Source organism: Haemaphysalis longicornis, unplaced genomic scaffold, assembly GCF_048455015.1.
Source record: "Haemaphysalis longicornis isolate Haplotype H1 unplaced genomic scaffold, Haemaphysalis longicornis Haplotype H1 scaffold_3, whole genome shotgun sequence".
In the NCBI taxonomy this organism is placed as follows: Eukaryota; Metazoa; Arthropoda; class Arachnida; order Ixodida; family Ixodidae; genus Haemaphysalis; species Haemaphysalis longicornis.
The window spans coordinates 5460500-5602689 of record NW_027526335.1 but is presented as its reverse complement, the minus strand read 5'-3'; the positions used below and the strand labels follow the sequence as shown (position 1 = coordinate 5602689).

The window sequence follows — 142190 nt, the reverse complement described above, 5'->3', positions numbered from 1 at the left end:
ACCACTCCCGGATAATTTCACCGAATTCCCTCTTTTGCTCAATTTAAGGACCGATAGGTGGTGTTTGTATGTTAAGAAGCCAGCACAGCGCGCCTGAAAAGCCCTTACAACTTTTGGGGGGCTCACTGCTGTGTGTTTGCAGGCTGGTTAAAAATGTACACTCAGAGCATAATCTCAATCAGCGCTTCCTGCAGCTGTTGTCAGCATGTAGTTTATCTAGGCTATCAGCGTTTATTGCTTACTCATCAAAGGGAACGAGAGGTCCGTTTTTCTTCTTCTTTTTGCTATCTTCACGGCTAATCGTACGCTCGTATCAGCGCAAGGCCGGAAGTGATAGCCATCTGGCAAGAAAAGGAAACATCCCGCGTGTCGATATTTTACAGGAGCCGAGACAGATGTAAGATGACAGGAAGGTCAGAATTAATAAGTAAAGAGAAAAAGCTCGCAGACGGCAACGACCCCCATTCCGTGTACAGGTCTGGCCAATTACTATGAAACAATCACTATATGAAAAAAGAAATTACTTCGCCTCACTAAAACGTCAATGAACATTGCAAACACCCATTTTAGGATCTCAAAAGTAAAGGGGATGTCGCACAAGTGGGGCTACGCGCGCAATTCCCGCGCAACTCTCCGCCGCGTCACTCGTGATCAACGAATAAACAAAACGAAGGAGTAAGGCGCCGCGTTAACCTGTACGTCTCGACAAGCGCGGCTGACAGTTACTTCAGCCGGTCGCGGCGGGCTCAACTGACTTTCCCCGGGGGGGCTGGCATCATCAGTCGAGCGGAGCCCAAGAGCAGCTGTCAGCGTGCAAAAACACGCTCCGCCAACCGCGGGAGGGGGTGCGGCCCTACTCACTCTTTGGCGTTCTTGCCGGGGTAGTCCCCCTCGAGGTAGGGCTCGCTGGCGCAGCCGGCGGACGAGTCGGACTCGAGCTGCTCCGAGGTGGCAGTGGACGCCGGGTCCACGGTTATCTCGGGCAGCGCAGGCCCCGAGTGCTGCGGTGGCCGCACGAGCTCGATAGCGGTGTTGTCCGTGAGGGGCTCCATCTCGATGTCGGAGTCGATGCCCCTGTCGAGGTCCATGTAGAATGAATCGCGCGAGTCGCTCGAGCCCCTCCGCAGCCGCAGGCTCAGGTTGATGCTGCTGCGGTCGTCGTCGGACGCGGCGGCCATCGCACGGACGCGAACATCCGCGCGCACAAAGGCGCCCGAACCCTCGCGCGGGCGGGCCACTCAAATCGGCCGCCGAGACGACGAGGCGGCTGCTTGGCGTCCTGTCCTCAGCACGCCGCTGCACCACGCGCGATCGCCGAGGGGCCGGCCATCGCCACCTCTTGGGACAAGGCGTTCGTACAGTGGCGCCATCTTTCATCGCCCTCCAGCACTTGGCACGCGGCCTGCTGTGAGAAGCGCCCGTTCGGGTGGCGGACCATCGTGGCCTCGAGCGCCTGCCTGCCTTTGACGACTTTGGTACAGCAAAATACCAAAGAATTCCCCAAGTTGACTGTCAGGCGCATATGCGATAGGTAAAAAATGAACGTATTTGGTTGGTTGTGATAACAAGTACCCGTGGACACTGGAAGTGCAGGGAGTGGGGGATCTGGAGATTGAGCCGCGCTGAAAAACATGACTGGCCAGGATTATATGTCCAAAAGCGTTCACTGATGACGCCATGAATGGCGCTTAACCGTCGTTGATGGGTTTGCAGCTCTGCATTTGAACTTAAATGGGCATACCTTATGCATGAATATTCACAACAATTTGAAGCATTTTGACGCACCCCCTTACCAAAATCACCACCCAAAATACACTTCCGAATTTCCTCGAAACACTTAAATTTACTTAGAGGAACTTTCAAGGCTGACACCATACAAATGCCTGTTCGACACCTCTACGTATCTAATGAACATCGAGGGATTTATGAAAATGCGCTTTACCCTCTTTTAACGTACTAGAGGTGTTAAGTCCGAAAAATCCCTTCATTGATCCTTTACTTATCAGAAGCGATGTACGTTCAAGCCAGTTAGAACTTCTCTAAATAATTTTTTTCATGCGAAGCATATTTCAAACGTTGCTTTGGCCTCGTAACATGAGGACCTAAACCCGCGCCGCGTGTACGCGGAGTGGCAGTACACACCTACTCACATATACGTTAGTCTCGTTACCCACAATACCACTTTACATTTATGTTAGTCTAATTACACACAATCAACTACGAAATCTTGTACATCAGCAGAGTGCATGAATAAAGCATTTACTCAAAAGTAATGCCGAAGTTGCGATTTTGAAGAATTAGCGCAGTTGCATTGACCCTTCACAACTACTGAAAGGAAGCGTCGAGAGAACGCATCGGTGAAATTTCTCAGTGTCGCAAAAATGTTGCGTCGTGAGTCACTTCCAAATGGGAAAAAAATTGGCTCCAATCCACGCTGTGAAGGCGGTTGGAAAGCAAAGCTTTAAACGACACCCCCAACAATTGCCCATGCGACGTCACTTGAATTCACACACGTGGCTCTACAAAGAGTGAAACCAGATATTCTGATGGAATTCGCAGGGGCGGCTTCGGCCGGCCACGGCCGAGCTACAGCGGCGGACGCTACCGCTGTAGCCCGGCCGTGCGTCGGCGGTAAGAAAACGGAGAGGAGCGTTTTTAGAAGGGTGAGACAGCGGAACCCAGCCGTCCTAATGTGCTAGCTCAGGGCTACACCACCGCGCTACACAAGCGCAGACAGCTAAACAATTCGGCATGTGAGCTTAGTGATTCCCATTTATGCCGATTAAAACTAGTTAGTTTAGTAAGTTTGAGAATTGCGAGAAAGCTGAGGGAACTTTTACAATCGCTATTTATCAGAATGAGTTGCTTCTTTCGCCTTTTTTAATACCTCTCAAAACACAACCGAATCAGTACTCACCGATTAAGAAAACGGAGTCCCATTCGTGGCAAGCAGTAGCAATTGGTAGCGTTTCTCTAGCTGCCCGATGTCTGTATGTGGTCTCTACATTTTGTTTTCCCGCCCTGCGAACCAATCCTTAAGCTCTGGACACATGTACGATTGGTATACGCGATTTGCATGCGACTGATCGTTACGACTGTCGCCACGACTAGTCGTATGAATTTGAAGCACATGACCCGATGCGCGCATGCGATGCGTCGTCGGCGTCGCTCCGCCCACTGTTTTTGCTCCATGGTCAACTACGACGATCGCTGAGCTGAATTTGTAGATTCCGCGCGTTTGTTCGCAAGAAATGGATAAAGCAGGCAATCGTGAAGCGTTTTCTGCCTTCGGAAACAGTCCGTGCACACGCCGGCCGCGCCTGCCAGCTCGGCACACTCAGCGGCTCGAACCGGCGCAGACCACGGTCGCAACCACTTGTCGCTGCTCTTCTGAATAAATCTGATCGCTAAAATCAAGTTCCACATGCGAGAAAGTAGGTGTTAGTGTGGTGAAAAATTGTGCTAGGGATTATTGTCAGGGCTTATTTTAAAAGTGGCGATGAGATATCTGCCGCGATGCAAGCCTACGCTGACCGGTCGCCGCAGTGCGCGTTGCGCAGAGCGGCCGAGAGATGGCGATACCTGCGCGGAAGCATCGAAACAGGCTACGCAGATGTCTTGGTCACCGATCGCTCCAACGGCAGTTATAGCTTAAATAAAGTTCCACATGCGAGAAAGGGGATGATAGTGTGGTGAAAAGTTGTGTTAGGGATTGTCATTCGCAGCTGCACAGATAGCGGCGATCAAATATCCGCCAGGATGCTAAGCCTAAAGTTCCCATCACCCGAGCAACGCAAGCCGGATGCGGGCTCAGCGGGCTCTCATTGGCTGTGGCCTCACGACGATCGCAACGATGGCACGACTGCATATGGCTTGCCAGTTGCACGTCGTGAGCCTCCTCCGACCAGCGAACGATGCCAAAACAGGTCCTAACGATCAATCGTAACGATCAGTCGCATGCGAATCGCGTGCACCAGTCGTACATGTTAACGTATCTTTGCCGTACGACCACTTAAAGGGGCCCTAAATAGGTTTTTGAAGGTCGTCATTTCAATCGCGCAATCGCTAGAGTACCCCTTCACGACAATGTATACCAAATATTACACCTCTGCGTAAAGCAGGGGCCGCACAAACACGCAACAAAGATGCTTTCTTTCTTCCTTGCTCACCTACCGCTTCCTTGCCGCCACACTTTCGCGCTGTGACGTGCGACAGAGCGGTTGTGACGCACCCGTGTGACGCACGAAGCTCTCAACAGTACGGCTGCGCTATTGGTGGGCCCCGTTAAGTGCTGTAGCCAGTCAGCGTTCCCGGCTCTGGGAGAAACGAGAAACGCGGTTGCGCGCAGCGCTCCTGTACCGGCGGCACGGCGTATTCGTCCTGCACGGGTGGCACGGATGAATGTTTATCGTCGCCATCCGTTATACGAGCGTAGCTGAGTTTGAAGTCGTTTACAAGGTATTAATAACGCTGAAAAACACGGAAAATCTCTGCGGGCACAAACGGCCGCTACACGCGCGACCGCAAGCATCTGCCTGCTCGGTCGGCAAGCAGCCCACTGTGCGGTGTACGCACGATAACGCATACACCGCAGCAGCTAAAACTTGTCACCGCCCGCCAGTGCGGGACTATTGCTGAAAATCAGTTTGCAAATACGCGAAAGGGAGTGATAGTGCAGTGAAAGATTGCGCGGGGGGTCGTCGTCGTCGCGGCCTCGCAAAGCATGCAGTGTCTGGATAACTGCGGCGATGCTAAGCCTTTTCACCGACCTCGGTGAGACGAGTTCACCGCGAAACGCTAACGCTAGCGAGCCGCTAGCGAGCCGCTATAGTTGTCGGTGGCAATCTTCAATTATTGCCGTTAGCGAGCATGTTAGGAAGCCCCCTATCTTGCCTTCAAACGCTCGTTTGCGCTCCTTTCCGCCGACGCGAGCACGGCCGGCGCGAGGAGCCGTTCGATGCGCTGAGCGGTAGTAGGGGGAGCTTGGCCGTCGTCTGCTACCAAGGAGGTTGTATAAAACTACAACCTCCTTGTCTGCTACAAGCGTGACGTACCGCCGAGCGGAGCCAATGGCTGCGCGCTTCTCGACGCAACCCTGTTTCTTTAGGTGTCACCGATCAGGTCTTGCGCCTGGTCGGTGGCGTCTCCGCTTCCACAGTGCTTTGGAGGAGCGGTTAAAGGAGCCATGAAGAGAAAATGCAAGTTGGTTTTATTCGAAAGATTTCGTGTTTTATAGTGCCCCCAGCGCTTGTCCAGATACAAACGATGCTTTATTCACTGAGAAATTAAACAATTTAGGTTAAAATTTTGATTTTCCCGCTCAATCGTGCGTTTTCGTGGTCCCAAGTGATATCACTGAAACCGACCGCTCTGAAGCCTAGAATACATTCATTCACGCATCCGCCGTACAGGGTAGAGACACGTATACGCTGGCGCCGCCATTTTCGGTTGCTCGCTCGCCGCCGAAGCAAGTCATTGTGTCAAAACCGCGCTAAAATTATCGCCGCAACGCGGTTTACTGAAGAAGTTTGAATCATATTGTCTGTTTCGCGTTGCTAGGTCTCGTGGGAAACGAAAAGAATAACGTGTTGAGCCCGTTGGCCCAATTGCGGCGGCACGGGACCGTTCAAAGGTTGTCTCCACCCTGTACAGCGGTGTTGGTTTGTTCCCGCGTTTCTTTACGTTCCGTAACCTAGATGGCGCCACCATACCGTGGCAAGCGTTTGGTTTGTTTTTGCCCGCATTTAAATCTGGCTTGTTTTTGTTCTGGGAGAAAATATTCGGTCCCTGAAACAGTGCTCGCTCGACAAATGGGGTCACGTAAGACACCGTTGCTTGCGTCAATCGGCCAGTGTCGTCTGAGACAACCCCAAGCCCCGTAGTGCTGTGCAGCGAAACCAAGCATGCTGTGCGCAGTACGAACAGCAGAACGCATCAGTACTTCTATGTTTACATGTGCTTTCGTAACTTCCACTGTTTGTCCCATCATTCTTATTGCTTTGTAAAGAATGTGCCCTAAATTTAAGCGCAAATCGCTCGTTCGTCTAGTTTGTAAGTTCTACCTAATTTGCGTCTGCTTCTGCCAGCCTCCGCCAATCGCAGAGCTTAGCTCATGTGACGACATAGGTTCTCTTGCGGGAAATGAGCTGGTGGGTCGCATGACCATTCCCGTTTTTCCTAATTATGTAGCTTATTTGAGCGAAGTTTACGTTAAAAGTGGTGTCAGTATGATTCTAACGAGACAATCTTTTGAATGAACCAAACTTGTGTTTTCTCTTCATGGCTCCTAATGCGCCAGGCCTTGTTGCGGGCCCTTTTTAATGAACGATAGCTCGGCTAATACTGGACGCTTTTAAATCATTTTTGCGACAGGATGTTCTTTGGATAGTACTCCAATGATTGCGCACGTAAAATCTGAACCTTTGGAACCCTGTTTAGGGCCCCTTTAATTCCATCGGGTCCGGGTTACCCAGGAGGTGCTGTCCAACAACTTAATCAAGCCCTGCAAAGGAAGCGCGCAACAGACGCGAATCTGCGCCCAAACAGGGCCATAACAACCGTCCCTAAAGCAGACGACAAAGCCATCCCGCCGGCGCGCCCGCCGTTGTGAGCAGCGCGCGGGGAACGCTGGGTAAACATTCGCCGCGCCATCTGCAATGTGCTCCGTGCGTGAAAACCACCCTTCCCTCCCCACCCGCGTTGGGAGGAGTTTCTTCTCCGGCACGCCACGAAGGAACCGTTGGCTGGTAAAGGTAGAAAGCTTTGCTTTAAAAGTATTTCCGGAAGTGCCACACCGGAAGTCTTCTTGGACAAACCATTCGGCGCCTTCATGTTTGTATACAAACAGCGAAACCGTCTATACCTCTACACCCCAACGGTTCCATCTCTGTTGGCAAAAACGCCAAGAACACACTTATGCACTGCATGCTTCACCCCTCCCCAGGTTCACGTTAAAGGAACACTGAAGTGATTTGTAAACATTGCGGGATTACTAGCGCAAATTGTAGTCCGGAGTACATAGGCCATGTTTCGGCAACTCTGAGTGCGTTTACGCGAATTTACTTCGTAGAAAAATCAATTCGAAAATGCTGTCTTCCTGACTGCATCCTCGCCCATTTTCTGTTGCGTTTTCGTGTGACGTCAGGAGGAGATGACTTGGCTTGACTGCGCTACTGCACGGCTCGCCGAACTTCCGGCAGAGTCTGTCGACCCAGCGTTTAGTCCGCCGGCCACCGACGAGTCGCCGCAATTCGTTCGCTCAATTGAAACTAAGCCACGACACGTTTGTGGACGAAAGAATATGCCTTTCTTTATTTTGTTAGTTTGTAGTCGCCCCACACAAGCGCTGCACAAGCGCACATGCGATGCTTAGCTGAATGGTACGCTAGTAGAAAATCTAAGGCCATTTGAAGGAAGGAGATGAGTCAGCGAAGTCAACATAGGTACTACGGAAATAAAATCAACTGAAACTTTTACAGTACAGCGTAAAACTAGGGAACAGGAAGCACTCCTTTGCGCTGGGTGAACAACCACAGCGACCAGCAGCACGACCACACATCTGCGAACGCTTTTCCGTCTAAGAAATGCAATTGCTAGACGTGAGATATTGTGGAAATTTTGGGGACGCTTGCTGCACGAGCACTATACAACAAATAGTCACCTAAGCTGCTTGAAATGCTAAAACTAAATAAAAGTGTAAACTGGTTATACATTATATACCTTATATTTCCACCCGTGCCGGTGTTCACCCGTGGCCGAGTACTCTGGAGCGCTACGCGTGTTATTTCGCAAGTCACAAGTTCGAATCCACGAGGGTACTTTTTTTTTTGTAAGTTGACTTTTTCGTTTTCGGCCGATGTTTTCTATACTGAGTTCACCATTTTTGGGTCGTAACGTTCACTGCTCCACGAACTAGTTCACAGAATGCGCGCAGGCTGACACTGACGCGCTAGCGAGTTCTCGTTGGCGTGCTGTTGCCATAAGCACCGACTGCTTGCGGGCAGTGGGCCCCGGCCAGAATCAACAGACCCTTGGCCTGGGGCGAACACGCTTTTTACGATACAGGTATGAGTGAGGCAAGCTCCAAATATGGGGGAAAAGCGCATGGCATTTGAGCGTCTCTGGTGTCGCGGAGGGCGTTCATCCACTGCGTAGGCCTCGGCTAGTGATTGCTGGGATTACAACCCGTCCTGGGAGGCTTATTTTAGGCATTTTACAGCCGACAACACGGCAGAAGCGCGGTACGACGATCACTGAGATATCGAGAATGCCCATTCAACGATGCCGTCGGATGTCAAGCATGTTGGTTTACAGAACCGAAACCTAAACTTGTTTGAATGATAACCTTGGACATCGTCCAATTACGGTGCATCTCCTCCCGTCGTCACAGCCTTTAGTTGGTGCGGCCGCCGCAGACCAAGCATGGTAGTTTTTCTTCTTTCGGGCTTTATAAAATATTTATCGACCTATCAACCGGATAAACGATTAAAAGTGTGTTATACCCCTGTCAAACGTGCCTATTTAAGTGCACTTCCGCCGAGTGCACTCGGGCTTCCCAAGTGACACTTAGGCTGCGCGCTGCTAAACGACGAAATAAAGTGCCCTTGGCCGTGATGTCAGTGACGATAGCCGGCGTAAATATTACGCAAAATTACTTGAAATCCCCCCTATTTATCACGTGAGGAATATTGTAAACAATTCCTTGGGTTTGAATTGTTTAAAATCGCAATCGGCGCATCGCACAAGACCACAAAAACAGAGTCGGGACGGCGACTGAACACCGGCGCTTTTATCTTCAGTGTTATTCACTGCGCAGTGAATGACAGCTGCATTATTGTTCGGGGGAAATTATCTGAAAGCGTTGAATACAACGGAAATAGGCTGAAACACGAACACAATCACAGGGCCACAAGAAACCACCTACGAGAACGCCGCAGAGAACGGCTGCCATGGAGCAAAACACCCACCAGGCGGCGCTGGCACGTTGTTGAGAGTAGAGTTCCTGTATATAGCTCCCAAAGGGAGCTAAGAGTTGCGCGACCGACCGCCATCTTTGTTATCCGGATTGGTGCGGGAAAGCCGCCCGTCGCGAGTGTAGGAGCCTCGCCGCCACGCTTCCGACGGCGGCCGACGCGTGGTGGGGGCGCTTCGGTCGGCGGCGCCTTACGGCGGCTACGCTGGATTCCTGACGCTTCTGCTATGGCTGTTCCTGGGCGGGGCGCGGTGCCGCCCGCGTCGGCGGCTGCGGCTCAGCCGTAGTGGGGGCTTCTCTGCGCGGCGTGGATAACCGGAGTGTCGCAATCACGGCGGCGCGTGGAAAAGGGTCGCGCAACTCTTAGCTCCCTGCGGGAGTTATATACAGGAACTCTAGTTGAGAGAGAGGTTATTTTCTTATTTTTCGTCGCTGCTTCAATTTTTGTAAAAGTAAATAAGCAATAAATCTATAATTAACTTTTAACGTTACTTATTATCATCTAAACGCTCGCGGTTTTACGTTAATTTTTCCGATTTTTGGACTTCTGTTCACGGGAGTACCCACTCGGCGAGCTGGCCCCGGTAAAGTGTGTTTGGGGACCACACTCAGCTTAAAGTGCGTTCCTTGTAAAGTGTCATTCGCGTTTGCCGTTTAGCTGCTCCCGAATGACATTTTATCCAAGTGCACTCCGTGTAAGTGCACTTAAATAGGCACGTTTGACAGGGGTATTAATTTGAGCCAGTCTACGCAGCGCAAGCAAAAACGGGAGCTTGACAAATTCACTTCAGTGTCCCTTTAATAGAGATGACCCTGGAATTTTTCCCTTCCTCTCTGCTGTGGGCAGGAACGCACAAATCCAAGAAACCTTGGCGCGGAGAGTAACGCCCCACGCACACACACACACCGAAAGACACGTTTCTCTCTTGCACAAGTGAGCTTTAGGTTTCCTCCGCTGATGCAATCCACCTCAGGTCGAAGCCCCCTTTGTCCTTTCTTCCCTATGTAATCCTCGGCGGGCGACTCGTTCAAGACGGAATCCACAGCGTCGTCAGACACGCCGCAAAGGGCATGACAATGATGCGATGCACGCCGCCGAAGATTGCCGTGCGAGACGCCAAGCGATTCTTCGGTTATAGTAGTCCGTCAGGCTCGCGATCGCCGACTCGCCGAGATTCTTCAGCACCTTGTTCGTCACTCGATGTGGGCCTGCCGCCGATCTGGTATTGACGTCGTGCAGGGCCGCTCGGACCTCCCATACCTCAATGCCTCTGTCGAGGCTCGAGTTGGCGGCACCCTGGTAGTGCGTGTGATGCACCACCGGGGTGGCCAGCAGGTACTTGGCGTCCAGGCGCCTTCTCACCTCGTCACCGCTGCGTGCATGATCCTGGTTAGCCGGTCTCGCTGGTGCGACTTGGTCTTGGTTTCGTCCAGGAGGTGCCGCAGCAGGGTCCACGTCCTGCCGCAGTGCATCTGCCCGTCCGCCGCGCTGCAGATCTCGTGCCATCGCTGGGAGCACAGTGTTCTGCAGTGGGCCTCGATCACTCGGTTTAGCTCCGCGATCTTCTTGCGGAGCTTCCTTTTGGTGCGTTGCGCTTTCCACCTCGCCAGGAGGGCTTTCTTGGCCTCAATGAGTTGGGCAAGTCGGTTGTCCACTCGCTCGATACTGGCATCCGTCTCAATCTCTCTGGTCGCTGCCGCGGCCCGCTCCATGAGCCCCGCCGTCCACATCCTCGATGTCCTCGATCACCACCTTCTCGCCCGGTAGGGACCCTCGTAAGGCGTCCCAGTCGGTGACTTTGTGCGTCCTGACGCAGTTGCTGGAGTTGGTGCCCGTGTCATCGCTGCTGAGCGGGACGGCGATCTCCACGATGTATTGGTCGCTGCCCAGCTCGTGCCCAGCTTCCGCCAGTCAAAGTCCCCCGTGTCCGCATTGTCGCTGCCGCCGCTCCGAACGAACGCGAGGTCCGGCGTCGTGTCTCGGGTGACCGAGTTGCCGATCTGCGTGAGGCCCGCCGGGTCGTTGATAAGGGTCAGCCCAAGGTCGGTCGCTTCCTGCAGGAGGTCCCGGCCCTTCACCAGTGTCCTGCCATAATCCCAGGCCTGGTTCGGCGCGTTAAAGTCTCCGCACAGGGCTAGTCTGTTGCTCGGGCCGGCCGGCGATGCGGTTAGCCTTGTGGAGCAGAGCCTTGAACTTCTGTTTCCTGTGTGCCGGGCTGCTATAGAAGTTTAGGATGAATGTGCTCTCCTTCCTACTCTTCTTCCCGGTTACCACCTCAATGAAAGAGTGCTCAGTCAGGCTGTTCACGCCGAGTACCTCGTGCTCTAGGAAAGTGATGCCCTTCCTCACCAGGGTGCAGGCCCCTCTACCGGTGCTGCCGGTCGTGTCCCGCAGGCTCGGCCAGCTGACGCTCGCCTTGTAGCCTGGGAGCTTGACCGCCTCGGTAAGCGTCTCCTGCAGTACGATGACGTCGGGCCTCACGGTTGTCTGTTCCAGGTGTTGCTGCAGGACTGCCTTCTTTCTGGCGAACCCGTTACAATTCCACTGCCAGACCAGGAGGCCTCGCGTGGTCCCTACTGCTGTAGCTGATGTTGTTGCTGCTCTATCCATGCTTGCGGTGGGTGGTGTTGCTGGCTTGGTACTTGTCCTCCTGACGCCTGCAGCACCGCCATGAGTTGTTGTAGAGCGGTGTCAATGTTCGCAAAGTGCTCGTTGAATGCACTGATTGTCGCATTGTGTTGCTCTTCCATTCTGTTGAGCCCCTCTCGTTAATTCTCCGCTCTTTGAGGCTTTCGGTGGCTCTCCTCTTGGGCACCGGTCCCGCTTCCACCGTCGTCGTCTCGTCTTCCACAGTCTCCTGCCGCAGCCTCTCAGGCTATGGAAGACCATAGCCTGAGGGGCTGTGGCGGCCGGGGTCTGCACCCACTCCGCCTGTCGGATGCGGCGGCTGCTATTGTCGCCGCTCGCATTGCCGCTCCTCCGCCAACTGTTGTGTCGGCGTGGGTCGTACCGGTAGACCCAGCTTGAGCGCCGTCACTTCCATGTTGGACTTGTCCACGCTGCCACGAGCTCCGCGACTTTTCTGTTGAGTAACTCGTTTGCTGTGGTAAGCATGACTACGTTCTTCTTGAGTAACTCCATCTCCTCGTCCCTCTTGTCGCCTTTCTTGTACCCGCTGTTACCTCCGCCGCTCGGCCCTGGGCTCTGCTACAGCGATGGCCCCCTCTTCCTAATTCCAACTTTGGTGGCATCCGCCCAGCTTACGCGCTCTCCTGACTTGGATCTGCCGCGCTGGCGACTCGCGCTTCGGCCCCTGCTGTTCTTCCTGGAACGTGACGTGCTCCGCTCGGTAGCAGCTGTTGTTGGTCTCTCCACTGACGTCCTCAGTTCCGGGAACTCGTCCGGGTTCGGCAGCTGCCGTTTGCACGCTGCTCCTCTATCTTCCTTTCCCACTGCCGCCGGGTCACCACGTAAGGTACCTTGTACCGATGCTTGCAGTCGCGATCGCCTGTTGGCTGTGGCCCCCCGCAGATCCTGCAGTTGACCTTACAGTCGTGCCCCTCGGTCGGGTTAACGCCGCAGTCGAAGCACACTTTAGCACTGAAATTGGGGCATACGTCCCTCCTGTGTCCGACCCTACCACACTGTCTGCACACGTCAATGTGCTTGCGGTACAGGCTGCACCGGAGGAGTACCGTTTCATAGCACACATAATTGGGCACCTTGTGGGAATCGCGGAGAACCACGGCCCGCGATCCCGAGCCGGCGCGCGCTTCGGTCCGGCGCTCCGCTGGTTCGTCGGCGCCCCCGAGAGATGGCACCACCGGTCCGTGCGGGATAGGCGCGCGGCGCGGGCGGCGCGAAGGTGTGCACGCGGGAGTCGGGAAAGTCTCGTCGGAGACCCAGTCGGGGCTGGTTCGGTGGAACATGGCGGCGGTGATGGATACATGTATCTCAGGTGGGAAGTTTGTTTGTCGCGCGCCGTGAGTGCCTGCCTCCCGTTCGCGATCACGACCCGGACGGCGTGATTCGTGAACGCCGTCGAGCCTTGTGCTCGCATGCTTTGGGATTCCCCAAATAAACGGCTGTGCTTACGCACTACTGTCTACTGTGTTCTCGTATCGGCGAACCTCGCTGGGCTGCCGTACGCATGGGAGCCCGCGTGGTTGACACGCCGGGAGCTAGCGTGGGGGCCTACCACAGATTGCTGGCAAGGTCCCCGAGGAACCCCTCACATCCCAAAACCTTCAGCCCCTCAAAGGCCACGATCACCGTTGTCGGATTGCCAATGCGTTGCGCTCCGCGCGCCAGCGGGTTGCGCGGGTGGACGATGTTCCGGTGGGTTTCTGCCGGCGTGTCCTCCACTGGAACTCCTCGTATTATTCCCTTCACCGTGCCGTCTGCATGGCGTAGTTTGGTATGCTCCTACCTCGTGCACTCGATCTCCAATGCGGATGGACTGAATTCTGGCGTAGGCCCGGGCTCGTCCCTCGTCCGGGGTGCTCACCACCACGATGTTCTGGTGTACATTCGGGAAGAACGTGTCTGCCGCGCCGTCTTCCCTTGATACCCCCGCTGCCGCGCGAATGGCCATCGCCACGGTCGCCTGCAGCTTGGCAATGTTTAGGCCTCCCCGAGGCCTGACGACGATGTTGATGTCTTCGCGTGGTAACACATTCGGCATTTTAGACGCCCTTGCCGCAGAGGCGATGACTCTCTTGGCGTACTGGTTCCTCTCTCGAGGCTGAGATTGCCGCTCTGGTGTCGCTGGCCGCGCAGCCTCCTAGCCTTGGGTCTTAGCTTTTCGGACCACGTGCGTCCAGCCGGAGCCCTCTTGAAAATCCTCGGTTGCAATTTCTTCTCCCTCCACTTCGACTTGCATCTGGCTAATGCCGGGGCCAGAAGTCGCAAAATCCTCCACCGGAGACGCCGTTTAGGGTTACCGTGGCGGCCGCCGCTTCGAAACTTCCCCGGCTCGTAAAATGAGAATTAATGGCTTGCCTGAGGAAAATCTGGTCTCCCGGTGATCGCGTGGAGAATCTCTGTCGGTTGGTACTAGTTTCGTGGCCTTGAATCCACTTGGCGCGTCAGAGGACCGGTATTTGCTGGAGCCGACGTGAAGCACGACTGACTGCAGTTTTGACGGCATGCACTGATTTGTAAACTCTTCTGGAGCTCAAAACTGGGCAGCACCAGCGATATTTGCAGCGTACTTACATAACGCGGGCGCAGTATTCGCCGCGAGACCGACATCTAGGTGGCGACACCGTCGCGCTGCTAGTATGGATACAGTGTACTAGAAGGGGCAGTGTAGCGGGCGGAGGCGGCGGCGCATACGTACGCCGGCACCGCTGGCCGCTGGTGGCGAACGTAGCGGCGGCGCTGCAGTCGCCCAATCTTCCGCGGAATACACGTCCATTGTGCTCGTGAAGTGGCGTTTCGCAGTCTTGCTTGCGAATGTTTGCGACTACAGCCTCCCTGTTCTGTGCTACAGCTCACAAATGGCGCCGAAGCAGCGCCTGAATCATTGCTTCGCACCTGGGTGCAACACAGGGTACGCCCGAGTCAAGAACGCGCAAAAACTGTCGTTGTTTAAAGCGCCCGCTGATCCGGAGAGAAGAAGCGTATGGGAACGCAACCTGCACAGGAGCGACAGGAGACTCACGCCGGACTGTGCTGTTTGTGAGTTACATTTTGAGAAACATTTCATTGTCAAGGACTATGTTCATAATATCAACGGCATGGAGGTGCGCATTGAGCGCGGGACCCCGACGCTCGCACCGGACGCCGTTCCAACCATTTTACCGAACGTTGCTCCATATTTGAGCAAGCGCCTGCCTCCTCAAAGAAATGAAAGAAAGAGAAAATCTGAAGAAGGCGTCCTGCCGAGAAAAAAGGCACGACTGGCTTCTGCAGACGAGCCTGATGACATGCACGAGCCTGACGTTGACGAGCCGGCGAGAAGCGACGGAGCCGCTGTGACAGGTGCGTCATTGAGAGGAGCGGCATTGCCGAACCAGTACTGGACATTTCATGAAATGCGGGATGCCCAGGGAGCGTGTTTTACGTCTTGCTCACTGGACGCCGGTACAGGGGATGTTACTGTAGAAAAGGCAGTATTTTTTACTGTAACCAGCGACAATGTTTCCCAGTCGAGAACGTTCGTACTAGGAAAACTTGCTGCAGAAGCGGCCGTGGTTACGATGGAGGATGCAGAAGCTGTATTGAAGCAAGCGGACGCACTGCAGTTGTGTACAGGTGCAGCTACTCAAGCTGACTCTTTGTTGAACAACCTTACGGGTAACTTGCAAGGACAAATTCAGTTCAAACGTGGTTCGGCTTTCAGCGTTAAGTGCCTGGGAAGCGCAAAGAAGGAAGGAACGGCTTGCATCAGCTGCAAGTATCTAAGAAAGGCCCTTGTCACCCGGAAGTCGCGGCTGAAGAGGCGTCAGGAAACGCCATCGAAAATATGTGGAAGTGCTGGGCGAAAACTGAAGGCATGCGCGCGCAGAAACAAGAGGCTCTTGTTGAGACTAGGAAGCCTTGAAAACGACATCCAAAGGCTGAGAAAGGAATCTGCTGCAACTAGTGAAGACGCATTAGCAGCAAAGATAAAGTCGCTGCCTCCAAAGCAGCAGCTTGCTGTTAGGCACTGTTTCCGAGCTGCAAAGAGAAAGAGTTTGTGTGGTATGCGGTATGACAATGAATGGATGCTAGAGTGCATTCTTCTTAAGATAAGAAGCCCAAAGTTGTACCAGTACATGAGGAAGCAAAATATCCTCGCTCTTCCAAGTGAAACTACAATACGAAAGTACACTGCTCGCTACAGAACAGGCTATGGCTTCAATGAAAAAATGTTGAGTGCATTGAAAACCAAAGCCTCTCAACTTGACAACATGCACCGGCATGGTGGTATCATCATTGACGAAATGAAGCTTTCCGAGCATTTGTCTGTAAGTACTGAAGGCAAGATTGATGGTTTTGTAGATTTGGGGAAGTACACGCCTAAAAACCAGGAATCACTTCCCTGCAATCACGGACTTGTCGTCTTGTTCGTTCCACTTGTGGGCAGCTGGACACAGGTCCTTGGAACATTCGGAAGCCATCAAAATGTCAAGGGCGACCTGTTAGCCAAAATAGTGCTGGAGGCAACAGTTTTGGCAGAGAAGGCTGGCTTGTTTGTGAACTATGTGACTTGTGATGCAGCCGGATGGAACCGAAAGATGTGGCGCAAATTCAACATACGTGCATCATTGAAGGAAGTCGTCTGCAAGACTGTGCACCCTGTTGACAGCAGCCGCTTTCTTCACTTTTTCTCCGACTTCCCTCACCTCGTGAAGAACGTCCGCAACCGACTTATGACGACGTTCTTCAGTACTCCTGAAGGACGAGTTTCATTGGACTTTGTGAAACGAGCCTTTGAAGATGATAGTGATTCAGTGACTTTGAAAGCAATGCCAGGCATTACCAGTGTTCATTTAAATCCCAACAATTTTGAGAAGATGCGAGCAAGTTATGCTTTTCAGCTGTTCGGGCATGCTCCACTGCAGGCATTTTTTTTGTACCGTACGAAGCTTGAGAAGAAGTGTGGCAACATTCGCGCGACAGAGAAATTTTTTACGCGGATGAAATCCCTGATAGCTGTTATGACTTCTAGATATGCCGCAGAAGCCCTACGGCCAGACTCTCGTCAAGTTGAGGTCATTAAGGAAATGCTTGATTTCCTCAAAAAATGGGAGAGCCATGCCCCCTCACGCGAATTCTTAAGTGAATCTACTGCAGAGGGGCTGAGGGTGACCCTCACTAGCACACTTGAGTTGCTAGACTACCTGACCAAAGTGGTGGGATTCAGCTATGTTATGACATCCCGTCTCAGCCAGGACAAACTTGAGAATTTTTTTGGCATTGTACGGATGTCATCGGGGTGCAATGCGCACCCAACACCGCAGCAATTCCTACTCACAGTTAACTGCCTATCATTTTACAATCTTGCCCGAAGTGTAACAGGCAGCAATGTCGAAGAAGATACGATCAGTTCTCTGCTCAGCATTGAAGACCGTGAAGAAAGCACAAAGCAGAAACTGATGGACTGCGTAAAGTCCTACGCTGACAGGCCTGCACCTCCCACTGAACCCGTTTCGGATGCTTTGGAACATCCGTATCATGTGAGGAGGAGTGACTCGAGGCTTATATGTCACATTGCTGGGTATGTAGCTAGAAAATGTGTGGTGCCAAGCAGTTGTCTTTCTTGCACCAGCCGTCTTTTGCTCCCAGCACAGGAAGGGCGCCACCTTGCTGCAGCAGGATATATAAATCACAATGACCGGGGTGGCCTGCTGTACCCATCACTAGAACTTTTCAGGTTCATTACACGTTTAGAAGACGGGTTTACGAACTGCTTTAGTGCACAGAAACTACACCGAGAGAGCATCATGGATGTTTTACAGCTGATATATAAAGGTGCTCCACTGCAGATTGGATGTACGGAACACGCCAAAAGCCTAACACCACGCATTGTTGGCTTTTACGTTGTCATGAGGTTGCATTTTTTTGTAAAAGGCCTAAACAAATCAAATCTGCTAAAGAAGCGTAACTCCACCAAGCACCTCAAGCTCAGCAGGTTGAACTAAGTGGGTGGTGACTTGGCATATCACGCCACAATTTGGTTGCAGTCCTTGTCTCGTTTTTTTATGTGCTTCGTGTTATGTGCGCACCATGCCTGTTAATTGTGCTGTCCCATCAATGCACAGAATACAGCTGCAATTATTTGTTTTAATTCCATTCCACAAGATGGAATTAATTCATTCCTTGTGCAATAGCAGTGAACTTGTTTCGTATCTTTTTTTCTGTGATATGTAATATGTTTGTGGACATTTTTTACTATGCAATGTTGGTAACACATCATTACTCTGCACAAACTGTTTTCGTGATTTTTTATGGTGTAATATTGCGAAAATCCTGTCTAAAACACGCTTTTTGTATGTAGTCACCTTGCCATTTCTTTAATTTTGCCTAGTGTACTTTCTGCTTCGGTGTTTGTGTTAGTTACTTTGTTCTGTCAATCTCCTAGAATAAAATGATTTTGTTGGTTCATGCAAAACTGACTTTCTTATTCCGTGAATAGATGCCCCACACCCTTGTGCGTAATTGACGACCTCCTACCACCTAAGTGAATTTATACTGCAGAGGGGCTAAGGGTGACCCTCACTAGCACACTTGAGCTGCTAGACTACCTGAACAAAGTGGTGGGATTCAGCTATGTAATGACATCCCGGCAGAGCCAGGACAAACTTGAGAATTTTTTTGGCATTGTACGGTTGCCTTACCACCAACTAACTCTTCTGTATTTTTATTTGCGCAATGTTTGGATTCCCCAGACTGGCCTTAAAAAGGTGCAACAAAGTCTGGTTAGCTTGCATTCTAAGTGTTGCATTTGATGAAAGAATTAGAATTGCAGAGCTATTATTTGCTGCCAATTTTAGTGCGTTCATTACGGCGGATGCAGTTTAGCGCGCTCGGCGCCGGAAAAACCTTTCGAGCTTCTATAGCGCCGTGCATGTTTCAGCGAGCGCTGTGGTTCTCCCGTAGGGTTACATTATTTTTTTGCTTGTTGTAACCAGAGTATTTAAATAAAACTGTTACAAACGGTAATTTGTAATTGCGCGACAGCATCGCACGGGCGCGCACCTCCGTAAAGCGCGTACGCTTCGCCCGCCCGCTGGGAAGATTGGTTGACCGCAGCGCCGCCGCTACTGGCGACGTTGCGGGAGCCACGCGGGGAGCGGCGGCCGCTGCACTGCCCTTCTAGTACACTGTAGTATGGATGCTCCGCTGGGCGGCCCGGGAGAATGCACACTGTGGGCGCGCTTCGTGCGTTTCTCGCGTCGTATTCCGACCAGTGCAGAAATATAAATGCAACCATTCTAACAGGTCTTTTGCGTGGAGCTTTAGTTAAATGAAATTTTAGCGACTCTGAAGGCAGGTTTGATGAATAACGGTGTCGGATCGCTTATTTAAGGCTTTCGTGGCGAGTGAACTTGCGAATTAAATTGCTAACACACGCAGTACAGTCAACATCTCATGAATTAGCTAGACTTGCTAAGTGACACGCAGGTTTACAGTGTGTACACCAAGCTTCTGGGATCTCACAGTGAGCACATATTTTCTGTTACGGGTGCACTGTTGACCATTTGCGTTCCTTTTAAAATCTAACAGGTGCCTAGAACAGCGAGATGTGTTTGCATTCTTGCGCAATGTCGCTTACGAACCAGAAAGATGGCAAATGAAGTTGCCCTGTTGCAGATGTAGTAAAACGTTCATTTTTATTTCTCGTTACGCAACGGGTTCCCGGTAACTACTTTGTGTTATAAACTGAACCTCGCTTTTGTCTTGGCGTTTAATTCTTGAGGATTGGATAAAAAAGGTAGTTTTCTGTAAAAGTTTTCTGTGCATTTCGTTTTCTTTTTTTTTTCGGGGAAGGGGGGGGGGAAGGTTCTGCCAACGTGCCAAGCGCAGCGAGAAGAGAAAGCATGGAACGCGAAAAGCCAAGCGTTGGTTATCAGTATTACTTAATTGCAATTGCAAGTACGCTCGGCGTCGTGTTCCGCAACGATGGAAAAGCAGTACTTCAGCGAGTAGACGCCGGTAAGTTTCAAACCTGATTAATCCCATTTTTGCCCGAGATTGCATGTCCAGGAATTGTGGCTCGCTTTTTTCAGAATTGTACTGAAAGCGAACATTGTGGTAAAAAAAATCCAGCGAGTCACGGCACACACCCTCCACACATGTGGGCAACAACGTGCAATATATTACGCTATTTTTCCTCCTTCTTTAAACTTAGGTCCACCTTACGAGGTTAAGACGTGACCATATTAGGCATTTGGTTATGCTAAGTGAAACAATTTCTGGACAAGCTGATACATGTCGGGATTTGAAAATGGGATATATGAAAATGACACACGAAATGCCACAGGACAGGCGCAAACTCACAACTGCTTAATTTTACCGAGAAATCCCTCCGAAATACTCTTACGCATCCACAGAAACGAGTTTTAAATAATACGTAAAATTAACAACACATTATAAGCAACGACTGTCCAAAAATTGTATTTATTTTCAAAAAGGTACGGGAAGAATTCGATCACACAGGCGCTTGCGGGTGTAAAATACGTCCCCGGTAATGTATTGGCGATATCACACGACTCGTGTGCAGTGTTTGTTTGTTTCTTCTTTCTATAAGGACACAGCGCAATTTTACAAGGGAGGAGGAGGATAAACTTTATTGACAGCATCGTAATGTGGCGTGGGGCCCTCAGCCCAGGACTCCATTGGAGACCCCTGCCGCCACGGCCCTTTCCACCAGCCTAAGCTGGGAATCGAGACCGGAGCTCCTTCTCCCACTGCTCACGGGAAGGGTGCACTACTTGAATTTTGGGGTTTGCGGAACACTCCCATACCATATGGTACAGGGTGCCCGGGGCAGCGCATAATTGGCACAGCGGGAAGTACTGCATGGGATGGAGCAAGTGAAGTTTTGACGGATGAGGAAACGTATTTGTTTGGAGGAGCTGGAGGCAGTGCTCCTGCCCTTTGGTTAGAGATTCATGACCGGGGGGATAGATCATTCTTTGGCACTTATAGTACCCCGTTATGTCTTGATATGTAACCAAAGGACACGCAGTCTCTAACCGACACCCTCGTGTCGCCTGGCGGGATAGATCTCGGGCGATGTCGTGGGCGGTCGTGTTGCCCTGGAGGGTTTAGTGGGCTGGCGTCCAAACAACCTTCACTTTTCTGATATCCAGAGCAGGATATCCAGAGCCGTTGTGGCAAATGCACGGGTATGCACAGGTCTTGTCGCTTCTTACCCGTTTCGTGTAATAAACTTTTATCCTTTAAAGGGGCCCTGAAAGGCGTTTTGAGCACACTAAATGAACTAGCGCAATCGTTAGATTGGGTCGTCAACGTCATCTGTGCCAAGTATTACTCTTTTACGCGCAGCGGAAAGCTCACACTTTTGTTGCAAAGTTTGTCGCTTTTTTCTCACCCTTTCCTTCGTGTTTTTGGACGCCGCCATCTTCACATGTCTACATCATCGATTCCCAGATGTTCGTCATGCGCTAGACATCCTGCTATTGGGCGGCTTTTTCACGCACTTCCGGCAAAGAGATGAGTCGTCTGCTCAGCGTCGGCTCGCCGGCTGATCTGCCGGCGGAGTGCCGGAGTGCTTGGACATTTTACGACAAACGAAACAAGTGTACACAAACGTTTAACCGTTTGTATTAAATGCAGCACGGCCATAACACGACATGGATATTCTCTTACCTGAGTACGTTCCATAAATAAAGCGTTGAAGCACCGTGGCACTTCTTTCGTGCAATCGCAGAGAACGCCCTGAGCCGAATGCCCGGGTTTGACGCATACATTTTATTCTACTTCAAAACAATCCAGAGATGGGTTTCGAACGAACACAACGTCACAACATGCGTTGCAAGTCTGAACCGCGATTGAAAGACGATGGGTTGCCTCCTCCTGCCCGTCGTGAATTCGGCACTCACCTCGCGCGCGGTTTGCGGGGACGAACAGCAAGTCACTTAACTCCGGCGCACAAGCCGAGATGGCTTTTAGCCACGCACACTGCACATACCCCATGCGAGGTTGAGTCGTACGTCGCTCGAGAAAGATAATCCAGACCATGGGAAGCACTATCCACCCGCCGAAGCACAACGTCGCATTTTATCGCGAAACAAAGGCGTCCACAACACACACACCATCGCCTCCTGTAATGTCAAACGCATCTCGCACTTCCCAATGGGAGTGGGTGGTACGCCTGCAGTGCCCACATGTCGCGAGGTGGGGCCCCGAGCTGAACCGGGAACACGCAACCGTAACTGAGTTCTACAGTGGTTTGTGCCTTGTTGCCAAGGCAACCGATGTTTGAGATTCTCAAAGAAGTGGCGCTCGCTCCAGCGCTAGAAAGCTCAGAGCCGCGGTGGAGCATGTTTTGCCAACGTTGCCTCTCTCCACCACGCGTCGCCCCAAGCTGAACTGGTCACATGATTGAAGAATTTTATGCACGGGTTCTGTATCGGTTTAAAATGTTTTTTTCTCATGCCGCCGGCAGGAATTACGACCGCCGCAAAATAAGACCCGGCACCAGCGGGGCCACATCTGATACGGCACTTTTTGGATAAACAGTGTCGGTGCATCAAAGGGAACGAGCGCACGATCTTCCCCGTGCGGCTGCGAGTTCGCCGCCGATAAAAAGTCACGTGCCGCCGATAGAAACTGCACCAACGGACACCGCGAAAGGGCAAGGCCAGGCCGCCGCACACATGCGGCCAGATTTTTCTTTCGCTTTTCCAGCCTTGAGCAGAGTGCGGGATTCATGGTGCCAACAAAGCTTGCTCGTAGCAGACGGCAGTCGGAGGAGCGTAATAGCGGAAGTACGTCACCGCTGAGGAGCGCAGCATCATGGGAGGGAGTGCTTGCGCGCCGTCAACAGCGAAGAATGAGTAGAAAGGAGGAGGAAACGCGGCGCGACGATAATGCGCGGTTTTTGATTTACGATTTCTCAGCTAATACTCATCCCTTTAACAAAATTCTTGCGGGAGGAGATTGCTAATACATTGCTTTATTTGGTTACATGTACATCCACGCATCGGCGGAAGGTATTTCAGGACCCCTTTAAATAACCACCACGCCCCCTTCAAAAAGAACCATTTGCCGTTTACGCAACGGCAGACGACTGCACACATCAATAACAAAAGTTCAATGTGTCGAAGCAATGTTTATAACACGCTTCACACGTGCTTCACCACGGCGAAGATATTTCGTGGAATTAAAGCAGCGATTAACCCGCAACGGCCGCTGATTATTGCGTCTCTAAAGGAAATGCGCAAGCAGAGGTAACTATGTATGTCATTGCTTACTTGGAGCACGAGTCTTGCGCTTCGCGCAACGTGAACGAGCAGACGACGCGACTCGCGAGAGCGCCATCCACACTAGGAGCGGTTCGTCCCGCCGCCGCCAGGGCCCGACTGTGTTCGATCTCGGGGCGAATACCGAAAGAGCAGCACGCACACGCGCTTACGCACCGATTCGCTCACGCCGGAAAACTGGCTAACCAAACGGATTGCGGAAACGACTGACAGTCCCGGTTGCGTCAGTTTTACTTGGGCGTGCACTTTACAATCCACTTGTTTCGTTTGTTTTGACAGCTTTTTCTTGTCAAGCTTCTTAAAAATCCCATGCGGAGAATGAAGTGGCGAGCTGCCGCGTGGTGCTTTAGTGTACTAAAACTTCTAGTACACTCTAGTGGTGCTGAGGCCATAGAGATAATATACTCTAGAGGGAAAGCGCGCCGCTGAGCCAATGCATTGGAACCGTACGACACACGGTGGCAGACATGATACAACGATTTGAAGGTTTCCAGCTGAGTTTTTGCTTACTAAAAACGGCGAAAGCGATGGGTTGTAATCTGGCAACGTGCTACTGTGGCATTTCCGCGTCCGGCTAGCAAAGCATGCCGGGATTAATTGTAACATGGCGGACCGCTGGCCAGGCGGAATTTGTGTAGGCGGCGTCGACAGCATCAACAGCATTGCGTAGTTTATCTCCTGTGGGTAGGTAACCGACGTGTTTTCGGTTTAGCGTACGTGTGACTCATATGTACTGATGCTATTTGAGCAAGATGTGGCAACGCTCAAACAACACTTGCGCGCAAGCTCGAATGCGACTGATCGCATGCGCGAGGACGCCAAGGAGTCTGCTGATCCGTACTGGGCGCACAGAAAAATGAATCTCCGTATGATCTCCGTGCATGTTTGCGCTGTGCCGCTTTTTTTGCCATTCTGTGACACTTTGCGAGTCGCTCAATGCTTTTCAAACAACGTGAAGTGAACTGTCGCTTTAGCTCAATGTAAAACCTTTATTTACACACACACACACAAAAAAAAAACATCGCATGGGCCAACGCTGGTATTGCCGGTGAGTCGCGGCGAAGCACAGGATCGAAAGAGCGCGGTCGATCGCAGGCCAACAGACTGGAAGAATGCATGCCAAGGGAGTATGCGGAATACAGTCCGCGGCGTGTCCCGTTTTCCTTTCTGTCTGTATTCGTCAAGTTCTAGCTGCTTTCCACCACTTCCAAGGGAAAGCTTGCGGGACTGAATGCGAGTATTGAATGGGCAGTAATTTACCGCACAGAGCGCGTGAGAAGACAACACTGACTTGTTGATTTATTGTGACTGATTAAAAAAGAAACCGCATTTTGTTACCTATTTTTTCGTTCTACCTTCACGAGCGATTGCGCGAAAGTTCGAAGCACGAAGGGCTGTAAGAAGTTCCATTAATAAAACAACTGGAACCGAGCGATTATAAAAGCTCTTTTTATTTCTCTTCGAACGGGAACCATCGCTGGCTGCCACTCCGTAGCCTGTAGTGAACTTGCGGTAGTCAAGGTCAAATCGGAATCGCTGTTCAGGCGTCAGTTCAGGGCCAATAGATAAGGTGCTTAACGTGAAGAAACGAATGACGGCTTCGCAAGCGCCCGGGGAGGCAGTTGCTCAGCGCGTGCATCCGAGTTGTATAACTTGTATACGTTTTGCACGCACGCAGATCTGAGCCGGAGACTGCACACACACACTGCGCAAGTCAGGCGCCAGGGCCTCGCCACCTCCTAGCACACTTAAAAAAATCGAAACCAAAACTGAAGTACGAACTTACTCTTTCTCCACTAATTAGAGCTTAATTACACTAAACAGTTTTTATGAAGCTAGTTTTAATTACTGAGGCAATTATTTGTAACTATTTTGCTTCAGTTCTTTGTTTTAGTTAAATAATTACGGCAGAAGTTTTCAGAAGGCTGAATACAATTGATCTGGCAACCATGAGAATTGTATCATGTCAGCGCCCATGGAGGAAAAAAAAGTTAGGAGACGGCATGACGTCACGCAGCTAGCCTTCGCAAGCCCAGGTCCGTTGAAGCCGCTCCCTCCGCCGTTTCCCTTTCTCAAGCCGCCGCAGTCGGCCCTCCAAGGTCGGGTGGGCCGGCGGCGGCGGCGGTCTCCGACTCCGGGGCATCTCTCGTGTTTCGTTGGCGGTAGCTGTTCCCCGTCCTTCCTGCATTTGTCTGCTCGGCGATCTCATGCCCGTGTGCGGGCAGGAGTGCCGCGTACGTGCGGAAGACAAAAGCCGTGGGAAAAAAAAAAACCAACATATAGCAGGCTTCGCGACAACGGGCCGCAGAGCAGTTTCGAGCAGACGAAATTGAAGAGCGCGGCGGCCCATACAGAGGCGGTGCGGTGGGGTCACGTGGTGCAGTGACGCCTGGGCCGACTTCGATTTTACTTTTTATGTATAGGCTTCACGTTTCTCCGGCGGCGCCGTCTCCTAACTTTTTCTTCCTCCATGTCAGCGCCCACGATTCGTACGAGCTTTTCTTTCCTCCATGATTCGTACGGTCTCGGAGCTCGCTTTACCCCCCTGGCTGAGGCCATCGAAGACGACGCCATGCTTTTTTTTTTTTCGGAAGAGAACCATTGCGACGCCAGTGGCGACAGTCGCAACCAAAAAAATAAAAACAATGCTCTGTTTATATCTTGTGGCTAGTAATTCAGTGGCCTTATTAATCCAAGGCTAAAATATAGTTTAATTGCTTAGGCTACAGCCAGGCAATTATTTTTATTGAACTACTTCCAGGTGCGCATGGTTCGGCTCTGTAACCCTGACTGCATTGCCACAGAAAGTTGCCCCCGAGTATAGTTTGCTTCTTTTAGAAATACATCACTTCTTTAATGAGATAAAAAATAATCAAGGAACACTGTTACACATTTTGTTTATCTAAATTACACTAGATGTGGCTAGCTGCCAAGCAAGCAAGTTTTTTTTTTTTTTCAGTACAGAAGCGACATTTCTCTAAAATAAGCAAACTATGCCGTTGTGAACATTTATAGTAAAGGTTTTCGTACTGCTGCACGATGGTTTTTTTAAGTTCGTGGGTAAGTCCCATAGTGATAAGTCGTAAAGTCACATAGGGACCGGGCGGCCGTTGTATGGCACCACCACCATAGCACAACCGTCGCTTCAGCGAACAGCGCCGCCCGTGGCGAACCGCTCGTCAGTGGAATGCCGGTGGCGGTCAGCGCAGCGTTATTATGCATGGCTTTCTGCTGTCGGTTATCTGCGGGGCAGCTTGCAAAGTTACATAACCACAAGGACTTTTTTCAGATCGGTAAATGTTGAGCGTGGACGTCACCTTTACGAGGTATGCCATGTGTGTGATTTACGCCCATACTCAGTATTTACAAATAGCAGACGACGCTCAATGCGCCAAGCTGCATGGAAGTCAAGCTGGAAGTGAAAGTCCGTTCCTTCATGCAATTTTTTCATGCCTGCATGCAGTTTAGCGTATCGAAGAGTACATTGCAGCTAAATGCTCCCAAAAAGCCGGTGTGTAACCGATCCAGGAATGCTGCGGCGCTGGCCTTTGGCAGTTGATGACGAAACGGCGTCGACGTCGTGCACAAGCGAAAGACAAAGTTGGGGGTGCCTTCTAAGATTTACCTCAAAACAGAAATTGTGACGGACGACGCTTCCGTAACTTCATTACATACGGCTGAAACGTGTTTAATTTCACAGAAATGCTCTTACTACAGTCATCGGGAATCGTTGGTAGAATAAATACCGCATGATAGTAGAACGTTATTGCTTGTCGTGGAGAAGCATTGCTTTACAAGAATTGCAATGGTTGCTGGCTAGTTGGTAAATGGTTTTTGAAAAAGCAATTCCTGCGTGGCTGAAGGACGCGGAACAGGAGGGTGCCCGAAACCCGTACTCAGCTTCACAACTGAATGCTGCGGTCGGTTTACAAGCTGCCGCTTATGCTTGAAAAATCATGAATACCTAAGCATTAAAAAACACCGGCTGACATTAATACTGCCACATTTTTTAACTATCGGTGCCAGCCTTTATTCCTCGTAGGTGGTAAAACGGGAAGCGGAGGAGGGATGGTTTGTGGCTAGGGCTGTTGGGTGGGTGAACAACTTTTGCTCTTGATAAAATGGCCACCACAAACATGGGAGTTCCGCTTCGGCTTTCAGGCTCCCATGCTGTCACAGTGTCGCTCACCAAAACCGAAGGCACAAAGCTCACGGTTACAGAAAGTGTAAAACTACCGCAACATTTCTACGGCTACAGGGTAATCCATCTCGTACGCAAGTGCCTTTCTCTTCAAAGCACACGTATCGAGGTATCCCAGCGCTAAGGCTGGCGTGGAAACCGTAGTCATTGAAACCAGTGAAGATAATTTAAAGTGGTAGAAATGAATACTAATATTCCTAATGGTTTTATTCCTGCTCAGATCGCGCGGAGCCAGGCGCAGAGCGCTGCAAGAAGCGCTCATGTCAATGTAGCCCATTCCCAACCTTAGAAGCATCCAATAAGTTTGCGTAGCCGTTAGTGCATTTAAGAAGAAATGAATACTAGTTGTTTTATTCGTACTCAGAACTGGTGGAGCCAAGCGCAGATCGCTGCAAAAAGCGCTCATGCCATTGCAGCCGATACGCAACTTTAGAAGCGTCCGACAAGTTTACGTAGTCGTTACTGCATCTAAGAACCCAACACATCTGTCTAGACTTCGTTTCACCTCACATGTCCGCTCACAACACCACCAAAACAATCAAAGCACCGAAGCAAATACGACAAAAACAACGGGAGGCTGTGTAGTCCAATGTACCGGCTCATTCCACTGACGAGGGGAGCGCTGTGCGGTGGCGCCACCCGTCCAGCTGCCCGGTCCCTATAGGAGTGCTTTTTCTCCTCCATGGTCCACCTTAATGAAGTCCTTTTCGAAGCGCCAGTCCGCCGCCGCGATCGCTGCTGCTCGCCCTCCACGGTGCTCCAGAGAGGCGTCCTCTTGTTGCCGAGTTTGGGCAAAACTCCCATAGAAACGTGTATGACATGTAGATCTCTGTGATTCGCTTCACCCACCCTTCAAAGTGCGATCCTCGGCGCCCTTGGCTGTTTAGCGAAAACTGTTAGGAACACCGTGAAATCGCTTTTAACTCGTAAAGTATGCTTGGAATTAAAATCAACTCTGTTGTTGCTTTTATAGTGTCTTACTTCGTCTGCTGTCTCAGTTTTGCCTGGTCAAGCGACGGCTCCCACGGTGATCGTCGCATACAATGCAACGCCGTCACGCTTTAATCCACGTCTGCGCGCTACCGTACTGTGTACGTGCGGTGGTAATCCAAGCCCTTGCCCGCAAGCGTATAATGAGCGGTTTAAAACCACCAGATATCTTTTTACGCTTTCACCTTCTGACTACACGCACGGCGAAAGCAAAATATGCCTTTAACGACAAGCACGCTAACGGCGCGAATAACAAGAAAACAAATGCGGCGGCCAAACAAAACCCCCTTCGAAGAATGACGAAAGCGCAGACTCGTTACGAGACTCAAACGCTTTATTTCAACACACGCTCACGCACAGGAGTGAAAAACTGCCAAAAACAAAAGCAAGACGAAGTAGCTCCCACTCTTGAGCAAGACGCCTACAAAGAAAAGTAGTTTGATGGCAGCGCAGAAGGAACGAAAACTATGGGGAGAGGGCGGGCCAGTGGAAGGCCTACATGGGCGGGGCCTGGCCTCCCCCCATCTTCATCGTGATCTTTGCCATGATGTTCTTGATCTTGGGGTTAGACTGGTACTTCCCAATGTTCGCTGGGTTTCGGCTGATGTCTTGAAAGGCAGCTGCCACTTCGGGATCCTGCACAGCGCGAGAGATTAGACAAGAACAAACGCCGCAAAATAGCACCTGCTTTCCTGGCAACCCTTTCGGGCGAAACCAACCGCTATCGACGCAGCAACGGGTTTTTGAAAGCGCAGTAAGAAGTAATACAATCTTCACTCAACTAGTGTGGATAACTAAATGGCGCCTAGAAGAAAAATATCCACCGAGCAAGCGCACCGCTCACCTGAAAGGCAGCCAAGATGTCCGGATCCTGCAGGCAGTCTCCGAGCCCACCGGGGAGGCCTCCAGGGAAGCCACCGGGCAAGTCACCCAGGTCGTCGTCGTCAGCCTGCGCACGTGCGGCGAGCCGTCACTCGCTCTGCGGAAGCCACCCCACAGTCGGACCACCCCGCAGCCCTTCCACAACCGTTCACCGTAACAAATGCGGTCGACGTCCCATTATTTCTGTAAGGTGGAACGGCAGAACCGGAGGCTCAGACCCTTACTTTCCCAACCGTTATCGGTGACCGGCAGAATATACGCGGCTATTCCCTCTTGAGCTGAACTGCGCGAGGGGTTGTCCCAATTCAGAACCATGCCACGGGCCACACAGTGAGGGCGCTCGTTCGCGAGGATCTTTTGGACTGCTGTCGCTTCGCGTAAGAACGGCTCTCAAAAGGTTAACGAAGCGAACAGCATTCCGGGATTTATGGTAATCCCGAAGGACTATGAGACAGTCCACATGAGCACGGCGGAGCGCCTGCCGATGTTCGTGAACAGCGTTTTAACGCCCCCTTTGACCAGCCCGGCAGTGACGGAAAACCGCCTCGGAAGGTGAGAGAGGGAAGGGTACCTGCTGCTGCTCCTGGTACCTGCGCTGCTGCTCCTCCCGGGCCTTGCGCACCCTCTCGGCGCGCTCTTTGAGCTCGCGCTCCTCGCGCTTGCGCTCCCACTTGCGCTTGTGCTCCGCAATCTTCTTGGCCTGCGAGGTGGGGGAGGTGACACAAGGCACAGGACGTTACGCACCTTCGTCGGAACCTGTACGAGCCCAGTACAGGATGCTCACACAATCCCCAAACGCACCCTAAAAGTTCACCCCCCCATGGGTCACGGGAGAAGTAAGATGGCCTTGAAGATAGGCATCTTGAAGTGCAGAGGTGCGCTGCCTGACACGAAAACGTCGAACAAGGGGAATTACGCAGAAACAGACGAGGTGAAGCGCGATCGAGCAGGAAATACAGCTCGATCGCGCCTCACCTCGCCTGTTTCTGCGTAATTCCCCTTGTTCGACGTTTTCGTGTCAGGCAGCGCACCTCTGCACTTCAAGATGTTAAAACACCAACTAGCCCACTCCCAAGCCTTGCTGAAGATAGGCAGCTGCAGTGCCGCCATGCATTACGTCAAAGGCTGCACTTCCGATGCCGAAATACAGCTCGATCTCTCCAGTGCGGCGGCCTTTAAATTCCAGGAGCAGACCGCAGGTTCAGCCAATAGAAGTTCCGCTGCCCTCCAACGCCCGAGGCTCGTATTTTCACAACGAAGCTGACTGCCTGTAGCCCCCCCTGCATGCATCCCCCGCACGCGTTACCACGAGGGTGGTAAGGACCTTAGTTTGTAGTACCCAGGTCGGGAAATGTCCGCGAACAGAATGCGTCCGTGTGCAGAAAACCAGGCAGAGAAGGAGGGAGCGGCGCGGCTGAGGGCGGACAGAGTGTGGAGTCGGCGCTCCATTTGAACGGCGGAGAGGGGGAGGCGCTAACGAAGCAGTGCAGGGAGATATGGGATGGGCGTAGTTTGGAGTTCGAGAAGCGCGGAGCAAAATATGTTTTGAGATGAGGTTGAGAGCAATGGATCTACGTAGGTGGGCAGCTAAGGTTTTTAGGTACTTGAAAAGCGTGTACACGCAGTGGTTAAAGGAGCCATGAAGAGAAAACACAAGTTTAATTCATTCAAAAGATTGCCTCGTTAGAATCATACTGACACCACTTTGAACGTAAACTTCGCTCAAATAAGCTACATAATTAGGAAAAAAGGAATGGCCATGCGACCCACTAGCTCTTTTCCCGCAACAGAACCTATGATGTCATACCAGACAGCTCTGCGATTGGCGGAGGGCGGCAAACGCAAATTAGGCAGAGCTTATAAGCTCGCCGAACGAGCTATTTGCGCTTAAATTTAGAGCACATTCTTTTTAAAACCCTAAGAATGGTGAGACAAACAGTGGAAGTTGCGAAAGCACACGTAAACACAGAAGTACCGATGCGTATACTGCTGTTGGTACTGCGCGCACTATGCTTGGTTTAGCTGCACAGGACTGCGGGGCTTTGGGGTTGTTTCAGACGACACTAGCCGATTGACGCAAGCGACGATGTCTTACGTGACCGTATTTGTCGAGCAAGCACCATGTTTCACGAAACGATTGTCTCCATGAACAAAACAAGCCAGGTACAAATACGTTCACAAACAAATCAAAGGCAGAGACCGGGTTGCCGCGGTGTGGTGGCGCCATCTAGGTGCTCTAACGGTGGACAAGGCCCTGTGATGTCATTGCAAACTACGAAAAAGCACAATTTAGCGGGAAAATCAAAATTTTAACTTTAATTAATTTCTCAGTGAATAAAGCATCGTTTGCATTGGGACAAGCGCTGGGGGGCGGGGCACTATAAAACACGATATCTTTCAAATAACACAAACTTCTGTTTTGCCTCATAGCTCCTTTAAGGAAGACTAGAAAACTAACGACGAAATAAGGAAAGAACGGTGGAGAATACAAAACAGCCAAGGTAACTAAAAAGAGGCAAGGCAGATAGAAACGAATAAATGGAGAAAAAAAAATGGAAGCTAAAACGTCGTCAGAGATGTACAGGGCTGAGAAATTGGACATTAGAAAGGAAAATGTATACAATCATTTTAAGGGCAGTGCTTTGCTTTTATTAGAGGCTAGAGCAGGTTGATTGCGAACTAAGAGCTCTGCGGGGAAGTATTCACAAAATGATGGGGTATGCGTGGTCTGCGGAAAAGGAACAGAAACTATGCGGCACATAGTGTTAGAATGTGAGGGTATCCACCCAAATTTACACGAGGGAAATGTCCGGTTTCCAGAAGCGCTAGGATTTAAGGGTAGCACAGAGGAAGCTAACTTCAAGGCTGTCGAGCGACGAAAATAAGATTAGAATGTTGGTGGACGAAAAGCAGACAAAGGAATATTGCCGAGGACAGTTACTACCTGTAACAGGAAAAAAAAGTACTTTGTGCCTAATAAGTTTCTTGTGCCTGCCCTAATCAGCGCTAGTATTGGACCAAGAGTGGAAAACTTAGGTATATTAGTCCTTTTTGGTAAGATGACACGTCATCATCCCGATACAAAAGGGAAACCAATAGCAATCATCATCAGCAGTAGCATAACCGCGGGGGAGGGAGGTGTGTGGAGCCGAGCGCGACACAGTCGCTCCCGCCGATAATCACGTGGACAACGCCGGCCGGCAAGACCCAGCAGCCTCGTGCTCTCGAACTGCGCCCCGGCCAATCCCGTTTTTACGCTAAAGCCTTACACGAGTCATTAGGCGCGAAAAGTGACCGCCATCGGCGGCGGCGTTAACACGAACGGTACCAGAAGCCACGCGACCTCAGTGGAAGAGTGGGCTCCAGCGCCGCCGCTCGGTTTTCGCATTCATACGCGTCCTGCCGAATCTAATGTCGTGAATGAATGAAGCCCAAACAGGTTGAACGGTTCCGCCCACTATGTTTGATGAGGTGAAATTGCTTTAAATGAAACGTAAAAGGAAAGGCTTAAAGATTTCGGCAGAACTTTTCAGATGCGTAGGGGAACGCAAACGACGTAGCCCTTATGGCCAGTTGACTGGTTCATCTGGAACATATTTTTTTATCCTCAGCGGATTTTATGTACCACCCGTCAAGAGCGATTAAATCGTTCAGCTTCGGAACACTGACCCTTGCTCTAGCATTATCCAGAAGCTATCTGAGAATTATCCAGAAGCTATCGTGTTTCGCTGGTGTCATAGGACTTGCTCGCTACACGCCAGACATTGAGGTTGCTACATGGATTCGGAGCGAGCCGCTTCAAATCGACCACCAATTCACCATTACAGCTCCGCCGCTGTCGTCGATATGCACACGCCTGGAAACACTGGAATAAAAAAAAAACGCACCATTCAATTCCCTCGGCGAAACAAAAACTCGCCTCAGCAATGCGCTAAACGAGCACATGAATGGTGCGTTCAGACAACGCGGCGGATTACGAAAATGAGCATTTAGTGTGTGATTTCCCACGGACTGGTGAATAAATATGGACACTTTTCCGTCGCCAAATATCTTTACTTTAGTTCTAGCGCGGTGGCACGAGATGTTCGCCACAAATGATACCTGGCAAAGTCAACGAGTCGGAACAGCCGACGGCGATCGCTGGCACTGTGCAGCGCTTGACAGGAGTGTACATAGCGTCTTCACGTGTCGGCCCCGGACAGTCTGCGGACTGTCCGGAGTTTCTCATAGGACCTTCGGTCCGAATGCACTCCTCCGACTGCCCGCGGCGCGTACTATCGATGGCTGGTAAATCGAGGATGGATGCACACCGTCCGTCGAAGAAGCTCGCGGCCCATGGCAGCCGTTTAAAGTGACACTGAAGTGATTTGTAAACAATGCGGGATTACGAGCGCAAACTGTAGTCCGGAGTCCCTGGGCCCTGTTTCGACCACTCTGTGCGTGTTTACGCGAATTTATTTAGTAGAAAAATCAATTTGAAAATGCTGTCCTCCTCTCTTTACGCTCGCCCATTTTCTGTGGCGTTTTTGTGTGACGTCAGCAGGAGAGGAGCTGACAATTGGCTGCGCTACTGCACGGCTCGCCGACCTTCCGCGACCGAGTCAGTCGGCCCACCGTTTAGTCCGCCGGCCGCCGACGGGTCGTCGCAATTCGCTCGATCAGTTAAAACTAAGCCACAACACGTTTGGGAATGGAAGAATGCGCCTTTCTTTACTTCGTTAGTTAGTACACTGTATCTAGCTCCAAGTCAAGGTCGCTTCACACAAGCGCTGCACAAGCGCACATGCGACGCTTCGCTGACTGCATGGTACGCCAGTAGGAAAATATAAGGCCTCTTCAAGGGGGAGAAGAGTGAGCGAATATAGGTACTAAGGAAATAAAATCAACTGATATTTTTACCGTACAGCGTAAAACTAGGGTGCGGGAAGCACTTTTTTGCGCTGGGCGAACAAGCAGAGCGGTCAGCAGCACGACTACGCATCTGCGAACGCTTTCCCGTCTACGAAATGCAATTGCTAGACGTGAGCCATTGTGGAAACTCGGGGGACGCTTACTGCACGAGCGCAATACAACAAATAGTCACCTAAGCTGCTTGAAATACTAAAACTAAATAAAAGTGTAAACTGGTTATACATTATATACCTTATCTTTTCCATCGCCGCCAGCGGCCGCCTGTGGCCTAGTCGTCTGGGGTGCTAGGTATGTCATCGCAAGTGTTTTGCCAGTCACAAGTTCGAATCGCCGCGGTTACATGCTTTTTTTTTATGAGTTAACTTTTTTGTTTTTCGCCGATGTTATCTATACTGAGTTCACCTTTTTTTGGGCCGCAACGTTCATTGCTCCACGAACTAGTCCACAGAACTCGCGCAGGCTGCCACTGCCGCGCTAGCGAGTTCTCGTTGGCGAGCTGTTGCCATAAGCACCGACTGCTAGCGGGCAGTGGGCGCAGGCCAGAATCAACAGACCCTTGGCCTGGTGCGAACACGCTTTTTACGATACAGGCATGAGCGAGGCAAGCTCCAAATATGGGGGATAAGCGCATGCATTTGAGCGTCTGCGGGGACGCGGAGGGCGTTCATGCACTGCGTAGGCCTCAGATAGTGAATGCTACGATTCCAAGCCGTCCTGGGAGGCTTATCTTATGCATTTTACAGCCGACAACATGGCAGAAGCGCGGTACTACGATAACTGGGATATTGAGAATGCCCATCCAACGACGCCATCGAATGTCAAACATGTTGTTTTAGAGACCGAAACCGAAACCGAAACTTGTTTGATTGCTAACCTTGGGCATCGTCCAATCACGGCGCCCCCTCCTCCCAACGTCACAGCTTAGTTTGTGCGGCCGCCGCAAACCTCGCATGGTAGTTTTTCTTCTTTCGCGCTTTGTAAAATAATTACCGATTTGTCTACCGGATAAACGATGAAAAGTGTGCTAATTTGAGCCAGTCTACCCAGTGCAAGCAAAAACGGGAGCTTGACAAATTCACTTCAGTGTCCCTTTAAAAGCCAGCGATGGACAGAATGCTCCAGGAGTCTTTTTTTTTTTTTTTTTTTTGCGGGAGTCGCGATACAAAACCCATACTGCAGTAACTCTGTTTCTGCCCGCTACACCTCCTTCCACCACAGAGGAGCACAGGGCAACTTCTCGGATCCGGAGAAGAACGAATCGTGGCCGAGCGGGCCAACGCACGAAGACCGGCGTTTGTTTTCCTTCCGCAAAGGCAATAAATCTCTCAACAGTTGCCCACTCGGGTTTGTTGCGCACTTCCGCGAGTACTCGGCAGGAGGAGGAGGCGAGAAAAGCAAACAGAAGCGATACAATTGGCACAACGGTGCGCACAACTCCACGCGAAAATCTTGTTGTACTCGAGACGAGGGTACGACGTCGCACCTCCCATTTCCAGCACATACTGAGCCTGCGAAGACATAAGCAGGACGTTTGTCCGCCAATTCAACGCAGCCGCGTTCGTAACCGCAACATCATGCGAAGCTGATCAGAAATACGCTTCAGGTGAACACGAAACGACGTCTGTGAACGTCACCTTTTTTTTATTCTTGTAATATCATTAAAAAAATAACTCCCGCGCTTGAAATTTTCTCGACCGGTGTCGGACGTTACGTATACAAGGAGCTTCTGCAGAAGAGTAACTTTGGGCAACAGCATAGGTGCAGTCCCGACTCGCCAGCAGTGCACTGTATACACGATGAGATTGGAAGCGCCCCTGTAAGAGTTGCAAGGCAATGCAACGGCGGCGGTGACTCATTCGCGCAAATCGTCGCCAGCCCGTGGTACTCTACGGGGCAGCAAGGAATCAAGGGGAAAGAGGGGGCCACTGTAGTGATAGGAAAGAGAGCCAAACGCATTCCATCGTCCCGAGTGGCGGCGACACACCTGAGAGAGACACGCTCGGAGGCTAAAAGAACCGCAGCAAAGCGGAGCCCGGGCCAGCGGAGGAGAGAGAGAGCGGGCTCGGCCGCCATGCGTGCAGGACTGGCAGGGGACCAAGGGTCGGGTCCCAAACTTAGGCTCCCCCCCTCCCTCCTGCCGTGCCCTCGCCTCATCTCGGGGGCGAGCGAGCGGCGGCCGCGGCGCTCGAATCTCGGCCACGATTGCTGCGGGCGACGTGGGAGAACCAGGGACGTGCAAGCGCGCTCCGGGGAAGACCGTATGGTCGCACGGGAGATCAGGGTCGGGTAGGGCGACCGCCTGCTGTCGACGAGATAGAAGCACTGCGACGACGAGACCGACGAGGGACGACCAAGGTTGGACAAACAGCAGGGAAGCGGCGGCGACAGGATGGCACCGTCGGCGGACGACCAGAAGGTCAGCTTGGACGCCCGGGGCGTGCTTATAATGGTGGTCGCCATCGGCGGAATCGTCGGACTCTGGGTGAACGGTAAGTGCGGCCCCTCGGTTTCCTTCTTTGCACGCGACGCTGGCGAGCGGGGCGGCCGCTCTGTTGACCTCCTCGGCACGGATGCAAGGTCGCAAGGGAGCCGTTCGTGTATATATAGCATGTGCCGCGAGGTACACAACAGTCCCGGGGAACATCGCTTTTTGGCGGGGATGAGTTAACCAGCGCTAGGCGATGCTTCTCCTGCGTGAGGATGAGCCCCCGGAACCTTACAACGTAGAGGAACCTTTGTAGCGATCTCCTTGCCACGACAGGCATACAAACATTTGCTGAGCGCGACCAGTACAGCCGTAAGCGGGAACTCTCTTGCTGGACGTCACGGTAGTTAAGTCGACGCAGTGGCGAACACCAACTGACTCGACGGACGTATGTCTGCTCCTTGATCACACAAAAAACTTTCCAGTGTGGTGAAGTGCAGCGGGTGCCAGTCCGTCTCGAAGATTCGGAGTGCTTGCCCGAGTTTCTTGGAATCAGAAGCTAGCCCCCTTGAAGTTTTAATGGAAAAGCATAGTGATAAAGAAATAGGGGGGCGTGGGGAGAAGGTTGATTACAGGCCCGAAAGTGTTTTGTAAGATATAGCACACGCCAGTACTGAGGGCTCAAACGTGCCAACGATAACCTCCACTTTTAAGCAATCTGTCCACGACGCCACCGAGCGGTCGAAACTACAAGTGAGCGGAAAGAAAACAGTGGAGCAATCATACGCCGACGTGATCCACAACTACTGTCCACGAGGAAGCGCCCAAGCGGTGATCATGCGTAACACTATCTTCCTGGCAAGGTGTCAAGGTCGGTCCGATTGAACCAGACTGGGGCGCTCGCAACCCAAGTTTTAAAAAGCCCGCCAGCAGGCGAAAGCCCCGTAGACGCACCAGCTGGCGCCCGTACGCACTGGCACCCTAGAGGGAATGAAGACGGCCCCCGCGGTCTGCTATGCAGAAACAATGCAGGGACCCTCAGTGGGTCAGGCCGCGGCAATTCTGCATGCAGCGCGGCCCGCTGTCGCCGGAGCGCGCGTCACAGGACGCGGCGGCAGAAGACGACACAGCGTCCCGCGCGCGGGGCTTAACGCTATAAATACGCCCGACGCCCAAAAATAAAGGCGGCCCGCCACTTGTTCGTGGTAAGCGACGGCGCTAAACGCCACGGCCGTACCCTGACCGGAAGTGGCGCCGACTAATCGAGGCGTGTACGACACGAATCGCACCACGGCAAGACGCGCGCGCCAACAGCGGGCCCCCGGCCATCCTTTGCCGAATAGGGGCAGGCGCCTAGAGATCGCGGAACAACCTGCTTCACCTTGGTGCAGTTCACTGCAACCTTGGAACTCAGCGTCTACGCGCTGCAGCTAGACACGATGAGCAGCGGAGAGTGAATGTGCTCATGGGAACTGGAAACACAACGTGCGCGCACTAGGCGTAAAATGATGAAGGACCAAACGCTTGCAAAGCACCCCTACAACAAATATTTCAACATTGCGCAATTCCACTGTCGCTTCACCATCATCACCAGCCATTTTTGTGTCCAACTGCAGGATGAAGGCCTGACCCACTGACTTGCAGCTGCTCCTATCTAGTGCTGTCCAAATCAATTACGCATTTGCCACCAAATTTCCGCATGTCATTCCCCCATTGAGTTACCGGTCCCATCTCTTTGGAGCCACTCCGTCACCCTGGTGGTCTGGCAGTGGTCAGCTGTCATTTCTAAATTTATTTGCAGTGCCAAACGCGGCTGTACAGCATGCAACTTTCTACAACCATCGGCCACGAGAGTTTTGAAGATTAAAGCCTGGTTAACCCCTTCAGAACAGGGAACAGCTTCCAGACACCATTGTGCATAGGCACTGACAGTTACCCTCCTGGGTGCTTGCCCTGGGGCAGTATTCTCGTAACTGTCCCTTTTGAAAACGTCCATTTTGCGTCCCTTTCATCGCGACGTACTTCCGGTTAAGCAGTGAGCGTTGGCAGTAGGTTTGCCGCGCTTGCGTTACGTCACTTCCAGTTGTTTGCTTTTAGCCAATCAGGGTTCGCCAAAAGGGACACTTTTGAAAGGGACGCAAAAGGGACAAAACTCCAGAATACCGCCCCAGGTCTGTTGGGCCAGTTTGTTCATAGCTTTTGAAGTCGCTGCACAAGGGAAGAAGACAGATGCGGACGGCTACGGAGCCAAAGAAGGGCATCGCATCACGGCAGGGCAAGGCGGCACAGCACCCTCACTGCTCTTTACTCTGCCCTCGTCACGCAGCGCGGCCTGCCTCGAGGTGCCTGCAATCTCTTCTGCCATGGCAGCTCATTCGCGATGCAAGTGGAAGATATGTACACAGCTACGCACCAAGAGTTCAATTTGTGCAATTTTGCAGCTCATTAAACTTTGGTGGCATTAGTGGCAAGGAACCATTTTGAGTGGCCATTTCAAACACCAAAGTTTAATGAGCTCTAAAATTAGCTCCAAGCAGTTCATAAAAAAAAGAACGATTCTCTTATTGCACTCACGTGGGTTCACAGTATTGTAAAATACAAAGATTACAGCCTTACGACTAACACTGTTTTATCTATTGTTCCTCCAAAAATGAAAAATTATCTCTAAATATCTTGGTAACTAATTGAACAAATGAAAAAATAGTGGCATATTTGAAATCAGTGGGGAAAAAGCAGCAAGACTGAGAAGTTTCATACAGTTTACTTAACAATTACAGGAAGCAGTTTCAAGTTTTAAAGGGACCCAGAAAAGCTTTGTGAAGGTGGCAATCAAATGCATTCAGGTGGTAGAACACACAACCGGGGATTTTTGAGCCAAGTGTGAGCCCCATACGTTGTACGGATAATTTGTAAACGAATATTTGAAGATCGCCTTTCTCAGCCGATGAGCGCGACGCCGCAGCGAGCCAACCGCGGCTGACGTAACGCCGGTCGCGGTTGACGCAACGGCGATCGCAGCTGACGCAACGGCGAGGCGCCCCCCTGATTCGGCCGATCGTCAGCCGCCGGCAACGTCACTGCCATCGGCTTCCAGCTGCTCTTCCTCCTTCCTGCGCGATCCCGAGGCAAAGGCGGGTCCGCAGCGATTGACGCGTGCCTAGGCGCAGGAATGTAGCTAGCAAAGAACGGAAGTCGAGCGTCGCGATGTCACATGGCTATTCCCAGTGTTTCCAGCTGCTTTGACAGAAGCAGAGAGGGAGGAGGAATCGATCGGCAAGGGGGGAGAGGTGCACTTAATTGCTTCTCGCGCAGCTAATACTGAATGTAGATCAATAATTGCAACGGAATTGCATCGCTATATTGGTACTACGAGACAATACAGGCCTTTTGTAACTTTTACAAAAGGCTTTTCTGGGTCCCTTTAAGTGTCCCCCCTTAACAGGAAACAGGATCTGAAGCCAATACCAGTTTATGCTTTGCTGAGGCTGTTTCAGCCACAACCACTGTTGCTTTGGCCATATTTTCATGATCTGCTTTAACAAATTTTTCAGGGTGCACAAACTTTACAACTGCTAATTTCCGAGGTTTCTGGCCCATTATGATAAACATAACCCACCACATTCACAGATATTACAAGCCTGAAAATATAAAAAATTAGTTGGCAACCAAAGTGAAAGGAGGATTTACCAGGATTCTACCACCAACAACATGGTGCATCAGTGATATTGGTTTCAGGAGCACCATAAAGGCTGCCAGCATGTACGAATGAGTGCGTTTTGTTTTATTATTTGGTATAATAAGGTTTCCTTGCCTGCTTAAAATAAACTGTGGAAAAAAAATTGAATTTTACATCAGCACTGGAGCCACCCTTAACATGCCTGTCATATGCAGAACTTCCCTATTCCCAAGAGTGCTTCCCTGCTTGCAAGTGGGCTACATAACTCTGCCACAAAGGCAGCCTGTTTTGTTCGTAATACGTAAAACTTCTGCGTTCCCCACAAGAAATACAAGTGATAGCCATTCTGCATGCCCAAAATGGCACTAAAAGAACAATGAATTCATTTTCCGTGCCGTTTACTCCGTACTCCGTAGCGTGGTTCGTGAGGTTCTCAGCAGTAACTAAACACAAGTTGGAAAAGGCATCAAGGGAATGAAGAGAAGGAAAAGTGCAGGAGAAGACGTAACTACTACAGGACAGCAGTGATGATACACTTGAAAGCTAGCAAACTTACTCGCAGAATGCCACAGGACATTAAAGCTACCACTAGCCTGGAAGAATGCCAACCTAATTCGAATTCACAAGAAGGGTGAAGTCAAAGAACTTACAAAACTACAGACACACCAGCCTAGCCTCTGCTGAGTGCAGGTTGTTCACCACGTTTATAGTTCACTGCGTCTGTGACACCCTAGACTTCAAACACCAAGGCAAAAGGCTAGATTTAGGAAAGGCTGCTCAACAATGTATCACATTCCTGTTACCAACCCGGTGTTGGGCAGTAACAAATTACTAGTAACACATTACCAGTAACTAATTTTTTTCAGTAACTTGTAACTGTAACTAATTACTTTTAAGTTAGAGGACTTGTAACTGTAATACTGTTACTTTCTTACAGAGTAACTGCAACAGGAAATACAGTTGCAGTTACTAAAAATTGGTTAAAACGCAAACCTTTCCCCCATGCAACCTGAGTCGAAGTCCAAAATCCAAACTGCTTCGACAGTGTCGGAATGGCGCAATCGGATAGACGCCGGCTTCATAACACGAGGGACCCAGGTTTGATTCTAACCACGGGAAGCATTTTTTTTTTCTTGTGTGTTTTATGTGCCTATGTGGAAGCCCATTGTGTAAAGTTGGCTTTCCTGCAGTGCATTTTTGCATGCTGTTGCCATCAAAGAGGCAAAGAAAGGTTCGCTTTAAAAACGAGTGTTTGAATAGCACCTGCAATGGTGAGCCATAACAAGCGTAGCTGTCTACCACTGAACAACTCAGAAATCTGATGCCCGTTATCTTCTCTTCTCGTTTGCAGAGTTCATGCCATCGGAGTCCAACTATCCTGGTAAGACTTTCCTTTTCCCAATAAAAGTGACCGGACACCAAGGTCCACAGGAATAGATGGTTCCCTTGATGTTAGAAGGACAAAAAGGTCATTCAACAGCAAACAGTTGCATTAACAACAGCACATGCTTTACCCAGTGTGTAGCAGTTACAGGTCGTTTACTTATGCAAAGGTGTTCCAGCACTAAATAGCAGAATGGTGCCTGGTTTAGACACCCCACTTCTTTCAACTGCTCCTTGCCTGTCCTTAGTGTGGAATGAGCAGCAACGGAGAAAGCAAAAATACACATTTCGAGAGCTATGAATCAAGCTGCACAATTTTCATCGCTATAGTTAGAGAATCAGCATGTCTTAGACTGGGTACCAGAGCATTGATGATCATACTGCATGTTCCCAACACATATCAATCAAAATTTTGGCTACTGAAATGGGAGATAAACAATCGGTGCGCAAGGAGGAAAAAGATGAAGCTATCATTAGTGTTTCAGAGGTGGCGGCCCCTGTGCTATAGTAGGCCACCGCCTGAAACTATGCATGGCTGCCCCCCTCAACAAGAATAAATAAAGCACATGTCAGGCTACCGGACAGGTGTGATAACAAGGAGACCGGGAAGGTAAAGGTATTGCTCCTAGCCTCTCAAGACGTTATCCCGTTGGAGGCATTCATTGTGCTGAGCGAGTGAGACGCGCTTTCCCCTTGCTGCCCCAGAGGGCTTTGTGTACCAAGCACCGAAGCGGGGCGGCGGAGGTGGCAAGGCAGCAGCACCCCACGAGCCACCGAAGCCGGTCCTGCTGACCGTAGAGGACTGTGGCAAGCTGGCACTACAGGCCGTCCGCGAGTACGTCGAACGACACCCCATCGACCGAGGGGACGAATCGGCCGAGGACCTCCCGGCCCCGACACGCGACGACACTGAGCCCACCAGGCAAGTGCCCAGGAGGAGCCTTTCGCTTTTCCCTCTCATCGCAGACGACGACATGAGCTAAAATAAAGAGGTTTGTTGGAACACATGTCACGACACACCATTATGGTCACCGTAACAGTGACGACAAGCGGGATTGTGACGTCGTTCCTCAAAACAGACAGTGCGTGCTCATCCCACTTCTGATGTTTATTAGGAGCTGGATGACAAACCCCCCCACCTAGCTAAAGAATGGGACAGGGAGCGGAATAAAGAGATGGATGAGTGAACAGTCGAGAGGAAATGAAACTCTACAGCACTTCTCGGGGAGTGCGGGGCATCTTTGCCATTCCCATAGTGGGCAGCAGGCAAAGGAGGGCAAGAGTTGGTGATGCCTGCACTCCGCTGGGGGCAAGGAAGATACTTGCAAGGCATGTTGAATTAGGTGGAATATTTTGACAATGACCTAATTAGGAATGGCCACCGAGGGAAGGGGTTAGAAGTATCCAAGAACGAAAGACTTGGTGGAGGACAAGATAAGAAAATTCAGCAGCAAAGAACAGAACGAGATCATGTACTATAAAGACAAAAGTGGTGGAAAGTCTGAGAGGCCTGCATCCTGCAGCGCACATTGATCAGCAAGTCAATAATGATGATGATTCCTCAAATATTTTGCAAGCTGTCGCACTCCAAAGTGCCGTAAATGACTACTTTTGTTAGGGAAGGAAGAGAAAATGTGCTCGAATAAAACACTCCTATGCTAGAAATGGCCCGACACTTTTGTGAGAAACAGCTTCTGGCCATATAAAAAAACAACAGTTCATTGTGAATGATGATATGGGTCTAGTTTCCAATCAACAATACCAAATTCTCGATGTACCAATGTAACAGCGTTCGAACACTGTGATGCAAAGGACAATCCAATTCGTAGTATGAAATTCAAGCAGAAATTCAAGCTTCTTAGACAATCTACATAAGTTATTGGATGACCAAATTACACCACTGTTATGATAAAAAAAAAAAGCCAGTCCAAGTGGTAAAAAGCTAACCGTAAACAAGGTAGTTGCGCAATTATTTTATTCCATGAAATCTTTGCATAGTGGAGACCACAGGAAGTCGTTACACCTAAATAAAGTGGAATTTTACCATGCTTCAACGATAGATTTCAAGTTGAGAAACATATATTTAAAGAAGGCTTCATTTGCACCCCTCTTTCGAGTTCATTGCCTGGGTTAATTCGTTCCCATCCCAGTAGCACCCAGGGCTATGAGGAGCACCACACTTGGGGGCTACAAATAATTTTGCAAGGCCACTTGGCAATCTCTGAATGCATCATAATCTCAAAAAAAAAAAATGCCCACCGCAGCCAGAAAACGAGCTCAGAACCTCAGGCACTGTAGCGCGATGCCTCAGCCACACAGTTGCCGTGGTTAGTCACCTTTTCCATAAGCAATGGCGCCTGTATGACATTGCTGGCCGCATCAGACGATACTGGCGAAGCAGTGGCTTTCCTGCTGCTCTATCCTGCCCTGCCCCGCTCGCTAGCCCTTCCGTGTGCACAAGGCCTGGACAGTGTCCACAGCACGGTGGCGCTTCATGGAAACTATTTGAAATGATTTACAGCGTTTTTGCAGCCTTTGCTAGGCCCTGTGCCCCCAAGACACCTAGTGTGGCCTCTCATCCGTTGTGTGGCGCGCGCTAGCAAACACGCCTCAGGCATCCCCATTGCTCCCACCGGAAAGCGAGTGACCTGATAAGCAATGCTGTACAGGCAGCATGGCCATAACATGCCACACAGCCCTGTTTTGCCCACAAAAAATGCAGACATGGGGCTACTACTGACGATCCTGACAAGTCTGCGGTCACTTTCAGGGCGCTAGTGTGCCCACCAGTGCGAGTCCCGTCCCAGGTGCAAAAAAATAACAAGAAAAATAGGCACGAAAGGATTGTCTTGCCAAACAAACGCCACCTCCTGTGAGACTTTTACGTGTGGCTGATGGAACAAACGAACTCTGCCACGCAGTGGTGGCTGGACATAATAAAGCCCGCGCTCTCATTTCCCCTTGCAGTGAGGAGGAGCCAGCTGTGTTAGAAGAGTTCCGGCAGCGCGCCAAGGCCCCAGCTGCTTCCGAGGAAGAACACGACGAGGAGCCACCCAAGAGAGACATTGCCGGCGAAAGCGAAGAGGTAAAGCCGAAGCCGAAAAAGACCAAGACCACAAAGAAGGCCGCCAAGAAGGCCAAGAAGACCACCGCCTAGGTCGCAGGGCATCCCCTTGCTCCCCCCCCCCCCCCTCCAACTTCCCCCCCTTCCTGATTGACATCAGTTCTCAATGCCAATGATCAATCCCCAAAAGTCTTTCAGATAAAGCGGCAAATCGTAGATAATGCCGTGTGCTCTTTAGCGTTCAAAGATTAACCCATAAAGTGCGTAACAAGTGTAGGTGCGCACATCCGTGTGAGAGAGTCACTGCCGGTTGTGAAGACACTGCATTGTCACCACCTGTGGAGATGTATCCTACCAGTGGTGGTAACGCTAAATAAAAGTCAAGAAAAACGAATAGCAGGGCGTACGTTCACTGTGGGTACATCCCTACTGGCATAGAGATAATTGGCAAATGTTTGCTTTCTTTCTGTTCAATCATGTGTTTACAAAAGACTATGTTACGCAACTTGTTACAAAAGTGCGAAGCCTTCAAAAGAATGATAACTGGGATTTATTAGGGTTCCATCGAAAGCAAAGCTGTCAACAAGCTGTGTTGCGAAAATTTCTGCCCACAAAATGACAAGAATTATAATCCATACAGCACAGCGGTATCAAAAGGCACTTAGAAGTGGCTTGCTGCTTTTCCCTGTGGAAATACTGTAGTAGAGGTGGTTAAAATGTCAGTTACTGGTCACCTTAACATGGAAACTACGTAGAATGTCAATGTTAAGCCTTACTGTAATGCTCCACACGTAGTCAATTCTGTCAAATGGGCAATAACCGCGGTTTGTAGTACATTATTAAAATGGGCGTCTTTGCAACCATCTTTTATTTTTTTTCATGGTCTTAATGCAGCAAGCTATCTCGATAAAAGCGAAATTTTCTAGATATTAAGTCACCAGATCGCAAGCACACTTGTCTGGCTGCAGTTAGCTTGCTAATGCTCCAAATCGGCCGCAGGAGGCCGACGAGGAGGAAGGCGGATCAGCCGGAATGGAAACGGAAGAGGAAGAGAGCGGCGAGGGGGAGGCCGACGTGCACGGAGAGGAGGATGAAGAGGAAGGTGAGGAGAGTGGAGAGGAGGAAGAGCAGGAGGAGGAAGGAGCATCAGAGGCAGAGGAGGAGGAGGAGGAAGCAGGCAGCGAGGAGGTGGATGAAGCAGGATCAGCGGAAGAGGAGGAGGAGGAGGAGGGAGAGCCCGAGCAGGAAGAGTCCCACGAGCAGGCAGAAAAGAGCAGAGCGGGGCCGCGGTCTCGCAAGCACATCGCCGATGTGCTCGGCTTTGCAGAGATCGGCACAGAGGAAGACAAGGAGGAGGAGGCCCTCATCGAGACCATCCTGAAGGAAATTAAAAAGCTCTCCGTCACCGCAATTGAGCCCATGGAAAAGCTCTACAAGTTCAAGGACATCAGCAGCAGACTGCTCGGAGGTACTTTTCTCTCGCTCACTGGGTTGACTACGTCACTCATGCACTCTGCACAGTTGGCTTAGGCTTAGGCCAGTCTAGAGCCTCTTGGCATGCCCTTCATGGTTGGCACATTCCTGTCAAAGTAATGTAAAGAATGAGCTAAGAGGTGACATGTCTACAATAGGGGTCAGATAAGAACCACACATACTGTGAGGTGACCCCACAACATGGCTCCAGATTCGTTCGCCTGGCTTCATCCGATTCCACATCAACGCGCACTTTCCATTCAACAACTGTAACTTGCTCGCATAGAAGCAGCACATTTAGTACACGAAGGCAGTTACACAAGGCCAGTTGTGAGCTCGGTCTTTGATTTTTTTCCATGATGGCGAAGTAATCAGGACTGCACAGGACTCTTACACTCTGCTTCCTTTTCCTCGACTCAGATGCTGAAATTTTCAACAAGCCGATGGCGCTTTTCCTTGGACCATGGAGCGCAGGCAAGAGCAGCATCATAAACTACCTGCTGGGAACCGAGCATACCAAGGCAGGCCTCAAAACAGGTGCGCAGTAGTCCACTTATTGCTCGCTTCAGTCTTTAGATGAGAAACACGTCTGACGAAGCTCTGGCATCCATCTAATGCAGGTCCGCAACCGTCCGACATCGATTTCACCATCATTCATTACTCCGACAAGCTTCAAAAACTGAGTGGCACTGAAATGGCCGCTAATTGGGCATTCTCGAGTGTCCAGAAGTTTGGCCAGGGTTTCCTGGATCATTTCAAGGGCATCGGCCTGCCTCACCCACTGCTGCAAAAGGTATGCCCATGCTTCAACGCAGAAACGACATGCAGGCACAAGTTCGAAAGCTGTCCTCGGCCATTGGCTGCTCCATTCTCCGCAGTGCCCCTCACGCATGGGCTTTCCATTCCAGGTGACCTTTGTGGACACGCCCGGCATTCTGGACAAGCGCAAGATCGAGAACTACCCCTTCCACGACGCCTTCCAGTGGTTCATCGATCGCGCCGACGCCATCTACGTTGTGTTCGACCCGAGCAAGCTCGAGATCGGCGAGGAAATGGCGAAGCTTCTGGATCAGCTCAAGGGCCGCGAAGCCCAAACCCGCTTCATCCTGAACAAGGCCGACTTCATCCAGCCCCACGACATCATGCGCATCACGGGGCAGCTCCTGTGGAACACGTCCCCGCTCCTCGGCAGCAGCGACGCCCCGGTCATCCACGTCGTGTCCATGGCTTCGAGGCCCTTCCACGCCGGCACGCCCGCAGAGTTCTTCGAGGAGCAGGAGCTGGGCGTTCTGGAGCACTTGCGCGAGGTCATGGATGAGCGCGTCGAGAACACCATCGCCTTCGCGCGACGCCACGCCGTGCGCGTGCGCAACCACGCCAAGCTGGTCGACTGCTTCCTCAGCACCTTCTACAAGCAGAAGGGCATCTTCGGGAGCAAGAAGAAAGTGGCCGAGCAGATCGCCAAGGAGCCGCACAAGTACCACATCTTCGAGGGGCTCAGCCGGCTGAGCAACGTCAGCCGCTACGACCTGCCCGACCCGCAGCTGTACTACAAGTTCTTCAAGCTGAACCCCATGTACGACTTCAAGCCTCTCACTGCCACCTGCACGTACTTCAAGGGCTGCCCCCTCGACAAGCTGGACATCGCCATCGCCTACGACCTGCCGCAGCTGCTGGGCAAGTACAACGATGAGACAAAGGTGAAGAAGGACCACGACAAGTCGCCCACGGGACACGTGCCGGTGCCCCTGATGCCCACCGAGCGAAGAAGCTGAAACGCCACAAGTCTCGATCCTTGGATCTCCGACACCTACACCTCTGTGATGGTGTCACACTGAGCTGCACCCGTGTAGAAGGGCTGCTTCCAGCCAGAAAGGGCTTGTGCCTGCCATTTGCTCACAGCTGTGAGGGCATGTGTCGGTTGGTTGTGCCGTGCCATTTGTTCCGCGCCAGTGATGGCAGAAGCAGGTTACTACAGGTGGTCTCCGCAGCTCTGTAGGTTGTTACTCTAGTTGACGAGTAACGACTGGAAGCCTCGACACGTGTAACACATGTGAACTTATAATTTGGCCTCAACAATAAGCTTGCTAAGGGATGAACACGACAGTTCTTCAGGGCCAAACCAAAGTCTAAAAGAAGAAAATATACGATTACGTTTGGACTATAAAGTGATTTTTGCCTCAGTGGCAATGAAGGTCAGAAACCTGTGTACCAACGATAATTTTCAGCTAAATTAAACCAACACAATAGTACTCGTCACAATAACACTGCCCCTCTCAGCTTGCTATGAAAAAATGTCAACTAACTACTGGATCGTTTGGAGACGGAAGACAAGCCACTTTGAAGCTAATTACACCAATAAGGGCAATTTCAAAATCTCATGTTCTAGGCAGGAAAGTAGATCTAATAATCATGGCCAGTATCCAGCTGCACTACCCCCCAAGCCCCGTTTGTTTTGAAGGCACCTGTATGGTCAGCAACATTGGTGCGATCTTGGCCGTCATTCATAATTCTCGCAGGGTAGTTAACCTGTCCATCGACATCACTGGGTGTTCATTTTTGCTCCACTGCTTAAATGCGAGCGTGACAACATGGAACAATGCTCCTAGACTTTTACCCCTGTGGTAACGGCAGTAATCTGTCACCCACAAACCCTTCCAAATTTTAAAAAATTAAATGAGCACACGCCAACCAAATGGTTTATCAGCGTCTTATCACAGTGCGAAACGGCACGTTCACTGCAACCGTCACCTTGTGCCGTAAGCCCAATGCCACCTCTAGCACTGTAATGGACGTGGCAGTATTCCCTCGAACCCGTGACAAATAGAGTGTGCGTACAAGTATTTGTCGCACACACTTGCTTGCCACTGCTAGACGCAGGCACACAGCGTCGCGCTGATAACAATGGCAGACTGCTTCCCGTGTACATGACCACTTTTGCTGGTTTCGCCGTTTTGCACTGCCACAATACGCTGACACACCGGTTAGGCAATGTTCGTGCGGCCTTGAAAATACCCGTTATTGTAAGGACACATTCCCTACTGGCTGTCTTGTGCTCCTGGCGGCAAAAGCGTGACAAATCAAGCAGATGCCAGATGCTGCCGTGTGAATGGAACGATCCTGGTTGGCAAAGCAAGAAAGCCTGAACGCACACGCTTTTCATTGGAACGTCCCAAGCCTCGCTTCCTTCATAGCGTGCATTTACATCATACAGATAGCTCGCTTCGCTCATCCTTAGCTTAATATGACTATCCTAAAATCTCAGGGTTTTAGTTAGATCTGCTACAACAGCATCAGAAGTAAAAGATGCACTCCATGACCACAGACCAGTTTGCGTCAGTCTACTTCATACTAGTACTCCACATAACCTTCCATGCTTTATTAGAAAAAGCAATTCACAACTGGCACAATAAGCAGCACTGACAGCATCCACCGAGGTATTCCTGCCTTGCAGTTCCAACCCTTAAGTGCGGGTCTGTGATATGCTATGGCTAAGTGGTTTGGCATGCGTGCTACCTTACCTTCAAATGCAATAAATGTGACCTTTCTGAGTCTCCAATGCTGCCTTTGCCCTTTCCTGACACATGTAAATTTTGTAATTGAGCTTTTGGAGTGAGACTTATGTGCGTAAGACATTTCATGAGTTCTTCTGGCCTAGTTGTGAGCATTTTTTACAAGAAAAGTGAGTTAAAAAGTGCCATTTCCTTCACACCATCCTCCCCACCAATTTCCTAATGTCAGCTATGAGGGCATGCCGGCGAACCCGCAGGGCTGTACTGGGCAGATTTTTAACATGTTTTACTTACATGACCTTTCCATGAAAGAGCAAAAGGTTGACATTAACCATGATATGGTATAAAATCAAAACTCTTAAAGCTGAGATAGCATGAAAACCCTGCAAATCAGTGTGACCTCACAGGGGTACTCGCGCAGTGGCTGCGACCTACACATGATGTTTTCTATCCAACTGTCAATTGCAAATGAATGAAGGCTGTGCACTTTTGCTGAATAGCCAATAAATGTACTGCCATAGTTACCTACTCACGTTAGACAAGGTTTTTTTTTTTTTTTTTCAAAGTTTCTCTGACCCAAATGCACTATTTCCAGCCCAAAAACTGCTTCGTGCTATGCTTTTCAATCTACAGCCACTAGCAAGACCTTGCATTTTTAAATGAATGAACATACAGCAGTCCTTGGTGCACTGCATAAGATGGCATAAATGTATTGTGAATTAATTTAATGAACAAATGCACAATTTTTGGAGTGAAGTTGCCACGTCGACAACAGAGTGCGTTATTTGTGCACAAAACCCAGCTTACAGACATTAAGGTGCCCTATGAATTACGGCCATGACGAGATTAACACTAGCCTTCACCACACATGTTAAGCATTTCTACATATCAAGCATGTGCCAGATAACCGAACTTGGAGGGTGTGTCTGCCCATACCACCACATACTGCAGGAGAACCTTACCATCTCCAAAGGCCACGGCATAAAATACACTCAAATACTTGTTTTCAGCAACTGTTTTCTGAAGCAGGCCATGTATTAGTACCTCCTCTACTTAATTAATAATAACTATAAATACTAGTCGAAAATGGCAATTGGAAATGGGCAACAACACCACCCTTCATGTCAGAAAAAGGAGCATCACACAAACTTTTATTTCAGAAAAAAGAATTAGGACGGCTTAACGAAATTGCAGCATACAATTACAGCCATTAGCGAAAAACCCTGAAGTGAAAAATGTGGCGGCGGCCTGCATATGCAAGCAGCCAGTGCAAAGGCAGCACTGAAGGCCACCAAAGAGGGAATTAAAGTTGTACGTGCACCTGCATGTAGACAAAATAAAACAGGTCCCTGGGGTGCGACACATGGGAAGACCAAGGGAACGCAGCGTCTGTGCAAGCATTCAAAACACGGTTGCCTTCTTTTGCGTAGCTCTTTTTCTGTTGGAGCAATAGGCGCTGTAACACAGTCCTCACTTTCCACTTCCAATTACTTCACGGCTCTTTTGACGTCCATCACATGCCGGACAGCAGTACACTGTGCCACAACCGTCAAATCCCCACGGGCAATAATCTTTGCTCACAAACACATGCACTCTAGGCCTGCGGTTGCAAACCTGTAATATTTGCCCATTGCAGGGGTGGAACAGGGTCCATGGGTTTGGGAGCAGTCCTGGGAGCAGGCAAAAGTGCCTTTTGTAGCAGGCTTGGAGCAGCCAGAAAGGCATTTTTGGAGCAGGTTTGGAGCAGCCAGAATTGCCGTTTCACAGCATTAGGGTGCCTCCCTAATCTCTTTACAGGCCGCTGTGCAAGTCCCATGCCAAGTACCCAATCTCTCTACTATCCTCAGGCGTTCTACCATGCACTGGAACCTACTCTAAACCAGGAACGCAGTTCTTGTACTATATCTGGAGGTTCACAAAATGTGGAGTCTTCTACCTTCGGCCCCAGCGAGTGTGTTGCATTATTACTGTTCGAAGGCCAAACCTCACGCGGAGAGTCAAAAGGGATCAGATAACAGGCCTTGCTTTGTGTCTAGGAAACGGCAGTGTTTCTGTGACCCCATGGCAACATTCCGTAAAACAGTGTTTGCTTGCATTTTTTCTATCAAACAGCGGTTTCAGTGCGTGCAAAGCTGAACGTAGCTTTTTCTTCACCCGTCACAGGGATGCAAGAGTCTACGAACTTACACCACAGACAACGTACCCAACTAGAGCGTGTCAGAAGGCCCTATTAATATTAGACCATCCTCCACTAAGCAAAGCTAACCCCAAAGTTGAATTGAATTGAATTTAATTGAAGTTTATTTGTTTTTTTTTCTGAACACAGAAAAACGGGTGGTGGGGGAAGGCAAAAGGCAACCAGCATCCCTCCATTTAGCAGGGAGTTCATTTCAAGTTTCAAATTCATTTCCGTTTCAAGTTTACGGGCGAAAATGAGTAGATACCTCAAAGCAAAAGTGCACCGAATTAACAAGCGAGGGCAAAGCGTCCAAGACCCTGTTTGTTCAATACATGCAGCAACGCAAAGTTACAGGCAGCAAAGCTAGTATCGCCAAACAGGGGCGATAAATTGATGTTAATCTCCAATAAACTATAACCTTTCATGCGGATATTATTCTATTTGTGATGAGACACAAAAACATTTTACTTTTGGCCATTTTTCATTGATTGTGGCGCAGCAGCCGACACCGGCAAACGCAACCATGCAAGTGCAACACACAAAATTTCAAACAGATGGCGCGTAGTGCCTGCTGCATTATGGCTAAGCCAAAGCAAGGTTCAATAGCTGCTCATAGCCTTCATGAAACCGAAACCATTAACGCATTGATGAAACCGAAAACACGATGTTTCAGCCAAGTTTTCGGACGCTAGGCATCATGGCGGTCGCATCACGCAAAGGTGGGCCTCTAGACGTTTTCTCTTTAAATTTTTAGAGCCAGATGGATAAAAATTAGTAGCCTTGATGAGCTGCTACGCTGATTTCAAATATGTAATTTGTTTTAACATAGCTTTATTTGTTCATGAAATACGTTTTAAAATTTATTTATTATGGGGGTTTAGAGCAATTTCACTTGATCAAACTCAATAATGATTTGTATGAATATAATGACAAAGGTCTGCTCTGCCAGGTTATGCTGTGTTTGCCTTTTGAAGACTTTTGCAATGCATGAAGGAAGTGAACATTAAATATCAACAATTCGTATAAAATTGTCTAAACTCTACTCGTTTTTGCAAATAGGCGGGCATAGACCGAATAATAAAAATAGCATCACCTGCTAGATCAATTCAGTACGAATGCAATGGTACCAGTCTTGACATCTTAGCCCACGAGCAACATTACAAAACCCCACATAAGGCAGAACATGGTCTTGCAAAAAAAAAAACTGAGAAAAATGCATTTGAAGTTTCAGATCAGGGTAACTTTTGCTACGGCATAGCTCCAACAATATAATTAGCATCATTTTGAAGCTCTGTTCTTCACGAAAAAAAAAAGCAAATCAAGTATGTGACAAGGATAACTCTGGAAAGATTGACATAAATTTACAAGAAAACCGTACACATTTTGAAAGTAAATTAAATTTTCTACTGTTAAAACTTCAGAAACTGTATATCCTCTTTCACTTTTTTAGTGTTTTTTCAGTGTTGTTCAAACCACGTGTTGTTATTTTTGCGCAATCAATGAGACTAAAGCACAGCAGCCACCCAGAACTAGACATTGTCGTGCAATGCATCTCAAACCTACAGCAAGGCTGTAGGTGATATGCACTTTGGTGATCAACGCTTCAGTGATACAAATCGCATCACCTGCTAGATCAATTCAATACAAATGAAATTATACCAGTCTTGCTATCCTAGCTCAAGAGTAAGATAAGGAAACAGCCCGTAAGGAAGAGCGTGATCTCACAAAATAAGAAACTGCAGAGCTGCAGGTGGACTTTAATTTGGCGATCAGTGCCAGTGTGATACAAACAACCTCACCTGCTAGATCTATTTATTGCAAATGAAATGATACCAGTCTTATCATCCTATGCCAAAAGCCAGATAATGAAACACTCCGTAAGGCAGAGCATGATGTCACAAAATAAGATAGAGAAAAATACATCTCTGCTTTCTAACTCTTGCTACAGCATAGCCACAATATAAAAAGCACCGTGTCACTCTGTTCCTCAGGGGAAAAAAAAAACAACAAGAATGCGACCACACCACAAAAATAACTGGAAAAGCTCTATGCAAGCAATGAAAACCTTTGCGAACAGCGCTGGAAAACTACACTTTTTGCTGAACTTCACAAACGGCACTAGCTACTTTGCACTTTCTTCAATCTCTGCAAACTAAAGAAAAGCAGAAACATATTGTGCTGCCAACTTTTTTTTTTCAAATAAGACCAAAGCACAACAGCTAACTAAATCTGAACGTTTCCACGCAGCGCTTCTCGGACCAGATTCGTACGTAACAGGCGATTCCGGCACCGCCATTTACGGCGTGTTTCGCCATTTTTTCGTGCACTTGCAGCACGTAAATCGCTGAGTTAAAGGTCTCCAAACATTGCGGTACGAGACAAAAAGACGTTGTGACAGAATCGCAGTCACTAACGGCACAGAAAATGGACCCGAATTGAAAATACTACGGCAGCGGACGTGCGCCTGCAAAAAAAAAAACAATAAAAATGGCGGCTCAACTGCGCCGGCCAATCAGACGCGGAACGAGGGGCTTGCCTCGAGCGTGCGTGCTCCTGCCAATCAGTGGCTCGTAAACAATCTTCGCAAAATAGGATGGCCGCCGCCGGCAGTCTGCTTCGAGTGTGGCGAGCGCGCGCGAAGTTCAAGCGTTTTAGCCCGATTCTCGGCGTTTTGCGGCTCCCGCTGCATTTACAAAGTCGATTTTAAGATCTTTCTCGACCAAATTCAGCGGTGAAACTTTCAGAGTAGGTGCTTGAAGGTATCGAGACTTCAAAAATGTGTTTTTCCCAAAATGCGTTTTTTCGCGATTTTCGACCATTTTAAGACCCGCGTCCCCATTAATTCAGGCGGGTTTGGCGCAACAGGGGCGGTTCAACGCAGGATGGCGCAGCTACACACGTTTGGCGCTTAATGGCGCAAATGGCGCAGCTGTTCCACCCCTACCATTGTGTTCTACGTCTTAAACAAGAAACATGCCACTCAAGTTAAACAAGCACCGGAAAACTTTCTCTAATGTTGCAATGTGTCGTCAGCGAATGTTTCCACGATCACACCCATGACGTTATTTTGGGAGTGATGTCAACCGGCATCTGTCAACCTCTCTGGGCCACGCGACCCTTCCAGTTGACCACCATAGTGACGGCTGTACATGGCAAGCCTCAAGTAAACTCCACTGAGTACGACTAGAAAATGTACCACAGTTGAAATGCATCAAGCGGTGTGTCTATATTTACTACTGGATGGTCGCTACAATGTCAATTACAGGAAAATGGCATCCGGCTTTAAAGGCATCTTGAAACTGATAACGAATCACAGTACCTACGGTTCCCCATGTTTGTTAGCCATACACTGCATTTTACACCCCATTATTGAAAAGCTGTGCCCCAAAATTGATCAATTACACACATGCTCATGTTGAGAAGATTATCCCTAACGTCCGAAAAATTAATTTGAACCCTTTCAGCCCTGGTGTCCTCATAGAAAACATTACACACAATTCTCCCAGCACATCGAGCGGAAAACCAAACCAGCTCGTTTTCTAGGAAATCCTTCCTCTTGCGACACACACCACCATTCGGCTTTTCTTTTTTTTTCTTTGAGCTGAACGCAAAAAAAAAAGGAAGCGTTGCTGTGAAGACAAGATTATTGACGTCATGAGTAAAAAAAAAAAAAAACAAGGTCTTAGATTAATGCCACATCTGTAAATCTCTAAATATTTTTACTACCAGGTTTATTTTCTGTGTGAGAAAACCCACAGAAATGTTTTTTTTTTCACGAAATACAACTACTAATTGCCTCATGACTCAATAAGCACCATGTCTGTAAACTGATGAGTACTTGGACTACATGCTCAACTTTTCATTTCTAAGCTCATGGGGTCTTAATGTTTAGAAAAACACGCAAAAGAAAGTTTGTTGCTTGGAATAAAAAATTTGCAACTGAAAGTGTGAAAAAGGCACCACATTAAACAGTACACAGCCCACAAAAAAAATATTTCTTTTTTTTAAATGTGTAGCCATCTTCACCACAGATCACAAAAATAAAGTTCACCTGTCCCACAATTTTTTGCAAAAATCCTGGTAACACGATCTCATGCACTTCAGGAAGTAGGGGCATGCAAGTTTAGGTGCTGAAAAACCAAGAAATGCCTCTTGCAGACATTCTACGAGACCAAAACGGACGATCGAGTGACCTGGTACATATTCATAATAAAAGTGCAAACAACACAAGATGAAAAGAAGTGGGCTGTGTTTGTGCCCTCTTCTTTTCGTCTCGTGCTGTTCGCGCTGTTACTACGAATCCTATGAGAGCTAGATTCAAGTGTTTGTCGCATAATTAGTAGCTTTCCGTAGAATGGTGAGCTGGGTGAGAGCCATCATGCTTTCTATTACCCTGGCAGCTGTAAAGCATGAACCAAAAAGAGGCCAGAGAGACTCACATTAGGCGTCACCTCCTTCAGCCACTCATTGGCCTCATCAGTGTAGTCCAGCTTGCACGCCATGCCCAGGTCCTTCGCTGCCTCTTCCCAGTGACCAAGCAGCCTGAGTCAAAAAGGAAAAGTAAGGCTTTCGCACTAGTCTCAACTACCAGCTAGAGACTGCGAGGGTTGACGCTTGGGCAAGCTGGTTCGTAACGCAAAGGCGGGGCACAGCGCAAGACAAGAAACGAAGATGACTAACTAGACCAAGATGATCGTGCCTCTGGTCAAAAGCTATCATCACTCGCAACCGCCGCTTTGCACTGAAAGAAGTTAAGACATTTCTTTTTGGGAGAGGGTCAGAGAGGGCGTGCTTAACAGTTTTCCTGTAGGCATCAAATTTCTGCTGCTTCAATTATTTCTCTGGTTCTTTTTTCTTTGTTTTTCACTTAGCAATAGTTTCTGAAAAAATTACCTTGCCTCATCAAATTCTGCGCTGTCCCTTTCCCAGGTAAAGCCCCCACACCTATTATTTTTTAAGGCTGGAACGAGCGGAAACACTAACACCCTTTGTGACCCCTATTATGACGACAAAAGTGATTTTCGAACGGCGCCAGGAGCTGTCTTTATGTTCATAACCCTTTCCAAGCTAAATTTTCTCATAGAATGAATGGAATAAACCTGAACTTTACACGTAAAACGCTCCTATGCTACTTGTCCACTGCTTTTGCAATACATGTGCTACTGTGATTCGTCTGTGTTGCACACATATCAACGTATCTTACACACTTATCTAACAGTAATTAGCCCAAGTTTTTTTTTTTTTAATCATAAAGAATAATCTTCAGAATACGGGGGGTAACACAAAGTTGATATTTTAAAACCTCGAAACGTTTGTTCTTTAACACTGCAGGCTGTTCGCTTATGCCTCAGGACGAATCTAATCTGCACGAAAATGAAATACGAGACGAAAAACTAATCCTCGATTTACTCGGTGGAGCGTTGTTCTGCCTTCAAGACGTGAATGCAGAAGGGTGCCACAAAAGAGGAGAGCAGACGCGTCCTGAAACCCACCTGTGCGCCCGGCCCCGAATCTTGTAGGCCAACGCCTGATCAGGGTTCAGCTCCAAGGCCTTGTTCGCATCCCGCATGGCCGCATTTGGCTTCTCCAGCTTCAGGAGGACACTGAAGGGCGGGGAGATGCACGACTTCCCTTGATCCCACAAATATCGACAACGCCTCATCTTTCTTTCAATACAAAATAAGCACGCGACACTGCACATTCACGGCCCGCAAAAAAGCCACTCCAGTGCGAACATCCGAGAAAAAGCTTCAGTGCTAAACTTTCACTTCACAAGCACGAGAAAGGCAGTGTAAGCTTTCAAATCCCGCGAAAGTCGTTTCAAGTAAATACAGTACGCAATGGGCCTGCAGCCATTGCAATCACAAATTTGGGGAGAGAAGGAAATAAGCCCTTACTAAGCTCGCTTGGAGAATAGGACTGCGCTCGTTGGATTGAGTTCGATGGCTTCAGTCCAGAGCTTCAAGGCGTCGTCAAGCTTGCCTGCGAAGGACACCAAGTATCAGACTGAAATCACACCACTGCAAATGGTCACACAGCTATGTAGGGAAGCTTGACCCAAAGTGACGTAACAAGGACTCAACACCAAGCTCTGCTCCAACGACACAAGACCAGAGAACGAGTCCAGCCAATTTTACATGCGTGTGCCCAATAGCTCCTGTTACGATTCAGCGCGCCACTACACCGTACGTGCGTGCTGCAAGTTTTATGTAGTTTGGGGAAGCTTCGTGTGCTTTGTGGTAAAGCCACCCTCCTCAAACAGGCTACGACAAGCAGGAGCGTTTGTACCACATGGGCGCTTGCTACGGTGACTCACATCCGTGGCAGTTGCAAAATCCGGGACAAGCGGGGGCATGCAGAGACTTGAACCTGCGAGCAGACTCCATTCGCAGAGATCTCCTCTTCCCCCCTCTCAGACCTCAGACTCACGAACCCGAGAAAGGGCATAGTGTTCTTGTGCGTCTTTACTGTCGATTGTGTGCAAAATACTGAGGAAGCGGCAAAAACCATTGGCGCTTCTGTGTATAAATTCAGTGTTTTCAGTGGGCGATGCAAGACCGCTTCGGCCCTCGTTGAGAGTGCTGCTCTGTTCGGGTCATGCTGTAAGCTTGCCCGGAAGGGTGGTCTTCCTGTATCATCGCTTTTCATCTTTCGCCATGCAGTAAAACAGTCAAGTTTTGCCTTCAGCTCTTTGTCGTCTACACTAAGGTGCTCGCCGCATGTCCACCACGCTACCACTACATGACGCAGGCAATAAAACCCAATTTTGGGATGCCTTCGCCATTGTGACACTGCCCAAAAGCTGTTGCCAGCTGAATCGAAATGTATATTTTTAATTGGCCACAAGGTTTAAAGCCATGTCTGCTTCGACATTGTTTAATAATGCCCGCTGAATCGAAATTTTTTAATGTTTAATTTGCAGATCAAAACAAAGAGAGAGAAAAAAGAAAAAAAGTAGGTTGACAGGAGCCAAAAAACAATTTCACACCCTGCCTGCATGCATGCCTGCTCACAAAATTCAATCCCACCTTCACTTTGAGCTTCCATTGCTTGGCCCCTCTTTTCACTGCTCTTGTCCATATTTTCCTCAGAGACCTGAAACACAATATGGTGAGAACCGTTGGTAAGCACCACTTCTGAAGTGGACCTTATATTGAACTCATTCTTCACCAAAAAATATGGGGCTGAGGACGAACCCGGCTTAATGCTAACCAGAACCTTACACACCCGAGCAGTTTCGTTCTTCCGCATTCCGCCGTCACAAAAAACAGCCCCAGAATCAAATCCACAACACGATGCTCAGCAGCTAAAAGTAATGCCCACTTTGGTGGGCAATGCGCCCCATGCAGCTCTGCCCTTTACAAGCCTGATGTGCCTCGTCAAAGGGTTAGCAAGCAATTTTCGGTGTTGCCGTCTGCAATACGCAATACAGTCAATTATGCTATATATCAAACAAAAACAAATCAGTTACGAAAATACACGCGAAACGTATTCCTTACAACGAAGTTCACATCTGATATATCGAACTCGGCGTGCCTAGAATGGCCGCCAAAATGCATGGTTTCGGAGCGGCGACTGAGACACTGCGCCTCGTATGGAGCGGCATGACGCCCGACACTTTCCATAAATGTTTCCAACGCGCGGGACTCACGACGGAACCCGCCCAAGTCAGTGAGTCCGGACCAAGACAGCAGCATCGGTGAACTGTGGGAAGAGCTCGCCAACGTTCTCGACACTGTGCCGAAAGGAGTGTCCTTCTAAAATTTCCTGAGTGTCGACGACGACGTTGCCATCACTGTGAACCCCTCAGACACGGACACTGTTAGCAGCACCGTCGTAATGCTGCTGAAAAGCACCAAGGAGACAGAGGATGTCGCGAGTGAAAGCCGTCCGATGCTTAATGAAGTGCTTTCGGCAGTCGATGTCCTTCGCCAATATTTCTTTGATATTGAAGGTCACGGACTCGAACTGGTGCAAACCATGTTACGTGTAAAGAATGCTGTGCTATTTGACACTGCCAAAACGAAAAGGAAAACAAAAAACTTGCTTTTTTTTGGAAAGAGGCAGTTAAGGGGGCAGTTGGGTCTTTGGGGCCGAAAAACGGTCAAAAAAAGTGTTTTCTCAAAAATGGAATTTTTGGCCTCCACGGCCATTTTTCTAACAGTCTGTAAATTTCCTCATTAAAAGGCATCATATTTTGTTGTTGTTATATTATAATAGCATTTTAAAGTGCACTCTACAGCTCAGTTAGCGCAGAATTCGATGGTGAAACGGCGCTTTTCTTGCAATGCAAAGCTAGCATTTCATCCTCAGATATCTTGGCACCCAGAGCAGGTACAACTTTAATTCTTTTTGCTTCTGATACCAAAATGTGTGGAGAATACAATATAGGAAACAATTTTTTTAAATGGAGGCTTTGGAAAATTATTATTGTGTTCAATTGGCACCACCTGCGAGCCATTTCTGGCAGAGCGCGGGAGAAGCGAAGTTCCCTGTGTTGTAAAACGACCAAAAATAGCTAAATCAAAAAAGTTCTTCCTATGTTGTATTATTTAGTCATTTGTCTGCCTAGCCATGTGGTAATTGCCATTCTGCATGGAGTGGTTATTTTGTAACTGTGTCCCAAAATAATGGCAATTAATCATTAATTAACTCAAAATATAATCAGCTTACAAAAAATCTAATAGGAGATTTGAAATCAGCACAAAAAACTCTATAACGCAGGGCAGTTTCATTAAAATTGGTTGGTAAATAAAAAATATAGCTCTAAGACCAGTCTGCCCCCTTAAGGCGGGAAGTAGCTTTATTATTTGCAATAAATGGATTGTTTTGTGTATGGTAATGCCATACTTTATTTTGTTCGTTTCTGCATGCGGGGATGGCAGGGGGGAGGGGTTCTCGCGTATTGTGAACTCGTAACAATAAACTTGTTATAGGCGGGTTCGGCTACATCGAACTATTGGATCCATCGAACTAATCGTGGCGCATATTGCAGTTCGCTATAACCGGGTTTGACTGTAGCATACTTGCGGCTCGGCATCTCTCGGCGGTGAGCGATGTTTTGGGAACTTGCCTGCTCTAGCAACAACAGCTACCACTGTTCTGCTCCAGAAACAAAAGCCCTTTAACACTTTTCAGCTCACCAACTCTCACACTGCCCTTGCTCATCAGTCAATGAACTGCCTGCATTTGTGCCACGTATGAATTCGCACTGCACCAGTTCTTTGACCACAAGAAGGGGCAAGGGTGACACCCCAATGAGCCTCAAAAAACAGGTGAACTGTCACTGAAACCAGATTTTGGTATCAGGGCGTAAAAAGGAGCCTCTTCACGCGAGTGACATGCCAGCTGTGCTGCTGCATGAAAAAAACATTTCAGCATGTAAATGTCACATTTTAGGAACGTGGCAAGCTAACAACTGCAAAACAACAGGGACTCTTTTACAAAATCAAGGCCAAATAAGCACTTGTTTGGTCGCACAAAATGAGTGAAAAAAGATGAAGTTACTGTAGAGGGACCCTGCAGCACTCACCGTCGACCACTCACAATTTTTTGGGGGTCTATCGTCCCAGCAATCTCTCCCCGCAAGAATTATGGACATCCATTGTTCACTACCACTGAAACTAAGCGCCACGAGAAATTGCGCATAATTGTTCCGTCTCAACTCTACCGCAGACAACGCGACAAAAGCTGCGCGCTCTCTCCCAGAGAAAGGGGTGGCTTGCGGCGTTCTCTTCGGCGGCCTTCAATATATCACAGGGCGGGGAATTCTCTCCGCAACGTGAAGGGATCCATTTCCGGTATGGTGTCACAAAAAAGCAGGCATGGCTGCCTGTTCGCAAGTGCGTGCTCAGGCCGGTAGGGCATTTTGTTGTCGAGTGGTCTTGTTGAAAGGCCAGTGTTGAGTTTGTCACTCAAACCCTGCGCGCACTCAAAACACAAAAGAAACACCAAAACTGTGCGTAAAGGTTCAGGCATAGAAAAGATAGGTGCACAGCGCCGACGACGGTGGATCAACACAGGAAATGCGAGAAATGAGCCACAAAGTTGACCAGCGACAGCCACTCGGAAAGCCATGGCCGCAATGAAGTTGTTTAGGCCGTGCCAGGTGAGGAAAACTGAGGAGAGTGCTGTTGGTTTTTCCGCATCTTTCACAGCGATTTGCGCACTCACCGCTTTACGTGCACGCGTAATATTTGGCTCAGGTATTCCTGGCAGCGTAATCTAAATGTCAGGTAGATTTACTTGCGCTGCTCAAAGAGTGTTGCAGGGTCCCTTCAATGCAGGGTTAAAGCGCACACTCACCTCAACACTGGCATCCCCCTGCGGCAAAGGATCGTCATTGTCAGGCTCAACTACCCCAGAGTTGTCCAGTTCTGGAAGGAGGGTAGTACAGCCACAAATTGGCACCTATTTTTTTAAGCTGCTTCTTGTTCCAACACCAAAATGAAAATGAACATTCAAAACAGGCAGAGATGAAAAAAAAAGAATTCATTAAAGAAGCAAAAAATTTAGAGTCCTTCCACTACTGCGAATATGGCAAGGAATTGTACTGGTGGATAACTACACCAAGTTATCTACTGTTGTCTTAGCAGCTAATCCTCATGTAAAGTTTGGATAAAACAATTGCTAAAGCCATTTTCTGTACCCTTACTCCCTCCATAGACAGCCATGTACTGACAATGGACGGAGATTGTGCAGTGTTCACAACGTCACTATGAACTAATTATTACCAGTGAAACTGGGCATAACGATAGAGTTGTCTAGGCACAATTTCAGTACGATGCATTAGATGGAGAGCTACAGAGAAATTTACACTAGCTCTAGAGAGGAAAATTCTTATTCTACGTGGCTCTGCCAATGGATGCCAGTTTAGTTGGGACCTTAACCATATACCGCTTCAACATGAAAACAAAAGGAGGAGAGTTGGCACAAAAGCTGTCCCTCACCAACTTCACTCTCTTCACTTTCTGGTTCTGGTTCTTCAGACGACAACGGTTCCTCCATGGTCACTTCCTCCTGGAAACAGTGGTTTGTGTGCTCAAGATTACAAACCGCGCCAATTGCAGCATTAAAATGCAGAATTGAACGAGTGCATTGTAAACACATGAAAGGTTTCCAAGTTCATTTGCCTCTTCCCTTTTCCCGCAATGCTGGAATGCAATTGAAATAATAATGCTAGGCATATATACTTACGAGACAACCTCAAGAGTATAAACTATGAAATCGAATCATTGTCCCCTTTGCCCTCTTTTTTTCCCAAGCTACTCGACCAGCCATCATAATTATATCATCAAACGAAGCAACAAAGCAGCAACTTATTCCTGATCCACTCAACCTGGAGCAGTGATGTGTGTGGAGAGCCGGTTGACGACTTGGGGTTGTTCTGGATATTTAGCAAGATTAACAAGGGAGCTCTCTTGAGTAACTAACTCCTCACACGTTACTACCCACCCCACCCGCACTAGTAATCCACCCTTCTCTCCAGGTAGCACACAACAAATGGGCAATTTCTCAACTTGCAACTTGGCCAGGGCTGCCACTGCTTCCCGCGGCACCACAGTTTCTTTTAATCCCAGCTCGTCTTGACTGTTCACAGCATGTTTGTACGCACGTGCAAAAATCCAACTCGCAAATTAAAGACTGCGAACCCATGGCTTTGAGTTTGGGGAGAGAAAAAGAGAGAGGATGAAAGCTTCATGGAGCAAATAGTCTACAACGAAAAAAACCTGCAAAGTAACACAGAGATTAACTCTTTTGCGACTGCGCCCATTCAAAATTGTTCAATTTGAGCGATACTTTGGGAGCGCCTTTTCATAGCATTCCAGGCAGTGCTCGAACAAGTAAAGCTGTTTCAGAAAATGGCCTTTCAAAATCAGTTTTGTTTTCATTTTTGCAACAAAAACGTGATTTTTTAAAACATGTTTGAATCACCTGGGTGTGGAAAAGGGGTGTGGTCATCGCGCATCAGTGCTGCCAACGAAGCATACATGCCACTCATAATTACTCTGCATCAGAGTTTGTTTTTTGTTATCAGGGCATGAATGGTAAACCAGCAAACGATTTTCAATCGTCAGGTTTGCACTCTGACAGTAATAATCCCAGAAATCAGCTGAAAATGTCAAGCACTGCCTGTTTGCAAAGCTACTTTATGATTTTAGGCAATTTTATTGCCTTTGCGCACGTTGTTCTAAGTTGTGTGGTAGTTCTACTTACACCAGGACCATTCGCGAGCGAGCAGTTTACAACAGTTTCGGTTTTGCTTCTGCATCGAAAAATTCATATTTAGCACTACTACACTGGTACCAAACTTTAAGGCTACATGCCATGGCGCCTTGAGCATCCACGACTGATCCTTGAACAAAGCATGCGGCTCATGATTTCACCGAACCCTAACCAGATTTCTGTGATAAGAACTTCAGATGCAAGTCAAAATATCACACCCAGTCGCCAGATATCTGTTCCGACGAGGACAGCGCTTCAAACCGGCCTTACACACTGCCAGCTGTTCGCCTTCCAGTTTCGTTTCCAAACGAGGGTATCTCCGCGGGTCTAGTGTAGCTTCTTAGTTGAACTGCCTATTCGGACGGAGTCTCCGATAAGTTTTTGTACTATTTCATTTCAGAGGTGTTAGGTGGCGCTGCAATGGAGGAGGCTCGTTGTGCTGATCTTTTTTATCGCGCAACAGCTACTCGGCCAAAGTTTGCAGGGCACGACTCTAGCGCATCGCACCTCATTCCTGCAAGCAAGGCTACAATTGCGAGCCAGAAGATGATAATAAAGCTCAACTTCATGTTTTGAGAGATAACTGACCATGAACATCAAAAAGCATCAACCATGGAGTTCCGTTTTCTACTTCATGCATGTTTTTCCCCATCGCGTGCTTGTCCCAAATATTGTGCTGGCTGCAAATGCAAAGTCAGTCATTGACAAAATGTTTTTACATTAAGGGGGAGCAAATTGGTGCCTCTGATAATGTCAAACCGCCAGATTTCTTCCAGGGAACCACCCGAAATTGCACATTTTGAATTGGAGGTTGGGCTTCACCGCATGACCCGAGCACCGCGCATGCTAACATTTTTTTATATCTGACAAACTGTTCCGTGCAATTCGACATTTTTTCTAGGGCGAGTTTTTGAAATGTTTCCCTACAAAATGTACATTCTAATTTTTTTCTACTACCCGTGGTTTGTTATACACAACTCCTTTTTTATCATTTTTTTCGACAACTTGACGAAAATTTTGATTTTGATGTTTTTTCACAACTATGATATATAAAAACATCGAAAAAACTGGTGTTATCGGAAAGGCTGTTAAATAATCTGCATTTTGTGTTCCTGTAATTAGTGCCTAGCCAATTTTTTTTATCATAAAAAAAAATGTTTTTTTGGGCCCCTAAAAATTGGTCAATTTTCCCGCAGTCACGAAAGAGTTAAACGGTGGGACAGTATACAAGAACTGGCTTGATATATGGAAACGTTCAGGGAGTCTGTTCATACTGCGGCATGAACATTTTTATGTGCTTGAGAGTCTGCTGATGTAGTGTCGAATGCGCATCGGTAACGTGCTTATCAGACGAAGGCACCACCACCATACACGTGACTTAGTGAATAGGGGGACGGTTGTTGCTTGATCACCCGCACCTCACAGGTGAGAGCAATGCGTGGGTAGCCATGCACTGCTCCTTTGAATCGTCCCAGCTAGGTGTGGAGGAACAGTGCACAGCCTGTACTCACATCTTCCTTGTTGCCTTTCGGTGGCGGGCTCTTTGTAGTAGCGGCCGGTGGGATCTTAGCACCAAGGCTGCGTTCGCAACAAGACATACAGCGGGTTAGTAACGTAGCACGTGCATGTCGTTTCCAAGACACCTTTTGTTTGTGGCACATGTACAACGTATAACCCTAATTCCTTGATCACAGCTGACCCCAATTTACAGAAGTTCACCTGCTGCAGTCTGGGAAGCTGGTCCCGGCCAGAATGTCCCACAGAAATGAGAAAAAGCGTAATTTCTTACAAGCCTGCCCAAAGAACAAGAATAAAAAAACTGATCTGATCAAATCATCTCTACAGCAGTAACTCTTGCTTTCTGCTGACACTTTGCCAGGGATTTGACATAATCCTTCGTATAGGGGAACATGGTTCTCTGAAGCCACTAGGTCTTATCGATGTTTTATGATCGCTCTTTTCAGTGGTTATGTGCATCTGTGCATAGCAAATCTGTATGCAATGAGTTTTCAACTGTAACTGCACTAAAACAGTTCCTAATACTGTAAAGCAAGTATGCTAAATTTGAAAGCACAGTAAAACCTTGTTATAGCGAAGCAAGATATAACAAACTAATGGATATAACGAAGCAATCGTAATTTCCATTGAAATTACCACAGACGCCCATAGGAAGTCGTTTTAATGAAGTTAAAATTTCCTCGCAATGAGTATAACGAACCTTTTTCTTCCACAACTAGCATGTTGGGACCATTTTGGTACCCGTCAGGACAATTTCTTGTGGCGCACGACGGTTTACGTCGCATCACGAATGCGGTAATTCAAAACTGACGCTAACTAGGCACCGCCAACTGCACCTCACTAAAATGGCTCCCGGAGGGTGCCTGGATGTTCCTCCAGCCACTCTACCGCGATGCAGCAGATCTGCTGCACCGCTTCTTTGGCGCTCGTGGCGGCGAGGACGGACTCAAAATCGTGGCTGCAGCTGAAAAAGCCATCATTCGCCCGAGAAGACGCGGCAAAAATTTAGCAAAGATTTTCGCTTGTTTTAGCGGGCTGCTGTGAGTTGTGATGGCGAGTACATACTCCCCTGCATCTAAATTTTCGGTAGAAATGACCATTGGCTATAGTGAAGTAATCTTTGTAACAAAGTAATTACAACTCCCTCTTCAACTTCGTCATAATGGGGTTTTACTGTATTTCTTTGCTCATCGCAAGAAACAATGAATGCGTGTATCCAAGTGCAATGTTTTACCACTGCCCAAGTACAGGCCGTATGCACTGTCTGCAAGGGCACCATTGTAAGTCCTCTAGCAGTACATTGAAGGGGCCGTGCAGACGAAATACAAGTTTGTTTTATTCGAAAAATTTTGTGTTTTATAGTACCCCCAGTGCTTGTCCAGAAGCAAACAATGCCTCATTCACTGAGAAATTAATCAATTCAAGTCAAAATTTTGATTCTCCCGCCAAATCGTGTGTTTTCGCGAAGTCTGCAATGACATCACAGGGACTGCTCTGCAGCCGATTGCGGAGCCTTGTTTACCGTTAGTCAACCTAGATGGCACCACTAACCACGAAGAACTGTTTTCTGCCTTTTCTTTGTTTTTGACCATATTTGTACCTGGCTTGTTTCTGTTGAGGTAGAAAATAATCGTTTCGTGAAACAGTGTTTGCTCGACAAATATGGTCCCGTGAAACACCGTCTCTTACACCATTCGGCCAGTGTCATCCGAGACAACCCCAAAGCGCCCCAGTGCTGTGCAGCTAAAACAAGCATAGTACGCGCAGTACCAACAGCATTACGCATTGGTACTTCTATGTTTACATGTACTGTTGTAACTTACACTGTTTACTCAACCATTCTTACTGCCATAAAAAGAATGTGCCCTAAATTTAACCGCAAATAGCTCGTTCGGCAAGCTTATAAGCTCAGACTAATTTGCGCCTCCTTTTGCCAGCCTCAGCCAATCGCAGAGCTGCCACATATGATTTTGATTGATTGTAGGGGTTAACGCGCCGACGCAACGCAGGCGATGAGGCGCGCCGTAGTGGAGGGCTCCGGATTAATTTTGACCACCTGGGGATCTTTAACGTGCGCCGAAATCTCGTACACACGGGCGTTTTTGCTTTTCGCCTCCATCAGAAAAGCGGCCGCCGCGGCCGGGAACCGAACCCAGCTGCCACATATGACATCATAGGTTCTGTAAAGGGAAATGAGCTAGTGGGTCACATGGCCATTCCATTTTATCCTAATTATAGAGCGTACTTCAGCGAAGTGTGCGTTAAAGGTGGTGTCAGAACGATTCTAACGAGGCAATCTTTTGAATGAACCAAACGTGTTTTGCCTGCATGGCCCCTTTCTGTGGGTCATTACTCCAGCCACCATCCCACGGTCACCACCAGCAATCACGGCTACGATCCCCCGTTTGAACATGTCGGAAACCTAATACGAGCAGTGGCAGCACTCGCGAGGAACAGGCGACTTACGAAGGCAAGAACACTTCTGACAAGAGTGCAGTGTGGTGCAATTGGGCCAGATGTGTGTCACACACCAGCCTTGCGACGCCGGTGTGCCACTTGGAGCAGATTGCAATTCCTTTCTTGTCCCTGAAACCTTCTAACAATACCTGAGAAAGATGTTTATTCATATGGCCATGGCATGGCAATACAATGTGATGTGAATCAGTTTAATGCGCACACAAAAACCTAGCACAATACTCATACCCACTTGGAACTTGTCTGCGCACACCGCTACATAGTTCGACTAGGCCCGATGGGAGGCTAGGAGGAAGTGAGAGTTTGGATGTTGTTAAGTACCTTCAGTACAGGCTTGCGACTCGTTTGTGTTCCAATTTCATGTGCAGCTATAGCCAGGGCTGTGCTTATGCTACATAGAATCCTCCCACTCTAGTCTGCATAGAATGTTACAGCCTTCCGTGTCCTGGAAAGCTTAATGTGCAGATGCAAAGTTGGCCACCCATCTTTCCTGCCACGATGCTTCAATGTTAAAGCTTTGGGTATTGAACATATTAAGTAAATAAGCACCATTATGTAAATGAGTCTGAACACATTAGCAATGGTTTTTCTTGAGAAGTTCCCAGTGTCAGCAATTTGACTTACATATGGCTTGCAATGCATAAGCTTTGTTGACACCACACTCCTTGCAGAACACAATTTGTTAAAAAAAAAATACTTCAGCATCTGATATTTTCACGACTACATACTGAATGTTTTTACCACTGCATCTGCCTCCTTGAAATGCACCTTTATGTGCAGGAGAAATGTGTCTACCCTAGGATACTACTGCTAATTTTTCAAAATTCGTATTCTATAATATTTCTTCTTCATGGATACCTGAAAAGCCTGATAATGTGAAAGAGAAATGCATCTCAGAATGTGATCTTAGGCAATACTTGTTTCTTGGCATATTTCTTGGAGAATCCCAGCCCAGCTTTGTCAACCGGCTGTGATAGTAAAACAAATGACTATGGTATGCTTTCTGCTTCGCTATTTCCAAGGACATGCTACAGATGACGTACGCGTTGGGCTGGCGGGAAATTTAAAGGGGCACTGACACAAAATTTTGAAGGCGAGATAACTTCGGAGATAGATTGGTGGGAACACATATACATCATCTGCAAAATATCAGCGGCGAATACAGCCTAGAACATATTTAAAATCAATTTTAAAGTGTGCGAAACGCAACCGAGCAGCCAGCAGAGGACCACGCGCATTCGACATCCCGAGGATATCGTGTAAATAAACAACATCCAAACACGTCACGAGTTTGTGTTTGCCGCTTCCGCACTGCCGGCGTTTTTCGCCGGCTCGCCCGGCTCGCCGCTCCAATAGGAGGGCTGGAGGGCGGAGCTTCTGCTCTCGAGAACAAACGACCCGATCGTTGGCGGCGGAGGCACCGTGATTTCGTCAGCTCATGGGGCAGCTGGCCGCTACCAAAGTTCTACAGCGATTCCAGGCACTCTGTTTCTATTACTGTTTATTTCCATTGGATGCGAAAACGCACCTGAGGCACGAAAAGCCCACTGAGCTAACCGCACGGTCGCTGTGCAGGCGGCGGCCACGGCCGCGAAGTTGCCCAGGCCGGCGCAGGTAGCTCGAGTGATAGCTTGTTACCGCTGCACGAAATTGTCCCCAAGTCCCGACCATGGTGGCTTACATGAGAAAGGAGTTAATGATGCGATGGCGGGTTGCATTAAAAATTGTCATCTGCACCGCTTACGAGAGCGGCACTCGAATATCCGCCGCAGTGCTAAGCCGAACACATCTGTAGGCGGACCTGTAGGCAGACCGGCCGGCTGCTCCCAGCGCGCGTCTTGCCACCCACCGTCTCGAGCGTCGCGCGTCGTTCTTTAGCCACGGTAGCATTTGCACTCGCAGCGCCTGCGTCACATCCACGGTCGCTTTTTAATTAAGCGCCTCACGAGATCAGTACGTGGGGGCATTCGCAGAAACTGCTGTCTATGCGGATTCGGCAGTGCTACGGCGGCTCTGCTCTGTGATATCCCTTCGACGGTCACGTGGTCAGCTTTGTTGACACAAAATCCATAAAATCCATCGTTTCGCGGCACTCACTGAAACCGAAACTGCGACTGGCCGCATTTAAAATGCCTCTAATTAAACAACCGTTGCACGCTGAAGCAAATGAGGTTTCTACAGGTTATAAGGAGGTCACTAGCTACTTATCGCAACGAAAAAAACAAGATGCAAAATTTTTGTGTCAGTGCCCCTTTAAACGTGGAAGTCTCGCGGCTCAATGCAACCTTTCAGCTGTCCCCTATGGTCGAGCGGTTTGGGTTTAGGTTGGTGTGTTACACAGACAATGAGACACCCACGACAAGGGAGGGAAACGGAGAGCCACATGTTTGTCCACTAGAATATAGCTCGAGTCCTTCCATGTTTTAACTAACATGCAAAGTAGACTTCCACAACGGTAAACTTCGGAAAAAAAACACATTTACAATTAACAGAAACAAACACTTCTGCTTTCTGTAAAAAAAAACAATGCAAGAAGCACTCCCTTCTGATAAGACGTAGCGATCTATCCAACCCCTCGGAGCCTATCTCAACATGAACTTTCCAACTTTCACATTCACCGTAACTCATGATTGAAAGGCTCCCGAAGTACCTCCCAGTACACCTGACAGAAAAGTTGGAAACACTGTCGACTGTACCTTTCCAGGTACCTCTTGAAGAAGCTCAACTCTGGCTTGTGGAGGATGTCGGGCTTCACCTTGCAGAACTCAATAAAGGCTTCCAGCTGGCTGAGCTGATCTTTTCCAAGGGCTGCCATGTTCTCGCACGCCTATGACCAGCCTGCACTGAGAATCGGGTTGACCCGTCAAAAATCTGCGGAGATCGAAAACTACTCCAAGCATTGACATTGTAATTCAACTTTTTTTTTCCAGCCAAACCCACCACGTCATCAATGTAGTGGAAGCACTACAATGGTACCAGACCATTACTATTACGGCACGTATAAATATCGTTGCGCCGTTAATTGCAGTTTAGCCGAACGCGTACCCTGAAATATCTGCGCGCTGCTGTTTACGTATGCTTAGAATGTTTTTTCGAGCACTCAAGGATTCATACCTTGACGCACTTCCATGTACATTATCCCAATATTTAAAAAATACACACTTGGCACGCGCGGCCAACAGTCTTCGTTTTCGTGCTAAAACCTAGTATGCAAACAGACGTCGTTAAACATGATCGAAACAAGTCACAGTTATCTCCGCAAGTTCAAATAATCCTCAAATCAGATACCTCCGCCTTCTAGCGATTCTGAGGGCATTTTTGAGAATTTCGGAAAGAATCAGTAGTCGGATCACTGAACAAACCAATGGGTTTTCGAACGACGGTGGGTTCGAGGCCGGGCGCAAAACGTTCATTTCGAACGACGGTGGGTTCGGGGGCCGGGCGCAAAACGTGCACACAAGTTGATCTGTTCAAACAGTACAGCAACGAAGCACACCATTGATATCCAAGTAAAGCTCAAAAGAAAATCCGCGGCGTTCACCAGAAGGGTAAAACTGTTGGCGTTAGACAAAAACAAGACTTCGTAAACACAAGCGCTCGTTGACGCACGATCACACACGGCGCCTGTACCGCACTGCCCCAGAGGCGGGAAGAAATGCTGCGGAAGGCGGCAAAAACGGGTGAATCCTCAAATTTTGATATACCTGTTCCAGAGTGTTACAGGTACGTACCGCCTATTTAAAAATTCCCGTCAGAAAGAGAGCCAGAAAATCAAAACGTTGCGTACCTCACGTGCAGCGAAGAAATTTCGAGACGAGCGTCTGACGTGAACGCCCTCTCACGTCTTGAAGGCGTCGACAGCGTAATCATCAAAATAATAGCCGGGACTTATCCTTTTCAGAAAAACGCAAAGTATATGTGCTGGAACAACAATAGTACATGTATTTACCAAAATGTTTTATTGTTTGTTTCGGCAAATCTGACTTTTTTGTTCTTGTTATTTAAAGGCGCGAATTTCAAATCACGAGCTCGCTTCCTTCGTTCGGAAAATTTTCCTGGCTTCTCTGCTGTACGAACGCGTCGCCACCACTCATCTGTCATGAAAGTATGGAGATTACTCAAACAGGGCAGTAAAGTGCGAGCTCTGATTCATATTTCGCAGCCCCGCTCCCAAACGTACCTTTCCGCAACGTTACTAGATAGGTTCAGTTGTAAAACTCTCCCCCTGCGCCGTGCATCGCCGGCGTCTCCGTTTCTCGGCGTGCCGCGAGAGGGCGGGACCGCCGCATTTTGCTCTACCCGGCCGCTGCTCGTCGCGTGCAACGGCGCCCCTCCCAACGCCTCTTCGGCCTTCTCATGACGTTAGCGCGCGATAATATTAAAGACTACCAGCTACCCGCCAAGTTTTCCGCGTCCAGACTACATCTAGGCCAGAGTACTTTCCAGTAGCTGCTCAGGATCGCTAATGTGGGGCGTAAAACCCGTTCGTTACGGCTCATATTTTGCTTTCTTCAACAGGTCAGCCGAAGCGCATCGTAGCGCGCGCTTGCGTCGGCTGCTCGCTGGCAGTCAACCACGAGCGTGAACGGTCTGCAGCGAGCTGGTAGCATAGAATAAGCCTCCGTTAAAGCGTAGTTTGATTGACTCTTCCGAATTTTATAAAAAATCATGAAAGCGCTCATTTTGTTTCCAGCCAAAGAAGCAAGGTCAGCATTGGAGCTACGTCACTTAGTGGCTCTAGTAATTCAGGCCACTCGAAGGCGAAACTTCCTAATTTTCTCGACGTCCTTTTTAGAATAGTATCTTTTCCATGTTTTGCCCTGACAACAATTAGCTTTACCAAACGTCACTAAGAAGCGACATTTCTGCAAAAGGCGAAATATCTCTAACTGAAAGAATTATTCAGTTAATTAACTGGCGAAGTTAAACCAGCTTACATGTCAATAAGCATAAAGTTCTTTTCGGCAATTCATTGGTTTTCACAGTACACACTTTACGGCAGACACAAAGTAAAAAAATATATCCAAGGTTTTTTTTTTTTTTTTTACAATCAACTCCACATCTTTTTTGCTTAAGGTGAACATGGCTACAATACACCAAAGCACGTTAAGAGAAACAAAGTAAGTGATGAATAGAAACATGCAAGCATTTTTATTTAAAAATCAACTCCACATCTTTTTTGCTTACGATGAATATGGCTACAAAATACCAAAGCATGTTAACAGAAAAAAGTAATGAATAGATACATGTATGCAAGGTTTTTTTTTTTTTCATTTATAACAAAACTCCAAATTTGCCAGCGTGCTTACAGTAGCTTAGCGCGTTTGCGCGCCGACTTAACCTGCACATTCAAGGGACGTTCTCACTGAAGGAATCTGGAATAGAAATGCATGCGCGTCACCAAATACGATTTGATGACGCGCGCAGAGAATTCCTCAGAGTGAACGTCATTTTGTGTACGTACCATTTGGCGATGTCCTGTACGTGAAAATGGCAGTCGCACACTTTGGACTTTGTCGAAAGCTCTTTATCCGCACGCGGGATGGCCTTATGCCATAGCGAGCGCGCTTAAGCGTCGCATCTTTGGGAGCCGAGAAGAAGTGCCTGTCCGTGTTGCTCTTAATTGTTGCTGCTGGTACACCCGGGAACGAAGCAGGTCGGCATTGTCTGCCTCAGCCTCACATGCAGAGGCCCACATCAATATAATACAGTCGCTGGCAGATCACTAAACGCGCCACTCGAACGACATCGCGCATTCAACACTACGGAGAACGACCGCGATAACAAGAAACGCCGGAGACCGGGGCACTGAATGCGCCGGCTACTGCGAGTACTGCTCTTCAGCAAAAAAAGGACCCGGAAGAACCACACAAGGGGCGAAAAAAATGTCATTGTGTCTGCTGTTTATTGTAGCTATTTGCTTCCGAGAATGTAAATAATTACCAGATGTGTGCGCCCACCCACGCGCCCGCGCACGCACGAGAAAAGTATGCGCCGAGCGCTGAACTAGGAACGCGAAGGGAGAAGCATAAGCGAAACCGCCTGCGAGCGCCCCGTCTACCGAGCCGGTTGCGACTGCAGCGCCACAGAGAGAAGGATCGGTGGTGGTTCCGGGCAGCGCCGCCCAGTTTTACAACTGAAAATAATCTAGTAACGTTGCCTTTCCGGTCCTCGCCGTTTTTGTTTTTTTGTTTTAAGGCGAAAGCCAAGCGCGCATGTTGTGAGTTGCAGAAAATTGGTGGAACAGGAAAATTCGAAGTTATGGTATGAGCGAGCCCGAGCCAGAGATCGCGCGCCGCTGGGAAAGGGAAACAGCAGCATCCGGGTAGGCCGCCGCCTCGCGTGCAATACGAGCTGCCTTGAGAGGTGACGGCACCGACGGGGTCGAACAGTCGAGGCCTTATGCATCGGCGAGAGAGCGGAACGAGCTTTGGAGGGTGCTGTCCTGGGGTCTGGTCATCGTGTAACGGGCGCGGACGCAAACTTGTACGTAGTTCGACAGAAGGGTCGACTAGGCTTTCGCCTTAATTAATTCACATCCTTAGGAAGTTCCAAGCATCCCCATATATATATATATATATATATAAAGAATTCCTTCTCTGCTATATATATATATATATATCTTTTTTTTTTTTACCTGGTAGACTTGAGGTGAGGTTTTGGGTGGTTTTGTATTCCAGTATATAATAGTTATAGGACCTAACTGTTAAAAGTCCCAATAGGTGCAAAAAAAAAAAAAACTTCACCCTAACTTGCAGGTGTCGCTGCAACAGCAATTAAGGTCCCTAAAAATTAGAGTGAACTAAAGTGAACTAGCACTCTACTAAAAATGCCGCTTCTGCTCCAGACACATGCCCACGCACAGGTAGCACATGACACGTATGCCGGCGGGGGATTGACCGAGAATAGCAACGCTGCAGTCACCATCACCATTGGCCTGTTTGTGTCCACTGCAGGACGAAGGTAGGTCTCTTCCGTTCCTACCAGCACGCCAGTATATATCTTCTCCGAATAATTGCACAACAAATACAGGAATTTGTAGAATGAAAGTGTGCACTATGCAGGAATTTGCAAGAAAAGGCTATGCGGGATTTTGTAATAGGCTCTTATTTCGTCTGTGTACAAGAGCGGCTAACAGGGTAGGCGCCTAGTCTCTGAGACGTAGGTGTGGACGGCCGTAACCAAATTCCTGTGGGGAAACCCAAGCGAAATGGCACCGAACGAATTTTTTTTTCTCCAAAATTTAGTCTCCTAAATCGGGCACATTAGCCCCAATATATCTCCCGATCCTGGCCAATCCCCCAAGTGGGTATGCGCCACAAAAAAAAAAGGAACAGCAACAACAACAACAACAATCTTCTCCGACTGTCAGTCAGCCCTTCGTAATTTCGCTCACCATGAGACTCACCCACACACTACTGACTTCGTCACTCCAATACTTGCATCGAATCCTCGGCCACGTTTCACACTGGTTTGGGTTCCTGGCCACGCTGGCATGTGCGGAAACGTCTTAGTACCTTTCCCGGGTCCGGCCATGTCCTGGCCAACCTTGTACCACCCGCCGACGGTTCGTACTCAACACCGCGCTTCCCGCCGTTACCAATTACACGCCCAACGCCTATCACGTACCCTGTACCCCCCCTCCCCCCCCCCCCCCCCCCAGTTCCCGTCTAACTCGTGAGGCTGCGTGCCTCATTCGGCAGGCTCAAACCTCCTCACTCCCCTCCCATCACATTCTTCACCGCATCTATCGGCGCCCTGGCCATCCTTCCTGTCCCACCTGTTCTTCCTACCCATCCATTCCTCATTCTTATTGGGACTGCACCCCGCCATCTCTTGACCCATCCCTGGCCTCCATCACCTCCTGGTAGCTCTGGCTGTCTCCCCCGCCGACAGTAAACATCCAGGCTGCCCAGGAAGCTCTCTACAAACACGTGCACCGGATCGGACGGACATTCTGGAGTACTACGTGGATCCGGTGAATTGAACTTTCAAATTAGGACCTGGACTTAGGTCCTGCAAAAAATAAAGTTTGTTCTCTCTCTATCTATCTCTCTCTCCGTAACCACTGTCTCTTGATGCCTTTGGGGGTCTTTTTGTGTCAATAAAGTTTAGCAAGAACAACAACGATAGTTCATTATTTGTCTCAGATTTCTTTTTTAATCTTTTCACTATAGGGGTAAGCGTACCCCGTACCCTTTTTTTTCATCGTACCCTTCATTCTACAATTTCGATCTTTAGTGACTGCGGCGGAAATTCTCCACTTGCAAAGTACATCAGGTTTAGCTTGAAGACAATTTATTGCAGGTGCACAAGCATGGCGGCGGCAGCAACGTGGAATGCCTGGTGCCCCCCCTTTTTTTCTTTCTGATTTCAGCCTGTAGCGAGTCCGATCAACAGATGCGGGCAGTGAGTCCTGTAGTCTTGTGCGAGCGCAAACAATCACTGCCCGGAGTGCTCGCACCCTAACGCTTTGGCTTCGTGTCATCCATGTCAGACGGCGATGTCATCTGCGGCCGCGGTTCCGGAGTCCTGGGAGACGGCTCCATGTGCTCGGGCGACATCGTTGGCGTGGCCCTGGCGTCGTCCACGTCATCGAAGACGGCTGCGGCATCGTAGACGGAGGCTCGTGACAGGCTCTGGCCCGTGATCGTGATGCTGTTGCGAGAAGGAGCCGTCGGCACGGTGCCTCCCCTGGCGAAGATGGTGGGCGCGTACGTGTGCACTCGGCTGAGGCGAAGCTGCCGCAGCTCCCGCTGGGCACGGGAAACAACGAGGGAAGGTTGCGACAGGGTTGCACATGCGTCATCGTGAGCAATGTCATGCTGGTAACACCAGAAACGCGTAGGCGCTGTGCATGTAATCTATGTATGCAGCTGTCCGAGGAGATATATGAAAACGCATGCGCGAATCAGGAAATAGGTAGCATGTCAAAAATAGTTATCAACATCAAGTAATTTACCCGTATATATCGCTGACCTTAAATAAAAAGTAAAAATTATCTAGTCATTCTCTTCTGAGCAGTGGGAGTCTGCGCTGACCAGATCACGGCGCCAGATTGGCACCAGATCTCGAGCGTCAAAAAGAGCTCACTCCCGTCCTTTCGCTCAATAAGTGTTTACTCCTCCTTCTCCTCTCTATTTTCGATTATTAGTTCATTCAAAGAGACTGCTTTGCACCAAAAGCAATGGCACAAATTTTTCGCGCACTCTTTGAACAACTAAGCCGCACAACAGGGAAAACAGATGAAGTGGCGAGCGACACGCCAGCTCATTTCGCACCAAGCCTTATGAAGTCCGAGGAACGTTGTGGAGCGCGAAATTTGAAAGCATTTTAATATTTATTATTTTTTCTTTGGTTAAAACTTGTTTAGGGGCCAGCATAGAGTTAGAGTTAGCGTCACTGAATAAAAGGTTATGAATAAAAGCTTATGGAGTGGCTCTAGTACGAGTTAGATTATCTAGTGGCTCTCTAGTGCAGTTGACGCGCCCTCCTTTGCCAGCATGGGTAGAGTGGCAGGGGGATGCGAAAGGGGCACTTGCCCTCCCCAAGCCAACCCAGCCCAAGGGACCCGTCCCCTCACCCTCTCCCTCTTCACCCTCAATAGAACGGGTTTGCCCCCCCTCAAGACAAAATCCTGCCGACGGCCATGTTTGCCAGGCTGGCTTTGCATTGTTTCGCGCAGCCGGTGAGCCTCTTTTCGCTTGCCCAGGCGTTGCCCAGCAACGGTGACGCGCGTTTCTCTGCATTGCTGCCCAGGCATTCCTTCGCTAAGGTTGGTTTCGCATAAAGGAAAGGGTCAGCGAGCGCTCTCGCGATAAAAGTAAAGTTCCGCTTGTAGCAATCCCAAAGTACAACTACATATTATTGCGATAACATTCACCGCCATGGTGACGTGTCCACGTGTATTCTGCCGAAGTATAGCGAAAATTCTCCTTTTACATGATGAACAATCTCAAAGGGGAGTGCGTTTAGTGCGGGATGGGTTTTGACCCCGAAAAAATGGAAGAAAAAGGAGGAAAAATTTTCTTCCACCGTCCTTCACAATTCTATTTCGTTTGCGAATTGTCGAAAAGGGCCTGGGGGTACCGAAAAACTAGGTCACGTCGAGGAGCGTTGTGCTGTCTCCATTGTCCATTTCATATGGTTAAACCTGGATGTAACGAACCTATATGTTACGAATTCCTGAATTTATCGAAGTTTTTCAATTTCCCATTGCGGTGGCATTGGGTTGGCTTACAACTAATTTGGCGAATTTCTCCCGCAGCGCAATCTACTGCGCGTTTCCACGTGTCGGTTTGGTGCTAGGCTTAACTGTCTGCGTGTAGTTGCACGTCGCCGCTGCTACCCGTACTTTAGGTTCTGCTGCCAAAAAAACTATCGTTCTTAAAGTTCTGTTGCCAGAAAATGAGAAGTTAAATTTGTCTTGTCGCGACAAACTCGAAATTTTAAATGTCGACTCCGCCGGCGAGAAAGAACAACGTTGCCGCCCAAAGCATTGCAGCTAGCAACCTCTCAACAATTTTGAGTGAGGAAAAGAGCCTCAGGTTCGCAAAAGGACGTCCTTTCAGCCTACGTTTGGTCCTTGAAACGTGTCAACGCCCCGACAAGTGTCAAAAGGCAAGGATACTTGAGTTACGTTTGCGCATGCGCTGCAGTGACCTTGCTCCCTTGGAGTGCCGTGCACGGAAAGCAGCAGGAGCAAATCACGCAGTTTTTCTTTGTGAAATCAGTCCTTGAATGGTGAGTTCACCGTCACTGATAACTAGCAGTATGGTTTTCGTTTCTGCACGTAACGAAAATCTGCACATAACGAAAAATTGCGATTTTTTTTTCAACTTCTTTATATCCAGGTTTAACTGTATTGACTTCACCTGACGACGAAAGGCTGCTGGAAGAATTGTTATGGCAACTAATCCTAATAAAAAAATTAATTGAAAATATATTGCTACACGCGTGAGCATCTCGCCCCCTTCCTCGCAAAGTTTCTCACACGTCCCTCGCACATCGTGCCAACTATGCTCTAACCGTTACAATGACCGGTCACGTTGGCTCGCTTTAGCAGCGGCATTGGATGCCTGTCGCAACTCTTGTTGTCCGTCGCCGTCACTCCCGTACCTTCCATTTTTTTCTGCCCGTCAAGATGGCATGAGACCTGCGCGTCGAGAGCCGCGTTTCGACTTGACGGCGCTGTGGCAATGTCGGCAACGTTGCGAAGGCAGCTCTTTCCGCTCTCGAAAATAGCTCTCTGGTTTTCTGCCACTCGATCTGTCTTACTGACGCGAAAATTTCGCCGGCATTCACGCAATCATAATAATGACCATAGTAACCTTTCCTCCCGTCTCCCCGCGTTTCGCCCCCAACAGCTGATAAGGATGAGATAAAAGAATGCTGCAGATTCGCAACAGTACGCCATGTACGAGTAATTAGTCCTTCACGTGAAAATTATTTACTCACTTGGAATGCATCCTCGTTAAAATTTGATGCTGTTTGCGAAGCATGGAGGAGCGGTTCCTTTGAAGTACCGGATCCCGTCATGTTACGTTGATGACGAAAAGGGATGTAGGTCTATGATAATTGTAATTTCAGCGAAGGACCTTGCTGAGCTGAAATGCGCCAGTGCGCGAACGTGCCAGCCCGCGCTTCTTTTGATTTCGTTTTCTTTAACCCTCGTTACAACAAAAAAACCGTTGGGACAGTTGAGACCACAAATCTCACTTTCGCCGGTTCGCTCGTATTTTCACGCACGTAAATTTGTACCATGTTTTTCTGTCGCAGCATTCTAATATTATCGATATTATCGCGAATTCGTGTGGTGGTTGCATGAGTAGAGAGGCTTTTCGAGCTTTTCTTTCCTCCACGGCAAACAAAAATAATCAGGATGCTTTGTGGCGCCCCCTTTCATTACTACTCCTTCGATGGCGTCGACGACGTTACAACAATGAACCAATGTCGTAGCAAGGGAAGCACTTTGCGAAGTCCGGCAAGAGATGCCCGCAAATTGTTCGGCGTGTAAAAACAGATCGAATAATGGGAGCAGGACGACTTTCCACAAGTGAGCCTGTTTTCTCGTTATTTGTCTAGGAGCGTAGGTCGTGACCTCATATACTTCAGACCACTAGACGGCTAACCGGGCTAACCTTCTAGGTGAGATGGAGGCGGGAGTAGCTGTCTAGCTCCAAAGAGTCTATACACTGTGAAGTGCCACTCTCGCCTACTTATTTAATAGATGTTATTTCACGCTTAAAAGGGAAATTACTGTTCTTGTTACGTGTTCGAAACATCTGATGTTGTGAATTCGCATGCACAAATGTGGTGGCCCGATTGTTGGCGGCCGCAGCGGCCGTAGCGGCCGTTCTGATCGCTCTGAACACGGGTAATGACGCACGTGCGGTTTTCGTTTTTCCAAATTAAGGTTTCCTGTGAAGGACAAGGAGTGCCTGAAGAAATGGGTCTCTTTTGTATGTAAAGCAAGAGGCAAAGGCCTCTGGAAGCCCACCGTAAACAGCAAGCTGTGCTCGCTGCATTTCGAGCGGCACTGTTTTCGTTACTTCAACGGAAGAGTATACCTCAATTCGGGTGCCGCTCCCACTGTGTTTGACGTTCCTGGATACTTGCTGAAGGGCACGCGCAACGCCTTGCCGTCGGTCGTGGCCGAACCTTTGTCCGACGATGAAGAACAGGGCAGCGAGATAGTGGAAGAAAAAGCGTTCGATTACGAAGGCAACCCATTGAAGGCTGGGACTGTGAAGGTCGCAAAATTGGAGCTTTCCCGGCTTGACGAAGCACAACTACGCAGGTCACTGCTGCCCCCGACGAATAGCACGCCTGGCCAGCGGATGAGTGCCGAAAGCAAGGAATCCGACGGCAAGCGTCCAATCATCGTGCACGTCACATCGCTGACTAACAGCGAGCCTTCCACTCGGCCCACACGCCTGAAGAGGTTGCCCGAGAAGCTGCGCTCCGGGGATTATGACAGGGACGAGGAGCCTGCGAAGAAAGTGCCCCGAGTTTCGCCCAAGCTCGACGACTCCGAACCAAGGATCAGCGACGATGAGTATCATGGCAGTGAGTCTGAGGACTTGGACGTTCCAGAAGATTTGGATGAAGAGGATGAGTTCGAAGTGAGTGATGCAGAGTCACCCACCATGACTTCAAGCCCGGCTGCAGTGAGCCGTCCAACAACTTCCTTTACTGTAGTCCGCAGTGCGAAAGCCCTTCAGCAAGACGGCAAGGCAGACAGCCCAGCGGCTAGACCTGCAAGCATCACCACTGCTGGCACTGTTGTAGAGCTGTATACCAAGCTTTCCCAGCAATGTGCGAAAAACGAAGAGCTCACCAAACAGTTGGCGAAGGCCCATGAAGTCATTACCAAACAAAACCAGAATGTCGAAGCCCTGCAAGATGTGATTGACGGCCTTCGTCGCAGAGTTGTAGCCATGGCTGCAAAGTTAGGTTCAGACGAGGTGGCTACAGATGTGTCCGGGGACAGAAAAGGTTGACTCGGGCGTGGCGTGAAGGACCTTGGTTGTTATCTGCTGCGGCAGCGGTTTCTGTTGTGGGTACCTGAATGCGGGGCCATTTGTTTTGTGACACAAGGTGCCGCTGTGTGCAGTTGGACGTGTGCTGTTCCCAGCAAATTGAGTGCATACTGCTTTTGTCGCCCAGTTTTCATTTATTTACTGCCCACGTTCATTGCAATCCATCGCGCATGTTTTCATCTGCCTGTCAGGTGCAGGCTTAGTTCTTCAAACCTGTCGCCGCATGTACAATTGAACCTTCGTGGAGAATTGAGTTTGTGTGCAGCATTGTGTGAAATAAATGTCTTACTCCATAGTTCATACTACAAGCTGCATGCAGCACTGTGGAGGCTACATTGTCGTCAATAGAGCGCCCACTGAGGGCACTAACTCACCGTGAAGGAAAGCGAGAATAGGTGCCGGGGCCTTGCGGTTCTACCTGCCGAAAGGGGAGACTGAAAGATCTTTTCAAAACCCCCTTCACGGTGAGCTAGGCGCCCTGAGCTGGCGCTCTGTTGTCAACAATGTAGCCCCCGCAGTGCTGCATGCAGCTTGTGGTATGAACTAGAGTAATGGTGGCGTGAAAATTTTCCGATTATGATTTCTTGGAATCACAACTGTGGAGGAGGTTCAGCTGAGAATTGTTCAGTTATGTTTTACATAGTTGCAGGCTACAATTGAAGCTGAGTTTTAACTAAGTAAACAGCATGTTGCAACATAATTGCAGACACGTGAAAAAAATCTCATCTTTTCGTGCCATTCATTCATTAGTTTGCTCTCCAGTTTTGCATTCCAGTAGAAGAAAATTCAGGGTTGATTCCTTCCTTGAAGTACTAATCATAAGAACTTAGGGTATGAAGACCTTTGTTAGGTACTGATACATGTGCAAAGACACATGCAGTGCTCTGCATTCTGCTACTCTTTAGCATCACGAGTGAATGACGTGTCGCCGTTCGTTCAAAAGAGGGAGCATTGTTTCTCTTTTTCCAGACAGCATAGAACAAAATCTTCCTACATGAAAACGGAACGTAGATTAAACAGTGATAGCCTGCATTCTGCACCCAAAGCGACCAGCTAGATTGTATACCAAACCACCCTTTCTTGCGAAAAACAAATGACGTGAGATTGATTTATAGGATTGTTTTTTATGTAAAGAAATTCACAGGTTATCACTACACAAGGTAATACAACCAACAGTGACAGCTCTTGAGGTGCGGAAGTTGTCACTTTGAAATAAAAAACCTAACAGCAGCTGTTTGCACGCACTCGGAAGGGATTTGTTAAGGGATCCCCTGTGCAGAGGTTTTGTCCTAATGTTTGGAACTTCTGTGGGCAGCGATCACTCTTTGTCAACCAAGGTGGGCTTTTTCTTTTTGCATTCATTTTGCCGCAGGGCAAAAGAAGGTGGTGAGAAACAAAGTATTAAGGTGAACACACAAAGGTTGGCTTCTTCGATAAAGTCCAACAGTGAATGATGATGAGACTTTTGTAAGACTGTTTCAGCAATGGAGGAGGACATGTCATATCCTTGTGGATGCAAAGTTAAAAAGCTAAATGCAAAAAGGTAATGACGCCATTGCCGATGCCACTTTTGTCGAATCAAAGGGTCGGTCATTAAACGCAATGCAAACTATTCCGTTCAGAGATAGGTACAGGCCTGTGCGCACACCAAATTGCATGCACTAGTTTGCTTTGAACGCTCCTGCTATCCTCATGAGTAGTGTCACTAAACAGGTAGTCTTATTTAGTGACACTACTGTTGAGCAACTGCTAGAAACAGTCTTCTGTGCGACTTCTATAGCCTAAAGTTGCTGGTTCCGATGCTAATGGTCTGGACTTGACATCCAGTAATTCTGACGTTGCGATCTTCGGTGCGTCTCTTTATTGCAAAGATGTCCACCTACACAAATTTTTTGTGTTGTCGTAAATATGGGTTGCCAGGCATATCACATAACATTTTACATTGCATCGAGGCATATCACATTACATTTTACATTGCATCATATTTTTACATTTTAGCCCGGTTTAGGTGTAAGGCATTAATGTTCTATCTGCATTGTGCCAAGAGGGCCCGGCTTGTACCGATTGGGGAGCACAATGTTGACGCTGAAATTGGCCCAGCCTGACAGCACACAGCAGGTTATTTTACTACAGTTCAGTTCAGGATCACAAGTGGACCCACCACTAAATGCCGCTGTGAAGAACTGTTGCATGCATAACCTCACACTGCAATATAGTTATCTAGCAAGCAGCCCTGGTACTTCAACGTAAGATCCCAGAAAATTTTCGTCATTTGGGGTTCTTTCTCATTTTGAAAAATGCATTACAGTCAGCACTGATGAGTGCAATTGGAGATGGGCATGTTAAAACACCTCTTAAATTTTTTCAAGGCAAACACATTGATGCACTGCCATATATTTTATATCTTTTCCTTGAGGTGAGGGAGACAGGCACTTAAGAAGTCTAAAGATCAGCCCCAGATACGCTTTGAGGATGTCTGGATTGATGGTTGTTAAGCTTTCTGAGCGATGTTCGGCAAAGTGAGGGCACATCCATGCCACGTGGTGGTGGTCCGATTTGTCGTCAGTGTCTAAGCAGTAGGAGTAGGAGTGTGTGTTGGGCTATTTTGCCCATTCCTGGGTTTGAGTTACAAGCAGAGTGTAGGCTGAATTAGCGGATAATTCCTTGATGAAGGTTTCTTCTGAACTGGTGTGGGAAACAATGTTGGCAAGATACCCAGAAGTGTAACCTGTTGATAATTGATAATGCTGTTTTTTTTTTCTTCTTCTCCAGTGGTTTCTTGAGCTGGTCTCCTTGTGGCCTGTAATCCAGTTAATGCGGGTGTGCATGTCGTGGCTTCTGAGGAGCTCTTCGGGTAATAGTATGGAGTTCACAAGTGGGTTCAGTGAGAGTGCATTCCAAAGTTCTTGGGATGGTTTTGAACGAGTCTGTTATGAACTGAACGAATGCTCCTGTTGGCTGGTGTTGAGGTCATAGTGGATATGGTTAATGGTACTAGTTTTCGATGACATGGAGTTTGAACCAAGGGATAGGTTCTTGGGGCAGGCCCATGCTATACCAATACGAGAGTTTGCCACGCTGGCATCGGCATAAGACGTCAACCTCACAGGGAAGTTTGAATTTCCCCGTATGTGGATATGTTTAGGTCGTGTGGTCATTCTAGAGTGGGGCATCGGTTTAGTGAGATTCTAGAGGGCTGAAGGAATGAAAAGGTCGATGACCAAGATAGGCTTTTGCTCGTCTTATGCTGCGAGAAGGAGCCCTTGTCGGCTGAGCCCCCACTTGATGTCGGCCTGTTTTTGGTTTTGTTTATGTGTCTGTAAAAAGGAGTGTAACTGCTCATCCAAGAGCCATGTTTCGAGAGGCCCATGATGGTACGTAATCTGGCTTTGTGGAGCACCTGGAAATGGGTGAGTTTTATGAGGTTGTTATAAGAGCTGCATATGCGTGTGCCAATCGCAACCATGCAGACCATGCTGACACATGCATCTACATTTTTTGGGCGAGTCTCGTGATTACTTTAAGCATGGGTATCCGTTTCTGCTTAGTCGAGTTACCAATATTTTAGGACTAGTAAAACTGCTAAGTGGGAGACCAAGGAGGCATCCATGTCCACGTGTCGCTTGGTTGTGATATTCCGTTCCAAGATAGGTACAAACCCAGCACTTCCAGTGCGATGCGAAATGTTGTTGGTATGCCTACCCCACATCCAAACTGACCTAAATGGCATTCAGAAACCTACAATTCTACCCCTACGTTACCGAAGCAAAACAGTGGAGCTCTTTTAGGGCTTGCATAAAATTAGTATTCCAAGCACCTCCATCTCCACCACATATCTCCTACTAACTAGGTACCCACTTAACTGCCCCCAATGCGATGAGCCTAACACCACAGCTCATCTCGTCTGGACGTGCCCCACCAACCCTCCACCACCCAGATCCCCTACCCTTGAGCAGTGGGAGTGCGCGTTGCAGATCTGCCAGCTCGAAGATCAGGAAGTCCTGATCTCGGGCGAGGATGGCAGCCGTGGCATGCGGCCTACTGGAATAGGATGGCCGCCTACAGCTCCTAACTCTTTTTCTCCCGTACCCCGTCCCCATTGTTTCAATAAACGTTATCTCTCTCTCTCTCTCTCTCTCAAGTGAAGCAGTTGAGGAGGAGGAGGAAAAATTGGCCGCGTATCTGCTCCTTTCGTTTCAAATGTCGTCAAAAGACGATAGTCTTTGTAGACATTTGCTAAGGAAATGCCCCCATTTGCTTTCCCGCTCACCTCTCATGCTGTTCCTGTACCGTCGCGCTCATTCCAAGGTAAACACACTAAATGTTTGCGCAAGGCGTTTTGAATTTACCGCATTCCACTGCTTCAGGCCGGGTTCCTCGATGCCAGTGCTGCAGTACAGCGGAGACGCGTGTGAATGGAGGCGGCCGACTAGAAGGTTTATAGAGCCGCATGGCCGTGCTCCACGTGCGTTTCAAGCAGAAAGTGGAACCTAGCTAGTGGACCTTTTGTTACTGTTGCCGCGTGATTTTTCATATGCCGCCAGGAGGCGGCGGTTTTCTTCAGTAGATGTAGAATATTATTTGCTATCGAAAAACCAAGCATACATGAGTTTTTTAATAAAGCAACACTGTTAATAACCCTTGTGTACTAATTTCCTGTTTTATATTTGCGTAATGTCTTGTTCTTGTTCAACAAAGTTGACAAGTATGAACATATAAACCGGGCTTAGACGTTTACATGTGGCTGTGAGTATATAAGACTATTGCGCAATATCAATTTTACTTTGGCCGGGTGGCTGAATCGAGTCACAGACAGACAGACCAAAATTTCTGGGTTTAAGTAGCCCAAGAAAGACTATCGTCTTTAAAAACTAAATTGTGAGCCTGGTGATGTGGGAGTGGCTCCTTAGTCCAGGAGACCATGGGACGACCTTGCTGTCTCAGCCCTGGACACCAGGAGTTGCTGTGCATCCAAGCCGGCGCTGGTCGTCAGGTTTTCCCACAGCTCAGAGAGGGGAAGGGAAGTGGGTAAAGGTGGGAGGGCTGGGTTGTGTGTGCACACCAAGATATGTGTATGAGGGCACATGGGATAGGGCAGAATTTACATGTGGCAGGGTATTGGGTGGGGTACATGCGATGTAGCCAAGTTGGGTGAGGAAAGGGCTTTGTTTGAAGCCTCCCGAGTAATACTTCTGTTTTAGTAAGCTGCGGGTGAGGAGGGGGAAAATATTGTCTTGATGTGCAGTAATGTTGGGTGATGTCTTGAAATGTGAGCAGGGGAACGAAACTTGGTGTTTCCTCAAAGGCCTGGGAGGAGAGTTCGCAGGCTTGTCTATGGGCAAAATTATTGCCCTTTAGTGAGGAGTGTACCGGGGTCCACACAATGTCTATCTTCCTGTTGGGGGCGTGTTGCGCCAGGAGGTTCCACATAGTTGAGGCCATGTAACCTGGTGACCGACGCCTTAAAAGTCCGTAATTAGAATCGTTGCGGGTGTTTGAGTGATGGCGAGGGCCACAGCAAATTCTTGCGCGGCCCAGGTAGATATGGTCTTGATTGAGGCACAGGTGATGATCTTGTCTTTAGTGGTGGCTATGGCTAAGTGATGGGACGAATTGGAGTAAGGGCTGGCATCTGTGTACAAAACATTAGGATTGGTTCTGTAGATTTGTTCTTGGGCTTGGCTATGGGCATGTCGACAACCGGAGTGCAAAGTTGGATGCATATTTTTGGGAAGAGGGCGGACACGAATGGATTGATGCAGGTTTTCTGTCTGTGGTCTGAGGAGTTGACATTTTGAGGTCCTGTAAAAGTGCCATTCCTGTTGGTGTTTGAATTAGGCGGAGACGTTGACTGGAAAGATGCCCTTCGATGAGTTCCGTGACCGAGTTGTGAATGCCTAATTGGAGCAGTTTAGTTGTCGCGGTGGACATAGGAAGATTAAGAGGATTAAGAGCTGTCTTTATAGCTTTGTGGATGAGGTGATCAATGGCTTCCGTGTCACTTTTGCTGAGAGTTAGGTAGGGGTCGATGTAGATGACCCGTGATATGAGGAAGGCGCGGATAAGGTCTTCCTCCATGCCGCGATGTCGATTAGAGATGCGGCGAAGCATGTGGGTAACTTGAGTGAATGCTGTGGTGAGCTTGAATACTGTCTGATTGGCCTGGATCGTAACACCAAGTATCGTGAGTGAAGGTCTGGGATCTATAAGCTGACCATCGAGGGTAATTTGAACTGATTCTTTATTAAATGCAGGGGGACTTCTCCGTACAATGATGAGGTCAGATTTTTGAGGGGAACACCGAAGGCCAATTGATGAGGCATATTGTTTTACAGTGTCAGTGGCTTTTTGAAGGGTGGCTTTTTGAAGGGTATCTTGGATTTCACCTAAAGAACCCGTGTCAGTCCAAATGGTAATATCATCTGCATACAGTGATATTTAAAAGCAAAGGTGAGAGAACAGAACCTTGAGGAGTGCCTCCATCTCCTAGGGTGATTGGATCAGATTTCACATCGCCTGCTTTTAGGATCGCCTGTCTGTGGGTGAGAAAATCGGCAATGTAGGAGTAAGTACGCAAGCCGCAGCCCAACTAGTAACGTTGCCGCAGCCTGTTTCGTTGAGACGAATGATAATGGCAGAATGAGAGGTGTTATCGAAAGCTCCCTTTAAGTCCAGTGCAAGAATTGCACGAGGTGAATTTCGGGAGGCTGGAATGAGAATTTCTTCCTTTATGCGAAGAAGGATGTCTTGAGTGCACAGATGTTTTCTGGAATCATACATTGTATTTGGGATGATATCCTTAGCTTCTAGGTAGGGTTGTAGACGTTGGAGTAACATGCGCTCCACCAATTTACCCACACAAGATGTTAAAGAAATAGGACGAAGGTTGTCCAGGTGGGGGGACTTGTTAGGCTTCGGGATAAAGAGGATCTCTACTGTCTTCCATTGTGGGGGAAGTTTTCCAGATTTCCAAAGGGCGTTAATATGCTGCAGAAGTTGTTCCATTGAGTCGTCATCCAAGTTGGCTAAGAGACGATAGGCCATGTGTTCCGGGCCCAGGATCACATGGTTTTTGTTGCATTCGGAAAGAGATGTGCCGAGTTCATAAAGTTGAAAATCTCGTTCAAGATCTGGATTTGGCTGGCCTGTGTAGGGAGGGGGAGTGAAATTTCTGGCTGTGTGGAGGTATTTATTTTCTAAGGCACGCATGAGGGCTTCAGAAGAGTCTTTGAAAGAAGAGTTGGGGGTCAATGCTCGATGAGAAGCCCAGGCGCTCCTATTGGTTTGGGGGTCGATGAGATGCCGGAGCAGGTGCCAAGTTCTTTTGGTTGTCAGGGTACATTGGAGGCTGTCACACAGCTGTAGCCAATTTTCTTTTGAAAGGTGGTTGGCATACTCTGTTGCTTGTTAATTTAGAAGAACGATTCGGAGACGCAGTTTGCGGTTGTGCCGCTGTCGCTTCCAGCCTTTGGTGAGGCTCCGTCGTGCCTCCCAAAGCCTTAAGAGTTTCGGGTCGACATCAGGGGTGTGGTAGGTGATAGCTAGAGCCACTAAATAAGCTACTTCATCTAGTGGCTCTAGTGATAGCCACCGTTTTGGTTGTTGCGTGAACAGTTTGAAGTAAATCAACAATCCATGACTGGGGTCAATAGGTTTGGAAGCATTTGCTTGTCTGAAGGCATCCCAGTTGGTAAGGCGTGCCACCTCCAGCTGAGCATTATACATGTGGTTTTTAATTGTAATTAGTACAAGCTCGTGATCAGAGCCAAGGTTTTCCTGCGGGAGAAACCCGGAGACGTCCAGGGAGCCCAAAAGAAATGACAGATCCGGGGCATCCCTGGTGACGCTTGTACCAGTGTGGGTTAGGGAATCAGGTTGGTTGAGCAGCAGTAGATTAAGGTCGTCGATAACATTGGCCAGAATGGAGCCCTGTGGTTTTTGTAGTGGTAGCCCCAGTTAGGATGAGCGGCATTGAAATCTCCTAACATAAAAAGGTCTATTTTTGGCGATTTTGTTGGGTAGGACGACAATAGGGAGTTTTAGCGTCTTTCACGGTTCGCTCCGCTCCGATAGCAAGCGGAAGCGCCATTGCGCATGCGTGGCGTGCTTGGCCGCGAACGGCATTGGCTCCGGTTGCGCTGAGCGGGCCGCCGACACCGGAGCGGAGCGTCGAAAACGGTCAGCTAAAACTATCTAATATATATTCAGTATGAATATGGTGGACTTGGTTTTGGTGGACGGGGACAGAAGCCCCAGAAGGGTGTGGTTACATCCGTGCTGTGGTGTGATGTGATGAACAGCTGATGCGGCCTTATTAGCAAAGGTTAAAGTTGGGTAGGTGCCAATTAATCCATACGATATGTACCCAGGTAATGTTACCCACATGTTGCCCTCTTGAACGGCTATAACAACTGGTTTTTGGTCCAGGGTGCAGATGAATTGGAGAGCTGCTCTTTTCTGTTTCATGCCTCTACAATTCCACCGAAGTATGGTGGTTAAGCTAGCTTGACGCCGTGTCCCTGGCATCCGGGAGGGGGGACGAGAGGACTGCATCGGAGTTACGGGCGCAAGGGAGAGCTCTTCCGTGGGCACGAGTCACGTTTTTACTGGGGCGTTCGGTGCAACGAGTGCCGAGGTCATAGGTGTGGTCAGGTTGTGAATGGCGATTTCATTTCGGAAGGAACACTGATCAGCCCGCAGAGATACGAGTTCTTGTTGAAGGCTCTGATTTTCTAGGCGGACGAGTTGAATTTTTCGAGTTATTCCACTAAGCTGGCTTAGGGAAACGGTCAATAGGCGGCTGCTTGTATGGATGTTCTCCACATCTTCATGCTTTCAATGAAATGAGCGTGGCCCAACCACCCTTGCATTAAGTCCCAGCCTGCACCCTGGTGCAAGTCCCATCTTGATCAGTCCACTTTGGGACTTTGCGAGCCGTGAAGTTCCATGATGTGTCCAACCAAGCAACATCGCTGTCTCCACCACTGCTGCAGCCCGTGAGAAGCAGCAGAAAAAACTTAATTTTTTATTATATTTGTTGGTTCGCTAGCACATAGGCATTCCCGGCACATCGTAGCAAAGCAGCATGCACAAAGCAATGAAACAAAACACATTTTCACGCATTCCATAAATACTTTTTAATGCCCCCAAAAAAGAATTCCCACGGTATTGGGCAGCTTTTTTCATCGTTTTAAGGGAAACACAAAGTCAAGGTAGTCAGGGGCATCAAATCAAAGTACACTAAAACCACGTGCCTTGCACAGTTAAAAATCATTGAAGAGTGGTGATGAAATGAAGTTCATGTACAATGTTTTTTTGGTTTTTCAAACACTTGTATGAGTTTTTTTTACATTTTTTACATATTATACACTTTTTTTACAATGTACTTTTGTAGAACAAAATTCCTTTCTAGCAGACAAGGAAAGGGGCACAGGGTTAAAAAACAAGCACGTGACACAACAGACAAGATGGGGGGCTACATTTCTCTCCGCACCCGTACTTCCTCCCCCCGTTCCCTTTTCTCCCTCCAGGTTTGCTAACGTGTGGATGCAACATTCGAGGAACACAGAAAAAATGCAAAACAAAGATGTCGCACACGCCAATGGACCTGTGAATACCCAGTGTGAACCCTGACCAACAGTCTCGCTCAACATGCCCTTAAAAGATTTATCCGCCACAAAATGCACTTAGAACGAGCCAATCTCAGGGTCGACCGCATCACAAATGGAGCAGCGACATCTACCGTGGTATCCAGCAGTCGGTGAACACAACCAAAAACGACATCTTGAAGAGCCGTGTGACACGATTATTGCTCCACGTTTGCAAACAGCGTTGGCAAAGGGGTGAGCTGTTGCCTGCGCTCCCCGAGATTGGCTCATGCCTCCAAGTTGGCAATTCGTTGGTGACCTTTTCTCTAGAGCATCTTGCCAAGTGGTTTCTTAACGGGGGACGGGGAGCATGGGTTCGCATTGCCCACACTTTTAAGAACAATGTGTCCACACAGCTGTACAATGCACACACAGACACACACACAAGGACAAAAACGAACAAAAGTACAGGCATTTGTTCCGCGTAAAGCACACATTTTCTTCCATTTTTAAAATCTAGCGCCCCTTACACTTCAGGTCATTTGAATGTCGCAGGTGTTAACTGATGACGATGACAATGGCTGCTGAAAAAAAAAATGCGACTAAATGTGCAGATGCCAAAGCAACTCTAAAAAACAAAGGGAAAGAAGAGAGCGACGAGGGAAAATTAAAAGGGAAAAATAAAGGTGGCAGCAAGCTACGCCTCGACCCTAAATTCCAACAGCCTGGCCACTATCTTCACAAAGCTGAGGGAGTCTAAAACCACAGAATAAGAGGCGAATGTACAGGCACAATGTAAGACACAGGGCGTGTATAATGTAAAACGAAGGGACGGTAAAATGTAAAGTTGTAAAGGCAGACAAGCGAGCTGTAACGGGGAAAGAAGGCGTAAAGCCATGCATAACTGCTCCGTGGCATGCGACTAGACCAGTACATTCCTGCTCCGCGGGCGACCTAAAACACACTGGCAAGTGCTTTTCGTTGCAATGAACCTGCCCGGCTAAAAGAAAAACAAAATGGACTAGGCGACGCGGGTCATCCAGGTAGGCGTATCCGGGCACCGGGTGTGGATGCGTGCTTTCTTCCCTCCCTCCCCTCCACCTGGTGGTTTCTTCTTCTTCACATGGCGCGGACAGGAAAGCCAGGCATGTCCAGGCCGCTGTTGCCCTGGTGCATGCCACAGGACACGCCGGCGGCGGCTGGAGTCGTCGGAGCAGGTTCGTCGCCGTACAGCCGCTTCAGGCTGTCGTAGATATCTTCGATGTCCGTCGTCTCCATCTGCATGGTGGAGAAGAGGACCCCTTTGACCTTGAGGTGCACTTTGAGAAGCCCAGCTGTGCTCAAACGATTCGCAAAACGAACGTACTTTTGCATCTCACACATTTGGCCACCGATCCTGCTATGACGGTCCCACACTTCAGCAGCAGTCCATTACAGTGGTCGAACCACTCGTGCTGCGATACCACTTTGCTCCCCTCACCACATAAAACCATTTCAATCACTGCCATCTTGGAGACATCCGCAACTAAATGAACCTCGGATGATTATTGTGTAGCAACTGCCCCCATCTACTCCACATTTGTCGAGTGTTCTGCTTTTAAGTTTGCACTCTGGCTGCGTGGCATTTTGTGAGCAGACTTGACCACCTTGCTCATCCAGCCTAATTTTTTGTCAAGCCCCACCACACGGAATGTCACAGATTTACGAGCATATAAGTGTGCGGTACTTTCACTCCAACAACTTACGACCCATTTACAAAATGCCCTCATTGCTGTTTTGGGACAATGACAAAAAATTACCTAGGCACCCTGAACCATTTCTTTTGTGCGTGATCTTGTGAAGCATGGTGTATGGCAGCAAGCATATCTGTGCATTTACTAAGGTTACCTCAAGGCCGTTCTTGCCAAAATTAGTAAACAAGCATGAATTGTGAACACGCTGTTTGGAGCCTAACAAGCGCAACTGTATGACCACACCAGTCAGCTGTCATTCCAGCTGCACATGAACAAAAGGTCGCAAGCGTAACTTCTTTACCGTCCATGTCTTCGTGCTAGGGTTGGCACGCAATGTTTGGTACATACCCTTCTCTTTGACGGCTTGTGGGCATTCTGGGAATCGGAGTGTCGATGCTTCCGTGACACCGCCGTGCGTGCCTTAGCAAAAATGCAAGCCAGCTCCTCTCGGCAGCGAATGACGTCACTGTTTTCAACCTGCGCAAGATTTGTTGCAACAAAAACCAGGGGTCAGAAACAGGCAGGCTTCAAACAGGTCTTGTTTCCCAGCAGAAGGCAACAACAAAGAGATTAAACAATACAAATTGGTAGTCTCGTTCTCCCGTTGTGACATAAGTAGAAGACGAGGTAGTTCATTAAGATCACAGTGTAAGAATATATTTAGGTGTTGACACCGACCATTTGCCGCCGTGAAAAACGCGACCTGGTCGTGTTCGACCTCTAGTACATGCATCGACCACAGCGGCGTGAGGGCGCTGCGGTGCAGGGGCCTACTGCTTGCGGAGATGCAGGCGCAGCTACGCTGCGGCCTTCAATTTCGGTGTCGCTTTAGGCTGTTTTTTAGATGCAGAGCATCTGATTCACTCGCCTTCTCCCTCCGGCGTCGGCGTTGTCCGCCCCTCCCCCATTCTCCTCGCCGCACCAGCAGCGCTCTCCGCCGCTCACCCCCTCTCCTCTCCGATAGCGAACACTCTCTCGCGAGCGGCATTCGATTCAGATTCGGATTCGATTTGGATTCGATTCGGATTCGCTTGGATTCAGATTGGCTTGGATTCAGATTGGCTTGGATTCAGATTGGCTTGGATTTGGATTGGATTGGATTAAAGTGGATTGGATTAAAGTGGATTGTGTTAGATTGTGTTGCGTCATAGCCGCGGCAGACGCGCTGGGGCCGGCGCATGTGCAGTACTCTCTTCCGCGGTTTCCTCTCCTTCGGGTGTGCTGCGCATATAACTGGTGTGCCGTTCTCCGGCGAAGCATCATCCATGCTTGGCTCAAACACCTAGAGTCCACGCCGCTTTACAAGTACGCCAACGTCGTCATCGACTGGGACCGGCTTACGCAGTCCCCTCAACGTTATGCGCGCTATAAAACGCGGTCCCTTCGCCGCTCCGCCTATGCGTCGCATCTACACAGGGGTTCCCGCGAGGGGAGGTGGGAGTTTTTCTTCGGGGGTTGACGTCATAGAAAAGTTGCGGGAAATTGGCTAGGGGGTCGCGACTGCTTCACACGTTTTCTTTCATAACTACGTTATTTGTTCGAAGATTGCGATGATATTGGTATCATTGTTATCGGGACTTAGCAGCCTTTCTAATAAACCTAGCTTGTATTTTGTCTTCATGGCTCCTTTAAAGCAAACAAGTTTACATCTTCCATGTACAAGTCCGAAGTCGAACGAGATCTGCCTGCACGAAAAATGCAGCTGCCGAGTCGCCCAAGAAGTGATGCGTCACTCGCCTATTTTTCCGACCACCTGGGAAAGTCATGGCAACTGGTACCCTTAGACAAGTCCGCTAAACTTTACAGCCACTGCCGGTCACCTCAGCTCTGCCCAAGGGGGCACGGACTGCTCCCCTCTGACAGGGACAGGGGGGCTCACCTCCACGAGCCTCTGGAGGGCGATGGTGATGACGAACCAGTTGGGCGTCCACGTCTCTAGCTCGAGGCTGACCAGGGCCAGGGCCAGGGTGGAGGGCCGGCTGCCCGCCAGGGACGCCTGGTCCAGGCAGATCTGCAGCTTGGCTTCCAGCAGGGGACCCAGGGCCGCCAGCTGCTGCTCAGTCTGGTCCGGCAACAGCAGGCTCCGGTTCAGCAACAGCAGGACGTAGAACTGCAGTGCACAGTGGCAAGCACACGGCAACGTCATGATATGCGACGGCATCGCAGGGCAGGCTTCCCACGCAGTCATGTCAAAGGGGCAGGCAGAGAACTCAGTCAGTGGATGCGACACAAAAATTACAAGATAGCCACACAGAACTCTAGCAATGGCTACGTCTGACCGTAACGCGACCAGATGCAGCCATGCCATTTAGCCATGCTATGCATGGCTGTGTGGCTAGTGCTAACGTGGCAGGAGATTGATGCTCGCACGACACCCTAGCCGCAGCCTGAACAGAAAAGTATACCTTCACACACGCAGCAAGGTCACTGTAACCAAAGCAAAGGTTTTTTTTTTCCTTCTTTCTTTCATGCTGTCACTGTTTAAAGTATTCAGCTGTTCTCCCCCCACCCCCACTAACCCTTCAAGCCCTGCCCATCCATTTAGCCCACATTGTGCCAGACAGAATTACAGCTAGTTACAAAGAAGCCACTAAATACATGCCTTCTGTTCATACTCCGTGTAATCGTCTATGACTGAACACGACCCTTATGCTGGACTAGGCAGGACGCCTTTAGAAATACAAACTCATGGGCAAACGTTTTTACAAAACCGGACCCCAAATTGGAAGCAAGCGAACACATTGCCCGCCTGAGCATGCAGTGCAGGCGAACACACGAGACCACACACCCCGTGCAGGAAGTCAAGCGACGTGGCTCGACAAAGGTCCCACTTGAGCTTCTTGAGAATCACAGCCTCCATGCGGGTAATCTCAGACACACTGAAGATGCAGTCACAGTTTTTGATCAGATCCTTGATATGTGGGACCATCTGCAATGAGGGGGGAAAAGGTGGCATCAGCACGAGGCAACAGTGGACAAGGAGAGGAAGAAATGGGACAAATGAGTCAGCACTCGCCTCATCTTCCTCAATGATCTTGGACGCTAAGTAGAAGCACGAAACAGCAATACATTTCAGGTACTTGGGTTGTGCCTGCACCAAATTGGAAGAGACACGCCACTGTATAATTACAAGCATGCCCATTACGAGAGCGGTTGGCACAGGCACAAGTTCAAGCAATGATAGCAAGCGCAAGAGACATGGCAACAATTCAGAAATTGCAGCAATTAAAACTAGAAATTTTGTGCGACTGGGAGATGATAGCACCCTGTAAAGTGAGCTCCGGCCACAACCAGAATACGAACAAGGACTGGGGTGTTAGCAAAGGCACATAACAACAGCCAATGAGACCAACAATTCTGCCAGCAAATGTATCCGCTTGGCTATTGTAGCAGCGATGATCTCAATTACACTGGGGTTACACTGCGAATCTCGGCACCTCTTGCTACGCTCACAAGGCAGCAATGGCAATCTGGAAACACCGTAAAACTAGCTCTTGTATGTTGCATCGAAGTCCTTTTTTCCTACCATTGCAATCCAATTCCTGTGTGACCTGTTAATGTTCTGGGCGGCTCTTGGCAACGAGAAGCCAACAGAAGCAGTGCTTGCCATGCCACTATCATTCAAGGGCCGAGGGGTTGAGCACAAGAGTAAAGCGAGTGCACGTACCCTAACCAAAAGGAGGAACTCGTCCATGAGTGTGACCGAGAGGAAGAGGGTCTCAGGATTGAACTTCAGGTACCGGTTGAGGACAGTCAGCCATTTCACCGTGTGGTTCCTCTGGACGGACGTGATCTCTTCTCCCTGGAATGAGGCCAACACACAGTGTTGAGGCACGGGGTCACCACAGCAGGACAGCCAACAGAACCACCACAGGGACTCTGCTGGACGACCTTGAGCAGCCAGCTCCCCGAGTGCCCGATAAGGGAGATAGGCTTATCGGGGCCCCGACGAGGGGAACAACAGATGGGAGGTGTGTGCGTGCCGGGGTCACCTTGCTCACCTGCGAGGCGTAGGTGCTTGGCCGCCAGTGCAGCTGTTCCTTCCTGAGGTACTGCTGCACCAGGCTGATGGCAGAGTCTGCAGTCAGTCCGGACTGGATCGACATGGCAGCTGCTGCACTGACGGCTAAACGCACCCACTTCAAACTGCAAACAGAAAAGGAGAGAGGGCGGCACCTTGTGAAAGCTGCTGTTGCGTGTGCACAACTTCGATGCGCTGGAAGGACATGTTTGTGAGATACTTCACGGTGCTTAAAAAGCAAGGCATTGTATATACTTGCCACATCAATCCGTGACTGCTTTAAAAAAATAATTTGCTGAACTGCCTACAAATTTGGCACCTAATTCCACATCACCCTCTACAGTGGCTAAGGCACTCCACTCCTAGCAAAAGGTCATGGGTTCAATTCTCAGCTGCAGCGCGTTCTAAAGGATCTTAGAAACGAACACCTGTGAATGCAAGATTCCAGGGCACTTTAAAGACTTGCAGCTGGCCTGAAATAACCACTTGGCCCACTCTACATTGTGCCTCAGCACAGCTGTGATTTCACCAATGTGATGTCCCTTTCACAGCTGTAGACTGCCTGGTTCACTTGCGAGAAAACACCTCGAAAACAAAAATCCGCTCTGCATCGTGGCAACAAGAGTCTCAATTGCAGAGTTCTTGCTTTTTCGTGGAGGGGAAAGCAATAAACGAGCTGCCACCCTTTTAGAGCTCAGATGCAGACTGGCTTGAAGATGGCTATTGTTTGATCAAACATTTCTACTTAAAAGTAACAAATGATGTACTGGCACCCACAGCTTGCTTTGAAAGGTCGGAAATTCCGCTACGAGTGGAGTACTCGATTTCACTACAAGCAATAGACTAAGGAGGAAATAATGCGAACACAGACGCACAATGCGCCTGCCGAACTGCTCTCCTATTCCCAGAAACTACGACAGGCGGCGCACGGCCGTCAGGTTCCGAGTACTCCGAACAGAGCACTTGTCGGTGTTGCTACCCGTGATGTTTCGATCGCATCGGCCGGTCAGGGTACTCATGGGGGGCCTTGCTAAGGGCGAGTGACAAACTACTTGGGTGTGTCCACCACACGGTTAGCAACGAACAGGCTTCCAAACCTGCTGCTCACACCGCTGTTCTTTCGCGCAGGTTGGCACAAGGTAAGACGCTCGTTGCGTCAGACAGCTTGGCGCAGGTGGCTGCGCCAGGCGGCGGCGCTCTCAAGGCCTCGCCGACGTCCAACATTTGCATTTCCTTCAACAAAGCTTTTGCAGACCAGAACGGACGCGCGCTGATACATTTATCAAATATTAGCACCCTCAAATTCAAGGCGCAAAAAAAAAAAAAAAAACACGAAGAAACCGCACACAATGCAAGTATCGCGCAAACAACGATAGGTATTTGAAGTGGAAGCGGAGAAAAAAAAATTCGAGCAACAACTACCTTGCCTAAAAAGAACAATTGCAGCTACAGGGCCCACAGAAGCCACACCCACCCGCCGTTGCGGAACAGTTGCGATGCGCTCGTAGGAGGACGTCGGCCTCTCCGAGCGCAGCAGCACTGGCACGCAGTGAATAAACTAGCAACACAGAGTCGATAAAGGTTCACGGAAGCGGGCTGTTTTGCCGAGCAAGGATGAAACGATAACGCACGTAATTGCTGTCGGATGTTCACCGCGAGCAGACGACCCCGAACGAGACGGTCACGTAAAGCATTAATTTTGGGCGCATCAAATGCGTCATCAGATAACCTTGCCTTTCAGTAAATATGACAAAATATTCTGCTGCGGTTTAAGCTGAGGAGAAAAACCATTTCGCACGTAAGAGGCACGTAATAGAAGTGTGAGCAAGCGTAAGGTCAAAAAGGACACAATTTTCGCGCTGCGTTTACTTTTTCTGCTTTAGAGCTTCAACGAGTGCAACAGGAGGCTATTAAGAAACAGTATTTACGGTATTATGCCATCCTATGGGCCACTATATTTAAATCAGAGGCAACAGCGTCCCTTCCAAGAAGATCGAAACAAAAGCGGCCGACCAGAGTACGGGCTACCGTAAAAATCGTCCCCTTACCTCGGACTTTTGTCGAGCCAAGCTTGACTTCCCGACCAGCATATGTTCGATGAAGCCGCGGAAGCGCTAAAAAGTTCTAAATAAATGCAAACGGCTACGAAAAGCGAGACATTACTACACAACACTGCGACGAAGAAACCGTCAGATGACTACCCGTTGGTAAACAGCTGAGAAGGTAGCCTGATTAAATGTATCACTGCGCAGAACCTAATTTAAATATTAAACCGCTTAGTAATACAATCGCCTCAAATTTATAACTTAAAAAGAAGTTAGCGTTCAATCTTTTTAAATTTGGTTACAAATTTGAGATTTTTGCCAGTTAATATAAACAAGGGCAGAGGCACTATTTTCTCGCGCGGCTTGAAACCTCGCTTAAGCGTGCCAAGGCAACGCTACTGCACCAATTTAGTTTTATTTTTTTCGTGTCGTCATAGTGACGTCAATGGTGAAAGGACGAATCTCAGCCGTCTCGGCGCTCACGTAGCCAGTCGGGTATGCAACGAACGGCTGGCAACGAAAGAGCGACGGCCGCAGCTTCGCGAAAATTCCCAGCCACAAAAGGAAGCGAACGAGGCCTCTTGTGCTGTCGGAGTTTGAAACCATCACGCGATAGTATTAAATTCTCGTGGCAGGTTTAATGTACCGACCTTTGAGCTGACAATGATCAATGCGTTTTGCGACCTCTCCTCGGTGGTTTCCCATCTCGCAGCAACAGTCGTTCCTGCCGGATTGCGGCTAACTGCGGCTGGTGAGCGAGCTGTTGTCGGTAGGTTGTTAGCTGGTTTACACGGCCGTGGTTTGTACCAAACAAAAGTTTTATCCCTGCCCTACATTTCTATTTCTTCAACACTGACTGACTACACGAGTTAGAATAATGTAGTCATCTTACTGTTTTTTGCCCCCGAAAAAAAAAAAAAAACGTTTTCCGGTTTTGCCGAATTATTTTATGAACGCACCAAATTTAGTATTCAAGGTGTCTTGGGAGCGGTGAACAACAACAACAACAACAACATCAATAATAATAATAATAATTAAGGTGTCTATGGGTAATATAGCCGATAGGCCTTTGTGCTAGCGCACTAATAAAAAAACTAGGATGCAGCTACAGCAAGCAAAACGTTTAACACACTTTACATACAACGAAATAGAAATAGCAATGAAGCAGTAAAGGAAGTTCCCGGCCGCAGCGTCCGCTTTTTTGACGGGGGTGAAAAGCGAAAACGCCTGTGTGTTCGATATTTCGGCGCATGTTAAAGATCCCCAGGTGGTCGAAATTAATCCGGAGCACTCCACTACGGCAAGTCTCATCGCCTGTGTAGCGTCGGCGCGTTAAACCTTTAAAAAACCAGTAAAGAAGTAGCGATGGTAATAAGAATATGATAATCACAATAGAGCCGAGTAACCATTTTTGGCGAGCACACATTCCCCTTCATATGTCTCGACAAGGATACCGCTTTTGAGCCGTACGGCTTATCAGCCGAGACAATGTTCGCGTTCAGAACATCAAGGCCTACTTCAACATTTTCGCTGACGTGCGTTCTCAAGTTGTGCACTGACCTTTTGAGACGACGTACACAGGACGATGACCACGCACCCTAATTCAATTGAGTCTTTCGAATGAGCTAATCAGGTCGCAGTGTAATACACGACGCAATGCGTATACGCGCGTTGCAGTGAATACAATTGGATCCGCTTGCAGCTGTCGAAAGAGGTTTTGTATGTGATTTGAATTTATTTCTCGCAAAGTGTACAAGACATCGTCACTTGTGCGCAACAGCTGTTGTGATGGGGCGTGGAGAACTAGCTGCAGCTTGACGAAGATTAACCTTCAGCTTAACAAAAACCAACACAAAAGGCAGCAAAGGAAACACAGTTATAAATTTTCACGCTACGTGCTATGAAGAGACAGGCAATTGTGTACATCTGATAGTCACTGACACCAAAGATTAAAAGTACAAACGCTCTAAATACATTGCAAACGCTTTCTAGAACGGCACTTCATACTTTCTTTGTGCTGAAAAAGGAGGCTGAAATGAAGCATTTGGAAACAGCGCTGTTCGGTTAAAACACGTCACGAAACCTGGCTATGTTCAATTACGATTTTTTCCTCGATTAGATGCGTGCGTTATGTTTGCTGTTTTTTAATATCCGATTTATACAAGACCAAAAGTTGGTATTGGTAGAGCAGGTTCACTCTTTTAGTGTTGTATATTTTCAAACTTTTTTTTTTTTTTTTGCGCGCGTACAGCCTGAAAAGGTTACTAAGCTTTGAAAGGACGTTATCGTACTGTTTCCCCGTAAAAAATGACACTAAAGGAAATGGTCCTTAACAGTTTCTGAACTTTTCTTAATGCATCCACAGCGCTGCTGAACTTAGTTCCCGAAAATAACTACCAAGCGCCTTAGTGGTTGCCGAATGATATGGACCCAGTATACTTCCTCTAAGTACGCCGCCAGTTATTTGTGGGTAAGACGATGATTCCCCGTTCACGGATACGCACTGATTTCTGCCGGTCCAATAAATTTTAATTTCACCTATGAAATTAAATTCTGCATGAAATTAAATTGTGTACGAAAATCAAGGTCACAAATTAATTAAGCTGGAACCAAGACTGTGAGAACTGAAAAGATCGTGAATGTGGGTTAGGCGGGGGTGAAGTGTGGAGTAAAGGGACCGCAAAGCTAGGCCGAATGAAATCCAGCACGCCCAAAAGTATGCCTCCCACATAACGATCTGGGCAGGAAAAGCGCGTCAGCTTCCATTTCAGACAAGGCCTTGTCAACATTCACATTTTCCATAGCCGAGAGAGAGCGCGCGTGAGACAGAGATGCACGATTAGATAAGAGATTACGCGATTCGTGTCCGAATCGTGGAAGTTCTCATCGCGTAGCAACAGTAGAGTTTCGGCTAGGACACGGAGGAGGCACTGGCCGACGGCGATGTAGGCTGCTGTCCGTGCACCTTGAAAGTTTTGTGCTCCACGAGTTCGGGCCACAGCATTGCGCAGGAATTTGCAGGCGGAGTAACCCGGCTGTCCCAGGAATAGGTGACTGCCAGATGTTGGGGAGGAGGTAGTGCGCGCAAAACGCAGGCGCGTATTTCGCAAGCAGCCTGGCTGTTAAACCTATGAAAGCCAGTCACGCTGCGCAGCCACATAAAAAAAAAAAAAAGAGGGCGAGGAAATAGCACAAAGCTCTCGTCGGACAACAAAAAAATCCCGCCATGAAAACCATGCTGCGCCGCAGCGGTAGCGTACGCTCCTCCGCGAGTCAAGCCCGGAAGCGACACGCTTCCGCAAACCAGTCCAAACAGCCCTCGTCGAGCGGGCGAGAGGGAGCGATCCTTTTTTTGCACCGTCGCGGTACGCGACGGTTGGGCGAGGACGTGACGATGAGAGGCGATGATCCAAGGCCGACCAATAGAAAAGTGGCCTTGAAGTGCTCGCAAGTCGCCGCTGCAGTGGAGGCTGCGATAGGGGCGGCTTTGAAGGGACGAGCCGGCGAGCGACGACGGAGCGTGGTGGTGTGAGACGCACACGCACCGCGCACGTGCTGCGCAACATCCCAGCGTGGGACTCGGTTCGGCGAGAGCGAAAAGCGTGCGCGCTTTCTCTGAGCCAAAAGACGCGGTACGGAGTTTATGCTAGTAACGTTGGTACGGACTGCAAAAAATATCGCGGCAAGCAGGCTCGGACTTTCCACTTTCTCGACCGTGTTACTTCTGGCTGTTTTACGACAGCTGTCAACCGATGATTAAAGACGAGAGTCGTTAACAGTCTAACTAAACGCGAAGATGTTGGTCTGTGTCTGTCACTCCCCCACACACACACAAAAAAAAAACCTGAGAGCGCTTAAACACAAAGTATTACATATAGGCACGCTGCACCGGACATATGCCGCTGTGAGCGCATCACTTTTACTATTAAAGTTGTCTGTAGTGCACGCTAGAGCATCGGTAAAGGAGTGGCGATTCCTCGACCCGTTATCACCTGCAGCATGCAGGTGATAACGGGTCGATAACCCGTTATCACCTGATAACAGGTTATCACCGTTATCACCTGATAACAGGTGATAACCCGTTATGCCTGCAGCATGCCGTGCCAACGATACTGAGACACGGTGTAAAGGAAGACGGCCGTGATGGATGCTTAGGCTCCTTCCTGCCATTTGTATTATCTGCAATCTGACTGGTCGGCTGCAATATCAACAGCTGACGTATTTTCGTCCGCGCCACTTGAACTGTTCGTTCTTATCGGTCTTGTTACCATGACGTTACCTCAGATGCCTTCTCTGTGTGGGCGCCCGTGCGTGACTCGTGATAATCCAGGCGGTTGCTGTCTTGGACAGGGCGCCGACACTTACGTAATATGAATGCTACGAACCGAGCCCGTGATATGCGTGGCATCTTTCCTGCAAGAAATGACCCCCCGAACCACCAGGATATAGAAAACGGCGCTGCTGCTTGCGAGGCAAACAACAGCGCAACGCGCAAGGTCGTTCCGAACTACTAAATGTAAGTACACCACCGAGAGTACAAGCGTTTTTGGTTTTATAGTTGATATTATGATAGCAAATAAAAAAAATCCGTGCGTTAGAAACGGCGTCGAAAAGAGCCGAAGTAAAAGCAAACACTGAAACAATATGTCCGCTCGAGCTGTTCCAAGCCAAACGCGAACGAGATGCCCCAGCAGATGGCACGCGGCAATGAGAATGCGGCAAAATTAAATTGAGAGGCGTAACTTCCTCGGGCAAACCCCCCATTTGGAACTTCCTCTTGTGTTTTTCTTCGCAGTTTCTAACCTTAGCAACAACAGATGTCGCCACCCAGAGCGGCATTTGGATCACTTCGGCCGATTTCTCCACACCATCCCGCTCTCTCTACTTAGTGCCCTGGTGCCCAGCGCGTGTGCTTGTTTACGCGTGCACGGAGCCTGGGGAGAACCGTGTCAAAACAGAAGCGGAGCTCGGCCGTCTGGCAGGGGGAAACGGTTGTCGTTTTGGGTCGGTCGGGGCAAAACCCGCGCAGCACGCGCGCAGAAAATAGCCCGCGCAGCTTCACCAGAGCGCGCAGACAGACCAAAAGAAAAATGAGTTCAAGGTCTGACGACGCTGCCAAGTGAGTCGCCCTGGGTCGTTCGCCGCAGGCAAGTCACCCACACATGCACGCATGGGCAGCCACGCATGGGGTGACGACGCGCGGGTTTCCTCGCCAGGCCACAGCTGGCTGCCCCGCTCGAAGTCCTCCCATGTTCTGCAAGCCGAGAATACGTGTCCCTCGCCACAGTGTTATGCATACGAGAGGCCCGGCTGGTAATGGCAGCCCATACCGCCGAAGTTAAACGTCCCGTCTTTAAAGTAGTGTCAATATGTTGACAAATCACTCAGAGAGCAGAACAGATTGATCTCGCGAGGAAAAAATGCCCGCGTATCTTCTTGCATCGCTGCAAACGTAGTCGAAAGAAAAGCGCCTTCTGCAGCCCCTCCTGCCACGCAACTCCCTCCCCGTCCCCTCGCGCTCTTCCTCTCACCTGTCGCTGCACCCGTGATGCATGTGACGCAGGTTCGTTCGATAAAATTTTCCCGCATTCCCACTGCCAGGCAGGCAGGCAGAGAGAGAGAGATGGATGGGTGATGTGACGTCTACACGCGGACGGAGCGCTCAGGTCGAAACTGGAGCCACTCAAAAATAGTGGCTCCAGTCGAAACTTGACTAAATCGTTGTAGACAGCAATCATGCTCCATACAGCAGCTAACACACGTCTGCTCAAGAAATAGAGTTTTAGCAGTCCGTCTGTTCCGTCGTGTACCTAGTTACCGTGTTGACCGGGACCCGTCTGGGCACTTGTGCATTCGTCGCGGTAGAGGGATTAGTTCCCCGGGCCGGCTTTCGTCGTGTGCGCGCACTCGCCACGCCTCCTCGCCCTTCCGCGCGCGCAGGCGCAGACGCGGTAACTACGAGCACGACGGAACAGACGGACTGCTAAAACTTTATAATAACAAGTGCTCGGAGTGACCGCCCGGACCGACGGCACAGCTAGTTAGACAAAGGGAGTCGATGTACGAACAACGGGGTCGTTCCGGCTACGCAGTCTACTTTTTTTTTTTTCGTACACGGCCCGTCTGTCTCCGCGCCAACGTCAGGGTGCCAAAAGGTCAGAACGGGAGCGGGAAGAGCTCTCCTGCTGCCATGCCAACGCAGGCTTCACGCTGGGCCGCTCGCTGTCGATGCACGTCGCTGTTCTATCACTCACGACAGCAACAGCACCGCGAGAAACACTTGCGCCCCGGCGGGCGCAGCTGCAGACGCGGCACGCAGAGCACGTGGGGAAAAGGCGCGGCGTCTCCTCCGGCCAAGCTTCGAGTGTTGCGTGCCGTGAAGGCGTCTTCGCCACGTGTGCACCAGACCATCTCCGACCGATGGTGGACACACCTTCGAAATGAGAACGTCCGTTTTACAAAACCCCTCGGCAGCCTCCCTTCGTATCTTATCGCCTTGTTCAAACAGCAGCAGTGGCGTTGCTGGGTAAAAGTTGCACCCGGAGCCCAGAAAATTTGTCACCCCCTCACGTAAACAAAACAATTAACCTTAATAAATCTAGTATTAGTGTCTTAATAATAATATTGATGACTTCTATTGTTACCATGACTTCTATTGTTACCATACCATTCATACTTGCGACTGGAGCTACCAAAAGCGATTTGTGTCACTCTGGTCGCGCGACAAGAGCGAATAATTGGTCTCGACCAATTTGGTATTTTTCATTTAGATACCACCATGAAAAAACGTTTCACAGATACTGACTGCGTTAGCTTCGAAATGTCAATACAAGCATGCATAATGCACAACATGCAATGCGAACTTAAGTCACAAGATAATTCATGATGTGCACAGTTATTTATAAATAACCAGCAATATATCAGACAAGTAAGCAGCATAATAAGAAGCCGTGTGTTATTTGTGCAAACTAAACCATAATAACTACACGAGCTGGCTTTAGAAAACCACAGACGTCCACTGGGCTGCGAATCACGAATAGACGAACACCAGCTTTTTCAGTGAATTTGGCATCGCTAAAAACCCGAACAGGTAAGAGCACCGTGATGTGAGCACGAAAACACCGTTATCAGCCGAGAAAAGTGGCCAAGAGCTACCTGCGGCAGACAGGGTGTGATGCGCCAAACCAGAGCGGGGTATGGGGAAAATGAAGGCTGATACGCGGCAGCGAGAGCGTACCACATCCTACAGTCGATAACTATAGTGAATGGATGCTTGCAAGAGCAGTGTAGCTGAGAGAGAGAGAGAGAGAGAGAGAGAGAGAGAGAGAGAGAGAGAGAGAGAGAGAGAGAGAGAGAGAGAGAGAGAGAGAGAGAGAGAGAGAGAGAGAGAGAGAGAGAGAGAGAGAGAGAGAGAGAGAGAGTCTCGGCCCTCGTCAGGTAGCGACAGAGGCATTCGGAGCTTACGGCAGCCAGAGTTATTCATAAATCTCTGCAGCCCGCTGTGCCGACTAAATCGTGCAGACGTCACGCGTGCTTGGGGGAGGGTAGCCAGCAACGATAGGGCTGTCTAAAAGCAACACAAGCAAAACAACTAGTCGCTTCATTCAGGTAAATTCAGGCGGAGCCTCGGGAAAGAAGGTTTGGGGAGAATCAAGTTCCAGAAATTAAACAATATTCGGACTGGCACTATACCGCTATTTCTAAATATTGTGCAGCAAGAGTAGTTTAAATTGTGAAAGAAAATGGCCGCCCCAGATATTCACCTACCTGTTTGTCCCTCAAGACAGCCTCTGTGACAATTGCACGCTGGAAATTTCTCCAGATGAGCATTTCAGAAGCCAAGAAGCATTCGCTTTTACTACGAGTTTTAGGTTTAAAATAGATACATTGTCAACTCTCTTTATTTGAATTTTTATCTGGCTACTGAGAATGGGAGCAGATAGAAAGAGGACATGAAACGGGAAAACAGCCGACTGGCCGTATACGAGTCGTCTACGGCCAGCGCACGGCTGGTGGTGTGGCTGTTTGTCTGAGACGATGTCGTAATTTCCTTTCGTACGTTATAACAATTATTCCATCGTATATCTGCAACTACGTTAATTGACATTGGGGTCTAGAGAAAATGAAAACAGTATAAAACGTGGTTTGGTCTTACCACTGAAGCAGCCGTCAGCCAATAAAGAAAATCCGAATTGAAGGAGATTACCAAGTGATAAAGAAGGAACTCGAGTAAAGTATTCGTACGGACCTGAGTGTATCGGAGCCTCACCGTCGCAGGCCAAGAGCCGCTCGGTCACGCCCATTCCGCTAAGTTGGCGGCAACTACCTCATTCACGTCGTTGTGCAGTCGACTAGCTCAAGACGGCTCCTAGATGAATGAACCTTTTGTCAGTAGCTGAGGAAATAAAATCGCCCTCTCCATCCTGAATTACTAACCAAGAACCACACGTTTTGGGAACCAGCTCGGTTCCCTCCTCAGAGGTGACTGGGGTCGCGTTGTGGCGCCGGTCACTGACAGAGCGCCTCGCTGTGCCTGCGTCCACACAAGTGGGAGGGTTCAGAGGGAAAGAGTTGTGTTCTCTGCTGCTCTCTAAATACGCAGGACTTAAGCCGCACTTTTTTTCGTCCAGTTTGTCACGCTTTCAGAATGTTTCACTGAAGTTTATTTTGCGGTCTGGTGTTTCGCTGTACATGGCGATGCTTAGCTAGCGGGACGTCGTGCTTCCTTTACCTGACTCGTTCACGAAAATTTTTCATCTCCCCAACGCATGACGACGGTAATTCAGCTAAAAAACATTGTATGCGACACCTGGCGCCCTCTCGTTTGTCCCAGTCTTTGACATTTTTTTTCTAGTAGCATTCAAAAAATACTCGGCATACGCGTCGCCTGGCACAGAAACTGCCCCTCTCACGCTCCCCAATTTTCGTATCGTTCCCCGACCCTATTCGGACATGGGCTACACTAAGCGGGTCGAATAGTGTAAGATAGTAATTGTACTAGGTGTTTATGTCTTTGTTATGCAGTTAATTCTGTTGCCCTGTCCTTTTTTTACTCGTCCTCCACCTTTAAAGATGCATCTGCCAAAGCAAAATATTTAAGTCATGAGCTTTAAATATTTTTCCACTTAGAAGTGCGTGGGACCCCCTCACGAAAACCAGGAATAAAAAGAAAAAAAAAAAAACAAGGCTACTCGCTTTATATATGTGCGCAACATAGAAAACACGCAAATTCTCATTTACTTTGTTTTTAACTGACAGGAGAATAAAAAAAAGTTAGATTTTTACCTGATTTGCAGTTACGTAAATAAAGTGAATGCCGACATAATTGTTCCATTTCTTCCATAATTTGTTCAAAAAGCTCTTCCTTCGTTTCTCTAGTATAATTACACGGCGCCACATGGGTACAGTGTACCACGCCCCTACCATATATCACCATCTTTGTGCAATCGCCATGCACTGACTGCGTCGCTGGGCACGATGAACGAAAATCAACGACCCGATTTCAGATCCTTCGCTATTGCTTCGTAAGTGCAACCGACGGAAATGGCGACGGCCCGACTGGACACCTGAGCTGAGCTGCCCCCTCCGCACTGCGCCCCCCTCGCAACGCAGACTCAGTCGGTATACTAAGCTCCTTCGCACCAACCTGCATTTCATGTTTCGCACTTATTTTCATCTTTGTTTTAATTCTTCGTCCCAGATTCCTCAAGATTCGCCCTCCCTCCCCTTTTGTTTTCAAGTCATTTTCACATAGGTTTCCTTCTGAAAATCTGGTAAGCTGACCGGAGTTCACGGTCTCCGATGCATCACCGCAAAGACGCCAGAAAAAGCTAAACATTCTCCATGAGCGCGTACACAACATCTCATGTGCGCAAAAGCAGTCACGTGGAAAGCCGGCGAGGACACATGATCAAAGTCTCGTTGGCCATGATGCTTCCCCACCCCGTAGTGTTCTCGTCCGCCGCCCTAAAAGTGGTCCTGGACGCGATCAAGGGGCTTCGTTAGCCCTATTGTCGTCTCGTTGAAAAACAAATCTAGCTCGCTACGCCCCTCCGCGCGTCGCAGTCATACCGACGTCCCCCCCCCCCCCCCCCCCCCCCCTTCCAGGAATAGTTCCTTCTTCGCCTCCACTCATCCTGCCGCCTCAAGCCGGATACTATTGGATGCCAGAATTATCCTCGCTTTCTTCCGTTATACTACAATAGGAAGCAAATTTGAATAGGCTGGTGGAGACGTAAACTGAGTAGGCCATAGCTGCGGTGTCGTTACAGTCGCCTTCCAGTTTTCGAAGTCCGCATTACACATTGGAGAAGCACAAGTGGCACCCCCCTCCCCTTACTGCGGAGCTGGCACCCGGGGCCCCCCTTTGCGACGCCACTGAACAGCAGTCGCAAGTGCCGCAAGTGGTGCCCTAACGGGTAGTTTATCTTTAACGGTGCCATCACGCCATTAGCAAGTGCTCGGAACTTGTTCACTACCGGCGAAAATGATAGCTTTGAGTGGGCGGTAAGTAGCTCCAACTCGGTGCAAGTTGGTGCTACAAAGGGCAGACGTTCTCCGGGTGGCTCGTCGCAATGGCGACATGCGTTGCTAACGCACCGCTTTGTTAAAATTGTTCAGTGCTGTAGCAGGTGCACAGCCAGCGCCATGTGCACATTTCGTGCGGGCAGGGGAGATGTAAAAGAAAAATAAAAGAACTCGAACATTTGAAAATACACACGCACGCAGTATTTATTGCCTTCGAATGCATCGCTGCAACCCATCGCGGGCATTACATATGTTTGCTTTAAAGCGGGGGTGCAGCTTCCCTCGCTTCCGCGATAATAAAGGATATGTCTTGCACAAACTTATGCGTAAGTTACCGCAGTGCTGCGCAGTAAAAAGGTATTTCTCATGGACCACAGAAGGGGCTTATATATAGTGATGGCCTGCCTTGGGACCAGTGCGTACTCCCGGTGATGACTTGCGGAGTACAATTTGGGCGCCTAACTGTGCACATCGAAAGAAAACTTCGGTCGACCCAACGAACCACGCAAGGAAGAATGATAGCAGCGAGGGAGAAAGGGGCGTTGTAGATTAGGGAGATAACTCTAGTGGAAGAAATCCTAGCTCAAATTAAGGGAAACAAGGGAAGTAGCTGGACATGTGACGCGGAGAAGTGACAACCGCGCGCGGTGGATCACCTGCAGGGAAACGGAGTAGATGCCGGCCGAGAGGCTGGACTAAAAAAGCCAGTATAAAGCGGTCGGGGCAAGACAGGGGCAGTTGGATGTCTACAGGAGAGGTCTTCGTTCTGTAGCGGACAGAAATGGGATAATGATAAGGGTGATTATGTAATCAAACGTCGCGTTTTTGGCAGTTTTGCTGTCACCTCTGCCTCCACTCCGCCAGTGTAATCGCGGAGAAACAGAAGGGAACTTTCGTTCCGTGTTTCATAAACTTCCCCGCCTAAAGAAGTGTTTGCATTTCGGGGGTAGAAGAAAGGGATAAAGATCCATAAGTGCCCCCCCACCCCCGTTTTTTCTAAACGCCTAAATCGCATAATTAACTGCATTTTACTAGCGAAAAATAGACGCGGACGAAGAAGAAGTACACAGGACACACAGGACACTCGCTAGAGTGTCCTGTGTACTTCTTCTTCGTCCGCGTCTATTTTTCGCTAGTAAAATGCAGTCAGATAACCAACTAGCCCAACTTTATGCCTTAACGCACAATTAAACAGCGCAGCTCGTAGTTAATGTCTTAGAATGAGTAAATCAGAGTACAGAGGCCCTTTTCCTACATCCACGCTGTATTTTTTCATTACCTAGTCAGACAGGGAGACGTTACCTAATATGAGTGTTGTATTTGTTAATGAACAAGTTGATACGTACGTCAAATCGACGACTCCAACTGGCATAAGTCTACTAAATCACCGACGTATACGACTACACCGCTAAACAATAAGCAGAGCAAGTCTCGTTAGGTACTTGAAAAGGTCAATCAAACCTTTGTATTGATCAAGCATACCGTTTTGCGGGAGTGCCAGTTGCGAGAAATTTCAGAGCAAAAAAGGAGCGTCCGCGGTACGTGGCTCAGCGGGTAAGGTGTTGGGCTACTGAGCTCGAGGCAGCAGGTTCGATTCCAGGGTGCGACGACTGCTTTTCCGGTGAAGGCACAAAACACAAAAACACCCTCAGACTACCGACGCGAAAGCCACATCATAACCTATATGAACGTAAAAAAACGGCATGTCACGCAGTCCGGTTGGCTGAAACGTGAAATGTTAGGTGTCTTCGATTTTGCTGCACTCGCTGCACTCATTCAGGTAGTGCAGCACTCGCCTCTTCGATTTTCGAGCGCAGCGCGCACCGCCTGCACTTTTCTCTTCGATTTACCGACGGTGCAGAGAGTGCAGGATGAGTTCACGGCTTTCCCTGCACTTCCCCGAAAGGAGGTGCAGAAGCAGACGACAAAAGTGCAGGACCGGTTCTGCAGTGGCGGCGCCTGCGCTGAACTGGCTGAACTCATTCGGAACTCGTGCAGAAAGTGCAGGCCAAATCGAAGAGACCTGTTAGTTATTATGACAGTTCCGGCAACAGTTTGAACCCAGCCTTATGCTGTGTTCAAAACCCAGTTATACGTTAAACCCGCAGCTATGTTAAATACAGCCTCGGCGCGTAACATTCTTCGACAGCCCACCGCGCACGTAAAAAAATAAAGGAAGGAAATGTTACTCACCGTAGCGTCGTCATGGATCCTTGGAAGTGCCCTGCTTGCATCAGGAGCGTTTCCCGCCGCTGCTTGGGTTTGAAGCGAGCGCCCGCTTCGACGCCTTTCGCGACAGGTCGAGACGCGAACGGAACAGGAAAGGACCGGCACGAAGCACGCACTCATCACGCCCGGCTTACGACTGCCTGGGCTGCCCATAGTTCTCAGCAAAGCACCGCACGGCCGAGGAACATTCCAGAATCGTCCACTGCGGCTGACGCAGACTGCAGCCGAGTGCATGCCCGCGCCCGGCGGGACGTGCACGGGCATGACAGTGCGCCGGCGACCGGGCCGGCCGGCGACCGGGTGATCGCGTTTTGCCTGTCGCCGTCTCCAAGTTGCCGCGGTAGCGTGCCTCGCTTGCCGGTTCTCAAATTTTCAGAGTCTGGTTGGTTTCCACGCCGAAGCTGCACCATTGCTGGAAGAAGGGGGGGGAAGTGTAGGTGGCTTGCTTCGGTAGAATATTTCTTTTGCTGGAGCTGGCCCTCGTTGCCCTTTTTAGCAGAAATTTGTCAAACTATCTTTCCTGATCAGGAAGGGAGTGTGGAGGTGACCGAGAAAATTTTAAAGGGCCGTAGAAAGAACTAGCGAAAATATATAATTAGCGGATGCAACGGTTTAACAGTTACAATAGCGTAAATAGACATAAGTTGTAGTGCGGAATTTTGATAAGTACAATACAAAAGAAATATAAAATATTACAAACTACTAAAGAAAAATAAAAATACATCTACAACAAACGAAGAATGAAATGAAAAGCGGAAAATAACGGCGGAAACACAAATAAAAAATACCGAAAACAGGCCAGCTGTGTTACTCCATGCATATGCATGTGCGCAAAAAAGCATACTAAAATGAACCTATGCTTTGCTGACAGTTTTTGTTACAGAAGGCGATACAACACTTCAGCAAGATGCAGCAACTTGAAAGCACCAACGTAAGGTTTTGCGGAATCATTTTGCCCGAAGAGGTGCCCGGGACAATTTGTTCAAGGGCCATAATTTCCGGAACCATAAGTTCCGGGCCATTTGTTCCGGGGCCATTTGTTAAACATTTATTTTTTTTTAGGGGAAAGGGGAGGAGGAAAGGAGAGTGGCCTGAGTCCAGGCCGCCTTGAGGCACCCCAGCAGCCCTCGCCCGGGAGATCAGGCACTCCTGATCCTCGAGCTGGAAGCTGGACAGCCTGTGTTCCCACTGCTCCAATCCAATGTAGGTGGTGGATTTGGGTTGGGATGTTTGACGCACTCCCATACGAGGTGATAGGGGGTGTTTGGTGTATTGCATGTTGTGCAGTTGTAGGGAAAAACAGTTGGTGAAATGTGATGTAAAACTGTCATGTTGTAGTAAGTCTGTGTTTGGATTCGGCGCCAAATTCGAGAGTCTTGTGTATTGAGTGACGGGTGAGGAGGAGGGTAAAAGAGGCGTTCCCGGCGATAATGGTATAAGATGTCCGTGTATGTTTTTGGAACAGTGGCTGGCCGAGGCGATTGAAGGTGTGTCGCCGGCGTCCCTTGGGAATTCCCGGTGTAAAATGTCGAGGGCAGCGGCGTGAGCATGCCTCATTCCCAGGGAGGGAGGCGTGACCAGGCTTCCAAACAATGTGAATGGTCGGTAGAGTTTGGCGTGTTGTAGAAGTGTGAGCGCATGCGGAGATGTTCGCCCTGATAGGAAATGCCGGCACGCCCGCATGTGATTGGGTGATGACTGTAATATTGGCTTTTTGCTGGAAGTGGCCGCTAGGGTGATGGCTGTCTCATCTGCGACATCGGTGTCGGCTGTTCGGACTGTTGAAGCTGACATTGTTGTCCCTTCGGAACCCACGACCGCTGCAACGTGGGCCTGGCGGTCGGGATTTCTTGCAAAGTCTGTATAATAGACATCCGGGTTGTCGGTAAATTTATTGCACAAGTATCTTGTTCTTGCCTGTCTTCTCCCTTTGTTGTATTCCGGGTGCATGTGTCTTAGAATTTTGGAGATTTTTTTTTTCTCAAGCCACTGCACGAGCCGGGGACTCGGCGGTCGCCGCGAGGCACTCGCTCAAGAGCGATCCGCATTTTATCGGTATTTTTTTCCTGCAACACCAAACTTACAGCTTGTACGAAACATCAGGTGAGATAGCGCCATATCTCGCGTCTTTTCCATTAAAAGTTATGTGGAAGTTAGTGCTTGCGTGTGGCGATCTTTACTCTGTGCGTTGTCTGTTTCTGCTGTGAGAGCATTATGGACTGTCAACTAGCCGGAACCCCCACTCTTTTAATTTTGACCACCTGGGGATCTGTAACGGACGCCGAAATCTTGACGCACGGGCGTTTTCGCTTTTCGTCTCCACCAGAAAAACGTCCAGGATCGAACCCGCGTCCTCGGACACTGCAGAACGATCCCTTTGCCACTGGAGAGCCATGGGTGGTATAAAAGAAATAATGATTTGATGAGCTCGTGTGCAACCAAAAGGTTACGTGAACCTGAGTAATTAATTCATGCTGTTCAATCGAATAATTGCGGGGATAGCCCGACTGCTGGCGACGCTGTCCAAAATTAAACTCGTTAGTTTGATTGCGGTGGGACCTTGCAAAAAAGGACGAGTTAAACTGCCAATCGGAGGAAGTGATTTGGAAATAGTAGCTATAAAGCCCCGTTGAACCTCTAAATTTTATAATTGAAATGCCAAATCGATTCGAATTATTGGATGTAAAATCAGGGTTCCCGCAGTTCACTCATTCTAGCGCTCACTTGGATACTCTTTGAGACGAACAGCCCGAGTTCGACATGACGGCTCAAGCGGTGTGCGCAGATAAGTGGGGAGGAAGGCGGAGAGGAGAGGATGCAAATATATGCTGCCCCACTGGGATATCAGCCGCAGCGATTAGAAACGGGAGATGATCGGAGGAACGTTGGAAGGCGTTCTGTTGTTGCCCGCCGAGACAGTGCTGCCTGTTCTCGCGCGCAATAAAGCTGGATGAGGAGGATGGATGCCTGGTTTTGTCTGCGCGGACCGTGGTTACAAAATACACGTTTGATTCACGAAAAAGACTCCTTGCCCTAACAACACTGGTGAAGTTTTAACAGAAACTTCGGACGATCAAGCTAGATAATGAGGAGAACAGATGATGCAGTGGCGATTCACCAGCCCTTCTCTCCCGGCCCCAGCGACATCCCCGGCGCTTGGCTGGTTGGCGGCGGTCGGCCAAAGCCACCGCCAGTGCCGCTACTTCCGTTCGATCGCACCGCTTGAAGGCTAACATGGAGCTGACGCCATAATAACTTAGTTGTCAGTATGCTCCTATTACGCCACTGATGATTTGGTGAAAGCTCAAGTTGCTCAGTACTTATCTTTTTTTCTGTGAAACTAACGTCCTTCGGGCAGAAACAAACAAAAAAGAAACAAACAAAAAGGAGGCACCACCGAATGCCGCTACGTCGAACGCCATTCCGTCCAACTGACAACAAACAGCCTTCTCATCGGATGCTTCCTTGCTCCCAACTTTCTTTTTTTTTTTTTTTTTTGCAGGGTATCATAACGGAAAAGGTGGGGCATCCTTATACAAACGTTAAAAAGAGGAGCTAAAAAAGTTCTTAAACATTTACAGAACATTTTTGGGTGGGTTAAGGGTGGCGGAAGGACAAGGCCGTCTGTTGTGTACAGTGCTTTACCATGCACGTTACCTCATGGCCCACAGTTCGAGCCTTTGAGATAAAGGAATTTAGAGGAAGCAGTTACCTGTTCTATTTGCAAAAACTTGTTGTATAGTGTCAATGGGCGGCGGGGCTGGTTCCGTGCTGTAAAGGATGAGCGATTGCTTTTAGGAAGGTCCCGCAATGCATGTTCGGGTCGCCAGATTTCCGCCTTCTTCGCCTCCGTTCCTTTGGTTGGTTTCCAATGGCGCAATGATCGTCATGGGTGATTCTTCCTGAGCTGTTATTCGAAGGCAACCAGAACGTCCGGAAACCAAGACGGCGTCCCCCAGACGAGAGAGAGAGAGAGAAAATGACCTTTATTAATAAATCCTGCGAGGGGGGCGGGATTCACCACGCAGGGCTTCACCGCCCCCGCCTACCCTGGGCCTCAAGGGGTACCCAGGCCTTGGCTTCGGCTACTAGGGAGCGCTCCCCAGCAGGAGGGTCTCCCGTTCGCTTCTGCCGGCCCAGGGCTTCCTCGAGCCGCTGGATCGCGTATAGTTGGTCGCCCTCATCCGTCGAGCGGATGCACTTCTCGATGTCCGGTGGTAGCGGGCCGGGGCCCCGCACACCCCGCACAGGTTCGTCACAGTTCCAAAGTATGTGGGCCAGGGTGGCCAGTTCCACCCCGCACACACAGCACACACCGTCGCCGGGAACGTGCTCTTCAGACAGCTACAAGTCGGGACAGTGTTGACGCCGGCACTGGCCCGGCACATGTGCTCGGACATTCCCCCAGACGACGGCGTGCCGCGCGCCAGCAGTGCGTTTCCCCTCTTGCCGAGCCTGTTCAGAAAGAGTGCAAACAGACGGAGGTAGAGCGCCGTGTACGAACGACCAGACCGCTTTCTTGAGTTCATGCGCTTCGTTGAGCGCACTCAGCATTAACAAGGCAGCAATGGCGACTTGTGGGCTTGGTACACCTTGGTAGAAACACTGGAAACGTGCTTTCGTTACTCGGTTCCCAGATAAATTATCGCAAGCCGTTTTGTCAAACCCAGTTTATTTAAAGAAATGCCTAGTTCATCAAACGCCGTTTTATAGAACGTCGGTTTACCGAACACTCCCCATTTGTTTGATCGACACTGAATTCTTGCTGCTTTCATAGCCCCTTTTATTTATTTCTTTATCTTGTTTAGTTTACTCTCCAGCTTAATTATTCTACGGATCATATTTCTACAGTGCATTACATGCAGGAAGCTCGAAATGTTTTTACTGTCTAAACTATTTTTTTGCTTCTCTTTGTTGCTCTTTATCATCCTTAATTCAGGAGGAATTTTCACCCTCTTCATTTACGTCCTTTCGTTAAAAATCATGTGTTTAAAAGTCTTGAACTTATTATCGAATTTTCCGGCACATTACCAACCTTTACCCCGCTGTTTCGTTAGCTCTATCAATTGAATTTGCGAAAACCTTGACCACGCTAACAATTTTTACCTAGACCACTGTTGTTCAGAATCACATTGTCTTCTCCTTGCGCAACTTTTGTAGTCACGTGATGTACGCGATTCGCACCTTGACTAGGTGGTCACATTGTTTGCATTCAAACAGGGTGTCGAACAAAAGAAAAATGCCAGGAAGCTCACACTAACGCGTAAGACTCGAAGGTAGCGAAGCTGCGCGCAACCTTAATTCACGACCATCACGACGATTTCAGTCCACGATTGCAGCCCATTTGCTTCTTCTTCGCTGCCCTCTACTCCACAATTGTTGCCATAAGTGTGAGCATGCTTAATGTTTTTCGGAGGTGATAATCATTTGACACCACTTTGGAGGGCCGTGCCTTTCCCGTTCCGAGCAAGTGTTGTCACAATTACGGCGAACGCAGGAGATTTTTTTTGGCCAATCGTGGCCAATAAGTGGGTATGCTTGCCTTGAGAAACGTACGCCGGGGACGCTGGGAAGTCGTCGCAAGGCACGCGCACATGAGCGCTCGGCATTTTCTTGGTTTTTTATCTGCCGGGAGGTCGCCGCGAGGAAGGCGCTCACGTGCGCGCGCTCCGCAATGTCCTGGTATTTTTAACTGCGGACAAGAAAAATTACAATTTGCTAACCATCTTCGCTGTTAAAAAAGGAAGAAAAATACCGGTTCAGTTCGGGTTTTATTTCGTGTAGCTGCTTGCGTTTTTTGTTGTTGTGCGCTATGGTTCATGAATTCACGTTTTATTTTACTGCTGTCCTTGATTAAACTACTGCGCAAGGGGCTGACGTCGGTGTTCACTCGGTGTCTGACACTGCTTTATTTCTGCGGCTCTCAGTGATTGACAGGCTGGCTGTGGGGTGATTAGCGCAGCGAAGCCACACCTGGGCTATGAGGCGAGGGCTCCGGATTAACTTTGACTGCCCGAGGATCTCCAAGGTGCCCCGATATCTCCACAACGGGCGTTTTCTTTTTTCGCTTCCATCAGAATCGTGGCCACCGTGGACGGGACCGAACCCGCACTCTTGTGCTCGGCAGCACAACGCTTTAGCCATGAGCCAACGGGGCGGACCAAGAACCAAAGCAATATTTGCCGTGTGTCTCACCGCTCCGCTGCAAATGACGTCGTAAATGCATTCTCACAGGTGGAGAGGAGACATCTAAATGCTGGTATAGGCTGTCAATAAAGTAATAATGAGACGAGATTGGTCAAAGGCCTTTATTAGGGAGCCGCTGCAGTATTGGATTGGTTCCGCTGGTCTGTGCGCGGTGAAGAACGAATCGATGTATAGTCGAGCGCTTCGGAGAATTGCGAAACGTTCGGCACGCACGACCGACATGGCAACAGCGAGACAAGCACCACTTTCTTCCCCTTTCCTATAGACTCACCCTCGTCAGTAACCTCACACCTTCCTTTTTGGTCCAATCTCGTGATTGTTGCATTCGGGCAGGCGTCCCCGAGTCGAGCTCCGTAGCCTCCAGCATGCGTGTGGTAGCGTGATGGAGTGAGTGGCCAGAAAATGTTGCTGCCTTGAAGATGGCGACAAGAAGCCGAAGGAAAACCTAACTTGTTTACTGCTTGGCGAGAGATGAGCCGAGGCAAGACAGGAACAAAGCCCCGACGAGCGAGGTTACAGTACAGGACTCGAGCAGAGTGACAGCATTGATTCGCTGCTCCAACAGGAATGAACTTCAGTGCTTGGGGGGGGGGGGGGGGGGGTCTTATTTATACCCAAAGCGCTAACGCTCAAACAAGCGTTCCCTCTGGTTTTTCGTCCGTAACATGGTGTAAACTTGTCATGAAAAGGTGAGCTTGTTGTGAGCCCGTCTCGCAACATTGACATCTTCTTTACAGACTGTGCTTGTAGGTGTTGGCTGTTCAAACGTCCTTACGAATATCACCATCATATAGACTTTCCTCTAAGGGATGCTTCCCAGCAAGTACACTCTTGCTGCAGTGAAGCTAGAAAAGCAGAGAGAGAGAAAAAATATTTGCGAAACATCCAACTGCGCAAGGCTCCTGCAGCGCTAGTATATGCGGGTCCAGGCCCCTTGGTCAGTCAGGCCGGACTCCCGTGACGCTGGCAAGGCGGTGATGTTAGCAGTGAGGGAATTTGTTACAACGTTGGCTGATGATTATGGCAATAATTTGTGATGCTCATACCATTAATGTATGATTGTAATTTTATTTTAATTTGGGAATAAACACCCGGATTCAAATCCCGCGCAATTACCCAAATTTGTTTCTTATTCAATGCTTACAGTGGTGGCCATCATACTGGACAACCAGAATGGCGTTTTTTTCGCGGAATGGAGTGCTTTAGGCTTTCGCCTTGGCAACAGCATTACGTTTGGGTAATTACTGCCAGAAGGCCAGTTTTTACTGCCAGGTCTTTTTTTTTCATGGCTGTGCGGCGCACGTCGAGAACGAACGGGACCACTACTTGCTATCAGCCGAACGGGACCACCGCTTGCTTATTTGTGCTAGAGAAGCACCGAAGAGTGTTACAAGCTAGGCTGACCGATGGCAGCAGACGTCGCCACGACGTTCGCCTCAAATTTCTCCGTGGTTGAATAGAGTGAATCAGACGCTGCCGCTACTCCCATAACGACAGCAGCAGTATTATATTACATTATTATAGAAAGTCAGCGATAGATCTGTGAAACCTTTGTTTGGGTTAAACGGCTTGTGTCCGTTAATGCCGGTAACCTCACGGTCAGTTCCACTTCAGAGGCAAGAAAATCGCGTCCGATGCTTGTACCGAAAACTGCATTGACTCCTGTATTTCTTTTTCGTACTTTATGTCGGAGTTAAAGGAACGACGCGTGAGTACCACGCTGCATACGGCCCTAACAAAGTGCTCTAAAGCCGACCTCGTGGTGGCTTTCACGACCGTTGTCGTCCGCCAGCAAATAGGCTTCGCCATAAAGCTAACTTTATAACGAAAGAGCAGTTCATGTGAACGCTAAGATGACCCTATCAGTGCGCTGAATTTGAAGCCTTTCTTCTAACCGTTCATTTAAATTGCAGTCGTAACCTTTCGCGATTCCCGTATACCATCGATACACGATCCTTTACGGGACGAGTACGGTTCTAGAAAATGGCTGTAACTCTTAATCTAGCCATCCCAAAACAACTTATACAACGTTTGGTCACAGACTCCATAATCCGGGGCATATTTATCTCATTAGGTATCATTGGCAGTCGCAATTTGAACACACACACACACACACACACACACACACACACACACACACACACACACACACACACACACACACACACACACACACACACACACGCACACGCACACGCACATGCACACGCAGCACGCGCGTGCACACACACACACAAACAAACACACAAACAAACAAACAAACAAACAAACAAACAAACAAACAAACAAACAAACAAACAAACAAACAAACAAACAAACAAAACAGTAAGCTTCCGCTTCCGAAGTCATTCGAACAGCCTCACCAAGCTGCATGAAACCGCCGTGAAATGCGGTCTAACAGCCTCACGGTTGTTTCCTAGGGTAAAACTACAATCGTAACAGGTTTCATTTACCGAATTACCTCACAAGCATGTTAACTCGCAAACTAGAAACGATCGCGTTTAGTTTCTCACACTCGTTTGGTCTCGATGTTAGTGATGATGATGATGGGGACGAAAGGCTTCCGCTTTGAATCGAGGCGACGGCATATGCCATCTTGCGCTCGCTTTTGTTTGCACAGCGTCCTGCTTACTACTGCAAATGTGTAGGTGCGCTAGCTGTGTCAAACAGCGCACCTACACTCTTCAATGTGATGAAAAAACAATTAGACCACTGCCGAGCTTTGCTGGGCAATACGTTCGTAACAATACAAATAATACTATAACGAATCCTATGTGTATTACTCTTGTACGGTGGTCTCTTCAGCTTCCCTAATCATTCGTGTCATAAATAGAAGAGTGCACCCATTTGTTTTTACTCCGGATTTTCGCGACCAGTCGAAAGGCCTTTCACTACTCGTAGTGCACGTTGTCGCGAGGAAAGCGCCGTCTGCTTTCCATGCTGGCCGGCGCCGCCGCGCTTTGCAGATAGTCCCGACGCGCGAACGCGGCGGTGCGGAACGGGCAATGCGAGGATGCTGCAAGCGGGGGCCCCGACGGGGACACATAGGTGAGCTCATTGTTCTTCCAGCGGAAACGGGTTTGGAGATCCGGCGAGAGGAGGAGGAGGAGGCGCAAGAAACGAGAGAAGACTCCGAGAAGTGGCCTCCGCCGGACGAACGCGGAAGGCGCCGGACGAGATTTGTAGTCACCGCTCAACGCCGGTTCGCTCGGGAGCTATTCGTTCAGGCGGCCACTTGCTACACTGTATTGTGCGCGCCTCAGCAATCTTCTTTCAGTTTTGTTTGAGTTTTTCTTTTTGTTCGCGGGAACTCGGAAGAATCCCAACGTGCTTTCTCGTCATCGCGGCGCGTACATGGCGATGATGATAAGCTGCCTTTCTTCTCCTCTTGAAAAAGGCGAACGTTCTGCGCCGCAAAGCTTACGTCGAGGGCCGGAGGCTGGACATAAAAAAAAGAAATATATGTCCACAAACGGCCAAGATTGAGAGAGAGAGAGAGAGAGAGAGAGAGAGAGAGAGAGAGAGAGAGAGAGAGAGAGAGAGAGAGAGAGAGAGAGAGAGAGAGAGAGAGAGAGAGAGAGAGAGAGAGAGAGAGAGAGAGAGAGAGAGAGAGAGAGAGAGAGAGAGAGAATGCGAATACGTTTGCCTTCAGGCAGAGTCCTTCGGATCGGAATGGCTTGAGCGCTAGGAAAATGTTTATCGAAAGACTTGTAGACTGGAAGCCATATCGGACATCGAAAGGGGATAACTTTACGGCCCTATATAGTTCAGGAAAATTGTTTAAACGTCGCCCCGTGTTCACAGAAGCGCGGGACCGGTCGGCATTGGCTGGCTGTCGCTGTATATGGTATCTGCAGCCTCTCCCTACATTTTAATGATTTGCCGCCTGACATTGAGTGCAAATTTCGCCTCGATACTCACGATTCAATTTTGTACCATACAGTCACTTCACCTGCAGATCAGTGCCACTTGCAGGAGTCTTTCGCACAACTTTGCAGGTGTTGTGATAGCTGGGATATGAAAATTAACTTCCGCAAGACGGTTCTACTGTCCTTCACTAACAGTCCTCACTCCTTCCCTTCTTATCACGCCGTCAACGTACAACTTTGAAAAGGGTCACAGAATGCAAGTACCTAGGAATCATAGCCACCCCGGACCTCTCTTGGTCATTACACATTGATTACATCTGCAAAAAAGCATTTAGAGGTTAGGTTACCTCCTCTGTACACTAAGGAACGCTCCCAAGGACACTAAATTAAGTGCCTCTCCAGTCTGGAGCCCTTACAAGAAAACGGAACTCAATCAAATTGAGGGGATTCAAAACCAATCTGTACAATTACTTTGTCGCCGCTACGACCGTTATTTTTCCTTGTACTCAACAGTCTTCTTTATATGTGGCACCACTCTCAGAGCGCAGGCGCGTTGAGTCTTTGAAATGTCTGCAGTGCACCATAAATGGCGCCCGTAGCCTTTCTCAGTATTCCTTTACAACTCTGCCCGAACCACACACCACTAGAAGCCAGTCCAAGTTAAACCTGATCCCTTACTTCGCCAGCACCAGCTTTCAAATACAGCTTTTTTTCATGTGCCATAGAGGAACGCAACTTACTTGCCGACTCCCCCCGCTCTTTTTCTTTGACTGCATTCCCATCCGCTATTTCTTCTCCTTGTATTCAGGCCGAGACTATTTGTGTTTATTATAATGTATATTTGGAGTGTTGCTGCTTATTTTTCCTTTCGTGTGTTTTTGTTGAACGGTTTCGGTGTACGCTGTTTGCAACCAGTGATGTATGCGTTATCTGCCCCACTCCTGCTATAGCCCCATGGGACTGCAGAAATAAAAATGAAGTAAAAGTCTGGTTTCTAATGCAGGTGTACATTGTTCTTTCCGCGTCGAATGTCAAAGGCGTGCATGCAACTCCTAACGAAGTAAACGCCCGGATAATTTACAACCCTCTTGCGCTAATCCCAGGGCAGCGAGCAGCTGTCTCTTTTGTGCGTTCACCCCCGTACCAATCTTTTGCAAAACCCATCACAAACGAGCATGCGGCCTGAGCCGTTCCAACGCCACACATGTACACCATGGCGCCTGAGGTAAACACAAATAAATCTGCGTATCACCATTTCCACCTTGTCAGTGAATGACCGCATTCTCTACCCCCCACCTCCCCCAACTAACCCCCACCACCTCCCGTGAGCAGAGGAAGAGGAAGACCGCGAAGGTCAAGCCATGCTGGTCGACCGCGGGCGGTGAAAGCGGCGTCCTCTTGCGGCCTCCTGGACATGAGAGACTGACCACACCAGGCGCGTAGCCAGGATTTTTGTTCGGGGGGGGCTAAGGTTGACTCCGCCCCCCCCCCCCCCCCCCCCCCCCCCAAGAAGAAAAAGCCCGTTAGTTTGCAAGCGCCCTTAAAGGCTATCAAGATAAAATACATGTTTGGTTCATTAAAAAGTCTGCCGTAGGCCGATAACAATGATACCAGTTTTATCGCAAACTTCAAAGGAATAATCGATATATTAAATTAAACGTTTGAAGCAATGGCGAATCCCCGCCCACTTTCCGGCGGCGATTTCACTGACAGTTCAGGATCTTGTTTGTACGATTGGTGCCCAACGTTAAGTCACCGCCAAGGAACATGATTGGTCGATTGTAGAGGGGCCTCCATTGCTGATATCACTTCACTGCAGCGCTAAATTAAAAAAAAATTTGACATTTGTTGCATTGCTTCGGTTGAAAAAAAAAAACGCCTGCGATTGGAATGGAGCTGTGCGAGTTACCAAAGGCTAGTTGCTATTCAATTGAACAAGGTTGTATTTTGTCTTTAAAAGACCCTTTAAAGTTCTCTCATGATATTGGTGTTGATTATGATTGTATTTGTGCCAGCTGAAGTTGTAAACTGGGCGGAAATCCGCAGACCACGTGGTGCAAATCTCTGCCCGTGATACTGGACGTACATTGCACGCACGGGAACCTTCTGCAGACATTGCATTAAACGTCCATAGTTTCATGCAATTACTTACTTTATTTCAACATGTGGAGTATGGTGAGTGTGACATCCGCAATAAAATGACGTAGGCCGTAAGAATTAGATTTTTTTATTTAGTTGTTCTTGTCCAAGATGCAAAATAAAACGTTTTGCATTCGACGCCCGTACAGTAGCGGCCAGTGTAAGGCCAATGGAGCTCATTCTGTGCAGTATACATCGAATCTATGCACTTGCGTTATGTGTAGCGCAGGTTTTATCTTTAAAAAAACGAGAGGCTATGAATGATACATACAAGAAGCATTATGTCTGTAGCAATAATTTTAACAAATATCAACCCTAAACACACAGACATCACGCGCAATAACAGCGCTGTTAAGGGCGAGAATTACACGAACATGGCAGGATTAGTCCACACGCAAAGCGGAATAATTCAGCCATCAGTATTTGTCAAGTCATGCCAGTTTAAATTTGCGCTTCTGTTTTGAGTCTCAACGCAGTCCATTTCGTAGCTTCTATCTGGTCTCCAGGCGTACATGAGAATCTTGTGCTTTGTAACATAATGGACCTGGTTTACATTTCGGCACAGCCCAAATGTATTCTGCTGTAATGAGCTTGGTGTTCTCAAATACTTGCATTATTACCTGTCAAGTTTTCAATGCTTTGTGCATAAATGCCCTATAGTCTGCCTGAAGGCGTGTACTATCCAGTAACTTTTCCGGAGCAGCCACCCCATTTAGGTACCACTCCCAGATGAGGTAGAGCAAGTCACTGCAAAGTTCACCATTCGATGCTGTATCGAACTTTATATTTAGCAAGAAAAAATAATAACGCAAAGACGACGATGTCTGACCATACTCTTGCGGTTAGGCATGTTCTGTGCAAGCTGAGCAAAATATTGCTGCGTTTTGAATTTTGTCGTGAGATCTGAGGAAAGAGTTATAATGCGGTTCTACCATTTTGGTTTCAAACTTTAATGAAAGGACATACTTTTTTAGCTGACGCGTTCGCTGCCATTTTTCAGCCAACTGCCGGTTTTAAAGCTAAACGATAAAAAAGTATTTGCAGTTCATGAGCATGGGCGGCTCTGGAATGTATAGGACGCACAGGAGTTTTCGGTAGTTTTCGTTAGAGACGCGGGAAATGGAAATTATGCTGGGAATCTCCTTGGTCCACCAGAAAACGGAGGACTGGGCAGCTGTGCAGAGCGAGCATGACCTTCGGGCATGGTACGATGCCCGAAAAAGGTCAGCATTTTGTTTCCTGGAGTGCACCAAGAAAACATGCGTATTGGCACGGCCCCGCATACAGAATGACCAAAGACTACCATGCTTCAGCATGAAGCGGACAGTAATGACGCAGTTAAACTATTTCCTTGGCTGAGAGCGACCGTGATGTTGAAACTGAAGCATGGTTTCAGGCTACAACAGGATCGATTGGCTAAAAATTGCAAAGTTGTTTACCGTGATAATTCCTCGGTCAATTTCGGTTACTTAAGAAATGCTGGCGATTGCTCAAAATGCCCTTCATGCAACATTTTAGAATGTATACGTAGCAGTTGTGGATTCAGGAAGAAAGACAACAGCGCGCACCCGTATGTGCGGGGGGGAGGAGGAGAGCGTAGGTGTGCTGGTGTTCTTGAGAGGGCCTGCGGCTGCAGCCCGTTTATATAATTTGGAAATTCTGTTGTCTTGCACGACCGATTGGGCCTTGAATTAATGATACTCCTGCGTCCACAGAACTTCAAAAAAGGCCAGGAAGAGTTAAAGGAAAATCCTACCAGAAAGGCACGTTCGTTTCTTCGCCAGCAGTACGAAGGTCCTTCACTTGCGCTGTGCACGCTGCTATGGGTTTAAAATTGGGTGTAGCAGTGGATGCACGCGTAGATATGAAACGCGGTAACAAAAGTCCCGATATCGCGGACACAACGCGACAGCGGCTACCTCACATGGAGTTTCGTCCCAGTAAAAGCAAACTATTAAAACTGCAGCCAGAACAAATATATTTTTCACTCTTCATGTACTGATACTATCGCTGTCCCGATACACTCTCAGTAACCCTCACCAACTACGCGCATAACAAAATATTTAGGCGTGTACAGGAGTTAAATTTACTTTTTCCCTCATTAAAAATCACCTATCGGCTCCACCGTCGGCGCTTTCAACGACCAATTCAAACGCAAATACTGCATTCGAAATAAAACGAGATACACATTTCTAGCTCGCAGACGCAAGGTACTGTGGCATCGTGTAAATATAAGAAAATGATTACTCAAATATCAAGGAATGCATAACTGATCTGCACTGCAGAACTTAACGTACAATGCAAGCTCCATCGCCAAAAGACATCAGTGATCATGCAAGGATTAATCGCTGGAAGAAAATGACTTACAATTCGAGGCCTCTTTTGGGTGTTGGCACTTGGAACATGAGCTTCTCAAAACAAGGCACGCTTCTATCCTCGCGGCATGTTGCAGTTGTGTTTCAGGCCCCTGAATATGCACTACTCTGGGCAGCCGCCGTCCAGGGAAAAAGCGGCCGTGGACGCAATGGAGGGGCTTTAGTTGTGATCGAGGTAGAATATGGCCATCTGATCGTTGTTACTGTCGCGACGCCGTCTGCCTGTGGTAGGGGCCGTAGGGCTGGTGACCGTCGTGCCTTCACATTTAGGATAAAGTCTGGGACTGGCTCGGGGAGCCGCAGCGCGCCTTTTTTTCGACCCGCTGTTCTCCAGTTACTAGGTTAAGGGAGAATACCACCGAACAAAGCTGCCTAATCGCAGGGGTGAAATTGATTGTCGCAACATCGCCATCGCAAGGGGACACTCAGTGCGCGCAATCTGAGCCCACTCCAACAAAGCCCTCCCGGGCTCGACAGAAACGTGAAAAAAATTCCCTCGCACTTCCCCGAGGGGGAGAGTGTGTAAGTGCGAATGCACGGTTACATTCGCACTTAAAAGAAAGATGCATTTATTCACAGACACCTATTTGATTGTCGTTGTACGTGATTGCTAGAAGGATCGCTTTGTGGTCCGTGAAATGGACCGTCAAAGGGTCCTGGAGGACGGTGCGGACTTGGCAGTTTCTCGCAAAGGCCAGGTCGATGAAACCGCCGTTAATGGTGGTGGGCGAGTCGAGGGGTACGCACGACATGAAGTGCGTGGCGTGCATGTAGTCGACCAACCACTATCCGTCCTTGCGGACGTCGACGTTGAAGTCGCCGACCAAGACGACGGGATCCGAGGGTTTGGAACGCGCGCAGACGCTCTCCATGGCCGCGTCCACGTACTGGAGGACCGCTTCGCGCGAGAGGTTGGGGGCGAGGTAGGCGGTTAGCACGAAGATACCGTCGCCGGAGTATGCGTCGATTCCTGGTCAATCCCTCACGTGGGTATGTGCCATGAGGAGGCGCCCAACACCCGCAGTCACTGAGCGGAGAGAGGAGGAGGAGAGTAGCGCGCGCCCATTTCCCCCCGTTGCTAGGGAAGACGAGGAGCGCGCGCACCCGCAGCTGTTGCTATGCGGACTACGGCGGCGGACGATTCAGGCTCGCTTAAGAAGTGCATTCGCACTTAAAAGGAAGAATGAAGGGCCCGCTGGCGCGAGGAAGAGGGGCATACCTTGCTGTGTGTCTCATTCGCAAAGGCCCGCTGCCCGCGCACGACATTCATCCAGCTAAACTGCAGGTTTCATTCATTACGTAGCCCCACCGCATTCTTCAGTTACCTTGCACGAGTCTTCAATGTGTCCCCACGGCCGCTTGATCTCCCCCTTTCTAGATGGAGCGGCCGTGCATGGTCAGCCACCGCCGCTTGCACGTTGTTCTGTTTAACATACAAAGATCGTCTCTTCCCTTTCGGGCCTGCATCGTACCAGTCTTCAACCATCAATGGCCGGCGGTCCCTTTTTTTTCCGCCGTGGGTTAGGTCGGACCACTGCTTGCTACCCCGGCCGAGTCAATCTCCTCTGCTGAGAACGACTCAGCCGGCCAATTATTCTCTGTGTTGTCACATGTCTCGCACAAAGGGACACAACGCATGCCTTTGGTGTCCCGTGAGCTGAGCTTACCCGAAGGCGCCGTGGCTTTCGGGGCTGCCCCCCTCCGCAATCATCCGTCAGCGGTTCGCACCCTTCAGGCGCTTCGTTTTGTCACGGCCCGACTCGACTCCCTTTCCGCAGCGCGGAAAAAGAGTCGAGTCCGGCCGTGGTTTTGTCTTAACACCCTTGCGTAGGTGGCACTTTCGAAGGATATGCAGCTTTGTTCACAGGCGACGTACCAGGCATGCATACAGGCAGCACGGCGACGGCCGGAAAAATTTCGGGGGGGGGCTGAAGCCCGGTCAGCCCCCCCCCCTGGCTACGCCACTGGACCATACCCTTTCCTTACTCCTTTATAGTAAATGTTTATTCATCATCATCATCACCGAGGGACACCTGCCGCTGCGTGTATACCTAAAAGCCGTCCGGGGATACTTCCAGAACTCGTGGAATGCTGCGTTTTTAGGACCCAACAGAAACGACGGCGAGCTCAAAGTGCGCCATAGATAACCGAGGGTAACCAAGTGGCGCTTCCCCTGCTCGAGCGCTATAGCCAGGGGCGTGGGGAAGGGGGGGGGGGGGGGGGCAGAGGGGTTCGGCACCGGGAAACCCCCTGAAATTTTCTGAGCGCCACATCCCTCCCTCGCCGCAGCCCTTTGGCGGCCGTCTCTGGGCTGAGCCGCGTTGTCGACGTAACCGAGCGAACGATGGCGAGACTGACGAGTGAAAGAAAAAGGAGCAAGTGGAACGAGCAGCCAGAGCAGCACACGGGAGTAACGGGGACGTGTGCTTTCGTTCCGCGAATGAAACATTCGCGCTGCTCCGGGAGCAGTGAAAAGAGGGGGAGGGTGAGATGTCAAGAGTCATGTGACCAAACTTTTCCCGCTCTCTCTTCCCGGAGCATTTTGCGCGCTCGTGTTTTCCGCACGCTGTTCCTCGCCAGTTTTGCCAGATACGTGCCGGTGGTTTTGTGTCTGCCTTCCGCATGGCGACGAATGAAGAAGCCGAGCGGATGTCCATGTCCATGATAGGGTCACCATCGTATCTCCCTAAAATTAGCTGCGAAGGATAACAGCATCCGCCGTCTTTTCCAGATACGACTCTACCTTCGGTCGCTGCTCCGGCGGGGTGAACAGGTGCTCGAACATAAACTCATGCAATGTCAAATCGTCGTCGTCGTCGCTGCTGCTGCTGCTGTCCGATGATGAGTTTGCGCTTGAATCTGTGGTACTTTCATCATCTAAAAGTAGCAGCATCGTCCAGACGGCCGCGCTTAGCTGCTGCCGTACGCACTGAGCGACGGAAGCGCACACAGTGGCAAAGCTATGCATATCCCCGTATAGATGTCGTCGGCATACGTTTTCTCGCTGTCGAGGCACAATAGCATCAGTTCCACGATACGGCGCCTATAAAGAGTTTGCAAATTTTGAATGACGCTGGAGCACAGCCGTTGTGTTTTCGGCAGAAAAATCAGCTGAAACGCTTGTAGGCCTTCGAGGTCGCAGTGCGCCGTGCAGTTGTCGATGAAGAGAAGGACGTTCCGGCCTTTAGCGGCAAATTTACTGTCCAAAGCACGCATCCAGTCTTTAAAAAATCCATAGTCGTGGCATTTTCGGAGCGCAGCATGTTCGAATTAACCACATTAGATGCTTGGACGTTCGAATTACCAGGTGTTTTCGGCCATTAAACTAGAGATAATTTTGCCGGGACCGCAGCGTCTGTTCGAATAAACCGGAATTTCGAATTAAGCGCGTTCAAACTAATAAGATTCGACTGTGGTAGTGTAACGTAAAAACAAAAATAGGAAGGGTGTTGCATGGTTTATTAAAGCGTAACAATGACAAAAATTTTGTTGGGGCGCAGGATCTATTTCCATCCGTGTTTTCACCGGCGTAGTATAACACACAATCGAAAAATATTTCTGGCTACGTCACTGGTTGAACAGTCGCATTCGCGAGCTACTTGCAATTTCAACAATACCATGCGCACATCCCTTAACAGCCTCGTCTTGTGGCCTACAATTTCTCACGACTGTGACGGATTCCCGAATAAGAGAAAAGAGAAATAAATCACGAAAGTTTTGTTTTCTTTTTACTTCCAGTTGAAACATTGCATGCGAGCAACAAGCGCGACACGACGGTTTGCCGAGCGACTTGGGGTCGACTCCATTACTCACTTTTGCGTCCAGAAATGAAACAGGGGTTGCTTCAAAGGTGGTCCAAAACCCGCACTTGAGTTTCTTTTTTAGGGGGGCAAAAATAACACCAGCTGCGCTGCTACCTAGAACCACATCACATTTGCGCATATCTCAGACTGAAGATACTCAGTGTGCAAGATACCGTATATACCGCCCGCGGAGGAATTGACGCGAGCAATTATCGTCTTGAGGCCGTCAAGAGGTCCCCCCGTGTTCGGTAAGTAGGACAGCTCCATTATCGAACATCATGCGACTGGCAGTCGTCGTCTTAAAGGAGCACTGACACCAATTTTCGGCGTTAATATTATTTCACAGTTCGCTTCCTTCACTCAACAGAATACCCTTGCTGAAATATGAGCGGCCTGCGACGCGAAGAACATAGTTCAATTGGATCTCATTTATCGCGCCGACAGAGCAGCGCGCGGAGCAGCACTCAGCAAATGGACATCAGCGTGACATCATCCCGTGAAGCCAAAAGAAGTGGCGCGCAAGCTCGTCAAAAACTCGTGACGTCACTTCACGAGGGCGGCCCCACGAGCGGCGAGCAGGTGCAACACCCCCTCAAGCGGGCGCCGGTGACGTCCGCACAAAGCGGTTAGGTCAGGCCGGGATTCTGTCATATGCGCCTTTCGGGATGAAAGCGCGGGAATTCGAAACAAACGATTTTCAGGCCGTTGAATGTAATTAACTATCGCGTGCTGAAGTATTACAAGTGCTGTTTCAGGTTCACCAGACCATTAAGCATCGATAAAAGCAATAAAAGTGTAACATAAAATTTTCGTGTCAGTACTCCTTTAACGATGATGCGCGTTTGAGCAGGCTTAAATTTCCCCAGTTCGCATTAGGTTTCTTGCCAAGAACGTAGTTTCTTGGCAGATCGAATGCGAATATATGTTCTCCCTATTCCGCTTGTGACTATCACTGAAGATTTAGGAAGCCAGGTTTGTTTTAAAGGAATTGGATGACATGACTGGGTTTTTGCATTCACAAGGTTTGAAACTTGAGATCTGCCCCACCCAAAGGTATAGACGTTCAACGTTAACGGCCTAAGTAACGCTTGCTATTTACTCCTCCTTTGTGGCACTTACATCCCAGCGCAACAACGCTGCACCCTGCGCATACAGAATATTGTTTTCAGTTTATTTACTTCCACTTGTTCGATCAGTCAACAGCTGCTTACGTATGCACTATACATAACCAGCTGTCTAGTGGCAGCTGCTCTGCCACGGTTAGAAGCATACCAACAGATGGGCTTATCTTTAGTGATCGTTCCAAGACAAATGCCAAAGTTTCTTTCACAAAATCATTGCTACTTCTCTTTCTCTCCTCTTATGCGATAGCCGCAATGCGTTGCATACCAGGCTTACCTACTGGCTTTTTGCACAATTTAAGGTAGATAGGCCAAGAAATTGCGCCACAGTTTGAGAGAGCGATTTTCGGCAGCGGTGGCAACGGCAGCAGAAAAGCAGACATCAGCGGCGGCCCCCCGTAGCTGAACCGCTACATCGCACTCGTATTCCACTCACTTTCCAAGGGTAGGGTATAAATGCCAGACATATAATTTGAAGCCCGCAGGCTACTCCGCCATCCCATTTCGTTGACCCTCCATACCGGTTAAGACACCATTACAGGTACACAGCACGCGTCTTGACACTCTGTTTGACGGAAAGAAACGAAGCTCGAGAGAAACCTTGTAGCGAGCATGTGACACGCAACACTCTCTCCTCTTTCTCTTCTGTCCGAAGTAAGCACACAAGGTTCTCAGCTGTGGATGCGAGCGCTCCTTTTCTTCGCCTAGCTTTGCCTTATATACACGCGCGGGGAACAAGTCATTCGCGCTTGTGGTCAACAGACCCCGGTGGAACCGGCCCATCAAAAGAGGCACTCTGCCGGATGGTCCCGCTTCGAGCGCTCACACGGCTCGTCAGCTTCTTCACCAGCGGCGCGGAGGCTCGACCCGTCATCGAGGGCCCCACACGCACACACGCTCGGCCGGCGCTTCGAGGGACGCGCAGGAAACAGTTTCGAAGCGGATGCACTTATCACAGCTACGCCGCATTCCGCCTTCGCGTGGTCGACCTGCTGCCAGTCGTCGTCACTGCATCGAGTCTCTGGAAAGGCGTCGACCGAGGCCCCAGGGTGGACCGCTGCCGCCACTGCGGCAACGCCGACGAGGCAGGCAGCGTTCGGTACGGGGAGGCGCTGCCGGTAGTCACGTCCTGTTGCCGGCGCACTGGGGGCACGCGCACGTCCGTGTAGGCCCTGGAGTAGTCGTCGGCCGCCACCAGGTCCAGGTTCCTGAAGCTCCTGGACTGCAGGTTCTCCCGGTTGTCCGTGTACGGCCCGTACAGCTTTGGCAGAGGCTGCAGGATGCGGGACCCTATGCGGGAGCGGGACAGCTGCTCGCACCTTGTCACAGGGAAGCGGGGAGAAGAGGGGGGAGAGAAAACGTTCAGCGAATTCCGATAGGGAAGCTGCAGGGGAACCTTAGTGTTAAGTTCTACTTACAGATGGCGCCAGAATATTCTTGTGACTTACTGGCGCTGCAATAATAAAGGCCATGATTAATTTAATAATACGAATACATTAAATGCCCCATCAAGCGCAAATCCAGCGTCTTGCGTCGGCGTGACAGAGCGACGGCTTGAAAAATGGCCGACGGCACAAAGGGAGTAAAAGAGGGGGATTCTGGGTCGGGGATTCGAACCCGGGGCCTAACGAATGCGAACGAGCACACATTCCCTACAGCACGGCCGATCCTCGGTTCTAGTGGACCTTGTGTATTGCGGTGTGGCCTTCGGCTTAGAAACACGTGTTAGAGGCATGCACTGTGGCCTATAGGAGTAATTTGAGCTTGATAATTATTGCGGGAGTACCCAAGCCGATTTACGCCAATAGCGTATACGTAGGGCTAAGGGCGAAAAAGAAGCAAATGGGAGAGAGGGACAAAGCTACGCAAAGCAAAAAAAAAAAAAGATCATCGCAATGGTAATGCGAAGACATAATCACATTATTGGAGGCCCACACAAGTAACTTTCACTGCTGCAGCACCTCTTTCATGCCGTTTATAAACACGCGCACGTCGGTGTTTTAGCCAGCATGGCAAAAACGTGAGAGGGCATACCTCGCTTAATTTTGCCCGAAATTTGCAGCAAGTGTTCTCTGCTTTTTTGTTACACAGTAATATGGTATTGTATTTGTTATTCAAAAGCGTTTTGTGTTTTGTTTTGCGTATATCTTGCGTAATCGTCTGATCACGAATTTTGTGTAATGTGTTATATCCTACTATAACTTGTAAGGTTGTCTACCCTCCATTTTTTTGCATGACGTGTTGTAACAAGGCGTTTTGTCCATTGTTATTTCTGAATAGTGTATACGTCATGTATTTTCTTTTACCCTTTGTGTGATATTGCGGGGAGTGTGCATTACTTTTTACTTGACGTAAACGACAGCATGTGCTATATATTTATATTCCCATTGTTGCGCGTTGTGTGGGATTCGCCGGACATCGTCAATCTGATAAGTCAGCTTTTACCAGGAAAACCGCGCCGCTTTCTGGAATACACAACACAAGCTGAACTGAACTCCTGACAAATTCTCGCTAGGTTCCCCAATTTTCTTACTAACTTTGCTGCAGGTTTTTCAAACTGAGCTGAAAAAGGCACCTAATATTTTATGCCTCGCATAAAGGGAGCTTGGAAACACAATATGCAGGCCGCAAATTTTTCTTTTTGCGTAAAATACAAACACAGTTAGAACTAACGGTAGAAAAATTGACGGAAAATTAGCGTAGCTAGCAACGAAGCTACTAAAAATTAGCGCGTTTTCTTACCTCGAAAATTTCATATCGGTCTTTCGAGAGCAATTAAATACTTTAGCTCCAAAGACTAGTATGAAGTGTGGTGGGTAAGTGTAAAAAAGGGCAGCGGTGTAATTGCGACCGATTGCCCCCCTTCCGCTACATTTAATTGTTGAAATCACAGACGCCCTCGAGCCTTGCACTCCGCAAGAATCATTGTTGAGCTTGCAGAGGACCACGGTGCATGGCTGCACTGAGTGCATGTGCACTCAGTGCACATGCACTCAGTGCACTCAGTGCACTGAGTGCACTGAGTGCATGTGTATACAGAAAACAAGATAAGAAACAGTTCAATCACTTATCTTATCCTTGGTACAGATGCCCACAGGCAGTGGATTTATTTAGATAGCATGCAGAAATACCGCTGAAAGTATTTTTTAGTGTTGGAAATGACTAGACGACTTGTACAATGCTACTAATGTAGCTATTAAGGTAATTATCAGTCTTAGTCCAGTGTTGCTCCTTCTTTTCGTATGCATACGCACTGGTTTAAAATATGCAATCCCACCATCTTGTTCATCTTGACGTCCTATTGCAAATATTTGTGCGCCACCGTGTGCGTCTGCTATTAAGTTTACGTTGTTATTACGCTAGGCTCCGTTCACTTCGATTGTCCTGCGGAGGTGTATATACTCCCCCCCCCCTCCCCCTTCCCCTGATGCCAGCACTGTCATTGGTTGTTCTCTTCGTCGTACTTCTGTTAGGACTTGTAGGCTCCAAACAGAATTCTTGTGAGGGATATTGCCGTTCTTTCTTACACCGGGAGGAGCCAACACTGATTGATTGATTATAAGGTCTAACGCGCCCGCGCCGTAGTGGAGGGCTCCGGATTAATTTTGACCACCTGGGGATCTTTAACGTGCGCTAAAATCTCGAACACACGGGAATTTTCGATTTTCGCCTCCATTAGAAAAGCGGCCGCCACGGCCGGGAATCGAACCCGCGTCCTTGGGATCAGCAGCATAATGCCGTAGCCACTGAGCCACTGCGGCGGGTGAGAAGCCAACAATCATGCCGGAAGATTCGCTTCCTGCCGAGTGACCTCAAAGCAGCTACAAAATGTCTGCCTTTTCCCCGTGAAAGATGGCTGGCTTTCGAAACACCATTTCGCGCAGAAAAGAAAGGGACAAAGCGAAAATCCAGCATTGTTTGCCGAGTTGAGACACTTACGTCATGATTCTCGCGATATTAACTTCACGACTGTTTACTTTTGGTAGTAACCATCACAGAATTTAAAAAATAGGGACTGCCACAAAACAAATGCTAGGCCGCTTACTTCTATGGCATCTTACACGTGTCCTCTTCTCTTTGCCGCATCGTTTCTCAACGTCTCACGACTCACAGCGATGCGTGCTCCGCCTTGTAGGAGGGAGGAAAAGCGAGAGCAAACAACGCAAGTAAACAGCTAACAAAAAAGTTTCAGCCTCGCTTTCCAAGGAGCGCTCGGTGCGCAGCGACAACTGGCAGCCGTTCTCCACCCCGCGTTGCCCAACAAGTGACAAAGAAAAGGCAGACGAAGGGAACATAAACGAAGCCGCAGCTGAATAGACGTAGCAGCTGCGGGTACGGAGCTCGTACGACATTTCTGCGCGGAAAGCAAGCATTACAACGGGCTCCCCGTAAATACAATCGCTGAACATGTACGGGGCAAAAACAACGAACCTCTCGTGTTTCTAAAACTTGTTTCAGGTAACCGAAGCCAGTAGCGATAGTGTTGGCTTTCTCTGTTTGACCGACTTTACCGCGTCAGACTGATCAAACCCTTGGAGTGTATTTCATTCTAAAGGTGACACGTTTAGCGCACAGCGTCTAAAAATACGTATTACGCAGCTGCGGAAATAAATTGTAATCCAGACACCAGCTGAAAAAATAGCTTGCACTGTTTAGGAACTTTTGCATTTGTAGCTTGAAGCATACATTTAGAATTTACTACGTTTTGCACCAAGAATTTCCGCCAGAGCGAAGCAAGCTACGAAACAACGCTCGGCCATTGGCTCCGCGTCAGCGCGTCAGGCGCGAAACAAGAGAGAGAGGGTTGTGTATGTATATATATATATATATATATATATATATATATATATATATATATATATATATATATATATATATATATATATATATATATATATATATATATATATATATATATATATATATATAGAGAGAGAGAGAGAGAGAGAGAGAGAGTTCAAGCTAAGTCGTTGTAAAGACGACCAAGCTTGGAACTACTCCACTGCAACAGCCTACAGGAGAAAAAAGAAACAGGCGGAGCCTACTTGTCCTATTGTTTTCCGGGGAAAATGACCCCGCCACCTTAAAACTGTGTTATTGTATTGGAGGTCAGTGACAGACAAAGTGTATAGTAGCGTCTGGCCTCGAGCGTTATCGGAGAGCATTGCACGAAGCCGCGAACTATACCTCCCGCTTGTGCTGTAGGTATACCTTTGCGCAGGGACAGATATACTCATTTGCGCTTTTCCTTTCTGTATAAGCGTTACCTTGAAAGGCGTACGTTCGACGGTTGCCTTGGCACGTGCACGTTTTGTTAAAGCGGTAGCCGCGTTGTATCACCGCCTTTCAAGTGCGCGGCGTCGAGCGTGTTGGCGGTGCCTTGAGAAATGGAGCCGGGATTGAAGTGGAAAAAAGTCAGAGATGAAGTGAAAACAAAAGGGAAAAATTAAATAACTCGCAAGCAGGTTCCAGTCTGGTCATCCCAACGTTGTGGGGCTGTTTTTGTGGCATTGGCACGGCATGTAAGTAAAATGCGTAAGGAGAATGCCCGAAGCAGGGAAAAAGTAAAACTTGGAAAAAGGAGTACGTTCGCCACGGCATCGACAGCTAATGAATACAAATGACGGTTGGTTCAGGAACACGCAACAAGTCAGCGTTTGGAGAGGAAAAAAACAATGCCATTTTGCGTTTTTCTGCTTTTTTTTTTTGCTGGGCGCAAATTTAAAGATCTTCAAGAGAAAATGATATCGTGACGCCGTATAGCGTTCGTGGGAGAAATACTACACGCATGGATGCAAAAGCTAGCGCCAAAAGAGCAAATCCTTCTTGGAAGGATACATGTGGTTCTCCGTTGCCACATGGGTGTATATGTCCAGCAGCCTTCAGCTTCATCATCCACAACACCATTCAGTTACTTCTTCTTTGTGGTCAACCGACGCGTGCAAACGGAATTTCAAATACAAAAGTAAATGGGGCAGTGTGGCGATGCTCGTATCTGAACACACACGCACATTTATAGTTGCTTTTCCGTATCTTGTTGCTTTCCCGAAAGGATGGTTGCAGAAAAACGAGGTTCCTTTCTCAGAACCTGTCATGTGACGCGTTCATGTTCGAAAAAGTCATACATACAAGAATGCTTCAAGTGGCTGTCCCTAAAAACAAATACCGAAGAGGAGCCGTTATTCCACAGACCTAGGAATAAATTTCTAAGCAGGCTATCAATAGGGTATTTTCAGCGGCATGAGCAGGGCGCATGCACAGTGGTAGGCCACGCGTAAGTTTTTTACTGGAAACGGCACGAATGATTTCATGTTAAACAGTGCGAATGCAGCTCCACGCAGTTTACTATACTATGACCACCACCACCACCACCATTACCACCAGCACTGCACTACTACTACCACTACTATTACTACTACCAGCAACAACTATAACAGTTTAGTAATCATAATAACAATGGTAACAACAATAAAGGTACAGAGGGCACCTGCGATTCTGTAGCTCAAAGCGCGAGTGCAAAAGTGCTTTCATCGTCGTCATTTCTCCTCTTTGTGTTTCCCTTCTCTCGTTACTACGACTAAGAGGTCGTAGTACTAATTTGTTTGTATATGATCATTCATGTAATTCATGTAACCCACTCTGCGAAAATCCCTAATAGGGATTGCAGTATTCATAAATAAATAAAACAAATAAATAAATAAGAGGAGCCTCGGCCAATCCCTATTGCTAGGCGCATATTTAATGTTTGGTAGCCCTAACGCTAGGCCTAAAGACGTGCCAAGCAGCTTCAACCTTATTGTACCTCGAGCTGTGAGTATTCGTTGACGACTTATATCCTCAAAGCGTATACGGTGCGGCTTATCGTCCGGCAGTTGCCACTGTTGTAGTAGTTTCCGCTCTGGTGCGAAGGTGTAGTTCCGGGTGTAGTGTATCATATTATCATCATTGTCGTCATAATATTTTATTTCCTTAAAGACCCGAAGGAAGGAAGGAACGGTGTAGAAGGAAGGCAGGAAAGTTAACCTGGCTAGAGCCTAGTTTGCTATCCTGCACGTGGGAAAGGGAAAATAGGCAAAAAAGAGAAAAGAAAGAATGAAGAGAAGTTGGAGTAGACACGTACGCCCAGCGCTGAAGCTCTGACACTGATAGACACTGGAGGCGTTCAGTCTATAGTCTGGTGTTTAAGTTCATCGCCCGTAGAAAGCGTAAAAGTTCCTTAGTCGCCTTCTGAGCGGATGACAGAGAGGGCCAGTAGCGCAGAATCTTCTCCTTCGAAAATGGCCGCCGAGAGTCCAGGTTTCTCAGTGCTGACGACAGCTTTTTTCTTTCAGGCGAGTAGCACGGGAACTCGCATAAAACGTGCCGGATCGTCTCCGGCGTGCCACACGTTCCGCACTCCTCACTTGCTGCCATTCCTATTGTGTATGAATAAGCATTTGTGAACGCCACCCCCAGCCAGAGACGGCAAAAAAGGGTTGCGTCAGACCGTGGGAGGCTTAGTGGAAGGGGACGCCGCAGGTGCGGGTCAAGGGCATCAATGCGTGCACATGTGAATTCTTCTGGATGCCATTGGGAGATTGCTGTTTCCCGGGCAAGTATGCCGATGGCCCTAGCTGCGTCCGTCCTAGAAAATGGGATGAGCACAGTCGCTGCTGTTTGTTGCGCCAGCCGGGCGGCAGCGTCCGCACTTTCGTTGCCGACAATGCCGCAGTGGCTGGGAAGCCACTGCAGGGTGACATCATGACCCGCCTGGGTAGCACGGTCGTACACCATTCTTCTGTCAGTAGCTGTTCGGGAGGTCCCCGGCACAGGGGTGACTGGAGTGACTGAAGTGCAGCCTTCGAATCACAGAAGATAGCCCATCTGCGGCACGAACTTCGCTCGATGGTACGAAGAGCGCAACGGATGGCCGTAAGTTCTGTAGCCGTGGAGGTTGTAGGATTGGCTATCTTGAATTGACTGGACAGTAACATTTGCGGAATAATAACAGCGCCGGCAGAACCCGACGATGTTACCAAGCCATCGGTGTATACATGTGTTCGGTCATTGTATGTCTCGCGCAGGTACGTCAAAGTTAGCTGCTGCAGGGCCGGTATGGGAAGATCGCGTTTTTTCTTTACTACTGGAATATCTAGGCACATACGCGGCTGCATCACACATCACAGCGGAAGGAGCGGTCGCATCGCTGGCGTATAGTTCGACGGAATGCTGGTGTTGTGGGAAGCTACTACCCTTGCGAACGACGCCCGCGGACGGGTCGCTGGTATTCCCGCGAGGTGATGATCAGGGAGACGGGCGAGGTGCCTGATATGTGTCCTGAGTATTTCAACTTCCACAAAGGTTGCCAAAGGGTGATTCCGAGCCAGCGCAATGGTCGCTGCTGTTGACGTACATCGTGGTAGGCCAAGACAGGTTCGCAGGGGCTGAGCTTGTATACCCTGAAGTGACCGAGTAGTTGTGCGGCACGCTCCAGAAAGGACAGGAGAACTGTACCGTAGACAGCCCAAGAACAGCGCGTTGTATAGCTGTTACATTGACTTCATTGGTGCTCCCCACGTCTTGCCGCTGATGAGTTGGAGCACATGCACCACTGCAGAGAGCCTCTTCTTTATAATGTTTACGTGAGCGCTCCAAGAAAGGCCTCTGTCGACAACTATGCCGAGAAACTTGTGATTTCTCACATAAGACACCCTTTCGCCATTAATATACAAAGGGTACGCATGCATAGGCTTTCGTGTAAACGGAAGCACGGCGCATTTGGTGCTGGATATTTACAACCCTTGTCCGTGTAGATAGGAGGTCGTCAAGTCAGCGGCATTTTGCAGTCGGGCGCGCACATGCCACGAGTCACTCCATCTGCACAAACACATATATCGTCGGCGTATATCGACACGTGAACCCTCCTTGGAAGGCAAGAAGTCAGGCCAATTAGCGTAAGGTTGAAAAGTGTGGGGCTCAGGAGGCCTCCTTTTTGGGGAACACCACGGTGAGTATAGTGAGCTGATGTCGGCCCATCGGCAGTCATAACAAAGAATGACCTTCCTGTTAGGTAGTTCCGTATCAACTGGTAGACCCGGCCACCGAGCCCCACAGCCTGTAGTATTTTAGGAATCGCATCGTGCTCCACGTCGTCATAGGGGGCCCTTTAACGTCGAGGAACAACGCAGCACACATGCGCTTCGCACTTTTCCGCTGCTGCGCAAAAGTCACCAAATCAATAACACAGTCAATGGATGAGCGTTTGCGACGGAATCCAGACATGACATCAGGGTAGACATTGTAATGCTCCAAGAACCACTCCAGACGTGCAAGAATGATTCGCTCCATCAGCTTTCCAACGCAACTCGCAAGTGCAATTGGTCGGCATGCCATTGAATCCAGCATAGATTTTCCGGGCTTCAGGAGCGGGTCGAGGCGGCTGGACTTCCATTTTTGAGGAACGGAACCATCACACCACAGGTCGTTGAAATATTCCAACAAGGCTTGTTGGGCATCCTTACCAAGGTGACGCAGAGCAGCATATGTGACTCCATCAGGCCCAGGAGACGAAGCTCGCTTGCAGCCGATTCCGCCTGCAGTTCTTCCATGCAGAATGGGACGCCCATCCTTGAACCCCAAGATGCAGGGATGTGACTGGCGAGCAGTATCCTCATGCAGAAGACCTCGGCCACTTCGAGCTCTAGGCGGTTCTGGTAAATAGCCAGGGCCTTAAATTGGGAGCGCTGCTGTACGGGAGTCATTAGCCCTGGCACAGTTTTCCATATCCTCGACAAAGGCTTGCGAGGATCGAGCGAGTCACAAAAAGATTTCCAACGTTGTGCTTGTTGGGCAATGCGGCGCTGGATCTTTTGCGTTCGTCTGAAAATTCTCAAATCTTCGAGACATTTTGTTCGCCGGTATCTGCGTTCGGCGCGGCGACGAACAGCACGAAGGCGCTTCAGCTCCACGTCAAACTCGGTCACTTTTGGAGACAGCCGGACGGAACGCTTGCAGGCTTGGAGTGTGCTTTCAATGGCGGACTCTAGATTTTCAAGGTCATCGCTCCGGCAAATTTCTTCCATTCTTGATTTGAACTTGGACTAATCGGCTACCCGAATAACATTGGGATCGAAGGGACTTCGTAAGCCATTTATCTTTACATAGGTCGGAATGTGGTCGCTTCCACGAGTTTCTATGTCTGGGAACCACTGTACACTACCCGATAAACATCGTGACACAAACGTCAGGTCTAAACAACTGCCGTAGTTCGTTCCACGTACGTAAGTGGGGCTTCCGTCGTTTAGTAGGCCCAACCCTTGGTCTGAGGAAAAAGCTACTAGGCTCCGACCTCGCATGTTGGTGTTTGGCTTCCCCAAAGCATGTGGTGTGCATTGAAATCACCGGTAATTACCCGTGGACCCGTTGTTGTGCTTAGTATGTCATCCAGCTTCTTTCGTTGAAAGCGAGATGTCGTGTGTATGTATGCACCCACAAGAGTGAAAGTGAGCTGGCGCTTTCTGATGGTGAGACAGACGTACTCATTGCCTCTATAAGGTTGCACAAAATGGTGAATGTAGGACAGTTCACGCCTGATGAAGACAGCGACTTTGCTGGGATCTCCGAGTGTGGCTCATAAAAAAAGTTCATAGCCAGATATCCGAACAGGCTTGGATACGTTCGGTTCACAGATGACTAGTATAGGAATAGATTTCATAAAGACAAACTGGCGAAGATCAGAAATACGCGACATTAGTCCTCTGGCGTTCCACTGAAAAATGGAAGCGTCTTTGATATCCGCACTCAATAAACGTACGTTCGCCATGGTCCTTGCTTATCCGAGGCTTGCAAGTACTGGATCCAGGGCCTCCAGTACCTGAAGTGCACTCAACGCAGATGGTGTATTCAGACTGGTGAGAAATGTGCGAAAGGCATTCATGAGGGACCTCAGGACCGCGACGACTTGCCGATCTGAAGACGTAGCCGGGGCGGGAGAGCTCGTGACTGCCTTTAGCACTGAGCGTTGGGGCTCAGAAGGAGGTACAATCGGTGACAGTGGGGGCCACGCGTCGACCGGCGAGGCGACACCTCGGCGAATCCTGCGGGGCCGGAGGCGGCGGAGGCAGCGGAGGTGGCGGCCGCCGAGGGGGTAGCGGTGGTGGAAGTAGTTGTTACACTAGTGGCGGAGCCG

At 49.0% G+C, this 142190-nt stretch overlaps 7 protein-coding genes across 16 annotated transcripts in view; 2 read left to right on the top strand and 5 right to left on the bottom strand.

Moving 5' to 3' along the window:
* Positions 1-1329, bottom strand: part of LOC144173891 (proton channel OtopLc-like) — a gene marked incomplete at its 3' end in the record, with an annotated part of 91802 nt that extends 90473 nt beyond the window's left edge. Inside the window, 1 exon segment of the mRNA XM_077702202.1 lies at positions 862-1329. Coding sequence (XP_077558328.1) covers positions 862-1178 — 317 coding nt within the window.
* Positions 1330-28419: 27090 nt separating this feature from the next.
* Positions 28420-71691, bottom strand: LOC144173888 (hsc70-interacting protein-like). 7 transcript variants are annotated; one of them, XM_077702195.1, is made up of 12 exons: positions 71614-71691; positions 70523-70664; positions 65345-65411; positions 62558-62627; positions 61914-61984; positions 58637-58703; positions 57506-57590; positions 57101-57211; positions 56048-56150; positions 29557-29685; positions 28948-29052; positions 28420-28739 (listed from the first exon to the last, which is right to left on the bottom strand). In XM_077702195.1, exons 2-12 carry the CDS (start codon positions 70639-70641, stop codon positions 28599-28601), a joined length of 1068 nt encoding a protein of 355 aa, XP_077558321.1. In that variant the 5' UTR covers positions 70642-70664; positions 71614-71691; the 3' UTR covers positions 28420-28598. The 7 variants fall into 7 exon arrangements, with proteins under 7 accessions (XP_077558321.1, XP_077558319.1, XP_077558318.1 ...); XM_077702193.1 differs by having other exon boundaries at positions 70523-70669; positions 71614-71680; XM_077702192.1 differs by having other exon boundaries at positions 70523-70678; positions 71615-71673.
* Positions 36050-49920, top strand: LOC144173887 (sarcalumenin-like). The gene is made up of 8 exons (XM_077702191.1): positions 36050-36385; positions 41349-41378; positions 42086-42302; positions 44348-44465; positions 45444-45912; positions 46338-46454; positions 46538-46710; positions 46826-49920. Exons 1-8 carry the CDS (start codon positions 36286-36288, stop codon positions 47690-47692), a joined length of 2091 nt encoding a protein of 696 aa, XP_077558317.1. The 5' UTR covers positions 36050-36285; the 3' UTR covers positions 47693-49920.
* Positions 71692-76047: 4356 nt separating the features above from the next.
* Positions 76048-79635, bottom strand: LOC144173886 (uncharacterized). The gene is made up of 2 exons (XM_077702190.1): positions 79284-79635; positions 76048-76582 (listed from the first exon to the last, which is right to left on the bottom strand). The coding sequence occupies exons 1-2, from the start codon at positions 79362-79364 to the stop codon at positions 76292-76294; spliced, it is 372 nt and encodes a 123-aa protein (XP_077558316.1). The 5' UTR covers positions 79365-79635; the 3' UTR covers positions 76048-76291.
* A 97-nt stretch (positions 79636-79732) lies between these two features.
* Positions 79733-85987, top strand: LOC144173884 (uncharacterized). The gene is made up of 2 exons (XM_077702187.1): positions 79733-79881; positions 80242-85987. Exons 1-2 carry the CDS (start codon positions 79817-79819, stop codon positions 81326-81328), a joined length of 1152 nt encoding a protein of 383 aa, XP_077558313.1. The 5' UTR covers positions 79733-79816; the 3' UTR covers positions 81329-85987.
* Positions 85988-90479: 4492 nt separating this feature from the next.
* LOC144173885 (cyclin-I-like) lies at positions 90480-111654 on the bottom strand. Of its 2 annotated transcripts, none has more exons than XM_077702188.1 (8): positions 111474-111654; positions 96689-96833; positions 96355-96489; positions 95704-95778; positions 95476-95616; positions 94567-94797; positions 93036-93164; positions 90480-92232 (listed from the first exon to the last, which is right to left on the bottom strand). In XM_077702188.1, exons 1-8 carry the CDS (start codon positions 111512-111514, stop codon positions 92074-92076), a joined length of 1056 nt encoding a protein of 351 aa, XP_077558314.1. In that variant the 5' UTR covers positions 111515-111654; the 3' UTR covers positions 90480-92073. The 2 variants fall into 2 exon arrangements, with proteins under 2 accessions (XP_077558314.1, XP_077558315.1); XM_077702189.1 differs by lacking the exon at positions 111474-111654 and adding an exon at positions 98757-98931.
* Positions 111655-129537: 17883 nt separating this feature from the next.
* The window catches only part of LOC144173883 (uncharacterized), a 91771-nt gene continuing 79118 nt past the window's right edge, over positions 129538-142190 (bottom strand). For 2 of the 3 annotated variants that reach the window (XM_077702185.1, XM_077702186.1), the window contains exon 7: positions 129538-132342. In XM_077702185.1, coding sequence (XP_077558311.1) covers positions 131982-132342 — 361 coding nt within the window. In that variant the 3' untranslated portion in view covers positions 129538-131981. Of the gene's footprint in view, positions 132343-135068; positions 135152-142190 lie in introns of all 3 variants that reach the window. The other variant, XR_013323398.1, reaches the window with a different exon arrangement.

Excerpts from the sequence above, each read along its gene's own strand:
- LOC144173887 (XM_077702191.1), top strand. The coding sequence starts at position 36,286 with ATGGCACCGTCGGCGGACGACCAGAAGGTCAGCTTGGACGCCCGGGGC. Across the intron at positions 36,386-41,348 it reads CGTCGGACTCTGGGTGAACG|AGTTCATGCCATCGGAGTCC; the intron begins GTAAGTGCGGCC and ends TCTCGTTTGCAG. Across the intron at positions 45,913-46,337 it reads CAGCAGCAGACTGCTCGGAG|ATGCTGAAATTTTCAACAAG; the intron begins GTACTTTTCTCT and ends TCCTCGACTCAG.
- LOC144173884 (XM_077702187.1), top strand. The coding sequence starts at position 79,817 with ATGCCCGCAAATTGTTCGGCGTGTAAAAACAGATCGAATAATGGGAGC. Across the intron at positions 79,882-80,241 it reads AGCAGGACGACTTTCCACAA|GTTTCCTGTGAAGGACAAGG; the intron begins GTGAGCCTGTTT and ends TTCCAAATTAAG.
- LOC144173886 (XM_077702190.1), bottom strand. The coding sequence starts at position 79,364 with ATGACGGGATCCGGTACTTCAAAGGAACCGCTCCTCCATGCTTCGCAA. Across the intron at positions 76,583-79,283 it reads TTAACGAGGATGCATTCCAA|CGGGAGCTGCGGCAGCTTCG; the intron begins GTGAGTAAATAA and ends TCCCGTGCCCAG.
- LOC144173885 (XM_077702188.1), bottom strand. The coding sequence starts at position 111,514 with ATGCAAGCAGGGCACTTCCAAGGATCCATGACGACGCTACG. Across the intron at positions 96,834-111,473 it reads GGATCCATGACGACGCTACG|TTTGAAGTGGGTGCGTTTAG; the intron begins GTGAGTAACATT and ends TTCTGTTTGCAG. Across the intron at positions 96,490-96,688 it reads CAAGCACCTACGCCTCGCAG|GGAGAAGAGATCACGTCCGT; the intron begins GTGAGCAAGGTG and ends GCCTCATTCCAG.
- LOC144173888 (XM_077702195.1), bottom strand. The coding sequence starts at position 70,641 with ATGGCAGCCCTTGGAAAAGATCAGCTCAGCCAGCTGGAAGCCTTTATT. Across the intron at positions 65,412-70,522 it reads TTCAAGAGGTACCTGGAAAG|CCTTGGTGCTAAGATCCCAC; the intron begins GTACAGTCGACA and ends TTGCGAACGCAG. Across the intron at positions 29,053-29,556 it reads GGTACCAGGAGCAGCAGCAG|GCTGACGACGACGACCTGGG; the intron begins GTACCCTTCCCT and ends GCACGTGCGCAG.